Source organism: Haemaphysalis longicornis, unplaced genomic scaffold (assembly GCF_048455015.1).
Source record: "Haemaphysalis longicornis isolate Haplotype H1 unplaced genomic scaffold, Haemaphysalis longicornis Haplotype H1 scaffold_5, whole genome shotgun sequence".
NCBI lineage: Eukaryota > Metazoa > Arthropoda > Arachnida > Ixodida > Ixodidae > Haemaphysalis > Haemaphysalis longicornis.
Genome location: NW_027526385.1, coordinates 60,267,146 through 60,411,324, shown reverse-complemented (window position 1 = coordinate 60,411,324; position 144,179 = coordinate 60,267,146).

Genomic DNA, 144,179 nt, shown 5'->3' with positions numbered 1-144,179 from the left:
TTATAATTACTACTATCGCCAAAGCGATGGTTGAAGATAGATATGAACTTATTTTGGACTCTTTCTACAAGCTTACGGTTTGTTTTACTCGTGCTGTTCCAGACAACAGATGCATATTCAAGCTGAGGACGACATATAGTTGTGTAGAGCTTGAGAAGAGAAATCGGCTCCTTGAACTCCTAGGACACGCGACAGACAACGCCAAGCGATCGAAGAGCTCTACGAGTAATTACCTGAATATGTGGAGAGAAGCTCAGTTTACTGTCGAAAGTGACGCCTAGGTCATTAACCTCTACCACACGTGGGAGTAATTCGCCGTTGATGTTATAGGGAAACAAGATGTTGTCAGTCTTTCTTGTGTATGTCATTACCTTAGTTTTAGATGTATTAATGAGGAGTTTGTTGCATGAGCACCAATGCGAGAAGGACGAGATTGCTCTCTGGAGAGCGGAACAGCTGGCAGAGTTGGAAACAGATTTAAATATTTTTACATCATCGGCATATAAAAGAAAATTACAATCATTAAATATTGTCGCGACATCATTTATAAAGATTGAGAAGAGAAGTGGCCCAAGAACTGAGCCCTGAGGGACACCACTGGTGACCTCATAGGAAAGAGAAGACTGTCCATTTACATGCACGAAACATGACCTATCACATAGATAATTGCATATAAGAGATATCAGGGATGGTTGTATATCAAGCTCAGATAGTTTTTTGGCTAAGAGCTCGTGGCAGACGACATCAAAAGCCTTGCTTAAATCAAAGTAGACTACATCAAGTTGACCTCTCCCTTGCACAGCTTCCGAAGCATGCAGCATGAAGTTGACGAGATTAGTGGTGGTCGATCTCCCAGCGAGGAAGCCGTGTTGCTGAGGTAATAATATAGCTTTTACGCTGAAAGAGAGTACTGTATGTAGTACAGTCTCAAAGAGTTTTGAAGCAGCGCAGAGAATAGAAATCGGGCGGTAGTTTGTGGGGTCTAACTTTGACCCTGACTTAAATATAGGAACAACCCGCGCAGTCTTCCAACGAGTAGGGAACTTGCCGGTATTGAGTGACGTTCGAAATAATCGCGCCAAGACCGGAACAAGAAGATCCCCAAACGCCTTCAGTACCGCCGAAGGAATGCCATCAGGGCCGCACGAAAATGAGGGCTTAACTCGCTTTAGAGCTCTTGATACAAGACTTTCCGAAATAAAACATTCTGAGCTTTTATCATACCCCGGAAACACTTGAGGGGGGCAGGCTGCACTTTTCTTGCCGAATACTGAACTGAATTGTTGAGCAAAAGCATTAGGAACGTCAGGAATGCTGTCACCCCTCTTGTCAATGAGGTTAATATCTCCAGGGTTGTTTTTGGAAGTTTGTGCACGGACATGACCCCAGAAAGCTTTAGCATTGCGCGGCGCATCGGCTTCAACCGCGGCTATATAACTGGACCTATCGCGCTTAAGCAGATTTTTACAATGCGACCTGAGTTGACGAAACTCGCTCTGCCACCTCTCTTGGCCAGTTTTTTTTGCTTGTTTGTGAGCTCGATTCTTTCTACCAAGGGCCTTTCTTAGTTCAGATGAAAACCAGTACGGATAATTGCTACTTTTTTAGTTTTTTTGGGTACAAATCTGCTTAAGCCATCGTGAAGTACTTCGGTGAAAAAATCGGTCATTTCGTCTACGTCATTGAGAGTGTCCAATGGTAACCAATCCGTCTCAGCAAGGAAGTGAAACAAGCCAATATAGTCCCCACGAGCGAAGTTGTAACCACGGACGCCTGGTGGGTTGACGGGAGGACTGTGGTGGGCAAGGGATACGTTAGAAATTGAAATGAGTAATGGGGGGTGAAACCTGTCTGGTTTTACGAGGTCAATATAACTACGCGACACCTCAACGTGTTCCATGTTAGTAAAAGACAAGTCCAAAACGTTTCCACACCGATTCCTAATGAAGTTGCATTGCTGTAACGAAGTGAAAGAAATAAAATCTAGCAAAATTTCACACTTCTGTGATATCGGATGGGACGCCCGATCAACCAACTGAGTTTCCCAAATAATAATAATAATAATAATAATAATAATAATAATAATAATAATAATAATAATAATCAATCAATCAATCAATCAATCAATCAATCATGTTTATTTACGTGCCCAGGAACAGCCAGAGGCCTGAGTGCTGGCGCACGGGTAGTTACATGAAAACAAAATACAAGAAACATATAGCAAGAAACAAACAAGCGACAAGACAGACACAAATTGAACTAGTGAAAATGACAGAAATAAAGCACAGGCGGAGCCTGGGTACAGGTAAAAAATAAAAAAAGAAGGTGCCTATGTTGCTCTGCCCGTCGTAAAGGCCACACGACAGGCAGAGCAACAAAGTTTGACAGTAATACAACAAAAACAACGGCAAGAGTGTAGAAACAAAGGAAAAAACGAACAAATGACAGTAAACAGTTTCAAAAATAGGCAACTATCAATTGCATAGACACAACCGCAGAGAAATCAAATTCCAGAAAAAAAAGAATGACAGACATATCATAGGTGTTTAACATACTGTATTCAACAGCGTTGTACGGTAAACTGTAAAGGATTTCTGAAAGATGTCAAGGCGTTCAAGGAAGCGGTTGTAACAATTCTGTATTCTGCGCACAGGAGAATTATTGGAGTTGCGCGCAGCGGTCAAGAACGGGCGATGCGACCTGGTGGGCCTTTGTGGTACACTAAACTCTAAACAGTTAAGCAGGTCTGCGCAAGAAAGGTCACCATGAACAATTTTGTGAAGAAATGTAAGGTCTGCACGCATACGTCTGCAGTTCAAGGAAGGGATGGAAGGGACTATGGATAAGTCAGAATCAGGATGAAAACTGTGATTGTGATGACGGTGCTTAAATATGGATAAAAACTTATAATAATAATAATAATAATAATAATAATAATAATAATAATAATAATAATAATAATAATAATAATAATAATAATAATAATAATAATAATAATAATAATCAATCAATCAGTCAATCAATCTTTATTTTTGGTGCCCAGGAACAACCCTAAGGTCTTGGTACTGGTACACCATATACAAGCATTCATAAAAACAAACTAAAATCAAGACAACACAACACAGAAAACCATATATATGAAAGAAACAATAAGATAAAAATAGTTACAGAGATCCCAGAAAGCACAACAGCAAAAAAAAAAGGAAGCCTAGTGTTAGAAGCCATGACAGCCGGCCAGCAAAACGTTGAAGGCACGTGAAAAATTGAAAATACACAAGCAAATACTCAATGCACATGACGGAGATAGATTATACACATAAAACAAAGGTTTTGTAACAAAATGTTAGGAAGTTTCAAAATGGAAAAACGAAGTTCAGCGTTACAAGCACTGACACCTAAACCGACAGAAATTCAAGCAACACAAAATCAGGAAAAGTGAAAAACAAACAAGCAAGATGATGATTTGCATAAAATAAATACGGAACAGAAATACGGCACATAAATGACATAAAGGCACTTAAGCTACAACAGTTTTCAATTCATTAGAGAACAACGACAAAGAGCTCTGGAATATATCAAGACGATCGGAATATTCATTATATGCACATTGTATTCTGCAGATGGACGAGCATCGTTTACTTAAAGCATCTGTTCTGAAAGTTCGAAATCTTCGGAAAAGTTTGTTCGGCAAGTTGACATTGATAAGTGCAACCAAGTCATCACACAAAATATCACCATGAAGAAGTTTATAAAGAAAGATAATGTCAGCTCTCATTCGTCGACACCAAAGGGAAGGAATACTTTTGAGACAAGACATGCTGCCGTTTGCGTCTTCTTGTACATGACGGAAACGGTGCCTAAAGATAGAAAGGAACTTATTTTGAACCCTTTCGATGCGGTCACTATTGGACTTGCAAGTTCCATTCCAAACAACAGAACCGTATTCGAGAAGAGGTAAGCACAGAGCCGAATACAACTTTAAGAAAGGAAGAGGACTTTTAAACTCTCTAGAATACCTGCAGACAGCACCCAGACATCGAAGAGAGCGTCCGGTAATTTGTGTAACGTGGGAAGAGAAAGTCAGAGAAGAATCAAATAGTACTCCCAAGTCCCGAATTTCGGTCACCCTCGGCAGTGCAGTGCTTGCTATTTTATAGGAGTATTGCAGCTGTTGAGTTTTCCTACTATAGGAAACAACTTTCGTTTTTGAGGGGTTCAAAATTAAGTCGTTTTTGGTGCACCAACGATGGAATGACACGATATCAGCCTGAAGAGAATTACAGTCCTGAACATTACGCACTTCTCTGAAGATTTTCACATCATCAGCATACAACAAAAAAGAAGAATTTTAAAATAATAATAATAATAATAATAATAATAGTAATAATAACAATAATAATAACAATCAATCAATCAATCATGTTTATTTACGTGCCCAGGAACAGCCAGAGGCCTGAGTGCTGGCGCACGGATAGTTACATGAAAACAAAATACAACAAACATATTGGAAGAAACAAACAAGCGACAAGAGACACACAAATTGAAGTAGCGAAAATTACAGAAATAAAGCACAGGAATAATAATAATAATAATCTTTATTGTCCTTCTCTTTACAAAGTAAAATGGCAGGCCTGTCGAAGCCAATATAGGCTTGTGTGACTAGGCCTGGCAAGCCGGCGAAGCGAGAAAAGAAGGCAATAGAGTACATGGAAATAGCAACATGCGAACAACAATATTTACGAAATCAATTGACTAAACAGAGCGTAAGCAGAACATAACAAAATCATCACAGAAAAGATACAATCCACATTAGTACACACTTCCATAAATACAAGACGCATATATATTACTTGTATATGTCAAACAAAATGTCAGGCACATGAATTAACAAAAGGTCAACAGGGCTTTTTTAAGTTGTTGTTTTGATTGTGCAGCAAGGACTTCTTGGGGTAAATCATTAAATAGTTTTGGGACATAAACACTTCTACGTGCCATACCATACGATGTACGGGAGCGGGGGACTGAAAAGCGGGGGACTAATATTAATAATCAATCAATCTATCAATCAATCAATCATGTTTATTTACGTGCCCAGGAACAGCCAGAGGCCTGAGTGCTGGCGCACGGGTAGTTACATGAAAACAAAATACAAGAAACATATAGCAAGAAACAAACAAGCGACAAGACACACAAATTGAAGTACTGAAAATGACAAATAAAGCACAGGCGGAGCCTGGGTAGAGGTAAAAAATAAAAAAAGAAGATGCCTATGTTGCTGTGCCTGTCGTAAAGGCCACACGACAGGCAGAGCAACAAAGTTTGACAGTAATACAACAAAAACAACGGAGTGTAGAGACAAATGATAATACGAACAAATGACAGTAAACAGTTTCAAAAATAGGCAACTATCAGTTGGATAGACACAACCGCAGAGAAACCAAATTCCAGAAAAAAAAGAGCGACAGACATATCATAGGTGTTTAACATACTGTATTCAACAGCGCTGTACGGTAAATTGTAAAGGATTTCTGAAAGATGTCAAGGCGTTCAAAGAAGCGGTTGTAACAATTCTGTATTCTGCGCACAGGAGAATGATTGGAGTTGCGCGCAGCGGTCAAGAACGGGCGATGCGACCTGGTGGGCTTTTGTGGTACACTAAACTCTAAACAGTTAAGCAGGTCTGCGCAAGATATTAATATTAATAATAATAATATTAATAATCAATCAATCAATCAATCAATCATATATATTTATTGTGCCCAGGAACAGCCGTAAGGCCTTGGTGCTGGTACACAGATGGATACAGGTAAAAAAAGGAAAACAAAAATAAAAGGAAAGAACACTTTGACAGCGTATAAAATAAAAGAGTAGAAAAAAAAATAACTTTTAGAATGTATATTACAAAGTATAGCGTACAAATCACTACAAAACGTAGGTAGCCTATACACTACATGCAATCAGCACAAACAAAACTGACAGGATACAACAGAAATGGTAATTACATCGTACCGATGAAACAGAACATCTGCACACTACAGATAATCGTGTAACCTTATAACAGCAATCCATAAAATGGATTTTTGTTATAATAATAATAATATTAATATTAATAAATATCAATCTTTATTAAAGTGCCCAGGAACAGCCGAAGCCTTCGTGCTGGCGCACTAAGAGGTGAAAAAAAAAGAAAAAGGCCGCATTGAAATACATCAGCGGCTGACACATCAACAGCCAAAAAAAAGGTGGGTGAGTGAAAAACAATAAACTAAAATACCACAGAGAATAAAATTAAATATGGTATCCGAACTACATTATACGACTAAAAGAGACAGTAAATTATGGTACATTGCAAAAACACATCGTACAATGACCATAGCAATCGTATGAAGCATCAATTACACAAAAACGAATGAAACAAAACACAGGAAATATTTGTAACTATTCACATAACGTGATACGTTATAATAACATTTGTTACTGTGCCCTGACAGGGCCGCTTAAACATATGTATGAAGAGTTGACTACACAAGTGTATCATAGTACATACAACAATTACGCCCACAGCACCAACATATACGAACAAATGAGAACAAACTCTGTGACAACAACACACCCATGAGGAAAATAACTGAAGAACACGAGCACTGTCAAAATGAAGTTAGCGCGCCACGGCTAACAGCCCAGCCAAAAACCCGCCCAGAGGACGGCAAAAAATATCAAGTTCCCCGGAGTGAAGGTGATATAGGTGTTATAGTCTATCAAGAGGAGAACATCTGCTAAGTTTTGCAGGTGTGTGGAAAGGGTGGTTAAGCCTGGTTGCTTTTTTCTGAACATGAAAAACCGATTTCTGCAATGAGTTCCGGGCATAAAATTGTACCATGAAGCAGTTTGTATAAGAAAAGAAGGTCTGCGCGGGTTCGCCGGTAAGTAAAAAAGACAGTTATCCGGAGAGGCTGAGATGGAAAACGATGCATAAATATTGATAAAAATTTGGGCTGTACACGCTCTACACGTTGACAATTAGGTATGCAGGTTCCATTCCAAATGACAGAGGCATATTCAAGTTGGAGAATACAAAGTGCCATAAAAATTTTAGGAACGAATGTGGAGAATGGAAGTCTCGTGAAAACCTGCATACAGCACCAAGCGAGCGCAGCGCCCGCCGAGTCAGTTGAGTGACATGAGGTGAGAAAGTTAAGGCGCTGTCGAAGAGCAGTCCGAGGTCTTTGATTTCGTCGACCAGACCGGTATTCTCGAGGTCGTGGGTTCGGATCCCACCTGGCGGGCATTTTTTCTCCACTTTCTTATTTTCCAAATTCTTTATCTTGAGCTGCTACATCCTCCCCTTTGCTTTCCGAGGTCTTCTTGACTGCCAATTCTTATTTCTGTCTTATATATATATATATATATATATATATAGAAATAAGGATTGGCAGTCAAGAAGACATCGGAAAGCAAAGGGGAGGTTGTGGTAGGCCATTGAAACAGATCAAGAATTTGGAAAGAAAGAAAGAAAGCGAAGAAAAAATGCCCGCCAGGTGGGATCCGAACCCACGACCTCCAGAATACCGGTCTGGTGCGATAACCACTACGCTACCGGCGGGGCGATTTTCTCCCCCGCTTTCTGGGGTATTTATGTCAATGTAATTTTGTTCCTGTGCTTGGGGTTGGTAGCCATATATATATATATATATATATATATATATATATATATATATATATATATATATATATATATATATATATATATATATGCTGGCATTTCTTTCTGTATATATATATAAATATATGTTGCATTAGGGCAACGCACGCGAAAAGGTTATTCCGTATGCACACATACCGCAAAAGAAATATGTCGATGGAACAATGTAAGCTGTACAAAAAAAGGAGTGATTTAACATGGCTTCCACTTTATTAAGAAGCATAAAAGGAGTGTATACGTGACAAGATACGAGAAAATAAAAATATAAAAAATCAATAAGAAACAAGGAACAAGGTTATTATTGCTCACTCTGCACGCCGAAATTACAGCATACGAGTCAGTTGTAATGATGAAGACAAGAATGCAACTGCGTAAAGTTATGGCTTGACAAGCTCACCGACATGCTTGCCAGGGAAAGTCAGCGAATTATTACTTATATCTATGTTTTCAGAGTACCGGTTCTACAAACAGTGCATTTGGAGAAGAGGGCACAAGCCACGCAGACATAGCGGATTATGAAATGCACCACTTATCCTGGTCAACCTATAATGATGGTGATAATAACAATGATGATGATGAAAGTAACGATAATAATTATATTGTCGGGTACCGCGGGGTCGCAGCGCAGCGCAAGAGAGAAAGTACCAGCGTGGCAGGCTTTCAGAATCGAACTGCCCATGCCGTGCTGGCGCACCAAGCACGCGCTGCTCGTCTCTTTATTCTCGTCTTTCATAGCCGGCGCCAAGGCGCCGGCTAAGAGCGCCAGAGGGCGCTACAGGGCCCCCCGCCTAGACGGAATGTCGAACGTGACGTGACGGCGAGGCAGGCGGGCGTTGGTTTTGGGGGCGAGCAGTGGAGTGTTTAGGCCTGCGATGTCTGCGTGGAGTTCGTTGGCTGGCGTCTCGAGGTAGGCCGGTTTGTGGCGGTCCAACCAGACGACGTTTTCGCGGCCATTCAAGAGGATGGTGGCGGACTTCTGGGTCTTGTTAAGGACACGGTACGGCCCATCGTACGAGGGGTATGAGGCGCCTTTACAGCGTCTCGCCTGAGGAAAACGTGTGTCGAGGACGCCAGGTCGGGATGCACAAAGATGCGGTGGTCTGAAGACCGAAGTGGGACCGGTCGCAAGTGCTGCATGCAGTACTGCAGGCATTGTAAGTACTCAAGCGGCTGGGGCGAGGAGGCCGTAGGGACGAAGAAATCGCCAGGAAGCCGCAGGGGTGCGCCGCAGACACGTTCAGCAGTTGAACAGCCGAGGTCGCGACGAAGGACGGCACGCAGGCCAAGAAGCACTACAGGCAGGTGATCAACCCAGTGATCTCTATCCATGCGCGCAGTGAGAGCACTTTTTAGCTGGCGATGGAGCCGCTCAACGATGCCGTTGGCACAAGGATGGTATGCCGCGGTGCGGCAGTGTTTAGTGCCAAGCAAGCGGCTGAGGGAAGTGAACAGGGTACATTCAAACTGCCTGCCTCGATCCGTGGTAACAATGCCGGGGCAGCCGAAACGGCAAACCCATGTCGAAACGAAGGCTTTTGCGACCGTTTCTGCCGTGATGTCCGGTATTGGTACGGCTTCGGGCCAAAGGGTGAATCGGTCAATCATTGTGAGAATGTACCGGCAGTCACGGGAGGGAGGAAATGGTCCGACCAAATCGAGATGCACGTGGTCAAAGCGACAGCTATTTGGCAAAAAAGGCTGCGTTGGGGTCTTCGTGTGGCGGGTCACCTTGGCTGTCTGACAAGCGAGGCACGAACGGGCCCACTGGCGGACATCAGTGTTGATGCTCGGCCAGAGACGTACCGCTGTGTGATGAGGCGCTGCGTGGCTCGGATGCTGGGGTGGCACATGTCGTGGAGCGAGCGAAACACAGCACGATGAAAGGCAGCCGGAACGAAGGGTCGAGGCGCCGCCGCTGACATGTCACACCACAGTGAGCCAGGCACGAACGGATGAGGCACAAGTTGTAGACGAAGGGAACCCGGGTGGTCCCGCAATGCTTGCGGCTCAGGGTCTTCGAACTGCGCCTGAGCTAGGCGTTCCAAGTCCACAGCAAACGCAGCACTGCCGATGGAGGTAGTGCGTGAAAGCGCGTCAGCAGCCTCATTGTCGGTACCTTTGATGTGCCGAATGTCCGTCGTGAATTCCGAGATATAGGCGTGCTGACGGAGTTCCCGTGCGACGTATTTGGAGAATTTTGTACGGAAAACGTACGCCAGAGGCCTATGGTCCGTAAGAACGTGAAAGGACTAGCCCTCCAAAAAGAGCCGGAAGTGCTGGATGGTGGCGTAAATGGCGAGCAGCTCACGACCAAAAACGCTGTAGCGCGTCTCGGCAGATTGGAGCTTCCAAGAGAAGAAACCCAGCGGGTGCCACTTGGAATAGATTCTCTGCTGGAAAACAGCGCCGATTGCAACGCTGGATGCATCCACCATGATGCGAGTGGGGACGTCGGTTCTCGGGTGAATGAGAAGCACCGAATCGGCGACGGCTTGCTTAGCAGCGTTGAACACGGCTTCAGCTTCGGGAGACCAGGAAATCGCGGATGAGGAGCTCTTGGTTGTGCGAAGAAGCTCACTCAGTGGATGCAGAAGTTCGGCGCAGTGGGGTATAAAGCGTCGCGAGAAATTCACCAGGCCCAGGAACTCACGAAGCTGGTGGAGGCTGGTAGGTTCGGGGAAATCCTTCACAGCTTGAACGTGATAGGGTAAAGGGTGAATTCCCTGCGCCCAAATGTGATGGCCCAGGAACTCGAGCTCGGACGTCCCGAAGACGCATTTCTGGGCATTCACAACCAGGCCAAATTGTTGAAGGCGTTCAAGGAGTTCTCGGAGGTGATGCTCGTGATCGTGTGGAGTGGGACTCGCGACGATGATCTCGTCAATGTACGCAAATACAGCCGGCAGGCCGCGCGTCACCTCTTCAATGAACCTTTGAAATGTTTGAGCTGCGTTGCGTGGCCCAAAGGGCATGCGCACATACTCAAACAAGCCGGAGGGTGTAGTGATGGCCGTCTTCGGGATATCGGCAGGCTCGACGGGGATTTGGTGATATGCCTTGACAAGGTCCACTTTGCTAAAGATAGTGCACCCTTCCAAGTGGCTTGTGAAATCCTGGATGTGGGGTAGGGGATGGCTGTCGTGGACAGTCTGAGCGTTGAGCGCCCGGTAATCGCCGCATGGACGCCAGTCTCCACTTTTCTTAGGAACCATATGCAGTGGAGACGCGTGGTTGCTGGACGATGGGCGGATAATACTGAGTTCCAGCATGTGCTCGAACTCGCGTTTAGGAGTCGCCAGACGCTCACCCAAGAGGCGGCGCGGCCGAGCTGCGACTGGTCGACCACGCGTGACGATGTGGTGGGTAACGCTGTGCTTGGGCAGCTGCTTTACGTTGCAGGGTCTAGTAACCTCAGGGAAGTCTTCGAGAATTCTTGCGTACGGCGACAAGGGAAGCAGCGTGCAGATGCCAGTTGGAGGGGCAGTAGACAGTACGCCCAGAGTGGAAAGGCACGTCTTGCTGTCAATCAGGCGATGTTGACGCATGCTGACGTCTAGGTCAAAATGGGTCAAGAAATCGGAGCCGAGGATGGGCTGATTGACGTCGGCTACTACGAAGACCCACCGGAAGGCACGCCGCAAACCAAGGTCGAGGGTGAGGGACCACAGACCATACGTGGCGATAGAGGTAGAGTTGGCTGCACGAAGCGTAGGCCCAGGTGACTTAGAAGTACGCTCATCCTTGGTGGCTGGTAATACACTGACCTCAGCAGCCGTGTCTACAAGGAATCGCAAACCAGAAATGCGATCCAGCTGCATGGAGAAGTGCAGTGACGGGCGTGGTGCTGGGAAGTGCGATGGTAGCAGGAGAGAGACGAGCTTCGAGGCCTGCGCGAGCAAGAACCTCCCGGGCAAGACGAACGACAGCTAGGACGTGGGGAGGAGCCGCATTGGTGATCAGAGGAAGTCATAAGCGCTTCAATGGAAGCGGCAAGTCGATCGATCGGAGCCTCTAAGCGGGACACGGCCGATGATTCTGCTGTCGAAGCGAGGGTAGCGACTGAGGGAGAAGTCGCGTCGTGAACTCTATCGGCAAGCTCGGCGGCGCGGTCGAGGGTCAAGTCCCCTGCAGCAGCTAAAACGATGCGAGTGGACTGTGGCAAGCGCTGCAGAAAGAGTTCTTTTAAAAGTACACCGTTCGAGTCCACGTTGTTCGCGCCTACGAGCTGTCGCATGGTGTTGAGCAGCTGGGAAGGGCGGCGATCTCCAAGCTCTTCGTTGGTGAGCAGGTGCCGGAGGCGCGTGCTCTCGGACGCCGTGGTTCGGTCCAGAATACTCTGCTTGAGCCGCGGGTACGGAGCATCGTTCAAAGGTGCCCCAATGACGTCTGCCACTTCATCAGCCACCTCAGGCGGCAGGTTGCAAAGCAAGTGCCGAAACCGAGTAGTCTCCGAGGTGACGCGGTGCAGATCGAAGACGGCTTCGACCTGGGCGAACCAAACGTGTGGGTTCTTGCGGACGAAGGTGGGCAGACGTAGCTGTATGACTGCGACGTCCGGCGGCCGCGATGAAACGTCAGGCACAAGAGGGCCCGAGGGCGCGAGGTTGCTGGGGTCGGTCATGTCTTAGTCCGGAGGCACCACTGTCGGGTACCGTGGGGTCGCAGCGCAGCGCAAGAGAGAAAGTACCAGCGTGGCAGGCTTTCAGAATCGAACTGCCCGTGCCGTGCTGGCGCACCAAGCACGCGCCGCTCGTCTCTTTATTCTCGTCTTTCATAGCCGGCGCCTTGGCGCCGGCTAAGAGCGCAAACCAGAGGGCGCTACAATACGAATGATGATAATGATAATGGTGATGGTGATAATTGTGTTACAGTGTCCTAGCTGGGGGGTTACTTGACAAAGATGGCTGCGAATAAAACCCGCAGATTTCGGGAAGAATAACGCTAAAAACATGAAATAAAAGAATTACGTCGCACCCGGTGAACGTGGAAGACCAGAGGAGCTATTTCTGGGATATTTATTTGCCTCGCGGTATTCGGGATTCCAATGGGCATCGCGCTTACACTTGGCGTTCGCGACCCAGGCGTCACCGGTGGTCGTGTTCCGCTGAGTTCGTACATATTCCCGCTTATTTTTAGCTTAGGGGTATGCTTTACTGCGCAACACAGAATATAAAAAAGCCAGCTTTCTGGGCTTACTCCGGTGAAGTTACAAACACAAATGCGATGCTGCGAACATGTTTTTAGGTCGAGCTACAGTGGTCGAGATTGAGCAGTTTCGCGTGGCTCCTGGATAGCCGTGCTGCGCATGTGCGAGGAGCAATGATGTCTCACTCCGCACATCTGGCGCGCCGGAACCGCCGCTGCCATGACTGGATTTTATTAGATGGAATTGAACTGGACCGAATTGGCTTGGATTGGATTAGAGTGGATTGGATTGGGTTGTATTGGATTGGAAATCGTTTCAACAGCAGTAAGCATGATAATCAGATAATCCAAGACAACCAGGTAACCTAAGAATAATCAGCTGAACCATAGCTCACGCGACGCATATCCTGGCATAGCCGAGCTAAGCCACTTTTCTAGGACCCCACGTGGCGACGTATACCAGGCGCGTTCAGAACATTCTATACGGTCTTTCTCTTTTATTCAGAACCACCTATACGTCTCTGCTCGTTCCCTTTCCAGCTGCGTCCTCCGCCCCCTTTCTCAGAACTCTCCTTCGGCACGCTGCTTTTCCTCTTTCGTGGCACACATCCCCGGCACGAGCTCCCATTTTTTGTACCACCAATTTATGTGCAACCACGGATTTCAGTCAGTAGTATCTCCCGCGTTACGCGAAATTCAGATATGGAAGGCTTTCTTACTATCGTCATTGTCGAATATCTTGTGCGGTACTCTCACCTCTGACCATTTTCTTAACACAACGGAGCTTGTCGGATACAAATATCTGAGTTGCTGTGGTATTCAGTTAAAAAGATATTTGTTTTTCTCTTCACGCAATATGGACCTCCTTCGAAACCATCTAGACAACTTAACTACTCAGTTGGGCACATTGACGACTGCATAGGCGGAAGGACTTAGGACAGCAAGCGCAAAAGAAAAAAAAGTTACAGTTCGACGTTTATGCCTACTAGGAGACGATGAAGATGTGACCAAGGTCATCCTCGGGAAGAATATGACCGGCGAAGAAAGTACCCCGCCAATGACCCCAAAGTCCATCGCTACCGCAGACGAATCACCGTCGCCGGCGATTGTGGGCACGTCGATGGCAGCTTCCACAACGAAGACTACCAGTAAGATTTAATTTGTAATGTCGGTTCTGTACGTCTCTCGTTGGATGGTAATTCTTTTCCTGCCTCTCTGTTTACCAGCGAAGACGACCACGACCACGACCACGACGACTACTACGACGACAACCCCCACCCCGTATGCGACGTACAGCTCAAGTGGCCGTCGCCCTCCAGGTAAGCCATGTGGTCGATATGGGTGGCTTTCTAAAGATTGAATGTCTCCTCCCTGCCCATCTGTCGGAGAGCGCGTTAACATACAGCGTGGTGCGACGATAATTGGAACACTTGAAAAACATTTCCTGAGCAAACCGCCACTCTGTTCGCGCTCAAACGTCACACGATGGTCGCAATTGGAGGTCTATTTTATTTGACACCGGGAAACACGCCAGTACTTGCCTGTTTATTCTGAAGATAAATAAAAACAATTTTCGCCTATGGGAAAATGGCGGCTGATTTGGACGTGCGAGCCAGCGCACGTTGATGTTTGAATGACAGCGCCCCCTGCGGTATCGAGAGCGAGACGCACGTTTGAGATTCACGGTAGGAAGGAGCCAGATGGTGCAGCAGACGATCAGAACATGCACCAAGGAATGAGCTAGCAGACGACCAGAAAACCAGTTTCACATTTTCTGATCGTCTGCTACACCGTTTGGCTCCTTCCAACCGTAAATCCCAAACATGTGTTTCGCTCTGCTTACCCAAGGTAGCGCCATCGTTGCAACTATAGTTACAACATCAACTTGCGCTGGCTCGCACGTCCAAATCAGCCGCCATTTTTCCATAGGCAAAAGTCGTTTTTTATAGAGTTTAAGAATAAACAGGCAAGTACCATTGTTTTTCCCGGTGTCAAACAAAATAGACCACAAAATGCGACCTTCGTTCGAAGTTTGCGCGTGAACAGAGCGGTGGTTCCTTCAGGAAACATTTTTAAAGTGTTCTAATTGCCGTCGCGCCACCCCCTATGTCATGTAGTTATATGTTAATCCGTCCAGGGAAATCGCATATGAATGAATTGACTTGAAGGGGGTGGTGCTAAACGCCGAAAGATATTCAAAGTAGAGACCTTAAGAACAGCTAAAATTAAATAGGAAAAAGCAACAAGAAACAAGCAGCAAACCCGAAGCAAATATCCCTACAGTGTTAAGTGGCTATAAAGGCAAAACAAAAGTTTCCCTCAATAAAATGCGCTTGATACCAAAACCGGGGAAGTCACCACACATCAAAACTTGCGTCCAATTTCTCTTACGTCCGGCCTGGGCAAAATTATAGAAAAGATATTCCTAAGGTGTCTCCAGAAACGCCGGTATGAGACTAAGCAGATGCTGGACACAATGTACGGTTTAGAAGCTTACCTGTCCTGCCTGGGCAAAATTATGGAAAAGATATTCCTAAGGTGTCTCCAGAAAAGCCTGTATTAGACTAAGCAGATGCCGGACACAATGTTCGGGTTCAGAAGGCACCTCGGCACCCAGAATGTGATAATTCCACTGAAGGAGGAGATCCTCGTCCGAGCCACTCGTCACTCCCCGCGGGACATCCTCGCACTGGATCTAAAGGGGGCCTTCGACAACGTGGCCCACGAGGCAATCATCCGGAACCTGAATAACACAGCCTGCGGAGAGAAGACATACGATTATATTGTCGACTTCCTGTCCAACCGAAAAGCCATAATTTAGATCGGAGACGTCACATATGATCCCCTCACTCTTGGCTGCCGGGGGATCCCTCAAGGCTCAGCCATGTCTCCGCTATTGTTCAACATCGCGCTCTTGGGCCTCCCGGGGTGGCTGGAGACTATACCTAACCTAAGACGCGCTTTCTATGCAGACAAAGTAACCCTGTGGACGGGGACCGATTAATTAGGGGGCCTGCAGGACACTCTGCAACTCGCCGCCAATACGGTCAACCAGTATGCGAAGGAATGTGGATTGGCTTGCTCACCCCAAAAGTCGGAACTTCTTGTGGGAAGAAGATGACATCCGGTACCCCTTGAGAAACGCGTAATTAAACCCTGCAAATCACTAAAAATTCTACGTCTTCTGATACAATATTACGCGAAGAACGACCAAATGCTAGAGCGGATTACAAAAACATCCAAACAGGTTCTACACATGATCAAAAGAATCAAAAACCGAAACAGAGGCATGAAAGAGAAAGACACACTTCCTCTCGTCCAGGCTTTTATCCTGTCAAGAATAACATGTTCAGTGCTGTATGCAGTTCTTAACAAGAGAGTAACCGACAAACTTAACGCCGTCATCAGGAAAGAAACAAAACAAGCGGTGGGCCTTCCAATGAGTGTGTCCACAGGCATACTATTAAGCGCCTTGCTACACAACACAGTCGACGAGCTAATCGTAAGTCACCTGCCCAACCGAAAAGCTCGCTTCGCGCAAACCCAAATGGGATGGGAGGTCCTTGCCCATTTAAAAGTTTAAACCAGTAGCGGACGCTAGGGTAGGGGTAGGGTAGGCGAGAGGCAAGAGGCAAAGCTCTCGACGAAAAATCTGGATCTCTGCCCACCGTGGTCTACACAGATGCAGCCACATACCCCAAAAGACCAACCAAACTAGCGGTGTTTACAACAAAGACCGACCTCGTAGTCGGGGCAACCCTGCCACGAGTCTCAACGCAAGAAGCGAAAGAACTAGCCGTAGCATTAGTTCTCTCACAAATGAAGGCAAGTATCATAATTACTGACTCACAATAAGTTCGCAGGAGTCTCACGTCGGGCTGGGCGGCTCCAGTGACATACCGCATACTCTCATGAAAGCCATCAGATAGGGTAGTCGAAGTGGTGTGGGTGATGGACCACTCTTTCATGAGCCCACATCAAGGCCCGAGGTTTCGTAGACCAGGCCGCAGAAGACTCACATAAACCTATGTCACTCACGACGTACTAGGAAATTACAGAGAACTACATACTCGGTCGCAGAACACTTCTATTGCCCACCCAAAACTAGCAAAGACACAAGAAACTGCCCTCAGACTTGTGCAAACACGTATACCCACCCAACACTGATGCACCGTATGTTTCCAAATCAACACGAAACCCAATGCAAATTCCGCATACAATCAGGAACACTTAGGGACAATATTTTTGCATGCACCCAGAACCCTGACTTGCCACCTCCACCCCCTCCCGATTCCCCCGAGAACAGGGAGACGCTACTGTGCAGCTCCCTGTTAAGTGATCAGCTCTTGCTGGTTGAGAGAGCGGTAGCATCAAGGACGGCACATGGGTACTTGTAAGAAGGCTCCGCTCCCACAAGGCTCTGCCAAATAAACAGGTTTTTCTCTCTGTCTGGTCCGGCTAACAACACAAATTTTATGGAAAACTTCATAAAAATAATCAAAATAATAAAGAAAAGATATCATGCAGAGGCTAACCCCAGCCACTTTCTTGCGATTTCTCGAAGACATTACGGAATCTTCTTTGATTGCTGGCTGCCGGCTAAAGCCATCGCCAAGACAAAGTTAGCAGTGGCTTAGCTCGGCTATGCCAGGATGTAGGTAGCGTGAGCTAAAGTTGAGCTGGTTATTCTTAGGTTTCCCTGCTGTCAAGGATTACCTGATTATCATGCTTACTGCTGCTAAAACGATTTTCAATATTATCTTATTCAATCGAGTCCAATCTAGTCCAATCTAGCCCAGTCCACTCCAATCCAATTCAATTCAATCCAATCCAATCCAATAAAATCCAATCCAATCCAGTCCAGTCCAGTCACTGCTCCTCGCTCATGCGCAGCACGGCTCTCCAGGAGCCACGCGAAACGGCTATGAAGCGGCTCCGACGCACCGTCAGACTTACGGAGGCGCACAGCTGAGCCCACGCCGGCGCAAGTGCGTCTGCCGCGGCTATGACGTCACTCCTCTGGAATGCGCAGAACGGCGAATGTGCAGACTCAATTCTCTACACACCCGTACTCCAAGTGGATCCAATCCAAACAACCAACACTCCTCCCGCTTGCACAGGATGGCCCTTCAAGGTCCACGCGAAACTGCTCAATCCTGGCCAGTCTAGCTTACGCTACAAAAATGAAATGTTGTCAGTGTGCTCTTTGCGGTGTTCGGCATATTTCGTTAATTTTGCCATCATCATGTGGCTGTTTTTCATACACCCGTTCCAAATCCCCTAATTTTACCTCTAAATAACAGTGGGAGCGTGCATTGCGCGGCCTAGCACCTGACCTTCAGAGCAAAAAAGGGTACATTTCACTGGCGCAAAAGACGGACCACAAGAGTAAGAAAAACAACGGATGAACGCTAGTGTGGTCCGTCTTTTGCGCTAGTGAAATGTACCCTTTATCGACTAACCAACAAGCCCAACTTTCCGCCCTTAGTACTTCAAAGCAAGCAGTAGCAGAAGTTGAGCTAGTTGGTGCGTGACTAAAATTTTCAAAGCGCGAACGGAGACAGATACAAGCGATACACAAAAGCGCTTACTCGCAATTGCGGTTTTATTGAAAAACACAGAATTTACACACGAAAAAAACTCATAGAAAAAAGTGCCGCATATCATAAATCAGAAAGTCATAGAATAAGAAAATAAATCATAGAATAAATAAATCATAGAATCATAGAATGGTGCCAATTACCACGTGCTCCGTGCCGTGTAGAGTGATCGGCAGTGATAGTGACCGGCGAGTGAGAGGTTTTGTGCGTCGTTTTTGCCTGCCCCAGTTATTTTTGCGCTTTGAAGTTATAAATCTTTAGGACAAGACTTTGGACTGTGCTGAGACGGTAGCGTAGGCCTCCCCGTATGAAACCTTCCACCCTCTTAACTTTGCCCTTTCCCCTTTGTGAGAAATACACTTGTTACTCACCTACTCCTTCTTGAGAAGCATGGCGAGGTGGCTGACTCGTTGCGAAAGCAGGCAGAGAAGCCACAAGAAGTGTATCAATCAATCAATCAATCAATCAATCAATCAATCAATCAATCAATCAATCAATCAATCAATCAATCAATCAATCATTAAATAATGAATAAATAAAAAGTAAATAAATAAATAAATAAATAATCATACAAATAAATGAATAAATATAATAATAAATAAATAAATAAATAAATAAATAGGTATTTGATATTTGTAGGGACAAATGCCAGCAGCCCAGACAAACGACAGTTACTTGCAGCTTCACGGGTTCTGTGCCCTCCAAGGTAACGGATGGTGTGTATGTTGTCATAAAAACGTTAGCATCAGTAACCAAAAGTCGATAATACTGAGTTCGTAGACACCTCCATCACTTTCCTAACTGAAATTTTGTCCCCCATCTTAGCGGATTTAGGTGACCCGAGCTCTCGGCTAACCTGCACCAAACTGTTAATTAATGGTTGTATAAAAAATACAAGATGCTGCCGCGAAACATTCATTGGGTTTGTTTACTTGTTTTCTGTTGGACGGCCGGCTGCCCCGGGGTGTTTTATATGTTTTATCCGTAAGCCACGTGAAGCGCGTGTTCCACTGTTTATTTTTTGTGGCACACGAGTAATCTGATTTAAAAGGGAGATCCTTTCAAACTAACGTCGCAAGCGTAGAATATTCTTCTTTGGTCTACAGTGTTCTGGATGTAATTCGACGGTTCGAGACACACTTACGCCAAGACATAAAGGCCCACAGAGCAGACGCCACGGTATTGGATTCGACGACACTCGCCTGAGCAGGTCACTTTGTTGAGTGCGGCTTCGCCGCGTCTGTATTCTTTCAGTTTTTAGGGGAGCAGAAGTTCGCGCCAGTAAAATTGTGTTTCCTTCAACACAGCTGCTTCGTCTTTGGCTTCGTGACAATACTATGCAGATGTTGCGTGTCTTAGTGTAGACTTCAAGTGTCAATTTTTTTATTGCCGCGAAATAACGAGATACGTTCTAGTTAGGATACAACGTTATTTTTTAGATACCTGCGCTCAGTTCCGAAAATGTTCGAGCGCTTTGTAGTGTTCAAAGCTGCCACAAATGTACCTTGGTAGTGTTCAAAAACATGTAGCCATGATTGGACTTCCTCCTTCGTGTTGGCTTGCTATTTAATACTTAAAAACAGTAAAAGAAAATGTTTAATCAACAACTTACTAAATGTGTAATGGTGAGGAGGACGCAAGGCGAAAGGGTATTTGGACCTCGTATTTACAAAAAGCAGAGGACCGCAGTGGAAATCACACGAACCTTCCCTCTCCCCCCCCCTTCTAAGTTTCTCTTGCAAGTTCTACCCTGGCCGGCCTGATCTTCTTTTCAACACGATGATCTTTCTTGGGCTATTCGAAAGCGAACATGTAGTTCTGTCTGTCTGTCTGTCTGTCTGTCTGTCTGTCTGTCTGTCTGTCTGTCTGTCTGTCTGTCCGTCTGTCTGTCTGTCTGTCGTTCAAAATTTGGCTTGAAAGCTGATCGAGTCCCAGACGAGACATAACATGTGTTTAGCCTGTAGGTAGCCTAAGAAAGGCTATCATCTCAAAAACTTCGTGTCTAATGCTTAATAGTTCTACGTCAACTAGCGGTCTACACCACGACTGATAGGAAACTCGATTTGAAGCTAGGCCCATGCTTTTTTCGGTCTTCTCCGCACCTGACGGGTCCAACGTGCAGAAGAACGTCAGTGCGATAGCTTGGCGCAAAAAGTACCAGTCTTTGTTCAGCAAATTTTGCTAAGGAAGTAAGAAGGGAGAGTCACTTCTTAAGCCAAATGCTTGCGACTGCAAGATGCCTCTCATGATTCCTCTCGGAGTAACAAGTACCACACGCCGTGCGGGATCTGCTATCTCAGTGCAGGGTTGAATGGCCCATTTGCAGTTCTTTACACTCTGAGCGCAGACGGTTGGGCTTCCCGAATGAATGTAGTAGTTCTAAGACATGCCATCTTTGTAGTAACGCTGGGACAATAAAACGTTTACCCCACAGATAGCACGGCGCAACCAGCCATGCTGCAATAACCTAAAAATGTTTTGGAAATGTGTGTTTTTGTTTTTTTAGGAGTTTTTGAAGTAGCGTCATTTATTGGGGGGTGATTTTCGTACAGATCCGTATTTGGGTGACACGCACTCGATATAGTAGTAAGTCGCTGGTACACACCTTCGCATCTGAAGTACGCCATGCTGCTGCAGGTGGTATACCTTTTTTGACTAAAGGTTGCACTTGCTTGCCCCCTTCCTTTCCAACCCCAAAATGCCCACAGGTAAACCGACCATTGCGGACAACAGCTTGGTGTGCGCTATTAACGCCGAATACGCCGGTGTCACACTTGCCTACCCCCCGGATGGCCTGTGCGACCACATATTTTACGAGTCTATGTCTGAAAGTCAGAGGCGCGGCTTGCCTTCCGGATTGGACATGAGCCTAGAGAGGTACACCCGGAGAACCAGTACGTTAAAAAACACCGAGGCAGGAGTGTCGTTTTCTATAAAGTAAGTATATTTTCCACTATACGGTTCTGTATACTGCCGAGAAGGTGACCGAAAGGTCGCAGTTTTGCGTCATTACTAACAGCTTTTTGCATTATTTGGAGGGCAGCGTCTTTTGGCCACCTATCAGGAATTTGTTCTTGGGCCCCATCTTAAGCTACGCTGTGCCCGTGTGAGGTTGCTTAAAAAATTAAATGCGAATTAGCAGAGACTCTCAGATGGGCAGAAATATTGTTTATGCCTATAAAGGTAAGTTTCCGACTGACTGACTGACTGACTGACTGACTGACTGACTCGCAGATTCATCAACGCCCAGCCAGAAATGTTACACCTAGACTCTTGATTACTTCTGAACTACGTCCCGTCATTATGTGGAGGATCACTAAGGCGCGATTTTTTGAAGAAGTTGTACTCCTAAGCAAAGAAACTGTGGATACTGTGTTTTCGTCGTTATTTCGCTCACCCGCTCACAGATGCAAGTGCTTTTTGCTGATGTGTAACCCTTACAAATATCTGAAAAGTAGTTTTATGGTTTTCTCCTAACGAACACTATCAAACCTATCCTGAATTTCGGAACAAAAGGGGCGTTCTGCATGATTCTTCAATACATATGTTATACTGATTAGTTTATTGATTTGCTTTTCGCTTGTACATTTTATTCGAACAAATTCACAAAAAAAATTTATAAGTACAACTTGCGACGCCGGTAAAACAGGAAAAACGATTCATTTATATGACACGCATGACGAGCCACAAGAACCTAACAGGTGATCTCAACGCCTACCTAGCCTGCTGGTCCAAACGACTTCAAATTTTATGTCCACATTGTCATTACGGTGTTGGAGCTCAATATTGCTGAAATTTTGGAAAAAATTACAACAGGGAGGGAACGAAAAGTGGTGAAATCAGTTTTCTTGTAATATTGTTTCTATTAAATTACAGTCGAAATAACGAATTGGTATTCGCTGATATAGGCACTTAATACAGGTATCTGAAGACTGTTCCACAAGATTTTTTCAAAGCACCAACCTGATAGGGACGATCAGGGTTTCGGGAAAAGAGTGTTTTTACACATTCCTCATTAACTATACAGCCCTTGGATATACCCAACTTGTGTTTACTTGCTATACTTCCCATACAGTTGTCCAAAAACCAATTTTAGTATTTTGTCCTCTAATGGGCACAACAGGCCTGTAAGATTTTTTAGATTACGCACGGACGTGGAATTCAAATCAATTCTGCCCCATTCGCAAAGCGCTCGCCATCTGTTGGGACTGTCTGCAACCACGCGCATCCCGTTGGAGCCCGCGTTATTTGTAAAAAACTTTAAGTGATGAGTATCAGTAGTACCTCCTATGAAAACGCTTCCCATCGTTAATTAGTCATTTCAGCCCACCATCTTGGCACAATTTGTTTCGGGAAGGTTCCAACAAACCACGAGTTCCCGCAGTTTCCTAATACCACACTCCTCCGGTACGAGCCCACTTATTGACGACGGGCGGGACTTCTTATTGGTGTACAAGGGCACCGTGAACTAGCAAATTTACGCACGCAGGAGTCAACTCAACAGTTGTTATACCCGTAGGTGTAAGTAATATAGGGCACCAAACGGGTATCGCTAGGTGCCACCGCCACTGTCATCATCAGCGTATGTACGCCCACTGGAAGGCAAAGGCCACTCCCATAGATCTCCAATTATCGCGGTCGTGTGATACCTGAGGCCAGATTATCCCCGCAAACTTCTTGATCTACTCTGGCCACCTTTCTGCGGACCCCTTCCACGATTGCCTCTTCTAGTGATCCACTTTATTACCCTTAATGCAAACGGTTATCTGCAAACTGTTATAGATATGCTCTGCCCACACCCTTTTCTTCTTAAATTCTCTCATATGTCCTTAACACGCGGTTTTTCTCTGACCCACTCCGCTCTCTTGTCCCTTAATGTTACACCTATCATCTTCCTTTTCATTGCTCGCGGAGGTGTGCTCGGTTAAAGTTGAACCTTTTTAGTGAGCCTCCAAGTTTGTTCCCCGTAGGTGAGTACCGCTAAGATGCACCTGTGGTACACTTTTTTCTTCAGGGACAATGGTAGGCTGCCATTCATTATCTGAGAATGCCTGCCGGATGCACTACACCACACTGTTATTGTTTCAATTCTCTCTGCCTACAGTTTGTATCCGGGGCCACAAGTTGGGCTAAGTAGATATATTCGCTTCCTTGCCACCTGTCTTAAACTGCTGTGCTCTCCCGAGATTAATGAGTAATAATTTAGTTTTCGCATTATAACTTTCAGGCCCACGGGTCTACTCTGCTTGTCCAGTGCTTTAAGCATGCTTTGGAACTCGTCCCTTGAGTTTCTTAGCGAGGCAACGTCACAAGCAAATCAGAGGTTACAGAGGTATTTCCTATTAACCCTTACGTCCTCCTGTTCCAAATCCAACTTTCTAAATACTTTTTTTAAACATGGGGTGAATAATAATGGAGAGATTGTGTCTCCTTCTCTGACACCCTTCTTCATCCGTATTTTACTGCTCTCCTTATGGAGGATGGCGGTAGCTGTGGACCCATTGTAGATATCCTCTTGTATTCCTACGCAATGCTCACCTACACCCTGATTCCGCAATGCCTGAATGACCGCTCAAATTTGTACTGAGTGAAAGGCCCTTTCATAATCTGTGAAGGCTATATATAGGGTTTGAATATACTCCCTGCATTTCTCTATCACCTGCTTGATCGTGTGAATATGCTCCATTGCTGAATAGCCTTTACGAAATCCTGCTTGCCCATTAGGGTTGAAATCTATGGTGATTCTGTTAGCGATTACCTTGGTAACTATCTTGTAGACGACTGACCGTAAGCTGAACAGCCTGTAATTTTTCAAGTCCTTCATGGCATTTTTCTTATAGATGAGGATGATGTTCGCGTTCTTTCATTGTTCCGGTACACTCGCGGTCATTAGGCATTGCGTGTAGAGTTTTGCCAGTTTTTCTACTACGATGGGCCCGCCATCCTTCAAGCAGTCGGCTGTTATCTGATCCTCACCAGGTGGTTTGCCTCCTTGGATTTCTTTCAAAGCCTTCTGTACTTGTTCGGTCGTTACTGATGGGGGGTGTGTGTCTCCTATTAACTACATCTTCCTAAGGTATTATTCTGGACGCCGCGGCTACTGCAAAGATCTATATCGAACTTCTCGGATACTGCGACTATTTTATCTTTATTTGTGATGACATTGCCTCGCTTGTATTTCATTCCATACATCTGAATTTCCCCCGTGCCTACACGAATTTTCACTGCTTTCAGGCTGCCTCCGTTCATTGCAGGATACTCGATCCTCTCCATTATATACTTCCGTGTGTCAGCTGCCTTGCGCTCATTGATTAGGTCCGAAAGCTTCCCTTGTTTATTCTGTCATCTGGGGTGGAGGTATTCATTCCTTGCAATTTTCTAATGAAACCTCTCGTCTTCCGCGAACGCCTACCAGTATCCTGCCTAGCGCTTTTACCTCCAAATTCTACTGCACACTCCGTGATAATGCACGTAAGATTGTCGCTGGCTTCCTGTGTCGCAAACTCTGCTTCCTTGGTTAGAGCTGAATATCGGTCCTACCGTGCGAACCAGAATTCTACAACATTCCGTGTTACTGTTAGCTCAGTAATCGGCTTCTTTCGTTCTAGCTTGTTGCTGTTTCTCCTCAATATAGCCTATCAGAGATCCTGCCACATGGTTGTCACTACACCTTAGTTTTACGAGCGATTCCAGATCCTCTATGACGCAAGGGTTATCGCATAGTACGAAGTCTATTTGATTTTATACTCTTCATTCGGGATTCACCACGTCAATGAAGAACACCTCACTAACCTTAGATCTGCTGATGACGTTGCCTTGCAAAGTAACTCAGGAGACGAATGGCGAAGCATACTTACCACAATCGACAAGCAGAGTAAAACCGTGGGCACGAAAATTAACATGTAGATAACTAAAGAAAAGCTCATGAACCTCGCGAGAGCCCAGAGGTTTGAGGTAGGTGGCAATACAGGGGAAAAGGTAGGCGAATATGTCTACTTAGGCCAACTTCAAACCCCGGAACCCAACCATGAGGGAGGGACAATTAGAAGGATAAGAATGGGATGAAATGCATTCGGCAGGCATTCTCAGATAATGAATGGCAACCTAACATTGTCCTCGAAAAAAAATTCGGTGACAGCTGCATCTTACCGGTACTCACCAACTGGGCAGAAACTTGGAGGATCACAAAAGGGGTAAGCTTAAATTGAGTACAACACAGCGAACAATGGAACGCAAGATGATAGGTGTAAGATTGGGGGTCAAGAGGAGAGCGGAGTTGGTGAGGAAACAAACGCGTGTTAAGGACATCGTAGAAATTAGGAAGAAATGGATGTAAGTAAGGCATGTAATGTGATGGCAAGGTAATCGTTGGTCATTAAGTGTAACAGAGTGGATCCATAGGGAAGGCAAGCATAGGAGGGAGCGGCAGAGAGTTAGATGGGCTGATGAGATCAAGAAGTTTGCAGGGATAAACTTCCACGTCGTGCATGCCCGCAGGGTCATCGCATAATATGAACCCCACGTCCACTTCCATCTCTCCCGTTTTCAGATGAAGGCATTCCTGATGCGTTGATTATTCCGTTCAACAAACAAGATTACTCAGTCTTCCTGTTATTTCTAAAACCCATACCATAGTTCCGAACTGTGTTGTCTCCAGCCTGCTTATTGCCTAGTTTAGCATTCAAGTCTTCCATTACTACGGTATACTGCGGTTTTACTTTAGCCATTGCCGATTCCACATCTTCATGGAAGCGTTCAACTAGCTGGTTGTTGTGGCTGGATGTAGGCCCTTAGCCCTGTACCACCTTGAATTTGTACCTCTTACGCCTAATTACAAGACCGACGACTCTTTCTTAACGCTGGAGTGTTCGTCTATGTTGGCAGCTCTGCTTTTATTGACTTGAAATTTCATTTCTAGTTTTCTTCAACCCACTAGCCCACGGTAACATAGAACATGTCTATTTTTCAGCACTATAAAGAATTAACCGGTCCTGATCTCACTAAGCCCTATTATATCTCATTGATTGCACCTAACTCCTCGAGCAACACCGCTAAGTCGCTTCCATCTATAAGTTTCTCGTATTAAACGTTTTGCAGGTTCAGATTCTAATGGCGGCCTCTCCGGATCCAATGATTCTTAGCACCCTCTGCTGCATCACACATCTGACTGCCGCCGGAGTCAGTTGATTCGGCGCCACTGGAGACTGATGGCCGATGGTGTTTTGACGTATTCATGGGGGGTTGTGGTAATTACTACACCGGGATGGCCAATCCTGCTCTGGTGAGAGAGTTCGTTACTGCCGATGGTCACCGAGATCAGGCCGCACTCCACGCCTCCTTCTGCAATTCCATCAACACGCGAAATATTTTATCCTGTGGGAATTGTGTGGCACTGGGATTCGAACTACGGCCCTTGTGCACGCGAGGCGGATGATATACCTCTACACCATCGCTCTCACCGAAAGTATATATTTAACCCTACAGAACTTGTTGGATGTTGTGCACACTAGATGGAACTGACTATATCAAAAGGCCATTCCCGCCGGCGGGACCACCGGGGTGACGAAGAGGAGAGCGAGGTGATTTTGAGTGTTTAGGGCTCTGACACAACCATCAGCGGCGGTCCTCACCCAGGATTTGTAAAAAAAACCCTAAGCTCACCCTAAAACGTCTGAAAGTCATCGTAACACTTATTTGTGAGAGCTGCGAGGTAAGACGCCACGGACGATGCCGCGGGGTACGACGCCGCGGTCGTCGCGGATGATGCACGGAGTCACTCGATCTTCGCCGAAGCCGTCGCGTTACTGGCCTCCCGCCCGTCCAAGAAAAGATGGCTCCGCCTGAAGGCAGTTCCCAGACACTACTGACGGGCAGCTGGCAAACCATCGGGAACCGCTGTCATCTTCAGGGAAGGATGGTGAAGACGTGGATGAATGGCTCGCTCATACTAAGAGTGAGTAAATATAACCGCTTGGACCCTGTGGCCCGATGCGCGAACGTCGAAATCTACTTGAACGAGACAGCGCTGACGTGGTTTGAAAACCACGAGGCAGCGTTGACCACATGGGATCGCCTTGTTGAAGAAATTTGGAAGAGACTTGGTGACTCGATAGGGAAGAAGAAGAGCGCCGAGCAGACGCTTCTCTAGAGAGCGGAAGTGTCTGGGGAAACATGCACAATTAACATTAAGGAAATCCTCAAGCTGTGCCGGATCGTTGACCCCAGCATGTTCAAAGATGACAGATTTGCGAATGTCATTAAGGTGATCGTAGAAGACTATACAATTTCCTTTTTGGTAAGGAGAACTTGAATATGGTCACCGATGTAATTTACCACTGCCGTACGTTTGAAACTTTGGAGCTGCGTCGGATGACGCTTATGTTTGGCCGACTGGCCAACGTCACAACGGTGTCCAGCGTGGACGTCACCTCGTCTGCCGACCTGTGCGACTATCCGACAAATCGTTCGCGAGGAGTTCATTCGGCATTGAGTCTTCACTCGTTGCTGGACACCTAATCGCCACAGAAGCTCCCTGTGCGATGCGTCACCTGCTTGTTGCCATCCCACGACACATTTTGACTCTCACGGCCGTCGGTCAACGTTGCTGACGTAGACGACTACCAGCGAAGGGGCGTGTACGCTGTGGCGCCCCACTAGCAGCAACGGGAAGATTTTCATCGTTATTTCCATCGTCCACAGGGCGCCTACTACCCGGAAGAGCACCATCGCTCGAGTTTTCCAAGAAGGCAATTCTCGCTTGGACAGCAGTATTCTCGCCGAGAACTACCCGCCTGCTATCGATGTGCAAAAGTCAGCCGTATTTTGCAGTTTTGTCACCATCGTCGCCAGCGACCAAACGACGATCCCACGTTCATGTTTCCTCAGCCCAACAACCTCAAGTCTGGTACACAATGGGCTCCGCCACTGGCGTCAACACGTAACAACCTGCCGACCGGTTCACGCAATGGCTTCCCCGCTTCGGACAGAAGTTGGACTCCACCGCAGTTACGCCAGCCCCAGTCACCATCGCCTCGGCGCCGTCCAATGTCGCCACCGCCGGGAAACTATCCGGCGCGGCTGATGGAAGTGAGGTCGCCGGAGAGCTTTTACAAAATGTACCTCTCCCGTTTACATGGTCCAAAATATATTGAAGTTTTAATTGATGGTGTGCGCACGCAGCATTGATTGACACTGGGACAACAACTTCTGTGATGAGTAAGGCCTTTAAAGACAGCCTCGGAATTAAAGTAATGTTCAGCTGGGAAGGCAGTTTCACATTCTGAAGTGTTGATGATCAACCATTGGGGCCCAGTGGTACTTGTACAGTGAATGTGTCATTCGGAGGCAAAAGCATCAAGGCAGAATTTGTGGTACTTCAGAAGTCTACACACCACGTTATTCTCGGCATTGACTTCCTGCAAGAATGCCGTACTGCATTAGATGGTGCGACTGTGGAGCTCTCTGCAAGCAGTGTTTTTGACTCAGCACTTGCCGAAAAATCTTCACGTTTGAAGGAACACGCTTTGGTTGTTTCCGAAAACATGGTTCAACCTCCCCTATCCGCGTCATTTGTACGTGTGATGGTCTGCGATGCTGTGGAGCCTTCTTTTTGTGCAATTGTCGAGCCCATTATGCCGAACTGCGTCAAGAAGGATATTTTGTTGCCGCACTGTTTGATTTCCGTACAAGGTGGGTGCAGTTCATTATGCGTAGTACACTGCTCAGCAGCTAGTACCGTTCGGCCGCCAGCGATGAAGCTCGCGCTGTTTGGAAAGGATACTAGAGTATCCCTGGCAACCGTTAGTAACGAAACGTGCCATTCCAAGGGTGACTATGCTACGCGTGGCGAACAGCTTTTGTGGATGATAAAAAAGGTCTTTCTTCTGCTGAGAGGGAGGCCTCCCTCTGGAGACACGCGACAGTGTTTGACTTTTCCACCAGACCCGGCACCAAGACCGAAATCTCACGTTCTCGCATGCGTCAGTGCATAGACACCGGAACCGCCCGCCCTCTCTGGCAAAAACCGTATCAGGTTTCCCCTGGCAAGATGAAGGTCATCGCAGACCGGGTCAACAAGATGCTAAAGAAGGGAGTGGTACAGGTATCGAGTAGCCCTTGGGCAGCACCGGTAATCCTGGTGAAGAAGAAGGATGGATCCTGGCGACGCTGAGTTGACTACAGACGCCTGAATTCAATTACAAAGAAGGACGTGTACCCTCTTCCTCGCGTAGACGATGTAATTGACTGTACTACTTTTCGTCAGTTGATTTAAGATCTGGTTACTGGCAAATTCTGATAGATCCAGCCCACAAAGTGAAGACGGCTTTTGAGACTCCTGACGGGCTTTTTGACCTTCACGTCATGCTGTTTGGCCTTTCTAATGCCGTAGCTACATTTAAATGGTTCATGGACACACTCTTGCGCGTATTAAAGTAGCAGATTTGATTTTGCTACCTCGACGGTGTAGTAATTTTTGGAAGGACTTTCGAGAAAAAGCACACCCGCAATGAAATGCTCCTGAACTGCCTGGAAAAAACCAGCCTTGTGCGAAATTAAACAAAATGCCGCTTCGGCGACCGCCAGACCTTAGTGTTGGGGCAACTAGTTCACAAAAATGGCATTAGACCTTATCCGCGAAAGATCGAAGCCGTGAGTCAGTTTAAGCAGCCAAAGTCTTCCGCGACCTACGAAGTTTCCTGGAGCTATGCTTACGCTTTCCTCGGTTTGTACCCAACTTTGCAGAGCTCACTTCTCCTCAGTCTTCTCTGTTACGCAAAAATGCACCTATCCACTGGACATTTGAAGGCGAAGCCTCTTTTTCTCAACTAAAATTTCTTCTCCATCCTTTCTCCTCTTCTCTCCGAAAAACTGCAGCTGCAACCGTTCACAAGACTACTTCCAGCTACCATCCCCCGACAAACGGCTAGACTGACTGCTTCCATTATACAATTTCCGACATGCGTTACTTCCACATTCTCCCTGACCACACTAACTACGACAGCTACATTCTACCGTTCGTAACCTACGCTTACAATACCGCTGTTCAACAAGTTGTTGAAGCTTTTATTTGAAATGAAGGCCATAAGCCAATGAGGGGGTGGTTGGGGTTGACATGGGAAGGGGGGAATATCGAGTATGATCACTTTCCCTTCTTAGTCCGCACTTCACATTACCTCTGTTCAACACACCACTGGTTTCTCTCCATTTTCATCGTCTACGGTCATTCCCCTTCTTCTGCACTTGATGCGCCTTTTCTTTCCGCACCTGTTTCTTCTGTGGCAAACCTTCTCTACCAGCTCTTTGCTCGACTTACTCATTGCCGCAGTCTAGCCCGTATGACCACGGTACCCAGCCAGGAAAACAGCAAGTCCAGCCAAGAAGCGGCACATCGTTCTGTCTACTTCTAACCTGCAGAAGCAGTACTACTCTCCACTCCTCTCCGTCCTCGTAGATTATTCGAGAAATTCCTTCTCTGCTTATCGGTCCCTACACGATCCTCAAGCAGACGTCAACCGTCAATTACGGTGTAACCCCTACCTCCGGTGTAAACTGACCGTCGATGCCGCGCAACTGAGATTGTGCTTGTGTCCCGAATTAAGCCTTTCTTTCTCCAAGATTTCTGCATCTGACAGTGACGGCCGAGATGGCCGCTTCAGCCTCCGAATGATAATAGCCTGAGTGCGAAATCTTACATGCCTCTCCAAACGCGAAATTTTAGTTAGAAACTGCTCAACATCCGCTTCATGTTTCACCCACTATTCTTCATCTTTACTCTTTACATTTTTCGTTTGCTTTCTTGTGGGTATGGCACCGCTCGCCAAATAACCATGGTCGAAGGCAAGTCTCTTTGCTGAAACGTTGGCAATAATCGTGGTTTGTACCTTGTTTAAAGTTTTATTTTCTTGATATATATATATAGAGAGGGAGAGTGAGAGAAAGATAGAGAGCGAGTGAGAGAAAAAGCGATGACCTTTGAAGAGGTTGGGGAAGCCCGAGAGAAGCAAATTTTGGGCAAGAGGGCTGCCTGAGTGCTTTGCCAGCACACACTTCCCTGGCATGCCTTATAAAGGGGTAAGAATCCGTTGGAACAAAATGGGGTGAGAGTGAACAGGTTGGCGAGAAAGCAGAAGAATTTGAGAGCGAAGTTGGTTAAGAAAGATAAATTAGAGTGTACATTTTTTAGATGCTACTGCTGGGATGAGAGAATCCAGGTTTTAAATTATTTCCACGAAATTTATAAGGAGAAGTGGGGAGTGGGGGGCGCTGTTGGAAATGGGGTGAGAGTGAACACGTTGGCGAGAAAGCAGCAGATTGCGAGAGCGAAGTTGGTTAAGAAGGGAAAATTAGGGTGTACATTTTTGAGGTGCTACAGCTGGGATGAGCAAATCCAGGTTTTGAACACTTTCCTTGAAATTCATGGAGAGAAGTGGGGAATGGGGGTGTTGTTAGAAATGGGGTGAGAGTGAACAGGTTGGCGAAAAAGCAGCAGAATGCGAGAGCGAAGTTGGTTAAGAAAAAAAAACTGGAATGTATATTTTTGATGGGCTACAGCTGGGATTTGCTTATCCAGGTTTTGAACACTTTCCTCTAAATTCATGGGGAGAAGTGGGTAGTGGGGGTGTTGTTGGAAATGGAGTGAGAGTGAACAGGTTGTCAAAAATGCAGCAGAATACGAGAGCAAAGTTGGTTAAGAAGGGAAAATAAGGTTGTACATTTTTGAGGTGCTACAGCTGGGATGAGCAAATCCAGGTTTTGAACACTTTCCTTGAAATTCATGGGGAGAAGTGGGGAATGGGGGTGTTGTTAGAAATGGGGTGAGAGTGAACAGGTTGGCGAAAAAGCAGCAGAATGCGAGAGCGAAGTTGGTTAAGAAAGAAAAATTAGAATGTATATTTTTGATGCGCTACAGCTGGGATGAGCTAATCCAGGTTTTGAACACTTTACTCTAAATTCATGGGGAGAAGTGGGTAGTGGGGGTGTTGGAAATAGAGTGAGAGTGAACAGGTTGGCAAAAATGCAGCAGAATACGAGAGCGAAGTTGGATAACAACAGAAGAGTAGAGTGTACATTTTTGAGGTGCTACAGCTGGTTTGAACGAATCCAGGTTTTGTACACTTTCCTCGAAATTCATGGGGAGAAGTGGGGAGTGGGGCGTTGTTGGAAATGGGTGAGAGTTAACAGATTGGCTAGAAAGACGCAAAATGTGAGAGCGAAGTTGGTTAGGAAAGGAAAATTAGTGTGTACATTTTTGGGGTGCTACAGCTGGTTTGAGCGGATTCAGGTTTTAAACAGTTTCTTCGAAATTAATGGGGACAAGTGGGGAATGGTGGCGTTGTTGGAAACGGGGTGAGAGTGAACAGGTTGCCGAGAAAGCAGCAGAATGTGAGAGTGAAGTTGGTTAAGAAATGAAAATTAGAGTGTACATTAATGAGGTGCTACAGCTGGTTTGAGCGAAGACAGGTTTTGAACACTTTTCTCGAAATTCATGGGGAGAAGTGGGGAGTGGGGGCGTTGTTGGAAATGGGGTGTAAGTGAACAGGTTGGAAAGAAGGCAGCAGTATGCGAGAGCGAAGTTGGTTAAGAACAGAAGAATAAAGTGTACATTTTTGAGGTGCTACAGCTGTGATGAGCGAATCCAGGTTTTGAACACTTTCCTCGAAATTCATGGGGAGAAGTGGGGAGTGGTGGCATTGTTGGAAATGGGTTGAAAGTGGACAGTTTTGCGAGAAAGCAGAAGAATGCAAGAGCAAAGTTGGTTAAGAACAGAAGATTAGAGTATACATTTTTGCGGTGCTACAGCTGGTTTGAGCGAATCCAGGTTTTAGACACTTTCCTCGAAATTTATGGGTAGAAGTGGTGAGTGGGGCATTGTTAAAAAGGGGGTAAGAGTGAACACGTTGGCGAAAAAGCAGCAGAATGCGATAGCGAGGTTGGTTAAGAAAGGAAAATTAGAGTGTACATTTTTGATGTGCTACAGCTGGTTTGAGCGAATCCAGGTTTTAGACACTTTCCTCGAAATTTATGGGGAGAAGTGAGTGGGGCATTGTTAAAAAAGGGGTGAGAGTGAACAGGTTGGCGAGAACGCAGCAGAATGTGAGAGCGAAGTTGGTTAAGAAAGGAAAATTAGTGTGTACATTTTTGGGGTGCTACAGCTGGTTTGAGCGAATCCAGGTTTTGAACACTTTCCTCGAAATTCATGGGAAGAAGTGGGGAGTGGGGCGTTGTTGGAAATGGGTTAAAAGTCGACAGTTTAGCGAGAAAACAGCAGAATGCGAGAGCAAAGTTTGTTAAGAACAGAAGATTAGAGTGTACATTTTTGAGGAGCTACAGCTGGGATGAGCGAATACGGGTTTTGGACACTTTCCTCGAAATTCATGGGAAGAAGTGGGGAGTGGGGGCGTTGTAGGAAATGGGTTGAAAGTGGACAGTTTGGCGAGAAAGCAAAAGAATACGAGAGCAAATTTGGTTAAGAACAGAATATTAGAGTGTACATTTTTGAGGAGCTACAGCTGGGATGACCGAATACAGGTTTTGAACACTTTCCTCGAAATTCATGGGAAGAAGTGGGGAGTGGGGGCGTTGTTGGAAATGGGTTAAAAGTGGACAGTTTGGCGAGAAAGCAGCAGAATGCGAAAGCAAAGTTGGTTAAGAACAGAAGATTAGAGTGTACATTTTTGTGGTGCTACAGCTGGTTTGAGCGAATCCAGGTTTTAGACACTTTCCTCGAAATTTATGGGGAGAAGTTGTGAGTGGGGCATTGTTAAAAAGGGGGTGACAGTGAACAGGTTGACGAGAAAACAACAGAATGCGAGAGCGAGGTTGGTTAAGAACAGAAGATTAGAGTGTACATTTTTGAGGTGCTCCAGCTGGTTTGAGCGGATTCAGGTTTTGAACACTTCCCTCGAAATTCATGGGAAGAAGTGGGGAGTGGGGGCGTTGTTCGAAATGGGTTGAAAGTGGACAGTTTGGCGAGAAAGCAACAGAATGCGAGAGCAAAGTTGGTTAAGAACAGAAGATTAGAGTGTACATTTTTGAGGTGCTACAGCTGGTTTGAGCGAATCCAGGTTTTGAACACTTTCCTCGAAATTCATGGGAAGAAGTGGGGAGTAGGGGCGTTGTTGGAAATGGGTTGAAAGTGGACAGTTTGGCGAGAAAGCAAGAGAATGCGAGAGCAAAGTTGGTTAAGAACAGAAGATTAGAGTGTACATTTTTGAGGAGCTACAGCTGGGATGAGCGAATACAGGTTTTGAACACTTTCCTCGAAATTCATGGGAAGAAGTGGGGAGTGGGGGCGTTGTTGGAAATGGGTTGAAAGTGGACAGTTTGGCGAGAAAGCAGCAGAATGCGAAAGCAAAGTTGGTTAAGAACAGAAGATTAGAGTGTACATTTTTGTGGTGCTACAGCTGGTTTGAGCGAATCCAGGTTTTAGACACTTTCCTCGAAATTTATGGGGAGAAGTTGTGAGTGGGGCATTGTTAAAAAGGGGGTGAGAGTGAACAGGTTGACGAGAAAACAACAGAATGCGAGAGCGAGGTTGGTTAACAACAGAAGATTAGAGTGTATATTTTTGAGGTGCTCCAGCTGGTTTGAGCGGATTCAGGTTTTGAACACTTTCCTCGAAATTCATGGGAAGAATTGGGGAGTGGGTGAGTTGTTGCAAATAGGGTGAGAGTGAACAGTTTGGCGAGAAAGCAGCAGCATGCGAGAGGAAAGTTGGTTAAGAACAGAAGATTAGAGTGTACATTTTTGAGGTGCTACAGCTGAGATGAGTGAATACAGGTTTTGAACACTTTCCTCGAAATTCATGGGGAGAAGTGGGGAATGGTGGCGTTGTTAGAAATGGGGTGAGAGTGAACCGGTTGGCGAGAAAACAACAGAATGCGAGAGCAAAGTTGGTTAAGAACGCAAGATTGGAGTGTACATTTTTGAGGTGCTACAGCTGGTTTGAGCGGATTCAGGTTTTAAACAGTTTCCTCGATATTCATGGGGAGAAGTGGGGAATGGTGGCGTTGTCGGAAACGGGGTGAGAGTGAACAGGTTGGCGAGAAAGCAGCAGAATGTGAGAGTGAAGTTGGTTAAGAAAGGAAAATTAGAGTGTACATTAGTGAGGTGCTACAGCTGGTTTGAGCGAAGCCAGTTTTTGAACACTTTCCTCGAAATTCATGGGGAGAAGTGGGGAGTGGGGGCGTTGTTGGAAATGGGGTGTAAGTGAACAGGTTGGAAAGAAGGCAGCAGTATGCGAGAGCGAAGTTGGTTAAGAACAGAAGATTAGAGTGTACATTTTTGAGGTGCTACAGCTGTGATGAGCGTATCCAGGTTTTGAACACTTTCCTCGAAATTCATGGGGAGAAGTGGGGAGTGGTGCCGTTGTTGGAAATGGGTTGAATGTGTACAGTTTGGCGAGAAAGCAGCGGAATGCGAGAGCAAAGTTGGTTAAGAACAGAAGATTAGAGTGTACATTTTTGAGGTGCTACAGCTGGTTTGAGCGAATCAAGGTTTTAAACACTTTCCTCAAAATTTATTGGGAGAAGTGGTGAGTGGGGAATTGGTAAAAAGGGGGTGAGAATGAACAGGTTGGCGAGAAAGCAGCAGAATGTGAGAGCGAGTTTGGTTGAGAAAGGAAAATTAGTGTGTACATTTTTGAGGTGCTACAGCAGGTTTGAGCAATTCCAGGTTTTGTCCTCAAAATTCATGGGGAGAAGTGGGGAGTGGGGGTGTTGTTGGAAATGGAGTGAGAGGGAACAGGTTGGTGAAAAAGCAGCAGAATGCGATAGCGCAGTTGGTTAAGAAAGGAAAATTAGAGTGTACATTTTTGAGGTGCTACAGCTGGTTTGTGCGAATCCAGGTTTTGAACACTTTTCTCGAAATTCATGGGGAGAAGTGGGGAGTGGGTGCGCTGTTGCAAATGTGGTGAGAGTGAACAGATTGGCGAGAAAGCAGCAGAATGTGAGAGCGAAGTTGGTGAAGAAAGGAAAATTAGAGTGTACATTTTTGATGAGCTACAGCTGGGATGAGCGAATACAGGTTTTGAACACTTTCCTCGAAATTTATGGGTAGAAGTGGTGAGTGGGGCATTGTTAAAAAGGGGGTGAGAGTGAACAGGTTGGTGAGAAAGCAGCAGAATGTGAGAGCGAAGTTGGTTAAGAAAGGAAAATTAGTGTGTACATTTTTAAAGTGCTACAGCTGGTTTGAGCGTATTCAGGTTTTAAACAGTTTCCTCGAAATTCATGGGAAGAAGTGGGGAGTGGGGGCGTTGTTGGAAATTGGTTGAAAGTGGACAGTTTGGGGAGAAAGCAGCAGAATGCGAGAGCAAGGTTGGTTAAGAACAGAAGATTAGAGTGTACATTTTTGAGGTGCTACAGCTGGTTTGAGCGAATCCAGGTTTTAGACACTTTCCTCGAAATTTATGGGGAGAAGTGAGTGGGGCATTGTTAAAAAGGGGGTGAGAATGAACAGGTTGGCGAGAAAGCAGCAGAATGTGAGAGCGAAGTTGGTTAAGAAAGGAAAATTAGTGTGTACATTTTTGAGGTGCTACAGCTGGTTTGAGCGAATCCAGGTTTTGAACACTCCTCGAAATTCATGGGAAGAAGTGGGGAGTGGGGGCGTTGTTGGAAATGGGTTGAACGTGGACAGTTTGGCGAGACAGCAGCAGAATGCGAGAGCAAAGTTGGTTAAGAACAGAAGATTAGAGTGTACCTTTTTGAGGTGCTACAGCTGGGATGACCGAATACAGGTTTTGAACACTTTCCTCGAAATTCATGGGGAGAAGTGGTGAGTGGGGCGTTGTTAGAAATGGGGTGAGAGTGAACAGGTTGGCGAGAAAACAACAGAATGCGAGAGCGAAGTTGGTTAAGAACAGAAGGTTAGAGTGTACATTTTTGAGGTGCTACAGCTGGTTTGAGCGGATTCAGGTTTTAAACAGTTTCCTCGAAATTTATGGGGAGAAGTGGGGAGTGGGGGCGTTGTTGGAAATGGGTTGAAAGTGGACAGTTTGGCGAGAAAGCAGCAGAAAGCGAGACCGAAGTTGGTTAAGAACAGAAGATTAGAGTGTACATTTTTGAGGTGCTACATCTGGTTTGAGCGAATCCAGGTTTTAGACACTTTCCTCGAAATTTATGGGGAGAAGTGCTGAGTGGGGCATTGTTAAAAAGGGGGTGGAGTGAACAGGTTGGCGAGAAAGCAGGAGAATGTGAGAGCGAAGTTGGTTAAGAAAGGAAAATTAGTGTATACTTTTTTGAGGTGCTACAGCAGGTTTGAGCAATTCCAGGTTTTGTCCTCGAAATTCATGGGGAGAAGTGGGGAGTGGGGGTGTTGTTGGAAATGAGTGAGAGTGAACAGGTTGGCGAAAAAGCAGCAGAATGCGATAGCGAGGTTGGTTAAGAAAGGAAAATTAGACTGTAAATTTTTGAGGTGCTACTGCTGGTTTGAGCGAATCCAGGTTTTGAACACTTTTCTCGAAATTCATGGGGAGAAGTGGGGAGTGGGTGCGTTGTTGCAAATGGGGTGAGAGTGAACAGTTTGGCGAGAAAGCAGCAGAATGCGATAGCAAAGTTGGTTAAGAACAGAAGATTAGAGGGTACATTTTTGAGGTGCTACAGCTGGTTTGAGCGGATTCAGGTTTTAAACAGTTTCCTCAAAAATCATGGGGAGAAGTGGGGAATGGTGGCGTTGTTGGAAACGGGGTAATAGTGAACAGGTTGGCGAGAAAGCAGCAGAATGTGAGAGTGAAGTTGGTTAAGAAAGGAAAATCAGAGAGTACATCAGTGAGGTGCTACAGCTGGTTTGAGCGAAGCCAGTTTTTGAACACTTTCCTCGAAATTCATGGGGAAGAGTGGGGAGTGGGGGCGTTGTTGGAAATGGGGTGTAAGTAAATAGGTTGGAAAGAAGGCAGCAGTATGCGAGAGCGCAGTTGGTTAATAACAGAAGATTAGAGTGTACATTTTTGAGGTGCTACAGCTGTGATGAGCGTATCCAGGTTTTGAACACTTTCCTCGAAGTTAATGGGGAGAACTGGGGAGTGGTGGCGTTGTTGGAAATGGGTTGAAAGTGGACAGTTTGGTGACAAAGCAGCAGAATGCGAGAGCAAAGTTGGTTAAGAACAGAAGATTAGGGTGTACATTTTTGAGGTGCTACAGCTGGTTTGAGCGAATCAAGGTTTTAAACACTTTCCTCAAAATTTATTGGGAGAAGTGGTGAGTGGGGCATTGGTAAAAAGGGGGTGAGAATGAACAGGTTGGCGAGAAAGCAGCAGAATGTGAGAGCGAATTTGGTTGAGAAAGGAAAATTAGTGTGTACATTTTTGAGGTGCTACAGCAGGTTTGAGCAATTCCAGGTTTTGTCCTCAAAATTCATGGCGAGAATTGGGGAGTGGGGGTGTTGTTGGAAATGGAGTGAGAGGGAACAGGTTGGTGAAAAAGCAGCAGAATGCGATAGCGAAGTTGGTTAAGAAAGGAAAATTAGAGTGTACATTTTTGAGGTGCTACAGCTGTGATGAGCGAATCCAGGTTTTGAACACTTTCCTCGGAATTCATGGGGAGAAGTGGGGAGTGGGGGCGTTGTTGGAAATGGGGTGAGAGTGAACAGGTTGGAAAGAAGGCAGCAGTATGCGAGAGCGAAGTTGGTTAAGAACAGACGACTAGAGTGTACATTTTTAGGTGCTACAGCTGTGATGAGCGAATCAAGGTTTTGAACACTTTCCTCGAAATTCATGGGGAGAAGTGGGGAGTGGGGGTGTTGTTGGAAATGGAGTGAGAGTGAACAGGTTGGCGAAAAAGCAGCAGAAAGCGAGACCGAAGTTGGTTAAGAACAGAAGATTAGAGTGTACATTTTTGAGGTGCTACATCTGGTTTGAGCGAATCCAGGTTTTAGACACTTTCCTCGAAATTTTTGGGGAGAAGTGGTGAGTGGGGCATTGTTAAAAAGGGGGTGGAGTGAACAGGTTGGCGAGAAAGCAGGAGAATGTGAGAACGAAGTTGGTTAAGAAAGGAAAATTAGTGTATACTTTTTTGAGGTGCTACAGCAGGTTTGAGCAATTCCAGGTTTTGTCCTCGAAATTCATGGGGAGAAGTGGGGAGTGGGGGTGTTGTTGGAAATGAGTGAGAGGGAACAGGTTGGCGAAAAAGCAGCAGAATGCGATAGCGAGGTTGGTTAAGAAAGGAAAATTAGAGTGTAAATTTTTGAGGTGCTACTGCTGGTTTGAGCGAATCCAGGTTTTGAACACTATTCTCGAAATTCATGGGGAGAAGTGGGGAGTGGGTGCGTTGTTGCAAATGGGGTGAGAGTGAACAGTTTGGCGAGAAAGCAGCAGAATGCGAGAGCAAAGTTGGTTAAGAACAGAAGATTAGAGGGTACATTTTTGAGGTGCTACAGCTGGTTTGAGCGGATTCAGGTTTTAAACAGTTTCCTCAAAAATCATGGGGAGAAGTGGGGAATGGTGGCGTTGTTGGAAACGGGGTAATAGTGAACAGGTTGGCGAGAAAGCAGCAGAATGTGAGAGTGAAGTTGGTTAAGAAAGGAAAATTAGAGAGTACATCAGTGAGGTGCTACAGCTGGTTTGAGCGAAGCCAGTTTTTGAACACTTTCCTCGAAATTCATGGGGAAGAGTGGGGAGTGGGGGCGTTGTTGGAAATGGGGTGTAATTGAATAGGTTGGAAAGAAGGCAGCAGTATGCGAGAGCGCAGTTGGTTAATAACAGAAGATTAGAGTGTGCATTTTTGAGGTGCTACAGCTGTGATGAGCATATCCAGGTTTTGAACACTTTCCTCGAAATTAATGGGGAGAACTGGGGAGTGGTGGCGTTGTTGGAAATGGGTTGAAAGTGGACAGTTTGGCGAGAAAGCAGCAGAATGCGAGAGCAAAGTTGGTTAAGAACAGAAGATTAGAGTGTACATTTTTGATGTGCTACAGCTGGTTTGAGCGAATCAATGTTTTAAACACTTTCCTCAAAATTTATTGGGAGAAGTGGTGAGTGGGGCATTGGTAAAAAGGGGGTGAGAATGAACAGGTTGGCGAGAAAGCAGCAGAATGTGACAGCGAATTTGGTTGAGAAAGGAAAATTAGTGTGTACATTTTTGAGGTGCTACAGCAGGTTTGAGCAATTCCAGGTTTTGTCCTCAAAATTCATGGCGAGAAGTGGGGAGTGGGGGTGTTGTTGGAAATGGAATGAGAGGGAACAGGTTGGTGAAAAAGCAGCAGAATGCGATAGCGAAGTTGGTTAAGAAAGGAAAATTAGAGTGTACATTTATGAGGTGCTACAGCTGTGATGAGCGAATCCAGGTTTTGAACACTTTCCTCGAAATTCATGGGGAGAAGTGGGGAGTGGGGGCGTTGTTGGAAATGGGGTGAGAGTGAACAGTTTGGTGTGAAAGCAGCAGAATGTGAGAGCGAAGTTGGTTAAGCAAGGAAAATTAGAGTGTACATTATGAGGTGCTACAGCTGTGATGAGCGAATGCAGGTTTTGAACACTTTCCTAGAAATTCATGGGGAGAAGTGGGGAGTGGTGGCGTTGTTGGTAAGGGGGTTAAAGTGGACAGTTTGGCGAGAAACAGCAGAATGCGACAGCGAAGTTGGTTAAGAAAGGAAAATTAGAGTGTACATTTTTGAGGTGCTACAGCTGGTTTGAGCAAGTCCAGGTTTTGAACACTTCCCTCGAAAATCATGGGGAGAAGTGGGGAGTGGTGGCGTTGTTAGAAATGGGGTGAACGTGGACAGTTTGGCGAGAAAGCAGCAGAATGCGAGAGCATAGTTGGTTAAAAAAGGAAAATTAGAGTGTACATTTTTGATGAGCTACACCTGGGATGAGCGAATACAGGTTTTGAACACTTTCCTCGAAATTCATGGGGAGAAGTGGTGAGTGGGGCGCTGTTGGAAATGGGGTGAGAGTGAACAGGTTGGCAAAAAAGCAGCAGAATGCGACAGCGAAGTTGGTTAAGAAAGGAAAATTAGAGTGTACATTTTTGAGGTGCTACACCTGGTTTGAGCGATTAGAAGTTTTGTCCTCAAAATTCATGGGGAGAAGTGGGGAGTGGGGGTGTTGTTTCAAATGGGGTGAGAGTGAACAGTTTGACGTGAAAGCAGCAGAATGTGAGAGCGAAGTTGGTTAAGAAAGGAAAATTAGAGTGTACATTATGAGGTGCTACAGCTGTGATGAGCAAATGCAGGTTTTGAACACTTTCCTAGAAATTCATGGGGAGAAATGGGGAGTGGTGGCGTTGTTGGTAAGGGGGTGAAAGTGGACAGTTTGGCGAGAAAGCAGCAGAATGCGAGAGCGAAGTTGGTTAAGAAAGGAAAATTAGAGTGTACATCAGTGAGGTGCTACAGCTGGTTTGAGCGAAGCCAGTTTTTGAACACTTTCCTCGAAATTCATGGGGAAGAGTGGGGAGTAGGGGCGTTGTTGGAAATGGGGTGTAAGTGAATAGGTTGGAAAGAAGGCAGCAGTATGCGAGAGCGCAGTTGGTTAATAACAGAAGATTAGAGTGTACATTTTTGAGGTGCTACAGCTGTGATGAGCGTATCCAGGTTTTGAACACTTTCCTCGAAATTAATGGGGAGAACTGGGGAGTGGTGGCGTTGTTGGAAATGGGTTGAAAGTGGACAGTTTGGTGAGAAAGCAGCAGAATGCGAGAGCAAAGTTGGTTAAGAACAGAAGATTAGAGTGTACATTTTTGAGGTGCTACAGCTGGTTTGAGCGAATCAAGGTTTTAAACACTTTCCTCAAAATTTATTGGGAGAAGTGGAGAGTGGGGCATTGGTAAAAAGGGGGTGAGAATGAACAGGTTGGCGAGAAAGCAGCAGAATGTGAGAGCGAATTTGGTTGAGAAAGGAGAATTAGTGTGTACATTTTTGAGGTGCTACAGCAGGTTTGAGCAATTCCAGGTTTTGTCCTCAAAATTCATGGCGAGAAGTGGGGAGTGGGGGTGTTGTTGGAAATGGAATGAGAGGGAACAGGTTGGTGAAAAAGCAGCAGAATGTGAGAGCGAAGTTGGTTAAGAAAGGAAAATTAGAGTGTACATTTTTGAGGTGCTACAGCTGTGATGAGCGAATCCAGGTTTTGAACACTTTCCTCGAAATTCATGGGGAGAAGTGGGGAGTGGGGGCGTTGTTGGAAATGGGGTGAGAGTGAACAGGTTGGAAAGAAGGCGGCAGTATGCGAGAGCGAAGTTGGTTAAGAACAGACGACTAGAGTGTACATTTTTAGGTGCTACAGCTGTGATGAGCGAATCAAGGTTTTGAACACTTTCCTCGAAATTCATGGGGAGAAGTGGGGAGTGGGGGTTTTGTTGGAAATGGAGTGAGAGTGAACAGGTTGGCGAAAAAGCAGCAGAATGCGATAGCGAAGTTGGTAAAGAAAGGAAAATTAGAGTGTACATTTTTGAGGTTCTACAGCTGGTTTGAGCGAATCCAGGTTTTGAACACTTTTCTCGAAATTCATGGGGAGAAGTGGGGAGTGTGTGCGTGTTTGCAAATGGGGTGAGAGTGAACAGAGTTGCGAGAAAGCAGCACAATGCGAGAGCGAAGTTGGTGAAGAAAGGAAAATTAGAGTGTACATTTTTGATGAGCTACACCTGGGATGAGCGAATACAGTTTTTGTCCTCAAATTTCATGGGGAGAAGTCGGGAGTGGGGGTGTTGTTTGAAATGGGGTGAGAGTGAACAGTTTGGCGTGAAAGCAGCAGAATGAGAGCGAAGTTGGTTAAGAAAGGAAAATTAGAGTGTACATTATGAGGTGCTACAGCTGTGATGAGCGAATGCAGGTTTTGAACACTTTCCTAGAAATTCATGCGGAGAAGTGGGGAGTGGTGGCGTTGTTGGTAAGGGGGTGAAAGTGGACAGTTTGGCGAGAAACAGCAGAATGCGACAGCGAAGTTGGTTAAGAAAGGAAAATTAGAGTGTACATTTTTGAGGTGATACAGCTGGTTTGAGCAAGTCCAGGTTTTGAACACTTCCCTCGAAAATCATGGGGAGAAGTGGGGAGTGGTGGCGTTGTTAGAAATGGGGTGAACGTGGATAGTTTGGCGAGAAAGCAGTAGAATGCGAGAGCATATTTGGTTAAAAAAGGAAAATTAGAGTGTACATTTTTGATGAGCTACACCTGGGATGAGCGAATACAGGTTTTGAACACTTTCCTCGAAATTCATGGGGAGAAGTGGTGAGTGGGGCGCTGTTGGAAATGGGGTGAGAGTGAACAGGTTGGCAAAAAAGCAGCAGAATGCGACAGCGAATTTGGTTAAGAAAGGAAAATTAGAGTGTACATTTTTGAGGTGCTACACCTGGTTTGAGCGATTAGAGGTTTTGTCCTCAAAATTCATGGGGAGAAGTGGGGAGTGGGGGTGTTGTTTGGAATTGGGTGAGAGTGAACAGTTTGGCGTGAAAGCAGCAGAATGTGAGAGCGAAGTTGGTTAAGAAAGGAAAATTAGAGTGTACATTATGAGGTGCTACAGCTGTGATGAGCGAATGCAGGTTTTGAACACTTTCCTAGAAATTCATGGGGAGAAATGGGGAGTGGTGGCGTTGTTGGTAAGGGGGTGAAAGTGGACAGTTTGGCGAGAAAGCAGCAGAATGCGAGAGCGAAGTTGGTTAAAAAAGGAAAATTAGAGTGTACATTTTTGATGAGCTACACCTGGGATGAGCGAATACAGGTTTTGAACACTTTCCTCGAAATTCATGGGGAGAAGTGGTGAGTGGGGCGCTGTTGGAAATGGGGTGAGAGTGAACAGGTTGGCAAAAAAGCAGCAGAATGCGACAGCGAAGTTGGTTAAGAAAGGAAAATTAGAGTGTACATTTTTGAGGTGCTACATCTGGTTTGAGCGATTAGAGGTTTTGTCCTCAAAATTCATGGGGAGAAGTGGGGAGTGGGGGTGTTGTTTGGAATTGGGTGAGAGTGAACAGTTTGGCGTGAAAGCAGCAGAATGTGAGAGCGAAGTTGGTTAAGAAAGGAAAATTAGAGTGTACATTATGAGGTGCTACAGCTGTGATGAGCGAATGCAGGTTTTGAACACTTTCCTAGAAATTCATGGGGAGAAATGGGGAGTGGTGGCGTTGTTGGTAAGGGGGTGAAAGTGGACAGTTTGGCGAGAAAGCAGCAGAATGCGAGAGCGAAGTTGGTCAAGAAAGGAAAATTAGAGTGTACATTTTTGAGGTGCTACAGCTGGTTTGAGCAAGTCCAGGTTTTGAACACTTCCCTCGAAAATCATGGGGAGAAATGGGGAGTGGTGGCGTTGTTAGAAATGGGGTGAACGTGGACAGTTTGGCGAGAAAGCAGCAGAATGCGAGAGCATAGTTGGTTAAAAAAGGAAAATTAGAGTGTATATTTTTGAGGTGCTGCAGCTGGTTTGAGCGAATCCAAGTAATAAACAGTTTCCTCGAAATTCATGGGGAGAAGTATGGATTGGGAGCATTGTTGGAAATGGGGTGAAAGGAAACAGGTTGGCGACAAAGCAGCAGAATGCGAGAGCGAAGTGGGTAAGAAAGGAAAATTAGAGTACATTTTTGATGTGCTACAGCTGTGATGAGCGAATCCAGGTTATGAACAGTTTCCTCAAAATTTATGTCGAGAAGTGGGGTGTGGGGTGTTGTTCGAAATGGGGTGAGAGTGAACAGGTCGGCGAGAAAACAGCAGAATGCGAGAGCGAAGTTGGTTAAGAAAGGAAAATTAGAGTGTACATTTTTGAGGTGTTACAGCTGGTTTGAGCGAATTCAGGTTTTGAACACTTTTCTCGAAATTCATGGGGAGAAGTGGAGAGTGGGGGCGCTGTTGGAAATGGGGTGAGAGTGAACAGGTTGGCAAAAAAGCAGCAGAATGCGACAGCGAAGTTGGTTAAGAAAAGAAAATTAGAGTGTACATTTTTGAGGTGCTACAGCTCGTTTGAGCGAATCAAGGTTTTAAACACTTTCCTCAAAATTTATGGGGAGAAGTGGTGAGTGGGGCATTGGTAAAAAGGGGGTGAGAATGAACAGGTTGGCGAGAAAGCAGCAGAATGTGAGAGCGAATTTGGTTGAGAAAGGAAAATTAGTGTGTACATTTTTGAGGTGCTACAGCAGGTTTGAGCAATTCCAGGTTTTGTCCTCAAAATTCACGGGGAGAAGTGGGGAGTGGGGGTGTTGTTGGAAATGGAGTGAGAGGGAACAGGTTGGTGAAAAAGCAGCAGAATGCGATAGCGCAGTTGGTTAAGAAAGGAAAATTAGAGTGTACATTTTTGAGGTGCTACAGCTGGTTTGTGCGAATCCAGGTTTTGAACACTTTTCTCGAAATTCATGGGGAGAAGTGGGGAGTGGGTGCGCTGTTGCAAATGGGGTGAGAGTGAACAGATTGGTGAGAAAGCAGCAGAATGTGAGAGCGAAGTTTGTGAAGAAAGGAAAATTAGAGTGTACATTTTTGATGAGCGACAGCTGGGATGAGCGAATACAGGTTTTGAACACTTTCCTCGAAATTCATGGGGAGAAGTGGTGAGTGGGGCGTTGTTAGAAATGGGGTGAGAGTGAACAGGTTGGCGAGAAAACAGCAGAATGCGAAAGCGAAGTTGGTTAAGAAAGGAAAATTAGAGTGTACATTTTTGAGGTGCTACAGCTGGTTCAGCGAATCCAGGTTTTAGACACTTTCCTCGAAATTTATGGGTAGAAGGGGGGAGTGGGGGCGTTGTTGGAAATTGGTTGAAAGTGGACAGTTTGGCGAGAAAGCAGCAGAATGCGAGAGCAAAGTTGGTTAAACAGAAGATTAGAGTGTACATTTTGAGGTGCTACAGCTGGTTTGAGCGAATCCAGGTTTTAGACACTTTCCTCGAAATTTATGGGGAGAAGTGAGTGGGGCATTGTTAAAAAGGGGGTGAGAATGAACAGGTTGGCGAGAAAGCAGCAGAATGTGAGAGCGAAGTTGGTTAAGAAAGGAAAATTAGTGTGTACATTTTTGAGGTGCTACAGCTGGTTTGAGCGAATCAAGGTTTGAACACTCCTCGAAATTCATGGGAAGAAGTGGGGAGTGGGGGCGTTGTTGGAAATGGGTTGAAAGTGGACAGTTTGGCGAGAAAGCAGCAGAATGCGAGAGCAAAGTTGGTTAAGAACAGAAGATTAGAGTGTACATTTTTGAGGTGCTACAGCTGGTTTGAGCAGATTCAGATTTTAAACAGTTTCCCCAAAAATCATGGGGAGAAGTGGGGAATGGTGGCGTTGTTGGAAACGGGGTAATAGTGAACAGGTTGGCGAGAAAGCAGCAGAATGTGAGAGTGAAGTTGGTTAAGAAAGGAAAATTAGAGAGTACATCAGTGAGGTGCTACAGCTAGTTTGAGCGAAGCCAGTTTTTGAACACTTTCCTCGAAATTAATGGGGAGGAGTGGGGAGTGGGGACGTTGTTGGAAATGGGGTGTAAGTGAACAGGTTGGAAAGAAGGCAGCAGTATGCGAGAGCGAAGTTGGTTAAGAACAGAAGATTAGAGTGTACATTTTTGAGGTGCTACAGCTGTGATGAGCGTATACAGGTTTTGAACAATTTCCTCAAAATTAATGGAGAGAACTGGGGAGTGGTGGCGTTGTTGGAAATGGGTTGAAAGTGGACAGTTTGGCGAGAAAGCAGCAGAATGCGAGAGCAAAGTTGGTTAAGAACAGAAGATTAGAGTGTACATTTTTGAGGTGCTACAGCTGGTTTGAGGGAATCAAGGTTTTAAACACTTTCCTCAAACTTTATGGGGAAAAGTGGTGAGTGGGGCACTGGTAAAAAGGGGGTGAGAGTGAACAGGTTGGCGAGAAAGCAGCAGAATGTGAGAGCGAAGTTGGTTGAGAAAGGAAAATTAGTGTGTACATTTTTGAGGTGCTACAGCAGGTTTGAGCAATTCCAGGTTTTGTCCTCAGAATTCATGGGGAGAAGTGGGGAGTGGGGGTGTTGTTGGAAATGGAGTGAGAGGGAACAGGTTGGTGAAAAAGCAGTAGAATGCGATAGCGAAGTTGGTTAAGAAAGGAAAATTAGAGTGAACATTTTTGAGGTGCTACAGCTGTGATGAGCGAATCCAGGTTTTGAACACTTTCCTCGAAATTCATGGGGAGAAGTGGGGAGTGGGGGCGTTGTTGGAAATGGGGTGAGAGTGAACAGGTTGGAAAGAAGGCAGCAGTATGCGAGAGCGAAGTTGGTTAAGAACAGACGACTAGAGTGTACATTTTTGAGGTGCTACAGCTGTGATGAGCGAATCAAGGTTTTGAACACTTTCCTCGAAATTCATGGGGAGAAGTGGGGAGTGGGGGTGTTGTTGGAAATGGAGTGAGAGTGAACAGGTTGGCGAAAAAGCAGCAGAATGCGATAGCGAAGTTGGTAAAGAAAGGAAAATTAAAGTGTACATTTTTGAGGTTCTACAGCTGGTTTGAGCGAATGCAGGTTTTGAACACTTTTCTCGAAATTCATGGGGAGAAGTGGGTTGTGTGTGCGTGTTTGCAAATGGGGTGAGAGTGAACAGAGTTGCGAGAAAGCAGCACAATGCGAGAGCGAAGTTGGTGAAGAAAGGAAAATTAGAGTGTACATTTTTGATCAGCTACACCTGGGATGAGCGAATACAGGTTTTGAACACTTTCCTCGAAATTCATGGGGAGAAGTGGTGAGTGGGGCGCTGTTGGAAATGGGGTGAGAGTGAACAGGTTGGCAAAAAAGCAGCAGAATGCGGCAGCGAAGTTGGTTAAGAAAGGAAAATTAGAGCGTACATTTTTGAGGTGCTACACCTGGTTTGAGCGAATCCAGGTTTTGAGCACTTTCCTCGAAATTCTGGGGAGAAGTGGGGAGTGGGGGCGTTGTTTGAAATGGGGTGAGAGTGAACAGTTTGGCGTGAAAGCAGCAGAATGTGAGAGCGAAGTTGGTTAAGAAAGGAAAATTAGAGTGTACATTAATGAGGTGCTACAGCTGTGATGAGCGAATGCAGGTTTTGAACACTTTCCTAGAAATTCATTGGGAGAAGTGGGGAGTGGTGGCGTTGTTGGTAATGGGGTGAAAGTGCACAGTTTGGTGAGAAAGCAGCAGAATGCGAGAGCGAAGTTGGTTAAGAAAGGAAAATTAGAGTGTACATTTTTGAGGTGCTACAGCTGGTTTGAGCAAGTCCAGGTTTTGAACACTTCCCTCGAAAATCATGGGGAGAAATGGGGAGTGGTGGCGTTGTTAGAAATGGGGTGAACGTGGACAGTTTGGCGAGAAAGCAGCAGAATGCGAGAGCATAGTTGGTTAAAAAAGGAAAATTAGAGTATATTTTTGAGGTGCTGCAGCTGGTTTGAGCGAATCCAAGTAATAAACAGTTTCCTCGAAATTCATGGGGAGAAGTATGGAGTGGGAGCATTGTTAGAAATGGGGTGAAAGGGAACAGGTTGGCGACAAAGCAGCAGAATGCGAGAGCGAAGTGGGTAAGAAAGGAAAATTAGAGTACATTTTGATGTGCTACAGCTGTGATGAGCGAATCCAGGTTATGAACAGTTTCCTCAAAATTTATGTCGAGAAGTGGGGTCTGGAGTGTTGTTCGAAATGGGATGAGAGTGAACAGGTCGGCGAGAAAACAGCAGAATGCGAGAGCGAAGTTGGTTAAGAAAGGAAAATTAGAGTGTACATTTTTGAGGTGTTACAGCTGGTTTGAGCGAATCCAGGTTTTGAACACTTTTCTCGAAATTCATGGGGAGAAGTGGAGAGTGGGGGCGCTGTTGGAAATGGGGTGAGAGTGAACAGGTTGGCAAAAAAGCAGCAGAATGCGACAGCGAAGTTGGTTAAGAAAGGAAAATTAGAGTGTGCATTTTTGAGGTGTTACAGCTGGTTTGAGCGAATCCAGGTTTTGAACACTTTCCTCGAAATTCTAGGGAGAAGTGGGGAGTGGGGGCGTTATTTGAAATGGGGTGAGAGTGAACAGTTTGGCGTGAAAGCAGCAGAATGTGAGAACGAAGTTGGTTAAGAAAGGAAAATTAGAGTGTACATAATGATGTGCTACAGCTGTGATGAGCGAATGCAGGTTTTGAACACTTTCCTCGAAATTCATGGGGAGAAGTGGGGAGTGGTGGCGTTGTTGGAAATGGGGTGAAAGTGGACAGTTTGGCGAGAAAGCAGCAGAATGCGAGAGCGTAGTTGGTTAAAAAAGGAAAATTAGAGTGTATATTTGAGGTCCTGCAGCTGGTTTGAGCGAATCCAGGTAATAAACAGTTTCCTCGAAATTCATGGGGAGAAGTATGGAGTGGGAGCGTTGTTGCAAATAGGGTGAAAGTGAACAGGTTGGCGACAAAGCAGCAGAATGCGAGAGCGAAGTGTGTAAGAAAGGAAAATTAGAGTACATTTTTGATGTGCTACAGCTGTGATGAGCGATTCCAGGTTATGAACACTTTCCTCAAAATTTATGTCGAGAAGTGGGGTGTGGGGTGTTGTTCGAAATGGGGTGAGAGCGAACAGGTTGGCGAGAAAGCAGTAGAATGCGGCAAGTTGGTTGGGAAAGGAAAATTAGAGTGTATTTTTTGAAGTGCTACACCTGGGAGTAGCGAATCCAGGTTTGGAAAACTTTACCCGGAATTGATGAGGAGAAGTGAGGTGTGGGGGTGTTGTTGTCGCGCCATGTGACCACGAGCAAGACATTTGGAAAAGCCAAAACTAAATTAGGTTGTACGGCGAACTCCTCATCGCGAGGTGACTACAAGGCGTCGTTAAAATAACTTGAAAAAGAACATAACTATACAGCACTTGAATATTAGAAACAGCAACATTCCTGGAGAGAGATTTTTGTACAAATGGAAAGGGTAAGATAAAAGCATTTGCTTCTCGCTTTACTTTTAAAGTCCTTCATACGGGCGTTTGCCTTAAATAAACACAAAATATCTAGAAAAGAAAGGGAAAACAGCTGTCAAAATAGCGAAATTAAAACACAGAGCGCGTACTTCGGGCGTTGCGAGTGACGATCTCAGTGACGCAGCACGACTTTTATTTCTGTCCTACTCATTCAGCACTCTAAATGTCCTGACAAGAACAGTTGTCCCCTATTGTGTAGTATGAAGTCTTCTTGCGCAAAAGAAGAAATAGGAAATGATTACCAAAATCTTTTACGAACTCAATTAAAATATAAATGTTCATTCTTTTCCCTATTTGGGTTGTAGTCCAGTATTTTGGATTCTACGCAAGGGCGCAAATAATCACATGTTAATGACGTAGATGAAGCTAGACGATAAAAGCAAAAGTACAGCACTACAAAAAGGAAGCCAGTTGCAACTTCTAGTCTCTGACACAAAAGACAAAGAAGTTCAAAAAACGCGCCAGAAAAAAATTACCACTTCGAATGGGTGAGTGAACGTACATTGTCGATATATTGTATGACAACCAAACGACTGCAAGTAGGGGGGGGGTGGAGAGGAGCCGGGCTAATTTCATGGTAATTCGACATGCAGGATATTGAAACGGTCAAGAGCGGAGAGGCAATTCAAATTGTCGAAGCTGTAAAATTCATTTAAAACAGTAAGCGTATTGACATTGGTAACTTCAATTAGGGAAGAGACGGTAAACATGAGAAAGGTTACAGGCAACTAAAAGAAGCTTGCTATAAGAATAGCGGATACATTATGTAAGCGAAGAAAAAAATATAACGCCCAACATGCATGCATCAGCTACTGAACGTAGAGAGTTTCGCTTGAACGGTAGTTTTTATTGCGCTATATGGCACAGGGCACCGATTCCTTGTATGATCTGTGGCACAATGGCGCTATAAAAATGGGTAACGTGAAGTAGTACACTGTGAAATTTATTTCAGGAAACAGTACTAGAATGAGCGACTAGGTCCCCGAGGCCTCTAGTAGATTAGAGACAACTTTGAAACTGGGCTAAAAGGGATAGATAGAAAAAGATGCGGAAGTCCGCGAAAAAAAGTGTAGAAATCTTTCTAATGAAGAACATATCAGAGTAGAAAATCTTGCATAACAGATTTAAAATTCGTCACACATTTAAGCGTGCCCTGAGCCTCAAAGAGAGCACCATGACTAAGACTCTAGAATCTGTCACACATTTAAGGGTGCCCTTAGCCTCAAAAAGAGCACCATTAAGATTTACAGCAAGGGGTAGAGGCAAAAGGATTAGTATATACAGCCACATCATCGTACTCCCTTCTGCGCGAAAACTATGTACAAGAGATCACGGTGACTGAGCGGATAATCATTCTCCGGAAACAGTAGATTCCTGGTTATGAAGCTAGTGACGCAAGAGGCCACTGTAAAAATTCCTACACCCTGTCCGGAGGCTGCTTAAAATTAAGCCCCTGTGCGTCAATTATTTCTTATGACTTGCTTATCTTTTATTACAGCGACGAGGCTCTGTTCAAGGATTATGGTACAGACGGCTTCTTCTGGCACCTCGGATTCTTGTGGGAAAAAAACGTGCAGAACGTTGGATTTCTCAACGTTCATGGAGCACGTGCCGCGTGGGACCGTTTTTACGAAGTCCTAGAAGTGCTAAAGGTATGCGCTGCAGTCAATATTTATTTGCAGCCTTGAGAGCCCTGCAACATACGCTGTTTGGGTGGCTATGCCCTGCAAAGCAAAACTGAGTTTAATAAAATTGTGAATAATACCACTCTATGAACACGGATACCCTGCGAAGCTTCTTACACACTACATAGATGTGGCGGATTTTAGAGGGAAGGTATGCGCATATTTTGTTTCTTTTGAGCGTTAAAAGCGGTCATCGCAAAGAAAGACCCACGCACATTTATTTATACTGTAATATTATTTAAAATATTACCAACAAATAACTTGGAGGCGAAAAGTGAAAACGCCCATGCGTACGAGATTCCGGTGCACGTTAAAGATCCCCAGGTGGTCAAAATAATGAGGAGCCCTCTACTACGGCGCGACTCATCGCCTGTGTATCGTCGGTGCGTTAAGCCCTACAATCAATCAATCAATCAATCAATCAATCAATCAATCAATCAATCAATCAATCAATCAATCAATCAATCAATCAATCAATCAAACAATCAATCAATCAATCAATCAATCAAGGAACCCATAATTACCTAGTGCACTCAAAATGCGTTGCCAGGTGAAGAAACCTCTTTGATAAGGTAGAGTCATGTTTCGATCTACAAATGGTCTCTATTACTAACTTCTCTATTCAAGGTGCATACCTGAAGAATGAGTCGTATAATTGTGTAATCTAAATCCTGTTGCGAACAGCGTGCAGCTTCGCGGGGATCACGAGCTAGTATCGCTTCAAGACACGTGGAATCTCGCTAGTTTTTTGTTTGTTTGAAATCCCTAGTCATACGAGCTTTGCCTAATCCACCAGAGTGCACAGCGGTGTATAGCCTCAAGATTGGTGGTAGAGATCCGCTATCCTAAAGGTTCAAACCATGACGTGTTCGATGAGAGGGTCTAAGAGAAAACATTGCGAGTTTCCTTTTTTAAAAAAGATCGCTTTGTCCCCGTAGCGATGATACAATTTTTATTGTAAACATTAGAGGAGAAATCGAGGTAATGAAGTAAACAGATAACCCTATGTGCTGCAACTTTTCGGCGATTTGCAATCATATCATATCATAATTTTTTAGGATCGATTACAATGTCGTCTCCTCTCTAACCAAAAGCTACAACAAGCTTGAATGAGCGAAAGCGCCAGGACACTTGAGCAAGCAACCGCACATGACGGCACAGTCTGCAGTGCAACAATTGAAAATAAAAAAAAATTGCGACTGGTGTGTCTGTCATAGAAATCAATATAACACGAAAGTTAAATGTGCAGCGAAGTCGGAAGCTGAGCATAATTTGCGGTTTGGCGGTTGTGTTGTGGGTGTGCTTTGCGAGCGACGTCCTCCTGACGGGGCGCATCGGCAAAGGTGTACTGGCGTCATTTCCGTGACAGATATGACGTCAGTGACATCTTTGTGTATACCGGCATAAAACACCTTCGCGTTAATATATATAACCCGAAAACGAACAACCGGAATTATAACGAACTCTTTACTACTAAAGATTGCTTCTCCGCAGGAAGACCTTGTGTGCAAGGGTGCAACCTTTACAGGCCGATTGCTTCTTTGTACTGGCGTCATTTCCATGACGGATACGACGTCGGTGAAATCTTGGTGTATGCGGAAATGAAGCACTTTCCTGTTAAAATGTGTTCCAGTACTAAGATCACATAAATAACTACCATGCATAGAATCTTGTCACCGAGGCTCGTCTGTTCGCCTACCAAAGCCACCGCCAAAAAGCATGACTGGCCGCTTGTGGCGTCCTTTAACGACCTTTGCAGCGATGTGAGCATACGCACCACGGCCGTCTTTTCTGTGTAGATGTTATTAAAAAGGTTTGGGGAAAACTTTTGTGAGTAACGCACTTCTAAGCTACTGCGATTGCGATGCTCATCCACGCATATAGCCAACGATACGGAAAAACTCGCATTTTGCTTAACTGCTTAGAAAGCAATGACGCGTTGCTTCATAAACTTTTCGCCGAGTGACTGGTGCCCTCAGCAGTTGTTTCAATAGCGCAACGTGTCTGTTGCAACCCCGTACCGAGCAATCGTTTTTTGAACCGACAGCGTCGCTTTGGCGCTTTGCAAACTCTAGTTCGGCAAGCAGCCTTAATTTGAGCATTTTTCTTTTTCGCTTTCGTCAACGCACGCGAACCTATTCTTCGTCCACGATACAGGAATAATGACTTGGGGAATCGCGTTTAGATCGTAATGACAGTCACCGTTCAATTTTTGTCATAATTCAATGGCGGCTAGCCATCTTGCTACTGAAATTCTTATTCTTGTTCGTGTTAACCAGTTGCGATGCCGAAAACAAATTTTCAATAATGCTCTTCCGCTCCCTAACAGCCTTCTCCTCGACATAGAGAAAGACTGGCTTTATTAACAGCGGAGCTGTTCTACCGCGGGCCGTGACGAGGCTCGGCTGGTTATCGCCTCGCGCTATCTCTGGAGAAAGTTTCTTTCCGCGGAGTGACCGGTTCCCAGTACAGAAAAATAAATCACATCTCTACGCCGTGAACGATGCCGAGGGTGCGAAGCACTGGGGCGCAAGTTGTGTATTGCCTGTGTGATGAGCGTCATCGTCCGTGCATGCTGATGCACAATGAGTTTTAATTGGTTTTGAGGTGCAGTAAATGCACTGTAAATGACAAGCGCCACACCAAAGACTATTCGCGTCCCAGTACTTCGCACTCTCGGCATCGTTCACGGCGTGGGGATGAGTGTTTTTTCTTTTGCGTTTCGTATCATTTTAGGTGGCCTAACTCGCATATTTCTCCATTATAATGCTGTGCGCACGGACGCCAACGGACGCCAGCGGACATCGCGAGGTCGCTGTAGACTTCAGTTTCAATTATCTATTCAAATTTCCGTCTGGTGGCATAGTCTAGTTGTAGCGCAGTGGATTCCTTGCGTGTTGTTGTAGGAGTCGGTGGTTCGAATCTTGCCGGTGCTGGTTTCCTCTTTTTCTGTGACTCCCTTTGAGCCGTTCTTCCACAATGCTGTGTACACGGACGTCAAGGCACGAATAAAGCTAGGCCTTAAGGTGCTTCGCACGTTAAAAACTGTTATTGAAAATCTGGCGGGAGGCGAAATTTGAGCGCACCGCAAACTACATTCTTCTCGGTGCGTTTCAGAAAGTGATGACGTCATCAGTGAACACATGACAGCTCGCTATATTTGACGTTATCTCGCGGCATGGCGCCTTCGCCGAGCATGTCTCGCGCGGCCTAGGCATGTATCCTTTTCCTTCACTGCTGTCATGCTGTGCTCTTGCACTTTCGTGCTTTCTCTATCTCGCCTGTTTTTGGTGTCCTATTTGTTCGTTCGGCTACAAAGAGGCCGACGCCGAACGAAAGCCACAAAAGCGGACGCTTAGGAGCTGCGCTGTAAAAAACATGCCCTAGTGCCTTCATGTTTTGGTTGAACACAGCTTAGCTAAGCCCACAAAAAATGTCTTTCCAGTAACGCTATTGTGTGTAGAGGGGACGGCCACTTCAGAGAATCGGTGTGAGCTCGGTTTTCGTCAGCTGTCTTTTCCACATGGGTGCTGAGCTGTGAACCAAGGCAACGCCGCCTCTATAAACATTGCCTAACGTGTGATAGAAAAATGGCCCAACAGCCACTCTCCTGTTGCTCTCCAACCCTTTCCCGCTCCGTAGCCTTCGTGCGTGCTTTCATGTCCACCAGCCAGAGCCACTTCTCGGAAACTATGCAAAATAGTTTAGTTTGTCTAAAGTTCCCCAGGCGGTGCTTCGATAGCGGTAGATTGGCTGAACTAAGCGTTCCTACCCTTCCCATTGAAAAGCGGGCGACGCGTCAGGCAATGTTTATACAGGCGGCGTTGACCAAGGCTCTGTAAGAAAGGAGTGTGATTAGAGCAAACACCTGTTACTCTTGTGTTATCAAACGCACCCCAAAACAAACCACATGAAAATTATTCGCTAAGGCGAGTCTACGATTACGCTTAGTGTCATTTCCTTGTCTTAAATACATACTTCACAGGGAAGCTGTAAACGTTACTCAATTAGTCTGCTCTCAATAGATGGCCATTTTCGGATGGAGTATCGTTACAGAAAACGGCTCTGTTGTTTTAGCGCAGCTATCAGGGAACATTGCAACTTCGTTACATCGATCGAACAACTTCGTTCTGCGAACGCATTTCAAAAAAGGGCTTCATTGAACGAGTGTTTCCGACGCCCAGCTTGCAGACACCGTCACCGTTTTTGAACAGTGCAGCACGGCTCTCTAACTAGGGAGTATGATTGCAGAAAAGGCCTGTAACTCTTGCGTTATAAAAAGAATCACAACACAAACTACATGGCGGTTATCCGCTAAGGTGACTCTACAATACGCTTAGTATCATTGCCTCGTCATGAATACTTATTTCACAGTGAAGTTGTACAATTTAGAGAATTACTGCTCCTGTCAGTACATGGCCATCTTGGTGTGGAGAAATAGCTACAGAGAACGGCCGTAAGTGTTGTTTAGGCGGAGATATCAGGAAACAAACCGTCTGACAATTGGCCGCTTAGACGGCTCTACCAATACGCACGACAGATTCGCTGGTGATCTTTCTTTAGAGACTGAAAGAGCACTGAAATATTTGTTCTGCAACGCGTTCCAATCGTTATAACTTTTCTCTCCGAATGCCCTTCAAAAAATGCCCGCATTGAACGATTGTTTGGGACGCCCGTCCTGTTGACACCATCACCGTCCTTGCCATGCTGCGTAGGCATGGGCAGGTGACATAGCTTCACGGGCCCTGTGTAGGGACTTTTTTCCTATCCCCAGGAACTGCAGCACCCAAATGTTCCCTGTGCAGATCACGTGCACAAATCGTCTTCCACTGGATACTACTTCCTTCTCACGCACATTTTATGGTGACGCATAACATACATATGTTACACCGAGAGTGACATTCCCAAATATTCTTATGAAGGCTTTCGCCGCCGTAAAGCTTCACGCTAGTAATCTTGGTCTTTCGTTTTCAGGCTGCCCAATCTGCCACTTCGAAGTACTTCACTGACAGGCACGTAAAAACAGTCGTCGGCTGGGCCATATACAACGGCTACTATTTAAAACCCATCATACAGTATCTGTAAGTATAGTTGTTTTTAATGAGCGGGATATTTTTAACTGAATACCGTCTGGTGCGCATGTGCTTCCGAAACTAGAAGTGACGCAAAATATCACCAGCACCAAGGTTCCAAACGAGAGTCTGACCTTCGTATAGCAATTTTAGCATTGATTCGGTACCTAAAGGTGCTTTAATTGGCGGAAAATTGATAATCAAGTGTGACGCTCGTTTAATGGTTTAGTCACAAAGTCATATTAAGGTGGGTACACACACAGCTTGGAGGAAATGAGACACACTCAGGCGGGTGAAAAACATTAACAATTAGTGTAATGAAGTGCCTCAGTGGTGGCGGCTCCCTCACCAGGTTGGGCGGAATCGTTCGGGTTGCAGGGTGGTCAATCGGCGGCGGGACGCCGACGGGCCAAGTAGGTATCGGGGCCAGGAGATGGATGCAGTGCGAGGCCCGTGGCTCGGCGAGCTCGAGCTGTAGGCCGCGGTCAGGAAGGGGAGGCTGGGCAGGACCGGTAGCTCGGCGGGCTGGAGGTGTAGACCGGTGCAGGAAACGCTGGCAGCGAGCGGGCTCCTGGCAGGGACGCGCTTTCGGGTTGCTCCTACTGCTGCGTCCGAATGGCAAGACGGACGCCCCAAGTCTAACTTCAATCGTCTCCGTTCGCTCCCTCCTACTTCCGAGCAGCGGCGGGGAAAAGGGGGGAGAAGGGCCGGCTGCAAGCGACTGTGGATGACGCGGCTGTTTGCCCACCCGCCAAGGACGCGTCGAGCGGATGGAAGCCTGGCTCGCCCCGAGGCAAAAAGGAACCATTTGTCCTTAGCGAAGCGGCCGCGCGTTCCCACGGGAAAACTTCCTGCGGCCAAAGTTCTTTCATCTGGTTCAGAGTCCGGTTTCTCGACCAGCAGCTCCGCCGCAGCCCACGGAGACGTAGATTTCTCAATGATCCCCTGGTTCAGCAAATCGTTAACCTGCTTGTCCATATCGTCTCTCTTGGCATAAGGAATTCAGAATGCCCCAGGATAGACAAGCGCTGCGTCGTTGGAAAGAATCCGGTGCTTTATCACCTCGCAGTGGCTGATGTCCGTGTTTCCCATGGAAAAGGCAGCGCTAAACTGAATCCTGAATGCAGGATTTCTGGGGTTCGCTGACGTGGAACAGGTCAAACTTATTGCAAAGGTCAGCCGTGCTTATTAGCCTGCAAACTGCGTCCTCCACCGGCTGTTCGGTCACGACGGCGGGAACGAGGACCCCGACCGCTTTGTTGCGAGGTAATTTGACTTCCTTAAGCGTAGTGTTCACAATCACCGGCATCCGGCCGTCTTGGGAGCATCTAACTAAGGAGTAGGCTCCGGCCAGCCCAGATACATCGAAAAGGTCAATCTCTGTCATGCCCAAGCGCCCATTCGCCGGTTCACAAGCGACCTCGCCTACCAGCACGCACTCGCTTAACGGCGCAAGTATGCCTTCCTCTGCTAGGCGGATTGTAGTTCTCTCCGTCGTGAGCCAATCTCGGGATTTTTGGCCCTGTCGACCTTACCAGCCCAATTTACAAGAGGTATTTTGACACCGTCTAAGCGTAGTATCCCCTTGCTCTGCAGCCGGTGTATTCCCTGCTCTGAGAGAATGTTTTGACCGAGAAGGCCGGCTACCGGCAACATGGCTTTTTCCATGCAATTAAAAACCTTGCCGTGAAATGCCGGTCCCCCAATGACACAGGCACTTCACAACACGCGACTGATTCTAAGTTATCACCCGCGATGCCGACTAGGTTCGCTTTCTGTTCTATCCGCCTACGTTTCTGCTTCCAGTCTGGCATAGCCTCATCCAGAGCGCTAAGTCTTAAAAGGCTGACCTTGAAACCAGTGTCTATTAGGCATTTCAATAGAGCTATAGTCAAGCCGCACTGTACAATCAGGCTTGCCTCCCCACAAATGTTTATAACAGCAGTCTGAGCGCCCCCTTTGTTTTCCGCCTCCACGCGTTTATCTGAGGAATGGGGCCCTAATAGTTTCCCAGGTTCGTTTCAGAAGCGCTTGTGCTTGGGTTCCCCCCTGCTCGGGTGCGGACGCCGGCGTGCTTGTTCTCTTTGCAGTTCCTCGAAAACTGGCCGTATTTCCCGCAGTTTTAACAGGCCCCCAGTCGCGGCGCACTCCCCCTACAGCTGTCGCAGTCGCGCATTTGTTTGTTGTGAAGTTCGATGCTAACCTCCAAAAGCTGCTCATCCCTTTCAAGGCACCCACGCAACTCGTCGGCCTCCTTGTCGCCTTCCCGCACACTGCCTGCGGGCGCATGACCGCTATTCACCGCTCGTTCGTTGCTCTCCTCTCGTACAGCTGCGTCGACCGCCTCATCCAAGGTCATGGGGTCTCGGGGAGCGTGAACCTTTTTATCGGATCCCTTAGCCCGTTCAGGAATTGGGTTGGGAGTTGCTCGCCGAGGAGCTCTCTGCGGATTTCGCGCTTCTATTCGAGCTCCACGTCACCACGTCCGCCCATAGCAGCGTTCCCAACGTGCGGAGCCTCGCCGCGAACGATTGCACGTCCTCAGCGTCTTTTTGACTGGCGCACATAAATTTGATCAATTTTTCGCACTCGGGCTCAGAATCGAACCGCTTTTGTGCCCGTTCCTTGAACTCAGCGTAGGTTGTAGCCGCGGCCGTGGCCTCATCATGGCATGCAAAATGATATGCGGCACCGACCATTTTACAGCGTGCAATGCGTACCAACTGCGCATCAGACTACCCGCCCAGACGTCCCACTGCCTCCAGGACATGAAAAATGTCAACAATGTTGACCCTGTGTCCATCTCCCGTCAAGGACGGAACCATGCCACCCAATGCCAAAACACTTGCGCCTATTCTGCCCGCTTGGGTCATAGTAGCCTCGGCCATGGTGTTTCGTTTCCTCCTAGCCAGGGTGTCTCGAGGGTGAAATCTCACGTTTTAGCTCTGCGATTTAGCTTACGTGGATGCCACAGCTGCCACCATGTGTGACGCTCGTTTAATGGGTTAGTCACAAAGTCATATTAAGGTGGGTACACGCAGAGCTTGGAGGACTTGAGACACACTGAGGCGGGTGAAAAACATTACCAATTAGTTTATTGGAGTACCTCAGTGGCGCCGGCTCCCTGACCAGGTTGGGCGAAATCGTTGGGGTTGCAGGGGGGTCAATCGTCGGCGGGACGCCGACGGCCAAGTGGGTCTCGGGGCCAGGAGATGAAGGCAATGCGGGCCAGGTGGCTAGGCGAGCTCGAGCGGTAGGCCGCAGTCAGGAACGGGAATCTATGCAGGACCGGTAGCTACGCGGGCTCGAGGTGTAGATCGGGGCTGCAAACGCTGGCAGTGAGAGGGCTCCTGGGAGGGACGCGCTTTCGGATTGCTCTTACGGCTGCGTCCGAATGGCACGACGGTCGCCCCAAGTTTAACGTCAATGTTCTCCGTTCGCTCCTCTTTATTTTCTGCTCCTCCTACGTCCGAGCAGCGGCGGGGAAAAGGGGGAGAAAGGCCGGCTTCAAGCGGCGGTGGACGACGTGGCTGTCTGCCCACCCGCCAAGGACGCGTCGAGCGGAGGGAAGCCTGGCTTGCACCGAGGCAAAAAAGAAGCATGTGTCCTTAGCGAAGTGGCCGCGCGGTCCCACGGGAAAACTTCCTGCTGCCAAACTTCTTCCATCTGGTTCGGAGTAGTCCGGGCACACACACGGCTGTCACACAAGCAACGCATTTCTCTCGCCCGTTCGTTTCCCTCGCAGCGATTTTATGGCGCCAAAAGCGGCTGCTGCAGCAAATAGTAAAGGTAATTCCAGTGGCATAGTAAAATTAGATCCTAGTGTTTCCCAACCACCGGCTCATCTATTTTTGTTGGTCTTCTATAGAGCCTCGAAGTGTTGAGGACCATGCAGTCAATTATGTCAAAAGTTCGACCACACTGATGACACTTGTTTAATTGATGATTTAGAGTTGCAATTTGGTTAGGTTACCAGATGGACTATGATGTGCACAAGTTGTAGATGCATTTCAAGAAAACAGTAAAATACTGCATTGAGCACTTTTTGCCATTCCGAAAGCTTAGAAGAGTAAACATACAATGAATGGATTACCCAAGATATATTTCAGACCAAGCGTAAAGTAAAACTTCTTAGGAGGAAGGGGAGTACAAGTCAGCAACATCTTCAAAGCCAAAAGCAGTCCTTGAAATGTAACGTGAAATCAGCCAAGGCTCATTATTGTAACGTAACACTTCCTGAGTTTATTAAAAATGACCCCTGCATGTTCTGGCGCCTTTTGTGTGAAACAAACAATGCCATGAAAGAAATAGCCATAAATAATAAAATATTAAGTGACCGTAAGGAAACAGCTCAAGCATTCAATCATTACTTTCAGTCAGTTTTTTCACTAGGTAGCGTGATACAACATAATCCAAGTACACCTGTTATATCGGATCTTCGAGTTCTGGTAAAGTTAAGAAAGCTCGATTAAAAAAAAGCCCCGACCCTGATTGTCTTCCAAATATACTCCTGAAACGGTATGCTGACCAGTCATCAGTATTCCTAAGATTTTTCAGACCTCCCTGCCATCGGGTGAAGCTGTGTATGATTTTCTAGTCGCTATGGTCAAAGCACTCTTTAAAAGTGGAGATAAGCTTCCAATCTCAAATTCCAGACGAATTTCCAATTCAAGCAGCTCTTGTAAAATGTTAGAACATGTTATTGCAGGATTCATTCATGATTTTCTTGCTGAAGGGAACATTTTGTCGTCTTATCAGCAGGCTTTAAAGAGCAATGTGTACTGTTACGTGATTGGTCACTACAGTTCATCAATCCTCTGCAGCTTTTGAAAAGTCTGAACAAGTTCTTGTGGTACTTCTAGATTTTTGTAAGGCCTTTGGCAATGTCACGCAGGATAAGTCATTGAATAAACGCATACTCATAGGCCTTCCTGATTGTTTATTAAACTGGATTAGAGCTAATTTATGAAAGAGAAAACAGCATGTTGGTACTAATGGCTGTTTCTCTCACTCCCTTGCTGTAACATCTGGTGTACCCCGCGGCAGTGTACTGGGGCCACTGTCGTTCCTTCTTTGTATAAATAATTTGGTGCGTGTAATTCCTCAAGCAGTCTTCGTTAGGCTGTCTGCCGAATATTGTATTGTTTTTAGAGAAATTCGCTCGCCTGATGTCTGTGTTGTGTTGCAAGGAACCCTAGTGCAAATAGAGGGGTGGTGTGAGGAGTGGGGAATGATGTTGAATGCCGGATGATGTGGCTTTTTAAGAATAACACCTAACACCTAAAAACGTTTTTTTTCGTCCCCTGTATTTGTTGCAGAACACTGCAATCACAGACATTGCAGAGTAAAAATTACTTCGGCCTCCCTTCCAATATTTCTTTAACTTGGTCATCCCAAGTATCACGTATTTGTTCAGCTGCATTTCTGATGTGTTTTTTTAAGGTGTAAATTAGGACAAGCCCCAAGTCACGTCAAGCTTGCAGCTTACAACACTTTTGTTAGAGCCAAACTGGGTCTAACAAAAGCTCTAGTCTGCGTGTCTAGAGCTAGTCCAAAGAAAAGCAGCACGGTTTATGTTTCGCAGATATGGCAGTTACGATTCCCCGTAGAAGCTCATGTCTGACAATGGCATTCAATCTCTATGATCTCGAAGACGCTTGGTCTGCTTATCCTTCATGCATAATATTATGTCTCAAGTGAAAATAACTCCGTCGTCTTTAGTCCAACCCTCCAGCACAAGAAGGATGCAACGTGGGCATGCTCAATCCCCTCAACCTATTTTCCAAAAAAAAAAAACAAGTTGAAGCAGAGTTTTTTCCCATGTACCATTTCTGAATAGAATGCGCTTCCGAAAACAGCTATTGAGGCCAGAAATTTCTTCGAAGCGCTACATGAGAGCCTTTGTCATTGAATATATGCATTGTACGTTGTGTAGTGTGTTTGCCGATGTGAGTGTACTTTTTATTTTTGTTTGTTTTACTTTAAAAATTTTTTTTCATAGTTGTATAAATGTTTTATGTATTACCAGTTGCCCCTCCTGCTTTGGCCACAAAATCTGGCTTGAAGTATTCGCAATAATTCTATAAATAAAAATAAATAAGTAAAAATAAATAAATGAAGAGAAGAAAATTAAAAAGAAATAATAAATATTTCCTTCACAATAAACGGGAAGCAAGTCAGGCAGTGGTGATGTATAGCTGTATAGAAATAACCGAATAAAACGGTACCACGTAAATTGAGGTCTCATATTTTCCCGAACACCCACGTCCTTTGCTGCTCCAGAACACAGCAAAAAGTTTCTTCGTAGGACCCGTGACCAGTAAGGACGCTTTGTTGAAGAAAAGCATATTGCCGTTTTTACTCCGCGTCGCTATTGGCGTTGAACTAACCGCTTCTGCGCTGCCACCGCACGCCCTCTTGCCTTGCGGCCCCGCCGCCAGCGTAGACGAGTACACCCATCCAGCGGCAGCCACAGACGGCGTTGCGTACGGCAGCTTTACGTTCACTTACTAGTGCTGATTTAGCCATAATAAGCGCTCCCTATTTTTATAGCGCATCGAAAGCAGGCGGGGTGTACTAATAAAGAGGGATATGCACACAGTACTGTATAGACGTCACAAAATTATCTGGTCGAGTATTGCACGTGGTATTGCACCGAATCACAACGAGCTTGTTGGAGCTTGGGATGTCCGCATGGTTTATCGGTTTATTTGCTGGTGTAACAGTACGTTGTTTATACAGTAGCCGACCGTTTTTGCGGACTCCAAAATTTCGGACTTCTTGGATATTTTGGACTTTCCCCAGGAGCCGCCAGTTAATGTGCCACAGAAGTAATGTACACGGACAAAAGATATTTCGGACAGAAGGAAGCCACAAGTTCGATTTCCCGGTCAAACGTTTGCGCATTTGAGCCATGGTGCGACTCCAGGACGACGTCGCGTTGAATCCATAGAGCTTCTTAGTGAGAAAACTAGAGAGGAAACTGCAGCTTGTATCCATGCCATCGTTGGGGTTATGGGAAGACCGCAGCTTCTGACTTGGGGTTGGCGTGGCAATTGTATACTTAAGCAGTTTTTTTCGATTTTATTTCTTCGCTAGGCAATAACACGACTACGAGCTACGAGGTAGCCTTAATCCTCCATATTCTATGGTAGCCGTGGCAACTGCGTGTTTGGTGAAAGACGAGGCATTCGTGATCTTACCAAACACGGTCACGCCGTTCACGCCGGACATGTGATATGCCGCCGAGAAAGTAATAGTTGACGAAAAAAAAACGAAAGCAAGTGTACTTGGACGAAGGCTAGATACGAGACATGCGGCCGCCTGCATCCGTCGTATATTGTCTTTGTCCACGACTGTTTAAAGCCACGTTTTCCTTTTTTGCCAAGTATGAACCAATGTTCTCAGCCACACGTTTTGTTACGCCGTAGGTAACGGTGGGTGCATCAGTTCTCCACGAAGGCGACGTTTTCACAGGAATGCTCAAAACCATTCACAAGCTCTGGAAAGTACATATTATTTGAAATAATTGAGAAATTAATAGAAGTCTATGATATGTTTCCTCCAAAATATTGACAGTGTTTAACGGCCAGCGTGGTCTGCAGAATAGCAGGCAACTCTGTTCCGGCAAAAATACGTTTTAGTTCCTTTTTTTTAGCTTTAACACAGCCTGTTTACTTCCACTTTTATAATACCACGTCATTTTTTTAGTTTTTGTGGCACTGTGTTTGAATATACGGCCACTAAGGCGTTTTAATACATGCCAACCATAAAACTAATGCGAGCGCACGGTATAACTGCGGAACACGACAACACAGACGGCTTCGATGTGAGCTGCATAGACGGTAGCGCCACATTCCTCTCTCGCGTATATGGTAAGAAACTGTAGGGTGCAATCCTAAGCCATTCTTCTTCTTCTTAGGTGGTTCGGGTGAAAAGGAAAAGGAAGTGCACTGGGGATATTAAATGCAGAGCAGTTCAGTAACTCACGATGTCACCCGCGTTGACGTCCGTAGTCCGCACCGCACCCCTCCCTACTATATAAAAAAAATACTATCCGGCACCCGGTTTCGATCCCTCGACCCTGCGGGCGGAACGCAATGTACATGGTGCTCTACCCACTGCGCCACAAAGCCGACACAGAATGGGACGCTACGAACGCGCCTTATATCGTTGACTCATTCAAATTACTGCTGACGAGCACTCTCTCGTGAGCAGTTGCCACAAGTGCAACAACATTAACGTAACGCAAACTACTTAACGTCGTGCGCCCCCGGAAATGCTCTGCATTTGATCGTGCCCCTCGCGAGGGGGATGTTTCACTGCGTCTTTTCTCGGTCGCGGGACCCGTGGCGCCATCTGGCGGAGGCGCGGCACAACTCGTAGCACTTTCTTTGAAAAAGCGCCTCGACAGTGCGGCAAATATGAAATAGGGATGACGCGCTTTCGAGGCAATCCGCCGACGCGGCTGCTTTGTGTACAGACTCGGCGGTGACCATCCCGGGATTCTGGTGCCAACCGAACCCCATTTTTTTTTATTTAGCCCATCTGGGGGCTCACCTGCATACAACCCAGTGCGGTGGGGAGGGAAAGGAGGAGCATATAAAAATTAGAGAGGAGAAAGGGGGTGATAAAGAGATAGGTAATGCCATCTGGCGTGCTTCCGATTGGATGGGGATTGACTAGACGCTCCCCGGGGTAACGAACAATGATCTTGAAGGGCATAATTTTGTATGTAATGCCGTAAACGAGTCATAGGTGGCCAGTTTTTTTTTCTAGACACCACTTTGTCTTGCCACCAGGTGCCGCTGACTTATCAGCAACATCGTTATCAGATTTCTCCGAAACAATTGATGACTTAACCAGCCCTAAATGAAATAAAGTTAGTTTTTGCGACTCGTGGATTTTTCGGACTGCTCCTTTATTCGGAGTATTTTTCTTTCCCCTCCAGGTCAGAAAAATCGGTCGTCGACTGTACCTTTCTTTTTCTTCTTCGATGTTCGTACACGACGCTACAATAATTCCCCTTAAGTTTTTATAAACGTGTGAAGGCGTATCGCAGACCATTTATCCGAAACTTTCAACCTCTTAGCTGTTAAAATTGTAGCCACTTTAACCACTTCGCCGTTAAAGTTGCGCAGTTTAGCCACATGCGCCGACACGTGTCTTCACGTTATCGGTATTTTCTACCCTGCGGTAGAAAAGGTACGCGTAAGGAAGGTATATTTGTGTATTGGTGAGCCGATCCCTCTCTCTAAAGCAATTTTAATTTACCTTTCTTTGTCGCTTGTAGCGCTCCAGGTCTTGGTAGTTTACAAAAAGTATTGTCAACCCTAGAAGTGGCAATGTAATCCGGCTTGTGTGTTTAAGTGTTGGCAAAAGAGATGTAAATGGGGAGAACAGAAGAAATATCCAGTCTTTTAGGGATTTTTGTTGAGAGCGGAAAGTTGGTGTAAGGAAAGGTTACCGTGAAAAAGGTTCCTCGCCGTTCTGAGGGAAAGGGGCCGAAATGTCTGCTAGTAACGCTGCATCGTTTTCAGATGTCCCCTAAGAAGCGTAAGAAGGGTGGCGTCTGGTACGCTGTAGGTTGACCGCCATACCGAAATCCCTGTACACAGCGAGAAAACCAAAGAAAAATTATCGAATCTCTACGAAGTGAATCAAATCGATTGGGCGAAGCACCGGTGATCATTCTTACTGTACATCACCTGTGGCATTGTCCACTCGCGCATGTAAATTATTGACAACGTATGTGTAGAGAATACACAATTCCAATACAATCCAATGCAATCCGATAGAAATGAATTTATTCCAATCCAATTCATTTCAATCCAATCGAATCTAAATTCAATCCATTTCAATTCGATGCTCCCCGCGCATGCGGCGCAACACTGTGTACACGGACGCCAAGCGCCGTACAAAGCTAGGTGCTAAGGTGCTTCGTCTCTAAAAGAAGGGCACATCTCAAAACGGCAGCGCACAGGCATTTGCAATGGCGTTTGCAATTCGTGATTTCTGTACTGCAGGCGCCGATTCAAGCTGTCCCTGTTGATCATCTTGACGCACGTCTCGTTCCCGGAGTATGCCCGACCGGACTGCCGGATCTTACCAGCGTCGCTGCTCAAGTTTCCTGACGAAGTTCCTCGCGGCCACTCCTACTACGGAATCTCAATCGTAGGACTGTTTGACCTTTCCGATTCGCTGCGAAATGCGTGCCATATCGTGTATAGAGTATACACAATTAAAATCCAATCCAATCCAATAGAATTCAAGTTATTCTAACCCAATCCAATTCATTTCAACCCAATTCAATCCAATTAAAACCAATCCAAGGCTCCTTGCGTATGTGCAACACTGCGTACCATGGTGAATTCGCATATTGCCCAACCCCGCGAAAGCGTAAACCAGTCACGCTCATCAAAATGTCATTGTAATCGGGCTCAACTGTTGACTGGCTTAGAGGCGCAGTTGCGTTGGGTATCTGAAATCCTTCCAGCATTTGCATCGCGACATACTTTTCCTCACCAGTGCGATACAACGGCGCGAGAATTTCGTTCCCCCTACCGCAACAGACAACAAACTTTTCAAAGATGTCTAGCATCTGTGGCGGTCCAGGTGCTGGATGGGTGGTTACCTAATTTCTCTGGCTTGAGGGATGGGCGCATTTGGAGCGCGTTAGCTAGGGTAGGACGTCTTAAGATACACGCTTGGGAAACATCTGTAACAGCGTTGTTGTTGTTGTTCAGTTTAAAGACATACTCTTTCCGAAGGTCATAAGAAAGGGGGAAATACGCAAAAAATCAAATGCGTTCTACCAAAAGACGAAACTACAATGGTGCGCAGGAAAACAAACACAAGGATGCCTAGAACTTCTTAAGGGTCTCAAGCAGCAAGCTAGTTGACCTGATCTGATTTTCAGAACATCTTTGTGGCCAGGCTCATCGCCACTTGGCCAAGCCCCTTAACAGCACCCTCCAAAAACTCGTTGATTCGTGTTTAAAGTATTGCACGTAGGCAGTGGCCTACCCGCCTCCGACGTTACTGTTTCCCTTTCCCGGCGCATGCTCAGTCGCTCTTTCTCGAAACCCATCCACCGACCCAGTTCCGGTGTTGAGGTGTCGCCTTTCTCCACGCGTACTCCATGGATTGGCGTCATGTTTTCTGTACTAGCGATTTTCTCTACCTCATATTGCGTCCCATGTTCCACGAAACTCTCATATGTGAAGCTTTCGTCTTGAAATTCTGGTAACGCAAACACTGGCAACAAGCATGCCGCAAACAAATGCAGACTTTAAACAACCGATGTATCGCCGAAATATTAGCGACAGAAAAAAAGAAAACAGAAAAAAACAGTCCGGTTTGAATTATGACGTAGCACCTACCCATTATTCGCACTTGCGTATTTAGAGATGAGGAACACTTGGAGGTTACTTCAATCGAATTTTATTTATATAGTGTCAGGGGTGAATTGAACAATGTGGCTTAGTAAATTATTTTTGTGTGTTTGCAGTTGCGGGGTAAAAAATCTTCTGAACCCCTCCGCTGGCGGGTACCAGGCTGAATGCGTATATTGGCTAACCCCGTGAAAGCGTAAACCAGTTTCATCTAAAATCCCTACAAACCAAATTCCAAGCCCTTCCTTGCAGAACCCTAGAGCGGCAAGCATGCCATTCCCATAGCTGACTCTCAGGAGTAGCTCCCCGAACACGAGCACGTACACGAGCCCGCTACCGTTGTCTTTTAGGACTGCCTGCGCTTACGCAGAGCTGACCAAGCGCTGACTCCCCATGGTGCAGTGCCGTTCAACCGGCGAGAATTGGGGCGCGGAGCCAGTTAACCTCCCTTTCCGCCAACGGGATAGAGGCAGCGCCTATGATTGGTTTGGAGTATAGATCCAGCCTGCGTGCCACTTGTGAGATAGAGGTTTTGTGGCCACCAGCTTCGGGCGAGGAACGATTTTCGGTCACCAACTGGTAGTGCAGACGAAGGCAGGGGTTGAGGCGAAAGTTTAGCCCTACAACCACAAGAGCAACACAGACGGTGACACGAGTCAGCCAATACAAGCTACGCTTGAAAAACAACTCGAGCCCTTACACCCTGGAAAGAGGGAAGTACAGTCGAGCTGGAGATAACGTTGGATTTGCCCTGTTGGGGCTCACCTATAATGGGTGTTTGAAAGGTTGAATTATAAGGACAGTGGCATGACCACTACGCCGCGGACTGAGGACGCACACGACTGTTTGGTAGAGACGACGTCATTTTTATTATGGTCGGAGCCCTTTAGTTGCCCGGAATGTCGTCGTAGCTCAACCGGTCTCATTGCATCTAGCCATCGCAGTCAATTGGCACCACGCACCTGAACAGAGGCTATGAAAAGATGCCCGCCCCTGGTCGGGATCGAACCTTCTTCAATCACGTACGAAGCCAATGTCTACTCCATTGCGCCACCAGGGCACACGTTTTAAGTGCGGAACACTTTAGGGGCCCGCCCTGCCGCTAAGGCTCGTTAGCGGTCTTTGTGTCAGGCGCCTGCCTGAATAAAGGTGCCCCAGAGAGAGGCGCGACCCAATTAGAGCCCCACGGCGTCAACGCGTAACGACCCTAAAAACACAGGCTTCGAAAAACAAGCGGTTCATACAGCTATAACCATTAGAAACTCATTAGCCGCTGGTGCTTGCCATATATCTCCCCGTTGTTTAGCGCAAAAAAAAAACAGTTTAGGTACATTTGAGGCAAAATCTGCGTAAAGAGCCAGCAGCCCCGGCGCATATTTAGGTGGGGACGCTCGATGTGTTAGTTCTTAGGATAGTAAGTGAAAGTGGCTGCCAAAAACGACGCGTTTCAAACTGCGCTGTAAGGCGCCGGCACTTGCGAGATGAAAGGAAGCATAAATAGAACAGCAGTCTCGTTCGCGCTGTTCCAAGCAGAGGGAGCGTCAGCAGTAGTTTGCCACATGGTAGTTTGCAGAATGTTACCTATTAAGATAGGTGGAGAGGCAGTGGAACTAATAAGCGAATATATTTACCTAGGCCAAGTAGTGACACCAGATCCCAACCATGAGGCAGAGATAATTGTAAGGATAAGCATAGGGTGGAGTGCATTCGGCTCGCATTCCCAGATAATGAATGACAGCCTACCATTGTCCCTAAAGAAGGAAGTGTATGACAACTCAATCTCACTGGTACTCACCTACGGGGCAGAATCTTGGAGGATCACTATGTGGGTTCAACTTAATATGAGGACGACTAAGCGGGCAATGGAACGGAAGATGATAGGTATAACATTAAGGAACAAGATAAAAGTGGAGTGGGTAAGCGAACAAACGCGTGTTAAGAACATATGAGTACAAATTAAGAAGAATAAATGGGCGTGGGCAGAGCAATGGTTACTGCGAAGGCAAGGTAACCATTGTCATTAAGGGTAACAGCGTGGATCCCTACACAATGCAAGTGTGGCCGGGGGCAACAGATGAGATCAAGAAGTTTGTTGGCATATATTGGTCGCACTTAGGAAACGACTGATGTAATTGGAGAGCCATGCGAGTGGCCTTTGTCCTGCAGTAGGAGTAGATAGGATGGTGGTGATGATGGTGACCTAATCAGCAGCAATTTCGCAATATCTAAAATAAATCACTCACCCATGGTGACCGAAACATGCTGTTGATGACATCCGACTACTTCACCTACAGATGTGACACGTCGATGGTTTTTCTTTCTTTCTTGCCTAGAACGGTGCTGCCAGAGTCGTGCAATTTCTTAGCAGCAAGATCAGCGTACAGATGGGCATATCATTCACAATGAGAGCTCGAAGGCACATGCCGGAATATAACACCCACAACAATCAGTTAGTCCGGGGGTGCAAGAACCTTACCGCCAACGAAAGCGAATTTACGGACTTACCGCCGTGGGCCGTAAGTACTAAACGTTCTACAACACAAGTGTACTCGCTAAGTACTGCGCGACGAGTTCTGTTCGCTAGGACAAAGTTCGCCTGTGGGTAAGCTTTCTTTGGTCGATCGCCAAAAGCTTCACCGGAGTCTCATTAGACACTGTGGTGCGGTTTTTAGCTGACAGTATACACGCAAGCCACACCAATAGCCACCTCATTGGGGGCTCAAAATCACTGGGTCTTGAGCACCCTTTATTATCTGGAAAGTAGTGGCGCGCCAGTGCGCCGAGGTATGATCCACTGTAAGGTTCAGAATGGCTACCTAGTGGAATATATAACTGTTCGAGAATCCTTCTTATTCTTTATGACGGTAACATTTAGTTCTCACTTTTGGGATATTTAAGTATTAGGCCATATATGACATAATGCTTGGTTTACACTTCAGACGGCTCTAGAGAGGCTTCTGAAATGTTTTGAATGCTGGGGAAGGGAGAGAATTGCGAGCTCCAAACGATTGATTAGTATAATAATGATGGGGATGCTTATGGGCCATGCAGACAAAGTAGAAATTTGTTTTCTTTGAAAAATAAAGTGCATTAAAGTGCCCCCAGTGCTTCTTCAGAAGCAAACGATGCTTTATTCACTGGTAAACAATCAATCTAAGTAAACAATTTTGAATTTCCCGTCAAATCGAGTGTTTTCAAGACGTCTGTACTGATGTCATAAGTGGCAGGACCCTGGTTTACGACTAGTCAAACTAGATGGCACCACCATACCGTGCTAGCCTTTTACTGTCTTTGTTTTTGACCGTATTTGTACCAGGCTTGTTTTTGTTAAGGTAGTAATTATTTATTCGCTTGACAAATATGGTCATGTAAGACACCGTCGCTTACGCCAATCGGCCAGTGTCTTCCGAGAGAACCACAAAGCGCATCAGTACTGTGCAGCTAAAACAAGCATAGTGTGCGAAGTACCAACAGCAGTACTTATCGGCAGAGTTATATTTACGTGTACTTTCATAACTTACACTGTTTAACCCACCATTCTTACTGCAGTAAAAAATATGCTCTAATTATAGGCGCAAATAGCTGTTTCGGAAAGGTTATAAGCTCTGCCTAATTTGGGCTTGCTTTTTCCGGCCTCAGCCAATCGCACATCTGGGCATATGACATAATAGATTCTGTTGCGGTAAATGAGTTAGTGGGTCGCATATCCATTCCCTCTTTTCCTAATTATATAGCTTATTTGAGCGAAGATTACATTAAAAGTGGTGTCAGTATGACTCTAACGATGCGATCTTTCCAATGAAACCAAACTTGTGTTTTGTCTGCATTGCCCCCTAAAAGTGGTCATGAAGAGATTTCCAATAACGGTGTTATGTGGGTACTTATAACTGTGGAAACTTGATAAACAAACAATGTATCGCCGTTTCTTAGTCCGATATTGGCAAATAGGAAAAAAACGCAGTTGCGGTTTCAGCGAGGCTTTCCTCTTCAACTCGTGAAGTGAGTCGTGACGTCTTGCTGTGTAGTCAATCACAGTTCTGTCTCGTCTGCACAAAAGGTAGGCGTAGATGGGGCTGGCAAATGGTATGATAAAGCAGCAACATCGGCGCCATGATGAAACTCGCCTGCAACTAAAACAGAAGAGGTCTGCTGTGTGTTACGACTGATAAGCGTGGTCAAACTTTGTCAACAACGCGCGCGAAAGGCGCCAGCAGAAGTAACCACGTTTAAAGTAAACTTGGGTATTTGTAAACTGTTTGTGCTGGGTCGCACGAGTGTGAACGGTCGTTCTGCTGGCGGGTATTCTTGAGAAAGCTTGCCGACGTCTCTGACGTATCCTGTAATGGGAGTTGCGCGAATGTGAAACTTTTGACCGGACAACATACATGACCAAAAGCTTAATGTGGGATGGATAGCAAAGCCAGCGAAAAACTGGATTTCTCTGCTATTGCCCCAAAATATTCTAACAGTCTTTGAAAATGTCCCCATGAAGTAGCACATTCAGATGCGCAACTCAAGTAAATAAAAATGGCGCCAAACAAGCTCCTTGTGGCCGTGCGTATTTACAGCAAGATTCGTGTTCACGCTCACTGGTATTTACATGGTTATTTTTTTTAAAAAAGGCGTGATAGCGTTTAGTTTTATAATCACTTAAAATTTAGCGCATGTTTTCTTGAATTGTTATGTACTTTCCTGTATTCCGCAATGGCGCTGCATTAGTTGAATTAGCATTGGGCATGCATGGCGAATATCGTTTTGTTACATCAAATTGGTCCCCTATCATAACGTTTGCGCTCACGAAAATTGTTTTTTTTTGTCTACACAGTCGAGCAATCTTTCAAGCCTCAAGCCTGAAACCGCTGTGCTAGTAGCATTGCCTCGCTTTTCTCAAAATCCCCGCAAGATGCGACAATTTGAAAAAATGAAACGAAAACTTTGAAGAGGGATGTTTCCAACACCATTTTCGCTGAGAAAAGGAACATTTTCTCTTCAATTAGTTAGGTTTCCGAAAACAGTCTTTGTGAGTTTTTTATCAATACTATAAGCACATTCTGAACAGAATAAAGCATGTTCTCATCAACATTTCTTTTTTTTCACTCTTTTATCCCTCAAAAACCAATGAAATCTGTATTTGTGGTATGTAAATATTTTTTTTAGATTAACGATTACGGCCACCAAAATCATTTTGTTTCAGAATATTGCCTGAGGCATTTAAAACGTATTTAAAATGTTTTAGCCTTGTACCTGCAAGGATATTCCTGAAAATATTCATTAAGGAGAGAAAAAAGCTAGAAAACTTTATAGTGGTATTTTAATAACTATTCTATATTTATGTGTAACATTTTGCACACAGTTAGTAGGCATTTCGTTTACATAACATCCAAAATTGTAAGCTGAGTGCTTGAAAACCCGCGAAGTTAGGCAGAGACGTAGTTGGACCAAAGGTTCACTACCCACCCCCTCCCCCCACCCCTAAAGTGAGAGTTTACTAATAACACATTTATCGAAGGAACTTAGAGTAGTCGGAACTTAAAACCAACCCGTCGCAGAAGCTAACTAGCTAAAGCAGTGACACAGCGCCGAGTCGCCGAGTCCCACCACCACGCAGTTCGATTCCTTTCCTGTTTCCTCAAATAAACAATGCTGTTAACGTTGTTTTATTGATAGGGTATGCTCCCCTGTGGCTTACTGCAGAAGCGTTCAACAGTACGTTGGCTGTTAAAGCTCTGGGTTGACAAGAATTTATGAAAAACGCCAGAGCGCTGGGCTACAAATCCGAAGCAACTTTAATACCGCAGTTTTCTGCCACATGCGCTTGTGTCGTTGATACTGTAGTGGATTGTCTGACGTTATTGTAGGCTGGCCCAGCGGCCGCAAGTTCAAATCACGCAAGCGGCAATGTTTTTTTTTTTTGCTTGAAAGGTGTTGTGCTATTCGTACAAAAAAGGTAAGGTACCGAAGAAAATTCGGCAAAATAACGTGCACTTCGCCAAGGCAACTGGCTACAAACCGCACAAACAGCCAGTAAGTCTGGGTTTTGCTACAGTGGTGGCCAGAGAACTCAAGCGGTTGCCACACCGGTCACGTCGATAGAAAACTGTTTATGGGAACGAATAAAGGCTGCAATATTTCTAAAATAGCGGTTTTTGCAGCTGTACAGAACAATATACACATACAGCATTTAACTGGTCCAACTCTGGAATGCATTTACAGTGACGTCACTGCTACTTGTGCTGCCGCCCTACGATCAGCGCGTGGTCACTTGCGATGCGCCTCAAAACAGGAATTTCAACGGCGTCTCCTAAATTCTAGAAGCAATATATTGTGAGAATATTCGGGATTTATGTGCTCAAAAGGTCATTTATTCAGACAAAAATGCATCAAAGGCCAATGCATTTTCTCTTCACGACCCCCAGTTTGTTCTCCAGTCTTAGGTTTCTGCGGTGACCATGGGTGTCCGCCCTCCAACGCTTTTAAAGACTGCAGTCTTTTCTAGGCAGCGAAAATGCGAAACGTTTTGTCTCTCTGTCTATCATTCGATTCAGCCGCAAATGCAAAAGGTAAATGAACTCTTTACCGTAAAGTCCACATAGACAGGGAGGTCCCAGCCTACTAAAATTGCTGGCAACGCTCACACACGTCTACTATATTTAGCGCAGTGGAACCCTTATGCATACTTGATGCAACATGTAAGTACGTAACCGAAAGTACCCACGTTAGTTGAAGATTACATGATCGGTAGGTTTCTAGTGCCGGAAGAGAAAAAGAAGAAACAACAAATCAACGCGTGAAAATGGCGGAGTAAGTCGAGATAAAAGCAAGTACAGAGACAACAGAACTATACAGCGCGGGGTGTTCCTCGAACACCAAGAAACAAACACTAAATAAAAGATGGCATGGTCCAACCAGGCTGAACGCGAAGGCTGGAAAATCAAATGAAATTTGAAAAACCTCACAAAAATTCATAATAACTGAGGTGAGAAGGGCGACAAATAGAGCGAGGATTGGAAGGTGAGAGCAAACAGAAAGGCACGTGGCAGACGCAGGAGAACGCCAGCAAAGAAATTTGCAATGACGAAAGCCGATACGCGGTCAATTATTGTTCCTTTTGATTTTGGGGTTTTACAAATCAGAATGCGTTTTGTTTCGTCAGCTGAATAGGGCTTGCGCAGAGGTTGGACATTGCTGGTTCAACTGATTCTTTTCTTGAAGACCGAATATTTCAAGTAACAGCTTTTAGACCCTTCAAATCTCTGACAGTGTCAGAAGGGTATGCTTTGTTTACGTACAGAAGCGCTGCCGCAACTAATGCTTTGCAATCCCAACGCACCTGCAAGCGCTTTTCAGAGTGACACGATCGACATCGTGAATAAAATTATGGAAGAAAATTTTTTGCTCCCTTTGCAAAACTGCAATGGTAGTAATGTGGCAGTAAATGAAACGAAAAAAAAATTAACGCATCTCGCCGAAGTGAATCATGGCGAGTGGGCGAAGCACTGGGGATCGTTCTCACCGTAAATCACCCGTGTGAGTGCGCACTGCTGCTAAAACGATTTCTAATTCAATCTAATCCAACTCTTATTCTATCCAATCCAATTCAATGCTCCTCGTGCATGCGCAGCACGGCTCTCCAGAAGCACTCTCTCACTCCCCCCTCTCTCTGCCTCTCTACCCTTCTGTGAACATTTTATTTCGTTATTGTTAACCTTTCGTGAACCTTTTGTCATCAGATGTTTTTATTTACACGGTGCTGTGCCGTGAGAAAGGGCGAAGGACGCCGGACAGGCCTCGGCCTTAAGGTGCTTCGCCCCTAAAATGGTAGAGTAAATTACGATGGCAGATGGATGATTGTTTTCGGAGAATTACTAAGGCGTTTTTCGGGCTAACATTTTGGACCCGTCCAGCGACTTTTTGGAGCCCAGCTCGTCGCTCCGATATTTTGGCGTCGGCGCTCGTAGTAGCCGAGAGAACTAAGGGGGCACCGGAAGACCGACGAGACAGGGCGACCCTGAACGTGGAGGATGAACTTACGGCGAAACTGTGAGGGGGAGGGTGCTATGGCGAGGCCGCACGAGATATTCTTTGCCGTGGGGAAGTGCAGCGACATAGCGCTAGAGTGACGCGTTGCGTCGTGCGTTCGACGATGACGCAGTCCCTTCCGGAGGCGAAGGAAATGCTGCGCCTGATTTTCTGACTGTAGGGGTTTACGCGCCGACGCACCGCAGGCGATGAGGTGCGCCAAAGTGGAGGGCTCCCGATTAGTCTCTACAACCTAGGGATATTTAAAGTCCGCCGAAATGTCGTACACATGGGCGTTTCATGGGCGAAGCGCCTTTTAAAGGAGCCATGAAGACAAATGACAAGTTTGGTCCATTAGAAAGACTGCTTTGTCCTGATAAAAATGATACCGATGTCACCGAAAACTTCCAAAAATGACGTAGATATTAAAGAAAACTGTGGTGACTCAGTAGCCAGTTTCCAGCAACTTTTCTATGACGTCACAGAACCTTGTTTGGGCGATTAACGGTGGCCGAACTAATCAATCGCCAGGACACTTGACTGGACGATTGTAGTGGGGCCGCTAGTTCCGTTTGATCAAAGCACTTGAATGCTATATAACGTGCACCTAACCCACCCAGCAAGCTCCCCTCACTTCGGACCGCCGTGCACGACTCATCGCAGCACAGGCCTCGCCTTTACGCTTTACCGCTTCCGTCGAGAACTTCTCCCGGACGCAGCATGACGCCAGGACTTGTTTTTCCTATTTCCTACAGGCTCGCCTCTACGCTTCACCGCTCTCGACGAAAACTTCTCCCGGACACACCACGACGCCAGGACCTGTGTTTGTGGTGTTTTCTGTGCTCAGTGGCCGTCAGTGACTGTGGCAGCGCTTCTTTTCTTCGGCGGCGCCTTAACGTTTTCTCTTTTCTCTCTTTACCTAACTCCTTTTTCTCTACCCTATCCTTCACCACCTTCTATATTCTCCACCCCCCTTACGGGGTTGTATGCCGGTGAACCCCCGGATGGGCTCAAAATTATCCCCAGTCCATTTCTTTTCCTGTTCAATTCGGACCACTATCGATACCCTCACGTGCACCTAACCCACTAAAATTATATTTTTAGTGCTGGCCCACATAACGTCACTCGCGCCGATAACACGTCACTGTGGCGCGAAATTTCAAAGTTCTTAAATATTTCTTGCGTTTTTATCGGTTAAAAAACGTCTTTCGTGGCCGGAATGGAGCTGAGTGAGGTACTGAAGCCTAACTCTTTAAAGTTAAACAAAGTTGTATTTTCTCTTCATGGACCCTTTAAGGCCCAGGAATGTCCGGCGTCCGGCGCCTGTGCTCACGACGCAGCACTATGTAAATCGAAACATTTGTGAACAAAAGGTTCACAAAAGGTTAACAAAAACAAAATAAAAGGTTCACAAAAGGTTAGAAAGAGAGAGAGAGAGAAAGAAAGAAAGAGACGGAAAGAGAGAGAAAGGAAGAGCGATTGGGCACTATCCCGTGGCTCCAGGATAGCCGCGCTGCGCATGCGCGAGGAGCATTGGATTAGATTGACGTGGATTGATTTGGATTGGATTTGGATTGCATTGGATTATATTAAATTGAATTTTATTGGATTGCATAGCAATTGTATATACTGTACACACGCGTTGTCAGTAATTTACATGCGCGAGTGGGCAATGTCACGGGTGATTTACTGTAAGAACGACCACCGTGCTTCGCCCACTCGTCATGATTCACTTCATGGAGATGCGCGAATTTTTGCTTTTCGCCTCCACCAGAAAAGCGGTCCCAGCAGCCGGGAGTTGAATCCGCGACCTCGTGCTCAGCGCCGTAACGCCTCATCCACTGAGCAACCACGTCGGGTAAATGCTGCATCGGCCCCTGAAGCTAAAGCAGCCCCCAGAGCACAGGCTCTTCGCCGCCAGCGCCAGAATCCGCAGGAGTGCGTTGCTGAAGCAGCAGGTATGCGCGGTTCAAGGGGATCTCTACTTGTGTATGGGTCTGTCAGCAAGGCCGATGGAAATGTTTGGTGCATCTGATGGAGTTGGTGAGCTGTGGGCCGCAAAGTTGGACAACGATTTGCTGGTATTGACTGCCTACTTCTCGCCTACCGCAATTAGCATGGACGTAGCGCACCTCGTGCGCCTCGCATTGACGGCACATCGATCTACGTCGACACTACGGAAATTTATTCTAGGTATCAAGACAAACAACAGTTTCCTAACCCTTATGTGCGCAAAGAACCCCGTGCGTCTTCCTCGTAGCGCCTCCCAAGGCTATCATCTCGCGAAATACTTGCATGGACCTCGTCTTTCGGAACCAGGCATTGCTGCTGGAAGTCGAACACATTGCTACGTATGGGGAACGACAGTTCATGGTAAAGTCAACAAGGGGTTGCTCAGTATGTCCGACTGCAGCCGCGAACGCTAGCAACCTCGCGTTCCTCTACCTCAAGCCCCTTCCCTTAAATTCGTTCCTTAGTTCCTATGGTCAATTGACCTTGCGGACCGTGAGTAGATAGCGTAACATCTCCCCCGGTGGTGACGGGGCCCTCCGGGCCACTCGAGGCATGCCGGGTGAGTAGTAAGGTTTGAGACAGGCGACCTGAACTGTTTCAGATTTGCTGCTTCGTCTGCATTTCAAAGCAGCCGTGAGATGACGTACTTCACATAGCTTCTGCGATTGAGAACCACAAATGGCCCTGTGTGGTGTGCCAGCAGCTTCTCACACAAACCGCGTTGGCGGATAGAGGTGCAAAGCCACACAGAATCTCCTCTTCTGAAGGACTTGTCTCGGTGGCAGCTGTCGTGCCGCAACTTCGACAGGTCTTGTGAGGCCAGTGTACGTAACCGAGCGAGTCGACCGGCTTCTCCAGCGAGGCAGAGAGTCATGGCTACGCTGCGGTTATCGTTAGGAGAAAACGGAAAAATCGTGTCGAAAGTGTTCGCTGGCGGTCGCATAAAGGAGGTAGAAAGGGCTGTATCATGTGGTCTTGTGGCGGGCAGTATTATGTGCGTATGTAATGAAGGGCAAGAAGCCATCCAAGTTATTGTGTTTGGAATCAACGTGCGGATGATAAGGGGTTGAGTGCCGAAGCTGCCAGAAGGAATGCCGGAGCAGTTCTTCGACAACATCAGCGGTGAATTCGCGCCCACGGTCACTGATGATGACGCGAGGCTGGCCGTGGCGGAGCAGAATCCGGTGCAAAAGAAAGTTTGAGACCTCGCTGGCAGCAGCTGACGGGAGCGGAGCTGTCTCTGTGTAACGGGAAAGGTAGTCCACGCAGACAGTTATCCAACGGTTACCGTGCGCTGACCGTGGGAATGGAAGGAGCAGGACGATACCATCTTTCTCGAATGGAGTGTGCGGTGGGTTTACCAGGTGTGGTTGGCCAAGTGGCCGTGACGAAGGATTCTTGTGCTGGGGACTTTTGGGGCAACTCGCGACGTATCGTTCGGCCACCTGACGCATTTTGGGAAGTAAAAGCGCTGGCACGTGCGGTGAAGCGTCCGGACAAGTACCATGTGGCCCGCAATGGCATCGTCATGCAGAGTGTGGAGAACCTAAGTGAGCAAGCTTTTTGGACCACAAGAAGCAATGGGGAACCGGTTGACGAGTACTTCTTGTAATCTAAACCGTCGTTTACACAGAAGGAGCTGTGTGTTGGACTGTGACGTGTGAATCGAACAGTGACGCTAGGCGCGGATCTTGCTTGCAGTTGTGCTTTCTTCAATGTACTGAGGTCTGGAAGCTCTGTGGTCACAGCTGCGAGATAGTCGTCAAGGTTTTCAGAATCGGCAACTGGCATTTCCACTGATCCGCCGCGGTGGCTCAGTGGCTAAGGCGTTGCGCTGCTGAGCACGAGGTCGCGGGTTCGATTCCCGGCGAAAAGCAAAACCGCCCGTGTGTTCGAGATTTCGGCGCAGGTTAAAGATATCCAGGTGGTCAAAATTATTCCGGAGCCCTCCACTACGGCGCGCCTCATTGCCTGCGTTGCGTCTGCGCGTTAAACCCTACAATGAATCAATTAATCAATGTTATTTCCACTGGAAGGCGTGAAAGACTGTCTGCGTCAGAATGTTTGCGACCGCTCTTGTAGGTGACCGTAAAGTTGAATTCCTGAAGACGCAAAGCCCACCGCGCAACACGGCCTGAAGGGTCGCGAAGGTTCACAAGCCAACGCAGGGCGGAACCAGTAGGTTCTTTTTGGCGCAGCGTTCATGTACTGGCCCTACCAAGGCTTCGAACTGACCTGAACAGATCGTGGGCGAAGTAACAACAATAAATCTTGCTGAAAGCGCTGGTACGGCATTGTCTTCCAATACCGAAAGAGCGGCCATATCAGCCAAATCACCCATCAGCTTTAAAGAAACATCACCTGGTAGGTGAATTTGTTCATTTGCGCAATCAACAGTAGCACCACACTCTTTGAGGAAGTTGATACCCAATATGACATCGTGTGTGGAACGTGGAAGTACAGTGAATTCTGTTTTGAACCCCTTTCCACCGAGATGCGCACCTCCTAAACAGGTCCGAAGTGGGCACAACACTTAACCTCCAACTCTACGAAAAGTAAACGGTTCATCCCAATAGAACATCATCATTCGGCGTAAACTGTTTAAATCTCAAACTCATAACCGAAACCGTAGTTCCAGTGTCCAATAAACCGCCAACGGGAACTCCATCAATTATAACTTCCACTTTTCTTTAACAATAAGTCAGGCAGGGGTATTTCTGAAGAAGAGTGTCCCACGACCTCACCACCATCGGCCGCACCGGCTAGTTTCCCGGCAGGAGCGAGTGACGTCGTGGAGAGGGGGACCATCATACACGCTGAGTTGGGGGTTTGACACTCATGTCAGGGGCCGGGGCGTTGTTACGACGAGCTTGCTGGAATGCGTTTTGTCTAGGTAGAAGTGCTGACTGCGGATGTACGTAGCCCCCAAAATCGCGAGGGTATGTAGTTCGCGAGAACACGGACCGTTGTTCGAACCTCAGTGTTCGGCGACGGCGGCCGCAATAACGGGCAATGTGTCTAACACACCCGAAAAAATAGCAGACAGGAGGTTCTCTCCGAAGGTCGGTCTTCCCGTCCCTGTACTCGAGGGCAGGGCGTCCGACATAGCTAGGGTACTAGGCCAGGTATAGAGGGTTGGGGTACTCGTTACGGCCCCTATCGCGGTCGACGTGAGGTGCCAGCACCCGGAGATCCCCGAGCGTCATTGAATTGAAACGGGTGTTCGGGAAAGGCGTTCAAAGGCTGTATTGCACAGCCATCGCGCACGTCGTCAGGACGCTGAGTTAACCCCGCGTGCCGTACGAGTTCTACTCGCACGATACGACGCACAATCTCAGCGAGGTGGGATGACGCGGCCGTATCAACTCGCGAAATACTTGCATGGACGTCGTCTTTGCTAACCAGGTATTACTGCTGGAAGTCGAACATATATTCGTCTATTTCTGACCAGAAGGCTATTTCGTAACACTGAAGGACAGAGAAAAGAGTGTTCTCGAACAAGGAGTATAATGTGAAGAATAGCATTGGTCTGTAACCATAAATATGTGTATGAAATTCTGGGCCTCAGATTGTTTGCAAGTCGAAGCAGATAAACAGCTTCGGTCAAATTTCGCACTTAGGAGTATTATAATCGTCAGACCGTTTGTTCTGCATCGAAGCAATGACTTCTATAATCGTATTACGAGCCAGGTATACTAAGCCCATTCCTGTAGACAAGAAACCCATTGAGCTACCCAGCCCCCTACACGGCCTTGCAGAGCCTCTGGGTCACAGTAAAATGTACCCAGAACGAACCCACTAGCCTGGGCCCGTCGAAGAACTGCATCTGCTTGGCTTTGGCTGTCGGGAAAATAACTCCACGCACCCTGTCTATAGGTTCTCGCATCATTCAGAAGACGCCGTGCTGATGCTGATACGAGCACATTGCTCCGTGACAGACTGAACTGATGCTGAGCGCCACGTTACCTTTGAGGTGTAATCAGTCGTGATGCTGTATTGTAAGGCTTATTTTTTCTGTTATCGCAATTTCACACCCCTGTGAACACCTGGGCCACCTAAGCAGCGGTGATTGCGAAAGTAAAATTGTCCGCGTATCTGCATGCTTCATTCGCTCAAATGCTGTCAAAAAGTGACAGTCTTCGGCTACCTTTGCCACTACATGCTTCTATTCTCTGCCCCGCTCACCACCCGTGCTGTTCCTCTCACGTCTCGCTCCTCTCAAGATAAACACGGTGGAGGTTCTCGAGTCCAATCAATTTCACCGCGTTCCACTGCCTGAGCGCAATCTACCAGAACCTTTCGGTACTGTTGAGCTTGGAATGCCGCCACGAGGTCTAGCTTTAGGTGCGAGCTCTGTTTGTATGCATGAAAACATTGTGTTAACGTGTTTTTTAGCACTAAATCAAGCCCCATTTCGGATTGATTAACAAAAACACTGCGAGTACCAGTCAGGTATTGATGTTTGCCTCAAACATGCTTAACGCGTTTGTTTTGCTCAACAATGTTGACAGGCATGAAGTATAGTACGAGATTTAGCCGTTTGAGAGGTTTTGCAACTATGAACTTATCGTGGAACATTTGTTACCTTTTGGCTGGGCGGCTGTATCGAGGAACAGCCAAACATACCTACATACACATACACAGACGTATTCCGGACAGGCCCGAATTTTCAGGTTTACGTAGCCCAAGAAAGACTATCGCCTTTAAGAATGCCCACTGCCGAAAAGACGGGCCGGTATTTTGGGCGCAGCCGTCCTCCGCGCGAAATCCCCTGCTTCCGTGGGGACTGTTGCGCCAGCGGAGGGTAACTTCGCGGAGCTCTTGCTAAAACCACGCCACTTATTATCATCATCATGTTCGTCATTGTCGTCGCCATCACCCCCAACCTTTTTCCTTCGTGCAGTGTTCTCCTGTACGTTGGCATGACTAAGTGCCTTGACTTGTCACTCTTGTCAGTCCTGTATTTACCGCTAAATTAATATACCTTCAATTTTAAAAGGGGCACAGCAACACTAACCATTAACGCTTTCACTCTTTTCATCGTTTCTTAAGCATTGTGAAAGCTGTAAAAATCACCTGCCGGGAGCGGAACTGCGGGATTTGCTTGTCGCCACAGATCCCCCTTGCGTTTCCGCTTCGTTTTTTTTTTTTTTTTTAACCCGCCGCGGTGGCTCCGGGTTCGATTCCCGGCCACGGCGGCCGCTTTTCTGATGGAGGCGAAAAGCAAAAACGCCCGTATGTACGAGATTTCGGCGCACGTTAAAGATCCCCAGGTGGTCAAAATTAATCCGGAGCCCTCCACTACGGCGCGCCTCATCGCCTGCGTTGCGTCGGCGCGTTAAACCCTACAATCAATCAATCAATCAATCGCTTCGTTTTTTTTGGCTTTTTTATGTGCATAGAGAATACGTTTACTGCTGAAACTGAAAGAAAGCCTGCTAAGAGCCGCTACACCGCTGTAATGACGTAATTCGAGTGCTAGAAGAGCGCCAAGACCAGAAAAAAGGGACAGTTTTCTTCTGAAGTTATTAACTTACTTAATGTGCACAGAGCCGTAATTTCAACCTGAGAGACTTTGTGATTTCTTATTTTAGGTATTGAATGTATCAGTTGAGTACTTTCTCAAAGAATTTAGTATTTTAAAAAGTTAACAAAAGTGTTGCAGGGTCCCTTTTTGACTAAGGAAGCGATGAAAAACGTCAAAGTACTTGCACGTCAAGCAGCGGGTGCCCATTTAGAATTTGTACCTTATAGTGCAACCTTATGCATAAGAGCAGATCGCGGCACACCCGCTTTCACAGAGCTCCTATGATTCTTCTTAAATATATGTTTAGCGCGAAAAACAAGACAGTACACAGGAAAGGAGACGCGACAAGCGCTTGTCCGGTCTCTTTTCGTGTGTACTGTCTTTGGTTTTTTGCGCTAAACTTATGTTTAAGAATCATGAACCAACTAGCCCCCAACAAGTTTTGTTAAACCTCCTATGATGCCTTTCGTTTTCCCATACACTCCTTCTGGAGCCTGTACATGCGTATGGGGACTGAAGGAACGCAGTTCGACAACGCTCACGCCGGTTCTTTCCTTAAAGAGGCAAACCAATGCTTTTGTATTTAATAAAGAACAGGGGGGGGGGGGTTATGTAGTGTGTGCTGTGATAGTGCTGCTCTGGCGGTTGGTTTCTGCGGGCAGAGTACGGCAGCTATGAAGCTGTTTGAGCGCTTGTGGTCATTACGGAACTAGAAATGTGGCTCTCCTAAATTTGTTGATTACTGACATTCCAACATTTGTATTTTGCGCAGTTCTGCGCGGAATCCTCGATGAATACGACTTACGTGCCCGAAGTGGAAGCTGTGTTCACCTGGAATCTCCGCCGTGATAAAATCATTACCTTCGAAACGGACTATGTGCTCGCTCGAAAGGTATTTCCCAATACGTGTAGTCATTTTACGCCCAAGGCAGTTTTTGAGGCCGTCTCGAAAGAACGTTTTGGCTATTTCCGGGTAATTTTTTTGAACCGTTATTGTAAAAACAACATCTCAGGACATATTTTGATTACACAAACGTTTCATGAACCCAGGGGTCGCTGAACTCATGTTAACTCCGCGAAATATGGATTTTTGTGAGGATGCAGGGACACGCCGGTTTGTGAATTTCCACGATTTATGCTTCGTGCTTCCTTCTTTCTGATCTGCTCATTTCTATTATTGCGTTTGATTATTTTACAGGTACCACCACAGCCAGGGCCGTGTAACGCGCCGCATTTCACAAAAATGTATTTTTGGCTCAGTTAACACCTTTATATGTTGTGATGCAGCAACTGAAAAAAAAAATGGTTCGAGTGAACTTTGAAAAACCCAAAAATAAAAAAGGATAATAAAATTTCACGGAAGCGATCTCAAAAAACCAAAAATGCATCTTATCGAAGGCCCCGTCATCTCCCAGGAATAAGAAAATGCAAAATAGCCCACACGTACTCTTGAGACCTGGAGGTAGCGAAGCTATACATAACCTTCACGGCATATATCCAGTGCCTTGAGAAAACAAAGATTATAATAATCACGACCTTTTATGTCCACGATTGCAGCCGATTTGCTTCTTCTTCGATGCCACAGCGACCGTTACTTTTTATTTGTTTCTATAGAGAAGATCACAGTAACGCTCAAGTTATAATCATTGGACAACCGATCGGCCAGTACTGATCACGCACCGGTCACAGTAGACGATCACGTTTGTGTTGAATGGATTCGTTGTCTTGTCCGCACCAATATTGCTGGGCAGCATCCTCTGTGGCCACGGGTTCCGTTTTGTCTCTCTGCACTCGTGTCCGTTCTCTGTCCTAAGCGTGACGAGCTCCCACTCCACAGTTTTTGTGCTAATAAAGAAGTGTATTTTCACTCTCTCTCGAGGCGAGTGGCCTTCTCGTCAAGCGTGTGGACGACTCGGGGGCGAGGCATCGCTGCGAATTACCCGGCGCACTTCAACGGCAGAGTTTTATACTAAGTCCTAGCGTTTTCAAATGACGCACGCACAGCGCTATTTCGTGTGCGGAGCCATAACTCCAGAGAGACGAGAGCAGTGTTATTGCGATAGGGAAAGTGCTGCCACAATTGCGGCAACCTGGACCTTTTAAACGCGGAGCGTTTCTAAGTCGCACGATGTCCCTCGACCGTCGGCGGCAGCGTCCACACGCTCACTGCGCATGCGCGTCGCGGCGAGGCGCAGGTGCGCGTCTCTCCCCCGTACCCTCATCGCTCTCAACAACAGGTGCAGCGTTGTTGTCCGTCCGCACCCCTCCCCCTACACTATAAAAAAAAATAGTTATCGGCGCCTGGTTTCGATCCCACGACCATGTGGGCGGAACGCGAGGTACATGGTGCTCTTCCCACTGCGCCACAAAACCGACACAGAATCAAATGCTACGAACGCGCCTTATATCCTTGACTCATTCAAACTACTTCAAGAAGCTGCTGATACAATGCATTCACTACCACCAACTCCCCAAACACTAAACGTTAACGCAATACTAAACGTTAATGCAATAATAATTAATAGTAATAAGCAATAATAGTTAACACATTCACTACCACCCCAGCACCACCCCCCAACCACTAACGTTAAGGCAATACTCCCACCCCCTACGCGACGCATTTACTCGAGTCCCCGCTCGTGGGGAGATGGGAAGAATTTTTAGTACAGTCTTGGCCAATCTCCCAAAGTGTCTATGGTTGGCTAGGAAAACGTGCACGGGGGTGCTGGGCGGTCGTTGTGAGGCGCGCACATGGCAGCCCTCGGCATTTTCTTTGTTTTAAAAACTGCCAGGCGGTCGCCGCAACGAACCCGATCATGTGCGCCCACTCACTTGCACTCAGCATTTTGTTGGTATTATACGATTTTGTAGCGTGAGCTACACTGGCCGAGGTTGAGTCGTTTCCCGTGGCTCCTAGAGAACCGTGCTCCGCATGCGTGAGGAGCAGTGACGTCTCACGGCGCACAGCTGGCGCGCCTGAGCCGCCGCCGCCCCGACTAGATTGGATTGGATGGGATTGGATTGGAAATCGTTTTAGCAGCATTAAGCATGATAATCCGCTAATCCTAGACAACCACGAGACCTAAGAACAACCATCTGAACCTTCGCTCACGCTGCGTATATCCTCCATGGCATAGCCGAGATAAGCCACTGCTAACTTTTTAACTGCGGACAGGAAGAATAACGATTATCTAGTCGGCTTCGCTGTTAAGGAATTTGCAAAAGAACGTTGTAAATACAAAGAAAGAAATAGCGTAAACGAAAGAACTCCGCAGTTCACCTTGCATCTTCGGAAATAGACATATTTCGCGAAGTAATGCCACTTCATCGCTGTTATGGTATAGATTAACATCATTGTTGAAACGAAACAAAAGAATGCTAGAAAGAATGAAATATTCCAACGCCTCTGGCCTCCCATAGCCATAGTTGTCTCCAAAGAACTCACACTCTAGATAATCGGCCTAGAATGCTATGCGTGAATTTCTGCAATTTTTTTTTCTTCCTTTTTTGGGGAGATGTATAAGATGTATAGGTCTGCTTCCGTTAATTCCCTATTGTCATTTTCCTTTCTATTTATTATTTATTTTTTTATTTATAATGAATACTGCAATCCCTACTAGGTATTTTCACAGAGTGGGTTACATGAATTACATGAATTCTGAATATGCAAACAAGCAAATTGTCAAAGCAGGAAGATAAAAACACAGAGAAACAAAAGTACGCACAAAGCAACTCAAAATATACAAAAAAAATTCCAACGTTTCTGGGAAGTCCTTTTTTAGTTCCCCTTCAATATGTCGTAGTAATTTTCTCTATTTGCTTTATTACAATGAATATTTATGTTAACTCCGCCAAGTATGCATTTTCCTTGGGAATGCAGGGTGGTGCTTAGTTTATAGTTCATCTATTTTCACGCTTTTTGCTGTTTTTACCCTTGTTTTGGGGATTGTTTTCATCTTCTCTTTCTGGAAGGGATGTTTAAGATGCACATATAAAGTTTCGTTAGATCACCCTCCGCGGCGACTCAGCAGAGAAGGCGTTGTGCTGTTGAGCCCCCAAGGACGAGGGGTCGATTCCGGAGGTGGTGGCCGCTTTTCCTATAGGGGAGCAAATGGAAAACACGCGTGTGTCGAGTTTCGGCGCACGTTAATATTATCAGGTGGTCAAAAACAATATCGAGCGTGCAAGGTCCACTTATGAGATCAGCGGCCAGGCGCCCGGGCTGCGCTGAGAACCCGCCACTCTGTCTGGGGGCTCAGCACTGTGGACTCTACGCCGCAGCCCTCGCCAATTCGTCACGGCGTGCACGGGAGACGGATTGTCTGGCCCACCGAATACCACGGGGATAATCCCCCATTGAGAACGCAGACGGCGCCGCCGGGTTCTGAGAACCGTCGACGTGACGCGGGGAGGTGGTGGAATTACCTGCGTCGAAGGGCGCTCCGCGCGAGACACCATTGTTAACGCGCCCCGGCCGGCACAGTGCATTGTCGCCGCGTTTCGCTCTCACCCCGCGGTTTCGCGCGAACCTGCTCGTCCGCTAGCGTGCCGTTGACCCAAAGATGGCGGCGCCTCATTGAATATTCCGTAGCGCGCTGAGTGACAGCTGTCTACGTGAATTTGGGCACTCCCTTACGTGTGTACGAACGCTACAGAGGCATTGCCGAGAGAGGGTGATCTCGAGGTGTTATAAGGCCGAACTTGGCCGTTGGAAATCGTTCTCGTCTGAGCGCTGAGCTGGGCAGTTCCCGACGGGACAAGGAGTCTCGGCCGTTAGAGCTAGGTTGGGATTTGTCAGCCCCCTAGGCCAGAGGTTAAGATCGCGTCGGAAGTTTAGGGTACAGTGCCGTACCGGGCAACTAGACGGATCTTGCGGCGAGACAGGGTCTCGGCCGTCGTTTCGCGAGCGGTTTACGTACGCTCCGAGGATAGGAAAGTTAGACGAAATTTGAGAAGCTCCAGTGATTTGTACGCACTTACAGCTACCGTCTAACTGCAGTTTGAAGGTTTTCCTTTTATTACTCATGTACCCAGTTCTCCTACCGTAAATAGCTGTATATAAACACTTCGTTTCATTTATTAACCCCAACGCCTCGAGTTCGTCCATTCGATCGCCGTCTCCAAGAACTTCAACACCATCGCCCTGCCAGCCCCCTGCCAAATCAAGCGGAGCCCGGGCGATTGGGTTCCTGATCGATGCCGGACTTCGGGGAAACGAACCACAACCATCGAGAGTTGCAGTTTCACTTAGGGAATCGGATGTCACTCAAAGCGCAAGTTGGATGTCATTTCGAGACCCTGTACTCCGCACCGTTGCCATGATCCACGGAGTGGAGATGCTGCCATTTTTAATTTTTTTTCAATTTCTTATTCTTGGTATTTTTTCGGGGGGAGGGGTGTTCGACCGATTATCTATATTTACCCTTGATAAAGGCTAAATATGTGATATCCGCCGATTATGCATTTTAGAGAAAATGTGGGCTGCTAAATGGCTTCTACGTTTCCTTGACCTTAAAGTTGTTTTCATAGTCCTTTTTTCGTTTTATAGTTTTGTTCTGCTTTGGTGCATATCGGATTTTTGATTTTATAGTTACATTTGATAATTTGTTATTTTTTATTGTTTTTATGTTTTTTACATGAAATAGACGTCAACTAGTGGTTTTTCTTCACACAATTCTGCAGAGAAACTTTTTGGGTTTGATGAATTATGAATTTTTGTAGGAATACAGAAAAGTACAAATGGGCTGCGGAAGTAATAGAAAAAAATGTGGTTGATGCCTGTTCAATAACAATCGGTAAAACAAGGAAGTGAAATGTGCCTTCACAGGATCATTTATTGTGGATCCGTATGAACTCGCACATTGCTATTTGTATTACGTCGGTATGGAACCGTTACACGCATCAACGTTCGACACGGGATAGCACGCGCCGGAACATTGTGTAAATCTGACTACAACAACAGCCCCTTCAAAACGTGCCAATGAAACGGAACCGAAACCGAAACCGAAAGCTGTGGGGGGCGGTGGGTGCCTCAATGCACCCGCGTCCCGTGTACACGAAGACGCTGGCATCGAGGCACCAACTGTCGGCGCCCATTATTGTTAGGATGAACTACTTCACTTGTCGTAGATGGCAGCATCCCCTCGACGGCATTTGAATGAAGAAAGTAGTGGGAAAGATAGAAGGTGTGTTCCTAGACCTACTTGCGTTGCAATTCGTAGCGCAGTGGGCAGAGCGCGGTGTACCTCCCGTTTCGGCGGGAGAGTTCGTGGTTCGAATAGCGGCGCAGCCGCGTAAGTGGAACTTCGTCTGGCTACGTCATTTCCTTGACGGATATGACGCCTGTCAGATATTTCTGTGCCTGGGCACAAAACACTTTCTTATTAAAAGAAAGCTTCTTTACGTCTCGTTCTGTGCACGTCATTACGCTGAACCGTTTAGTAACTTACCCTCCTGTCCATGCTGTCACATAACATCCTCATCAAAAATCCAGCAGTGTTATTTCTATAATTTTTCGCGTATAATCTTAGCTATTGAAAGAGACTTACCTATCGTCCTTGTTTTTTTCTCTCTCTTTTAGGTTTGCTACGCGGCAGGCCTCATGGGCCTTCCATTTCCGATAGCCGTGTACGACGTCCAATGGGGCAATGATGGTGTCGCTTGTCCGGCAATTAACTTGACAGATAAAATACCATACTATCGCGTTGAAGTATTGGGGCACTTGCGGAAACTCGTTTACAACGCAACGCAAACCTCTCGGCAGAGTTTATGCCTGTCGTTTTTCGGTATGTACTAAAAGGTGCGACGTTTACATTTGCAGGGTCTAATGGAGTTGTAGCTGTATGAAACAACGCTATAGAAGCAGACTACTATAGCCAAGGGATGACGGGCCGCAGGAACTCGGGCGCGCTGAAGTTTCTTACCCCGTCGAAGATGGCACAGGCTGTCCTTGCAGAGCCCACGAGGGCTAAGTGAAATTCTTGTCCTTTAAACGGACCCCGCAACACGTTTTTCAACATTTTTTTAAATATAATGGGCTTGCAGAACGTAGTCACCCAACACCGCCAGTGCTTACGTCAGGAGGTGGTAAAGTACCTCAGCTAAAAATTACTCCTCTATGCCCTTCGGGTAACTGGGAAACTCGCTCAAAACATTTTTCTCTCTTTCCCGGTCTTGACGTTCTTTGACGGCCTGACTTACGTCTCTGAGGCCACGTGGTGGCTGTTAGCCGGTTTTCTGTCCGTTGCAGCACTGAATGCTTTTTGATATCAACTTTAAAAATATTGCCAAAAAACAAAGCGAAACGGACGTCATATCTGGTGCGAGGAGCAAATCACGCAGTGCCGCTCCGTGCTGGCCATAACTGTAGCTTTCGCGGGGCTTCCAGACGCGAAGGAAAGAGTTGAAAGCGTTTATCGAAAGCGTTTCAGGGTCCCATTAAGAAACGGCTTTGTCCCAATAACAGTGACGCAAATTTTATCGCATGCTCGGAACAAATACTCCAGATATAAAAAAATACATATCACGCAGTGGTGACTCCCCAGCCGTTTTCAGGCGATTTGTCTGTGACGTCGGCAGAATCTTGCTTGTGCGATTGGCGACCGCCGATGTAAGTCACTACCAAGACAGATTAGAAGGAATTGTAGTTAGACGTCTAGTTATGTTGAATTTTGACTGCTGACATGCTATTTAAACTCTTAGTTTTCACCGGTGACCCATATTAAGTTCCTCGTGCCAATATTATCTCAGGTTAGTGCGAAACAAGGACGTTTTTTCAATATTTCTCGCGTTTATTCATCTGAAAAATGGCAGCATCTCCACTTCGTGGATGATGGTGACTGTAGGGGTACAGGGTTTCGAAATGACATCCAAGTTGCGCCCCGAGTGACATACGATTTCCGCAACGACCATCATTCGATTTGAGCCGTGAGTTGCACCTTGATTATTCCCTAAATGAAATTGCAACTCACGGCTCAAATCAAATTTGCCTTGATTTTCGCTTGATGGTGGTGTGCGCGCACGGATGGACGCGGACGGACATTGTGCGGTCCTAAGATACTCCGCACCTAAAACATCTTTCGTGGCCCAAATTTAGCTGAATGAGTTACCAAAGGCTAGTTCTTTCAAAGTCAGTACTGCTCTACTTTGTCTTCATGGCCTCTTTACTATCATACTTTGCGACTTGGAGTTCCTCCCCGCTTCGTAACATCTTATGAATGTCTGCAGATTGTAGGATGCCCTTCTAACCAGCCTTAGGTGCCCCTTCAACCGCTTGCTAAAGGGGAAGAGCGAAAGAATGAACCCCGTACCCCGTATTGGAGTTAGAGTGAACCCCGTATTGGAGTTAGAGAAGCGGTGGTATCGTTAGAGGAGCCATGAAGAGAAAACACAAGTTTGGTTCATTCGAAAGATCGCCTCGGTAGAACCATAACGACACCACTTATAACGCAAACTTCGCTCAAATAAGCTACATAATTAGGAAAAAAGGAAATGACCATGCCACCCACCAGCTCATTTTCCGCAACAGAACCTATGATGTCACTCGAGAATGCTCTGCGATTGGCGGAGGCCGGCAAAAGCAAACGCATGTTAGGCAGTGCTTACAGTTTGCATAGCGAGCTGAATGCCCGTGAAACATACTGCACATTCTTTTTATGACAAAGAACGGTGGAGTAAACGGTTGATGTTCCGAACGAACACGCAAGCGTGTATGCCAATGCGTACGAAACTACCGCCAGCCGAACTCGACATCTCGCCGTCGCCACCATCGCGCAGACGAATTTTCGGGTACAAGGCTCTTCGGGGCCAACGAACCGTCCCAGCACGCACATCCGCGACCTTGCTTGGTATCGTAATCCCTTCACAGGAGGTTGGCCGTCATATCGCCAACCAGCAAAGGTAAAAATAGAAACAAGGGGAGTAAGGAACACAGAGCAGCAACGAGATAGTGCCACTCGTCGCACAGGTTTCGGTATGGAGGTCGTGTTGGCTTGCTGCTGTCGTTACGAACTCGTTTACAGTTTACAACCACTGAAAACTTCAGTTTGTTCGAGTACTTTACAATGAAATTTCGTTGCTGTGTTTTGAAATGACCATGTAGTACGGGCAAATCGTCGAGGGAGTGCGACATCCCCGCCGGTGAGATCTCCTTTCATGTGCTGCCCAACGATGAACCTCGGCGAAGCAAGCGGCCACGTTTTGTGAACTTTGCAAATGGAGGAGAAAGAGAGCTAAAAGAAGTACGAGTGTGCTCGCTTCATTTTCGAGAAAGTGATTACGGCAGGGACCCGGACATGCTGGCGCTCGTCGCCGACTTCGTCAAAAGCGCTCTGACCTTGGGGGAAAAAATTGCCCTACACACCGCGCATTGACGCTCGAATCTTTCTGGTCGGAGCAGAGAGCTCGAGCGAACGGCTTTCCATACATGACACCGGCCAACTGGCATAAGCGATACTGCTACTGAAATTGAAAATACGGCACATACGTACCAGTCTGTATTCGTCCGTCGCGACGGGGCGGACGAGGCAGCGGTGCCGACGGCTGGGCGTTCGTCTGTTGTGGCTATCGCGCAATGGTCGCTTTCCCGTCCACCGCGTATCCCACAACTCTTGCCGCTCGTGCACTTAGAAGCATTGAGCATTCAAGTGGTGTGATGTTGTTAAATGCAAGCCCGAGCTCCTCGGCGAGAGTTTTGTTCTCCGGATCAGGCGATTCCATGATTAGGGCTGCGGGTGCACTAGGTTTTACTAGTATTTTTAAAATGGCCGCCGTCTCGGTCGACTCCCACGTGTTGGTGCTATATGGAGTCGACATACTAAGTATCTATTTCATGAACCGGCTCGTATGACGCCATTATTCACGTGACGAAATGTGCAATTTTAGCGGGAGATTTAAAATTTTGGCTTAAATTGCCTTATTTGTCAGTTAATAAAGCATCATTTGCTTCCGGGAAAGCGCTTGGGGTACTATGAAACACCTAATCTTTGGAATAACACAAACTTTTGTTTTCTCTTCATGGCTCCTTTAACAGTATGTTGAGTTATGTAGTAACACCGGATTCCCTCGTCACCGCAGGGGCGTGCTACGGTTCAAGGTACGTACGTAGGGACATAGAAGGGAAAAAATTCATTTCTCTCTTCTACTGTCTCAAAGCGGGATGACCACGGGAGTTGCGGTGCTTGACGTTAGCGTAGTCTTGGCGGCTAAGCGCAATATCATTTTTCCAAATAGTACCGGTGAAAGAACCGTTACAGCCGTTTTTCGTAACCACACTCCCTCCTAAGACGGCCACGTATTGACCGCGGACTGTAGTTGTTTAACGTTTACAACTCCTCTGAGAACTGTGTGCATGTTCGAAAACGGCGCTTGAGGTTTCAAAAGACACCCTTTTTCAACGAATACTAACGGTCGACGAGGACAGCGCGAGTGCTCGTGCTGTCCACGTCGTTCGGTTGCATTCCTTAGAAAAGTGTGTCCTTAGTATAACCCCAAGCACCGTTTTCGAACATGCAAAACCAACTAGCCCAATTCCTTACCTTACTGTGTGCAACAAGGTAGAAAACTGGCCTAGTTGGTATACATTCAGTATGATTTAACAGCGCAAACTTAACGGGACGAGAGAAGGACACAATACCTGCGCTCGTGTTGTGTTGTTCTCGTCCAGTCAACTTTGCGCAGTTCGGTCATAACTATGGCAAGCAAATGAAACGCTCAGTAATGGTAGAGTCGTCTTACCGTCTCATTGTAATATAATTTGTTTTGGGTTCCTTCGATAGCGCAAGAATTAAACCCGGTTTTTCTAATCATACCCCCTCTGTTAGGGGCCATGCTTATCTTCGGACCAGGCGATGCGGGAAAGCCAGACTACAAATGCAAAGCTCACCCCAATCTCATTAAAATCAGCTGCACCTTTAAGCTGAATTTCAGTGTATGGAGGCCATTTTTTTAGTGGCACTATAAGCCGTCTTATGAAGTCAATGGACCCTTTTAATTTTGTGGCTTTTGTTTATACTAGCAACCCCCTTTTCTTGGTGGGAAAAATGTTCCCTGGAGGAAGCGTGACGCCAGACCACCGACGATTTTTGTCAAGCACAAAAATGGAACAGCTCCGCTCTTGAAATACATATCCTTGAAGTCAAGAATGAGTCATTACATATAATATTGAAAATAAAAGCCCATCCTAGAATGAGCAGGTGGACACAACGATGTTCGTGTTTTTGTGAAATATCAGTTGGAAACGCTTCTTGGCAATTAAATTTCCTCGGAGTGAGGACGTGGCCACAGTGCTTGAAGAAGCTAATGCCAGATAATTATGGCGTACCCGTTGCGCATATGATGCTGCCATTGCCGATCGTTCTGTGTTGAAACCCTCATCGTAATTTTGAACTTGACGTGATGATACAACTGATGTTGAAGGCGTCTAGATCAGGATAAATTTGTGCATTGTTACTCCTGCGATATCTAGCCGTGGAGTTGCTCCTTCGACACATTTGTTACCACGCCTATACAAGAGGTGACATCATGTAAGCGAAGATACCACACCAAATGCAGAGGTTTGTTATTATCTGTGTTCGAGTATGTGTCCTCAGGAACGCAATTAAACAAAACCCCGTTGTCCGTTCCCGGCATCATATGCTAAAGCACAACAGATAAATCCCAGTTAGGCAGGTATTATCGGGAGTACTGATGTGGGCATTCAGTTGCCCACAGTGACTCTCTCTACAGTTTATAGTCTACCTGAAGAAAAATGACCCTTGTTCTTCTGAAGTAAACCCCCGCGAGCATAAATATTTTAGAGATGAATTTTTGATGCAAAGGTCTGTAAGCGAACTTCTCCTTCTCAAGCAGAGCTAGGGAAAAAAATTGTAATATCGATATGTGAGACGTGAAGGCGCACTTTGTCTAGATCATTGCAGTGTAACATTTTAAGAACGGAATAGAAAAAAATGTTGCGTGTCAATTTAGTCTTCCGTGCTATCCTAAGTAACAGATAATAGAGTATTTTGGAGAGCGGATGAACATTAAAGTGCTTGATAAAGGGCCCAAAAAGAGGCAGCTCAATAAAGGAAACTTAGCTGCGATTTAGCGTATGGATATTCATTTTAAGGGACAAATTTGTTGCGTAGGAAAGAAATCTCACTTCCAGTTAGTGTGACGGTCTCAGTCTTATTCTAAAAAGGTAAATATATTTACGCAACTGGGTGCAGTTATGGACGTATGTCGTTTAGTTACAGGCAATTACCACATTCTAGGGAATGACGAAGACAATACTACGATCTATGTCTCCAAATACTGGTGTAAGCCGTGAGGTCCAAATCAAGTCTGCTTTCCTGCTTGCAGATACCCTTGTTGGGCTACCTCTGTGACATGCATATTTTGATGTTTTTGTGGCTTGAAGTTGCTGAGCTTTTCTGGAATTTTTGGGGTGCTTTTATTAACTTCTAAAATAACCAAGTGACCTCTCTATAGTAACGAACACAGGTATTCCTTCAAGAGAAAATATTTTAATATGGCCGTTATGACTTCGAGTGCTGTCCTGCGTGTCACTTCTGTTTTGGTCTCGTGTTTTGTGCGGTGATTCTAAATTATGAATATCAACTCGCGCAACTGGCTCCTAATGTATCTTGATAATGTTACTGGGCAGAGTGTTCAGTGCAATGATTCGCGATTAAGTGTATTACCACATGAATGTTTGGGTACAGGCGGTTCTAAAATAAGCCCCACAGTGTTATTAAAGCTGCAAATAATTCGAGTTAACTCACTTTGAAGCCTATTACACAAACATTCGGGCTGCACATTTCTATCGAATTTATTTTTAAGCCGCTATTATTTCTCGCAGAAAAATACCTGGATGAAATGGCTAAAAAGATCAAGGTGAGGTATCTTCTTTTCTACTTCGTTTTATTCGCATACAGTTTCATTATTTGGTAATGATATGACGATTTCGGAGAGGCAGGCCTAAGTTTTGCATCTATCAAAAGCTTAGGTTTCCTACTTACTCCCGGAGAACACTGCTGAGAACAAAATTCAGGTATGCTGTCATGAGCCAAATATCATTCTCGTGGAATACATAGGTGGGTGGCTTTACCCTGGAAATTACCTGACGTATGCTGTGGTGCCAGTTTTTAAAGGGAAGCTCTCTGTGCCTCACTCACGACGTTCTATGTCGCGCCAGTACGCATTGCAGGAAACCAACTCTAGACAATGAGTCTCACAAAATTATGATGATTATGATTAGCGAAGACACTTCAAGTGCCTCACGAAAAAAGAAAAAAAAACGCTTTCCTGGGTCGTAATCGAACTAGTGTTCCTCAGCTTACGAAGCCGACGTATATTCGTTTGTGTCATTCTGACACGGTAGGAGTAGTCCGGATTTCGGACTTCGACTTTGGCTTAGGTTGAACGTAAGAAAGATACGTGTTTTAATCATTTTTCTCCTAGGAAAGGGGCTTTGCTTTTTGATGACTAGCTAACAAAATTCAGTTATGATTCCATTGTACGGACGACTGATCGTACGGCTTCGTCATCGTCCAGGCTGCCATGTTTCTATCTTGTTTCGTTTTCGTTTTCGTTTTCGTTTTCAGAGGTATCGGAAAATGACCGCTGATATATAATTAGCTTTTTTCTTACTTGCAGCGACATCTACCAGCGCATTTAATACGAAATTGCTAGGAAGATGTGTTAAGGTATTACTACCTTTAAAAAGCACGGGTATTTTGTGTATCTTAGAAGAGGGGAAAAGGGTCAGCAAAGTTTGTAGCTTTCGCAGTGGCCATACATACAAAAAATGTCAATGTATGATCAACAATCAGGAGGGGGGGTTTACATCCGGCATAAAAGGTTAAGTTCACCCCAGGCAAAGACTGTTGCTACAAATACAAATACTAACAGCCGGCAATTGGCAAATAAGAACAAACAGATAGCATCTCACAACTGGGAATCGAAACGTATTTCCTAAGTGTTCGTTCCAAGGATCTATCCCGCACGTGCAGCACTACCCGTGTTTGCCTTGTAGGCCATACAACCTGTACGGTTTGTAATAAAATGCCCTCCAATAAATAAAGGATATTGGAATATAAAAATGCCCGAGGGCCCATGTACACGCAGACGTGTATCGTGTCAAGAGTGAAGGTCCTAACAGTCAACGCACCAAAAGTATAAATGTTGCCAGCGCCCAGAAAATGTGCAAGATGCATGTACGAGAAACAAAAAGACGCAGTCACTGGCAGGTTAGCAACAGGTATTTTCAGTGAAGAAATACAAACGTTGATCTCTAATTTACAAAACAACCATATAACTTCATTATTTTAGGTCGTATTTGTTATCACTTGGATTTCACATGCAAGGAATGATTTACTCATTATTCCTTAGCTACATCACATGCTTCAGAGCTGATATACACTGCTGGTCTAGTGGTAACAATTTATTATTTCGTAACTGCGTTACTTCTTTTTATCGTGACTATGGGTGTGACATTTGTTTCTGCTGTCTACGTTGTGCGTGCCAATGGCCGACATTTTAGGGAATACGTTGTAACGTCGCCTCGACAGAGTGGTGCGTCACCAAAAATACTGCACCTTCGCTTTTTCCTTGATTTCGAATATAGCGCAATAAGCAATTAACACACCCCGTGCATTTGCACTACTCATTATAAGGAACACTTTAAAGGCCTTGAAATCTTTTCGAGAGCCTGTACGCCTCTTGAGGGGAGTGCTTCCCAACAGACGACGTGTTGTTTTGTTGCGTCGCAACCAAAAGATAAAACTGAACGAATGTTTTCCCTTTCGACCCCTTTCCCAGACCGCAAATGAAGCTGAGAAAGCGTCCCACAGTATGCACTTTGACTCTCCCGCGAAAGTGGCTGTGGACAAGAAGGAACTCAAGCTGTGGTCATCCCCCGTCTCACCGGTGCAGGACGAGACAGCCTCTTCCACCGAAGCATCGGAAACAAGCAGAGCCGGCAGTTCCTCACCAAAGGACAATGCCCCGAAAAAGACTGCTAACCACAACTAGTTCATGCATGCGGTTAAACCACAGAAAACATTTTTACACCCGAATCTGAAACGAGGCTCACCTGCGGAAAACTCTGCACGTCAACTCTCTTTATTGAGCCATCGTCGTAGTGTCACAAATCGAGGTTGAGTTCGGTGTGAAAAAAAAATGCGGTTGGACTAATCCCTTTAAGTGACTCCACTAATTCGGCTTTGTTTGTACCCTTTGTGTACTCGCATAATTTGTCTTTCGATTCTGTATTTGTCATTCTTCTGCTCCTGTATAGAGCGGTGCGTTATGGAGACTGTGTTTAGAAACATTACACGCAATGAGCTGCAGATGCCTGGACAATGCCTTCCATTTCTTTCTCAGTGTGATAATCCCTTCAAGGGACCTTTCTTATGCGGCTTTTCGTATATACGCATAAGGTGGGCACCAGTTTCAAAGCCGCTTTATAAATTTTACCCTGGACGATAAAAGTGAAATTCCCTTAATTCAGAACTATTTGCCTGACTAACCCATATGCTCGCTCTGCAAAAGACCAAGAGACCTTCGCATGTCCAAAAGCGGTGGCTCTTGCATGACATTACGGTACTGTTAGGACTGGCTCACGTGCCCATCCTGTTGTCAAAAAGCAAGGAAAAAGATGAACGATAAGGAGACTGACTGCCTTTCGCCACCCAGGAATCGCGCGCATAGGGTCACCTGGTGAGACCCATGGCCATTTTTTGCAACATGCCCCATTGCTGAAACCTGCCCGCATCGGTTAACATATTGATCAGCACAGTCTTGCCTGTCTTGTCTGCCTTAGCGTGATCAACGTGGCCTACTGACTTGAGGCATACATACACCGCATGCGGGGATGAAATGAAAAGTAGGAAAGGGGTGTTGGCGTTTGTGTCTTTGCGAATGTGTCTTTGTGTCTTTGCGAACGGTGAAGACGGAGTGTCATTCGACCCATCTATAACAATAAGCGTAACGAAGATATTTAACCCTTTAACTGGCAAGATAAAAAAACAGCAGAAAAAAGTTTTGCCGATTTAGTTCTCCTTTCGAACAACCACAGAACCACCGAAACAAGCTTAATGATGTTTCATAAAAAACTAAAAATGAGGATAGATGTGGTGAATAATTTAGTTCATCTTCCAGTTAACGGTAAAAAGTTCGAGCTGAAGAAAAACTTTTTAATTAGTGGAGCTTTCTAACGCGTTTACTCCGGGGATTTTTTGTCACTTTGCAAAAAAATTTAACGGGCATGAAAATTCAGAAAGCGGTTGTTCCCTATCTTCAGGCAAAGGAAAACACCGAATTTAGCGCACTTGAATCCAGACACGCCCTTGTGGAACATGGCGCCACAACATCTTATCTGGTTTCCTTCTTGCGGCGAAGAACCAAAGGCACGTTCTAGAGCTGCAACTGGCCAGTGGCTGACGTTGTTGTAACTGGCATCGTGAAAAGGCATTGCGTGTTTCCTCTTCGGGACAGAAAGCTGCAGGGCTTTCATGGGAGCTCTTCCAACTGGGCGCGGTTCAAGAACTTGGATCGCTGATTTTAGCGATTTGCCAACAGAGACACGAAAATCTGTGGGCAAAGCAGTCCATATTGTACAGATGTCATGCATTTACAATGCTAACGTCCAAGGAATACGCGAAAAGTGGTAAGTTCCACCTGCAGTATTTTAATGGGGTCTCGTAAAAGTGCACCAGCATATCGGACAAGCCAATTACACTCATTTGCTCGTTGTATGCCTTTAAACTGCTGGACAAGTAACTGGCACCTTTGCCTTCTCTTCGGCGTTATATCTTTTGACGTCCCTGAGTGGCTCTACAGCATGTGAGTTGCTCAGCAGGGTCACACATCTGTTGCGATGCCACTTTACTGCTATCACATTTCCAGATGAACAATAGTCTATTGCCCCTCGTTTCTCTTTCGACCAGATTTTCTCTGCTTTAAAAAAGCCGTTGGCTCCTCCCGATCATTTAGCACGAACTGTGACTACGCAGCGAGTATTCAGCTCGGCTTGCATAAGCTGAATAAGATCGTAGTGTGTGAAAAAGTTGCAAAAAAGAGAACTGAGTGCTGTGGTTCATCAATCGATCTTGAGAGTGTCAGCACCACCTTTGCACCAAGGAGGAGTATCTGCTCCTTAGAGGACAGTGAAACATTGAAAAATGTGCTCGAGCCCTGGTAAAGTAGCATGTCATGAACGAATCCTGTGGAGCTTGATTGGCAAAATATCTAAAAACCCCATTTATCTGGCTTGTTACTCACTTACTGCCGTATATTTCCAGCACGCGTCCCTTCGTAAGCAATCATCACCTCATCGATGTCTCTGGTTACGTTCTGCGGGAATCTTCAAAAACTGTTCTCGAAGATTTCTAAACACGGGCCGCACCTGCGAGAACCGGTCACTTATGGTGCCATGATCGAGATTATTGGCAAAGTGTAAGTAACGCCTTAGTTAGTGCCTCTGGCAAATTTCTTAAGCATTTGTTGCGATAGGCTTCTCATGATGTTGGGTGTCTACAAGTTGGTATGAAAGGCGATGAGGTCCACAAGCTTGTCTGTAAACATAAACGTGAATAGGCGTAGGCATGAGTAGGCGTAATGTCACTTCACTTCAGAAACCGGATCCGGAATTTTTTCTGGAACTTGTATGTTGGGGGTAGCAACCTTGTCCCACTTTCTCGGCTTTTTGAAGAGGACTTCACTTGCTTTGCCAGAATCATCTTTCTCGTCCAAAACGGGCACGAGGACGCGATTGCGCCTTTTTTCTGTCTTTGGTGGAGGGAAGGAGCTACTAGCCGGCAATGATCGTCTAGAGCCCTCTAGACTGGTTCTTGTCGAGCGATCAGGGCTACTGGTCACGCAATCGCCCTGGCTTAATGGCACTTCTGAGGTATAAGCGTGCACAGTTTCATCACTTGTGCCATCTTCATTAGAGTCAAGTTCAGAGTCAATAGGATGCAGCGGAACAAGAGCCACATTCCTCTTCGTTCCCCGCTTTCCGTAGATGATGTCTCTGTCCATTTCTGAAAAAAAGATCGCCGAGTTGCACGAAAATCCACTCGCGTCGTTCCACTTTCAAACCTACCATATTCGCGGTACAAAGCTTTGATGGGGAAAACTGCACGCGCAATAGCTTATCCGGCTTTATTTGCGATGTGAACATTACAGCCGCCAATAATTACAATGCTGAAAGCACGTGAACCTATGCATGCAGAACCGAACTATTAATACGGCACGTGCAGCGTTCCTCAACGCTCGCCTGGCAGCTCAACAATTTGTGGACCGCGGTAGCCGGCTGCTTTCTTAGCGTCTCGGATAAACAACGCCACGATATTAATATAACGGGTTCCTCAAGCCCGCTTCTACGTGTTCAAAAAATCTCCATTTGGTTACCTTGAAGCAGCTCTGATAACCCGAGGCAGAATTCTGTCGTGGTGGAGAATGGCTGCAAACCGCAAACCGCGAGCTTTTGTCAGCAAGGCATCAACTGGCACCCTCTGTCATCCTATTTACCAACTGGAATTAAGAACATGTGTCGTGCTGCCGGTAAACATAGCGAAATAAGCGTACGTTAGGCGCGCGTTTTCAACACGAGTGGTTTTTGCTTGGGCCTACAATAATGTTGATCAGCGGTTTAAAGGTTGAGTGTCCGACCAATTTATAACAACAAGCGTGACGCAGATATTTAAGCGAATATTTTTTGGGAAAGGTTCTGTGATTTCTGTATAATAACGAAGAATACGTGTTTTTTGAATGACGACGCTTTGCAAAAAGAACGTAGTAGAAGTTTTACAGAGACCCGGGCGACGGCCGGGGGAGAAACAAATACACAGGTCGCCTTAACGTCATACCCTACGTGCATGGGGTGTTACACCTGTTGAAGAAGATCGGCGATAAAGCAGACGTGCGGGACATTTTTTCCACACGCACACGCTGGCGTCTTTGTGTGCCAAGGTAATATTAGCCAGGGCCGGAGACTGATACGTGGGGAAAAAATATGAGATGCAGTATGTGAACTGTGCGGACTGTGTTTCGAACGAGAGCCTGGTTTCATACGGACGAGTTTACGTACGTACACCAGACTGGTAGAGGCGTAAATGAGCGCCTTAGAGAACATTCTTATGCTATGCGCACAGTAACGCGCCGTAATCTTGCAAAACCGAACAAAAAAACTAGAGGAAAGTGATTACCACCCAAAGATAAAAGAAACTCGCATTTTGAAACGCTTCCAAGACGTTCGCTCCCGTAAATATTGTAGGCCTCAGGGGTTGGAATTCGGGGTGAACAATGCGTGAGCCCGCCATCGATTGCACTTCTGTAATGCACTTCTGCACATCTCGCCATTAGAACCTGCCTTGTACTAGATAGCAGCCTTCACATTTTCGGTTTGGTTGCTGTTATCAATGATGTAAGCTCCTATGCACATTTGGGGTGATATCATATCCTTGGGCAAACGCACGCTTGCTTACACTTTTTCCGTGTATTTAATGTCTTGCAATAAATTTTTCCCAGTTGTTCGCCAGCGCTCTAATTTGTCACTTCCATCCTCGCCTCCGCGCTGTTTTTCGTGTGTTAAACAAGCGTCATAACACGCAGAGACACGCAGTATGCTACAGTGTGTGTCTTTTGTTTTTCCGCTGCGCTTTGAATCCCTTGAAACTGCGGGTCGCCCAATCATTTAGGCGCTCTGTCTCTCCCTCCCTTCCCGCTCTCACTCTCGCCCAGAGGGCAACTTGCTTGAAAGTCGTGAAAAATGGCAATTTACACATCTATGCGAATGAAAGAAAAGGTGCGTTTGAATTTCTCTTTGGTTCTTTCTGTGAAGACAACCAGCAACGGTAGACCGTACGATCTAGGATGATGCTCACAAGATAACTGTTATTTTTAGAAAATGTGTCATTTGTGCAATTGCGCATACTCTCGAAAGTCATTGTGAATTTGTTTTAAATCGTATTGCGGCATTGTACCAACTGCAAGAGCAAAAACGTTTTTGTATCCTAATTAAAGCGCGAAATACGACAGGATATGTTTTCCGTATATTTGCCGTTTGCTCCGCATACACGGAATTCATACGGTCCACAATTTAGGGTTTCTGGCAGTCGTACGGATGTAACAACAGTGTCAAAATTTTCTAATGTAGTACACTACTGTATTATTGGGCGTTTCAGAAACATATACCTCTTTATATTCTTGCGCGGTGTCAGCAAATAGAAGAATTTCCTATTCCCATCATTTTGTATGCACAGAACGTTTAAGGAAGGAAGCTCGTTCATATATGTGTTCCACGTCAATATTGGCGTTCTCTTTTATTTTACAAGAGGTAATTCTGGGCTGTTTTACATACGTGATATAACAAGTTCCAATGCATGCCGTGTGAAATGAGGTAAAAAAGATTTGAGGCGGTTGACCCGTCGCACCTAGGTCGTTGTGCTGCTGAGTACGAGGACGCGGGTTCGCTCCTCGGGCGTGGTGGGCGCTTTTCTGATGGAGGCAAAAAACAAAATCACCTGTGTGTACAACACTTTGACGCATGCCAAACATCCTCAGCTTCTCAAAATTCATCGGGAGCCCTGCACAGTGGCGCCTCTCATCACCTACGTTGAGTCGGTGAGTTAAACCCTACAATCAATCAAATCAATCAGGTGGTTGCAGGCCTTGTCCAAGAATCCCGCCGAGCCCCAAAATAATCTGGAGGGATGGTCGTGCCCACTCCCCACTGAGACGTCCCTAGCACCTTCTCGCCTAACGGGCACCGAATCAGCACACGTCAGGTACCCTGAAACAACGGCATCAATCAGGATGACGACGTCGACTACTTTGTCCACCATAAACATCGAACTTCACCATATACATCGAGGGGCACGTGCAGGTACGCCTAGCACCCCCCATGGGCTGTTAAGGCCAAAAAAGCTCGCACGATACTCCCGTCATCGACACTGTGCAGTCAATGATGGCAGTATCAACGTTTGCGTAACCGCTTCCTCATCCGCGCTCCTTCTCGAGTGTCCAGATGAGTGTACTATATTAAACTCGATACCAGTGGTTAGTGGGCAAATACAAGGGCAAGGCTCTTAGTCTTCACCTTTCAGTTTGGGTCTGTTGACAGCCTCGCTGAGCGACGTTGCAGTTGTGGTCCCCCTACAGAATTTACTTATGAACTGTCTGCGGTGAATTTCCAACAAAAAATTGGGTGTGACAGCAGTGTACAAAACGTGGGAACTAGCATTTTTATTGTCAGCGACGCGTAGCATCCGCGATTGACCTCTAGTGTTCCTGTCCCGTACCTCGGCTAACATGTCAAGCCAACTCACGGTGATAACGGGGGGCGTGGCTGGAGACAAGAGCATCAGGATCTATTGCAAATTACTGCAATTGGCGTTTCATCCACAATTAGGGGCAGCCATATTATATTGGCAGGCAAACCCTCTTTATACATCCGTTGTGATCCTACCCCATTACGCCCAACCTGCGCTCCCTACTGGGCTCCAGTTTATAATGTCTAACCTGGCGTAAACGAACCCACTGGGCTTGCCCTAGTACCGGACAAACAGCACACTTTGTGGGAGCGCCTGTTTCTACCGCCCTATATTTTCATCTCCCAGAAGAACTGGTCCCGTGCCACGCTGAAACCCAGGACTTTAGCCTCCGGTCTACCCGCGCTTTGCCCATGTGCAAGGCCCTCAAGCATCCGCAGGAACTGCTTAGGTTCTTCCCCGGACCTCAATTATCTATGTCTCAAAAACACATGACATAGAATACTTTACATAAAATGTTAACCTTTTTTGTTCACAAAGCAATCTTCACAATTTCCCCAGTTAAACTCGTTACCTTTCGCGTTTGTTTGGAGGTATTTGTCTTATAGTTGTAGATTATCATGAAATGCTCTGTAAACCAAGGTTCTGATGAGCCTGCCATACGCAGCCTTTGGCAATATCAATGGTTCACAGTACGTTTTCATTGGAGTTTCTGCCCGCTGTGATGTACCACGCCTCACCGCCTTCCAGTGGAAGAAGCAAGGCTTTTGCAAGCTTTTCATGGCCAGATCAATAATATTTTCTGTTATATAGAAAACTTTTGCCCAAACTATTCTTCTCTTTATGCCCTTTTTTTAAAACTCAGAGCGCATGCAGTATGTTGTAGTGCTATCACTTTCATTCCGCTACCAAGGCATGGCTGCTCTGTTTCAGTGGATCTGTGCTACGAGATTGCGCCATGTTCTGAACTGGTCGGTTGTGTAGCAACATTCATAAAAGGATAAAGTTTTACAAATCACCTGTTCTCAGCGCGCGTCTTTTTGCATGACGCCGAAGCATGCACCTCCTGCACACTGTCCCGGCGGGAACCCGCCTGCATAATCTGCCAAAATGTGACGTAGCTGTGCTCTGGGTCATTCAATTGGAGAGCACTAGGGTGACCGCCGAGTCGTGTACTAACTGACCACCTGCACCTGTTATACAATGGAGACGCCAACATTACGTTGTCCGGCACGGTAATCTTGGCACAGATCTATCTGGCCCACGGAAACAATGGACTTGACGTGGTTCCCATCTGGAGGAAGAGCCAGTCACAACTGCTACTCAAAGGACTCAGGAACCTCATATCGGCCACATCCTTGTTACTCACGAGCTCAAGCACGATCCACGGAGTGTGATACCGCTGCCGAGGCGCAGGTCACGCCGTTTGGAAGAGAGATGTTGGCGAGCAGCACGATGCCTATATTCCCACTCGTATGAGAGCGAGAGAGAGGAGATAGAGAGAGAGACTTTTATTCTGTTGAGCCCCTTGCGGAAGGCCCAGCAGCCAAGGCGTGGGAGTCTGAGCGGTGGGCCTCAGCCGGTGCCTATGCTACCAAGCTCCCTCACCTTAGGGAGCCGTGTTACAACGGCCAAGTACCCCCGGTCCCGCACGCCCCATAAAGCACGGCGCCCTCGTGATAACGGGCCACCGCTGCCGGCGCGTCCAGAGCCAGGCGGACCAGCCGCTGTTGGATCTCCGGGTCGCTGCTGTGCAGAGCTGCCTCCCAGTCGTGATGACTCTTAATGAAAGACAGTGGTGCCTTCAGGCAAGCCCAGATTATGCGTGCGAGTGTGGCTTTATCAGTATTGCATCTTGAACATTGGTCGGTATAGGTCTCTGGGTATATGCGGCTGAGCAGTTTTGGGTGTGGGTAAATATTCGTTTGTACGAGTCTGAGTATGGTTGTCTGTTGTCGGGTAAAGTGGCGGGAGGGGTTAGGATATTTGTGACATGTTTCATGGTAGTAGTGAAGACCGCGGCTGTATGTGAGCAACAGGTGACATTTCAAGTCGAGAGAGACGTGTCGAACGACTGAGTCCTGGTTCGTGCATTCACAAGCCCAATCGTGTGTCGCGTCATTGCCCTCCAGACCAGCATGTGCCGCTGCCCATATGAGGTTGATTTGCGGAAGTGGTGCATATTGAAGATCGTCTGTAAAACTTCTAGCGTGTGAGCGCTTCCCAGGCCGTTCGATATGGTGCGATAGGCGTCCGGACTGTCCGTTACGATGGTTCCTGGGGTTCCGGAGGCCGTTATCCGTACTATGACCAGGGCAATGGCGCATTCCGCAGAAGCTGCTATGTTCGGCGTTGGAACGGTGCAGGCCGTGAATCTGGTATCTGGATAGTTGCAGGCGACCGCGCAGCAGCTGGGTCGTTGGGCATAAGGCGTAGCGTCAGTGTACCATATGTTGGACTGCTTGCGGAGTGTTTTGGTTAGCTGCCGAACTTGTACTTGTCTTCACTCTGGATGTAGATCCGGGTTCATGTTGCGAAGTAGCGGGGTCGCGTTTATGGATGCTTGTGCTTGAACAGTCGTCGGTAAGGAGCAAACGTCAGGGGTTCGTAGCGGTATGTTGATCCTCAAACGCGTGAGAAGCGGGCGACCTCCAGGAGATTTCGCTAGACTTTGAAAAGGAACTATACGCACTGCTTCTGGAATTTCAGCAGTCGTATTGTAAGCTCCAAGAGCTGAGAATAACACCGTGGAAGTGGTGGGAAGGAGTCCATGGGCCTGCTTATAAGCTTTGCGGAGCTGGGCATCGACTTTCTGTCTCCATTTTTGAGTGTTTAAGGTAGGGTAGTGCGTATTTAAATTCAGCAACTATAAATGTGCGTACCAGTCGGAGAAGTGTCGACTCAGGCATTCCCTGTAGCCGGTTGGCCACCCGGGCAAGCATTCGCCCTATCTGCTCGGAGAAATGTGAGAGGGTCTCGATCGTAGTTGTGTGACGCCCATTGGCCTGGATGGGAAGACGAAGTATACGGAGTGTCGGCACTCTGGGAATGTGATGCGATCGGGTTGTATATACTTGGATTTGTTGCGGTCCCAAACATTGACGTCGTCCAGGATGTATGGTAAGCAATGCCGATTTCTGTGGCGAGCAGATCAGTCCTTTAGCTGTTACTAGAGTTTCAACTACGAGCATGCCCTCTTGAAGCGTACCCTGGATACTGCCATCCGAGCCCCCCGCCATTCATAGAGTGATATCATCAGCGTAGAGGCTGTGCCGGAGCTGTAGGATGCGCAGGAGTGCTGGAGGTATGTCTCGTAGAGCTAAGTTAAATAAGAAAAGGGGTAGCACAGATTCATGCGGTGTTCCCCCTGCAGCCAGTGTCATAACGTCAGACCTTAGATCTCCCAACGTTATGCACGCTGTGCGACCGGTGAGAAACGCTTGAACATAATTGAAGGTGCAAAGGCCGGCATTGATTTCAGTGAGTCCTTGGAAAATGGCGGTCAGGTGAACATTGTCAAACGCCCCTTTAAGGTTTAGGCTGAGTATAGCTCTTGCGTCTGGGGGTGACACCCCGGTGCCTTGGACTATGCCATGATTTAGTTGGAATAGGACATCCTGAGCTGAATTGGACTTCCTAAATCCATACATCGTCTCCGGTATGAGATGGTTGTTGTCCACATAGGTGGTAGGTCGATGAAGTACCATTTGTTCAAAAATTTTGCTCACACATGAAATATTTGAGATAGGGCAGAGATGTTCTTGATGAATACGTTTTCCACGTTGGGGAATGAGAGCGGTCTGAGCCATTTTTTATTCCTGTGTGAGCGTACCCTGTGTCCAGGGATAGTTGAAAATGTCAGTTAGTTGCTGGATAGAGTGGTCGTCGAGAATGTGCAAGAGTTTGTTGGTTATGCCTTCGGGACCGGGTGTCGTGCTGGTTTTAAGCTACATTAGGCCCGCCGTGTCTCTGCCACCGTAAAGAGCGCATCGAGCCGAGAGTTGGGCTCTCCCTGATATGCAGGCGCATCAATTGGCGGGGACGCACTGAGGGATCTTTCAGCCAAAGCTCGAAGAACGTCTCGCGGCTTTGTCGTGCTGTCGTGAATAAGCTTCGCAATTCGATTGCGCTGCGCCGTCTTCGCGGTGTTTTCGTTCAGAAGGTGTCGAAGGATGTTTCACGCCTTGCGAGTGGTGAGCCGACTGCCTATCTCATGGCAGAAAGAATACCATTGCTGGTTTCAAAGTCATGCCGCGTGCTCCTCAAGAGTTCGTTGCACTAGCGCTATCTTACGACGATGCGATCGATTGCGAAGATCCGGCTTCAATCGGGTGCGAAGACTCCGGAGTGCTTCCCAGAGGCCAGCCAGGCGGGCATCCGCCACTGGTATACTGGCTTACTCTGGAACCAGTGTGCTGTGCGGCCGCATGTCCTGGTGTAGTTCACGCACCCAAGTATCTAAGTCACTCAATGATCGTGGTGATGCCTCGCGGGTGTGCTGGAAGGCGTACCAATTCATAATGCGATGCTCCCTGCCACCCGTGGGAGCTGGTTCCCACGGATATCGACAAACGTTATTCGCTCTGTACATAAACTGCCAAGTCGTCGCGGCTGAGGGCCACCATGTGTGGCTAGCTCCTGAAGCTGTCCCGCAACCTTCCGTAGACTTGTATGACTATCCCAATGATAGCGAATTGCCTGGTTCGAATTGAGAAGGACATCCCTAGAATACTACTAGACATTTTCAGGGATGGAGATTATGAGGAGACGGGGTGATTTCTGCCAAAATAGATGGCCGCAATGTAAACTGCCATTTCGGCTTGTACCAAATCGATGCAACACCGGTCCAGTCTTTCCTTCTGCGAATTGGTGCTCATGTATGCGAATGTGTAACATCAACGCTCCTCATACTCAATGAACTAGTACCATATGTTATGAGCTGAGCGGAATATTGGCTGGCAGTCGGAGAAGCAGGCAAATACAAACTTATTGTATCTCGCAACAGTGGACGATCATCCCGCTGATCATTGTAAGCTACCACGCAATAATATTTAAACTGCGCTTCATCATTATAATAACCGTCATCATCATCAGCATATCTACGCCCACTGCAGGGCAAACGCCTCGCCTATCGATCTCTAATTATCCAGGTCCTCTGCTAACTGTGACCCATTTATCCAGGCAAACTTCTTGATCTCATCTGCCAGTACTGGGGTTTGCTGCTACAACGCGACCGTATTGACCGGCTAGCCCAGTCGGTAGAGCATGAGACAAACATTCTCAACGTCGTAGGTTCGGGAACCACTTTGGGCGAGAGAATGTGGAGGTGTCGCGGCCGCAAATGTACCTTATTACCAGGCTTACAAGCTAGAACACGTAAACCAAAGCCGCAATCTCCACCGCTGCGTCTCGACGACGCCGCCGATGGTTGGTTCGACTCACCGGGAGTTTCCAAGCATGCGCTTAGAGCCGGCGATGTCGAAAAACCAGGCTTTATTGCTCGGTCACGAAACACGCACTGGACAGGCTTTCCCTAGCTTAGGCGGGGACGGATTTCTGACGCGCTCGGAAAGCCGTCCGTGGCCGCCGAGTGGAGGCGGTGGAACGCCAGCTGCTATGTCCGACCAGCATGGTTCCAGACCTCACAGGAAAAGGCCTAAGCAGAGCAGTCTTGCTAACTACATAACCTCAGTTGAAGAGAAGGGTCTTCAGAGGGGGAGGAGGGTGTCGGCAGGGAAGGCATCCGCTAGAGGTCCGGCCTCCCTGTCTCGGCGGCACCAGGCAGCTTGTCCTAATGGCCCCGCGCGGTTGGCCTGGGGACTCATGTGGAATCCACACCATATAATCTTCTGCCGCCGCCTGCAACGCTTGATCCACTCTGTTACCCTTAATGACCAACGGTTATCTTGCCTACGCATTTCCCTTCTAGTAACTGCTAGCTGTATTTTCTCAAAGGTGTCTTGCTAGCGTGTTAACCGGTACCCTCGAGGAGTGCGAATGTACTGCCCTCAACCGACATGGCCGACGAATTGGCCCTGTCCCCACAACCAAAAAAAGGGGAAGAAACGACAACCACAAACTCCTCAGGTATTCATCGACGAGATTCAGAGTCGGCCTCATAAGAAATTTAAAGAAGGCGCTTCTTTTATCGGGGGCACTATAAGACCCGATGCAAAATTAGGGTGTCTTATTAGGGTATTATTAGGTGTCAAAATTAGGGTGACACCACAGGGACACCCCAGGGTGTCCCGGGGGTGTCTTACTGCGTTGCGCTGCTGAGCACGAGTTTGCCGGTTCGATTCCCAGCCGTGGCGGCCGCTTTTCTGATTGAAGCGAAAAGCGAAAACCCCCGTTTGTAAGAGATTTCGGCGCACGTTAAAGATCCCCAGGTCGTCAAAATTAATCCGGAGCTCTCCACTACGGCACGCTGCGTTACGTCGGCGCGTTAAACCCTACAATCAATCAATCAATTCTAAATACATCCAAATTCTAAATCCTAAATTCCATATGTAATTTAAATCAATTTCAAACTAAACACATTCAAAATTACTCAGGAACGTTACACACCGAGCCTTTGGCACCGAGCCTTGGCTCGAATTCTCCCCGCAAATGCATTGCCGTGAAGAAATTTCTTTGAGGGAATTCTGATAGTTGTTATATCAAATTAGGACGTACCTACGACGCTTCAGTTACAGTTTTTCATTTGGCAAAAGTGTTGAACATGGCACGTTACAGATGAACAAATGGGTTTCAAGAGGACTGTGATTTGGGCGAGTTGGTGAAAGTTCATGACTGACAATCCAGCGCGCGGAAACACGGCACAAAAAGAACGAGAGTTAGACAGGACAGCGCTGCACTCACAACTGATTTATTTCGAAGAAAACATTGGTCATATATACAGATCAGTCTCCCACTTGGCGGTAATTTATATATGATATATATAATATATATGATATGATAATATATATGATAATATATATGATATATATCTGTATATATGACCAATGTTTTCTTCGAAATAAATCAGTTGTGAGTGCAGCGCTGTCCTGTCTAACTCTCGTTCTTTTTGTGCCGTGTTTCCGCGCGCTGGATTGCCAATCATGAAAATGGGTTTCGTCGTCGATACCGTATAAAAGTTGAGGGCTCTTCAAATTTGTGAAGGAGGACGGCCAGTGAAGTTCAGCCTAGTGCAAGAAGTGCAAGACACAAAACACGTTTGTTTGTAATTTGCAGTTGACCATATTTTCTAGCTAATTAGCTGAGCGAAACTTGAGAAGACAAGAGTTTTCTTTCCGCGGACAAACACAGGGCTGTCCTTTTACATCCCGCGTCGAGGGCAGCTTGCGGTCTGTGTTGCACGCCAACCCAAACTTCTCTACAACGAAGGAGTGAAGTCAGGTCCCATCGGACTGTGAGACGCCCACTTTGAAATGTTCCCCCTCGAGAACAGGCATTTACAAAGGTTATCGCGTGAAGCCTGGGTGCTCGTGTAATCCCCATCCAGAATGCACGCATAAAAATGTCAGGGGGGGGGAAGAGACGCCGGGCGTGGCGAGCGGCATACATGACTCGGAAAAAGGCGGCAGTGGTGAAGAGGAGTACATGTGGGGCTCTAACCCTGCTCCCTCAGTGGATTGCCCTGCTTCACTGGCCAACGCGCAATGTGGTAAAGTGAGCTAACGAATACCAAACTCACACCGATCTCCTCTAAGTCCGCTTCCCCTTTAAACACATATTCCTTGCTGATAAGACATTTTTGTTTCAAACCTCACATAAGACATATAAAAATACAGAGGGCCTAAGACCTTGTTTTATTTCTTTATGAATCTTTCCATATGCTGAACTCATGTCCCCAAGTTTTCGTTCCTCACGGGCGCGAGAACGGGGGGGAAGAGGGGAAGAGACATGTACCAAGGGCTGTAGAAACGCTGCACTGCCTCATGCCGCCGACAAGAATAGCGGAGCTGGCGTCAGATCACGAGAACCACGGCACTCGCGACTGACTGGCACCATAGCGTCAAACTGTCGGCATCGGTTAAGATTAATCAAAAACAACTGGTCATGATGGTCTTGGTCAGCGTGTAGCTGGCCTAGTATCTGATTGCAGCCTACATAAGTAATGATCGGTGATGAAAAGAATGATGAAAAATAGGTGCTGGCTTTTGCGTCTTCGCGAACACGCTGTATGAACACCGTATTATTGAAAACATGGAAAATGTAGCGCATTTCTACCCATCTATGTAACCAGATGCGGAGCGAATGCTTTTTCGGTCTCCTGACAATCTCTGCGCATATGTTAAGGCCGAATCATCAGATAGGTTCGGAGGTGATGACGCTATTTGTATTCCAGTTGCCTCGCTCCTACATGCCTAAAGAAGTAAATCTTATTTCTTCCATCACCCAACCTTAGGGAGCGCTCGGCGGAACGATGAGGGTGGAAGTACGACAGTTGACGGGTCTATCCACAATTCTTGCGTTGTGCAAAGGCGGGCGTGGCAAAACGTTCGACGAAACTGTAGGCGGCAACTGGCCGTCAGGGAAGGAATCAGTGAAAGCGTTTATTGAAACCGGGTGCGAAGGAATAGAGTGATCGAGTAAACTTAAACAAATAATGAGTTTAAAAACACCGGTAGAATTCCAAGATAGCATTGAAAAGTCACTAATACCATTAGCTAAAAATTGTTCAAGTCATATTTAATTCGTCTTAGTACGCAGCGCAATCTTTGAACATGGTGACGTCTCGAAGGGCAACCCCCCGCCCCCTCTAAGGTAATAGTTTGGCCGGCAATACACAATGTAATTGGAATGCTGTTATCTTCTCCATGGTGCAGTTCCACTTAGCCCCTACCCTCCATTTATCCAGGAGGGGATACAAAGAAGTACCATCAAATGGGCGAACAGCCTCCACTACAACAGGCTTCGTCTGGCTGACAGGCTCGAAAGGCACGCGCATGCGTTCGTCTTCTACACACTCACACAACCTTCCAATAGATGGGATATGGGCTCAGTAAGTTGCTGCTTATTTTTTTAGTTTCGACTTTCAACGTTAGTGCGCAGCTGAAAAAGCAAGTTCTGGCCCCACCATTAAGATCTGACAACGTATCTGACAACGTTAATTTTGTTTACAGTGATAGACGGAATCACCTCGTTGTCATCGATCAGAACCTTCCACTGATTCTGTCAAGCTGATTCACATTTGTTCAAAGGTGGACCGTAACGTTGTGTACAACGCTATACTTGCTTCTTCTCTTATTTCCCAAGTACATTTTTTTCCCAAGGATACTTTCCCAAGGATACTTTTAATCAGTTGCGTACTGCGGACTGAAAGCGTTGCTGATGCAGCGGTGCTAAAAGCGGAGACCGTATTATTAGCTGCACCACCTATGAGCAGACAGCAGCCGTATTTTCAGATATTGAAAAAAAAAACTCTGCATGAGCAGAACTTCTGAATACGGCATCGAGATAGAGCAGCATGCACCGAAGTATGTGCGCTGCGTCGATAGTCTTTGTTTCTGTCCCTAAGCAAACATTCCTGAAGCTTAAACGACAAGAGGTGCACGCGGAAATCATCTACGGCAACGACAACCACCTGAGCAGATTGTTTCCATGCACCGTCGCAGTCTTAGAATGTGAGGACGTGCAGGTATTCATAACAAAAACCCGACTGGTTGTTATCGAAGTGTAGCTGACCATGATTCTCCCATTTCACTCTAGAGGCGATGTTCGCGGTTTCCGCACATTAACCACATAAGGAAGAAAGCAATATTGACGATTGCCTCGAAAACTGCACTTTTCACTCTGGCACGTCACTGCAGTTGCTGCTTAATTTCTGTCTTTAACAAGACACAAAACGAGAATCGAGAGCCGAAATTGTGTTTATTTTCTAAAAACACGACAATCTGACGTGTTGCCTTACGATAAAAACGACGAGTTCGGCGCATCTGCACACACAAATTCTTCTTGAGCACACCGATCTCAAATCGCTAGGGCGATGGCTGTATCTTCTGCGACATCGGAGTCGGTTGTTCGGACCGTTGCAACTGATATTTTTGTCCCTTCGGAACCCACGACCACTGCAACGGGGGCCTGGCGGTCAGGATTTCTTTCGACGTCTGTGTAATAGACTACCGGTTTGTCGGGGAAATAATTGCTTAGGTAACTTCTTCTTGCCTGCCATATGCTTTGTTTTATTCAGTGTGCATGCGTCTTAAAATGGTGGCGACTTTGATCGGGTAGGAGCGTTGAATGGTATAGGAATAGGGCAACCCAGTTAGTCGAGAACCACTCGGCTCGTTGGTGTTAGAGCGACTCGATTTAGTAGGATTGCAGGTTGCGCTTCGGGAATTTCGCTCAAAGTGTTATGGAGTCCAGGATTGAGAAGGTTGTATGTAGGTGTAAAAGCGGGAAGTTCCAGGGCGAGCTTATACGATTTTCAAATTAGGCCATCTATTCTAGAGTTCCTTGGGACGTACTTGGACGTAGTGGGTGCCATAGGCGATGCGGTTTCTCAGCAGTGCTTGAACTATGCGGAAGGTGTCTTGTTCTTTAAGACCGCTCTGCTGAGTGCAGATGCTTCGGATCAAACGCATCAACTGCATGGCCATGGTGTTTAGTTGGGTTAACAAGTCGGTACATGAATCGCCTGCATTAAATGGTACTCCCAAAATTCGACGTGATGTGACTTATAGGTACCGAGCTGACGGTTCGGCAGGGTGTTGGTTGGTTCAGGGGTCTACCTCGTGTGCATGCCCGAAATACCGGTAAAGCTGACTTGGTACAAGCGCACGCAAGGCCTCGTCTTTCCAACTACTCCGTCACGCCATTTATGTCCTGTTGAAGTCTGTCCTGCTGTTGTTCGATTGATCCCGTGTTCGTCCAGCTTGTCAAATCATCGTCGTGAAAGGCGTGATGTAGTTCGGGTTGTCTGAAAGCATGAATGGCAGTTGAAGCAGTGCAATATAAATAGTAAGGGGGAAATAACGGAGCCTTAAAACGTGCCATTCGACGGTGTTAAGAATGTGTCCATTTATATAGGACCCAGTCGAATTTTAGCAGTACGGCCTGACAAGAGTGAAGTACAAAATTGTACGTCGTTTCTCCGCAGTTGGTGTCTCGGAGTCCTTGGGGGATCGCCTCATGGATAACGTTAATTTGGCTACGTGGTACCATTAATCGTTTTCTCCTCGCATCTTGTGGCGGTGACAGAGCCGCCGAAAATTCGAGGTGTAATTTAAAAATTGTAGTAAATATATGCCATATTCTGGGGTCTATTTCTTTCTTTGAGGGATTTTATTTCGTTTCTGCTGACAATTTATGTCTTCCGGTGTTTCAGAGAGACTAACGATCTCTTCTGTTGTATATTTTAGTTAGGTGACACAATTTTAGTGCCGCCATCAGTTACGTTAGGAGTTCCGCTTTGCCGCGGAGGCATCGGTCACGGGATCGACGGGCGACTGTCCGCCTAGCCACGGTTATGTCAGCTAGTATGCCCGTATACCACCCCAGGGAAGCGAGAATTGCTTCACTAGAAGCAATTTATGCCCTGGTGCTTTGTAGCCCAAACTGCCAAACCGAAAAAACGAAAAAAAAATCCTTAATGCTGCCGTGGAAACGCTTTCGTTGATGCCCGAGGAGGAAACGCCATGACGCTTATCGTCTGCTATGGGCACAACGAGCGCGAATGTCTTTTCGTGCCGTAAGCAGGATCAACACCGCTTCCATTTTATTTTTCGTATTGAAGCGGAATACAACACCGCTTTCAGTTTTCTTCTGAGATTGTTTTGCTGCTCCGCGTCTTTTTTCGCAGCTTTCAGTTGCTAATTTGATTCGACTCCCAGCATGTGCACAAAAGATTTCTTTCGAACATTTCCTCAGTTTAATACGCGCGAGACATTACACCCTCAAGCGTGACAATTTTGTTTGGGCAAGAAAAATGTAGGGGGGAAATGCGGTTTCTTCGGTGAATTTATTAGCAACGTATCGCAAACAAAGAAATTCAATACATGCCACAGTAGCATAGAGCTGCGTATCTCGTATAGTATGTACAAATGTTCGCAAACTGTGTGGGTTACACAAACATAAGAGAGATCTTCGTACAATTCATTGTATACAGAAAAGTCCTGCAGAGGTCACCACATTCATTCACTGTACACAATGCAATTCTACAGAAACGATGTTTCATAATTGGCGGTGAGATGTTTGAGTGGCGCCCTCTGGCTCATGACGTCAGCTTAGGGTATCGCCCCGCTGTCATCGGCTGCACTCTGCTCGTGAGGGACAGTGTCTTGCTAGAAATCACCCGCGTAGACACTTTAGTGGATTGAATAGCGTATTTCCAGTAATTAAGTTAACTTTTCTGATTATGACCCTTCTTTATGATTTAAAGCTGTGTCCCGCACGAGCTTGCAACATACGAGTAGACAGAGACAACTTTTTTCACAGCATCGGTCACAAGATCGTAACTCTTCCCTTCTAGCTTATTTGCGAGGTTCAGTGCTCAGACCTCCTCGATAAATATTCAAAATGCCTGGCATTTCTGAAAATATTTTTGAGATGCTCTAATGAACAGTCAAAAGTCTAATGCTATGCACCAAGCAGCGGGCACCTACACGAACATCATACACCAGGAAATAAAACAGCTATTTTCTATTTTCTTCGTTGTTGTTGGCTGGTATCAAAAAAAATGTTTTTTTTCTGGGCCGAACGCGTTCATTTTTTTGCCCAATCACAAACGTCTTATTAGCACGTTTGGGAATATTGGGGAGGCTCACAAAGTTCTTGTCGATAATGTCTTCAGGCTGTACGACATACATGCCCTTCACAAATTGGCTTTCATTATGGCTGCGTGCAAGAAGGTGCATATCCGCATTGTGCGTTGTTTATTCGCATTCAAATACGAGGAGAAGGTACGTGCTCCTACGCCACGAAATGGCGCAGACAACGTTTTCCAGAGTACAAGAAGGCAGCTTTCGCGCCCCAAATTTCAATCGTAACCATCGTTATCACAATGACATGTCTATCAACAAAGACAGCAATGACATGATGACAGTGTCAAATGCTTGATGTACTCATTAACGAATGTAATAAATAGTATACGTGCCGGCTTCCAGTATAACAGGAATCGACAACCATGAATATGTCCAAAACGCTCTTCGTTGTTTTCCAACCCCTTCAGGCGTAAAGAACAAATGCAGAGCTACTCGGGATGGGGTTCCATCTTTTGAAGGAAATGACCCCAGCATTCTTTTAAACGATTGAGGACCCCGCCCACTAACCAGCTTTATTTTGCTGTAAGAGAAAGTTTTCGCCTCATTATTCTCGTCCTCCTCTTCCCCTTCCTGCTCTATAGTGTTATTGTATTTTTACCGTACACGTCACCAGCGTGCGTGCCAGCGTGTGCTCGAACGTGTGTGTGTGTGTGTGCGTTTAGGGCGTGTGCGTGCGCGCGCACGAGTGTGTACATGCATGTTTTTTAACATAGAAGTGTTTTATGCCCGGGTACACCAAGATCTCCGTGATGTGATATCCGTCATGGAAATGACATCCCCAGAAAAAGGCCAATTGACGCGGCGGCGGCACCCTGTATCGAGCCCACAACTCTCTCTCCCCAACAGGAGGTACGTAGCGCTATGACTACTGTGCTATGAACGGAGAAGTGAAGAGCTGTACTAACGCGCCTTATGTCCTTCGCTATGACTCATTCAGAAGGTGCTGCCGTCTAGGAGAGGCGAAGCGAAGTAGCGCAACATGACGCTAATGAGCTGCGACAACTGGCGCTTCGAGGCAAGCGCCTTTGTTTACGGGGACGCGCGTGGACTGAGGCATCCTCCGCTGTTTTTTTGTTTCTTGCGTGTCGGCGTCAGACCACATCTTTCAGATGCGACGCTGAGAGAAGCAAATCTCTGCCTGAGGCCCTGTCCTTCCTGCGTTGTCGTTGTCCGCGTCCGCACAGCTGCGTCTCTCCTCCGCTCACCACCTCTCCTCTCGCCGTGATAGCGCGCACTCTCCACCAACGTCTGTGGCGCGCGCAATGCGGCGCGATCTCTCACTCCGCCGGTGGGAGGCGCTGAGCGCGGCGCAAGTGCGCTGTGCGCATGTGCAGCGACCTCTCTCTCCACCGTCTCATCTCCTTAGGGCGCGCTGCGCATACCAGCGGAGTGCCGCGCTCCGGCCGGTCTCTCAGTCGACGGTCGTCCGCGCAACGCTTGCTCTCTCTCTCTCTCTCTCTCTCTCTCTCTCTCTCGCATTACCCGACGATTGCTCACGCAATTCGAGTAATCGACCCAACGGAAACGCACAATGGAACCCCCTACAGCGTCGCATCACACCAGGGTTCCCGCGAGGGGAGGTGGGCGTAATTTTTAGTGTGCCTTCTCGTGTGTGTGCGTGTGCTCGTGTGTGTTTGTGTGTGTATGTGATATGGAAGAAAAATGAAGGGAGATGGGAGAAAAAACGATAGAAACCGACTAGCACTAGCTCCCATCTCTACCGACTTTTCAAACTTCCTTTTTGCTTTTTATGAGAAGAGAAACGCAGTAATGAAAAATGGATGTTACATTTTCTATGTCCTACGATTTCGTTTACGCCTACAAATATCAGACGGGTTTGAAACCACCATAACTTTGTGGATGAAGCGCTTCTCCACGGCCTGTACACCAGCCCAGCCTCCGGACTTTAACTGATCACGTTATTGGTACCGTGTTATATGGCTCACGTTTCCTTCAAAAAGCCAGCATAGTGGTTAGAAGCCCGGTAAAAAACTCGCATCCGTCTATAGACACGGCAGGTTACGTAGAACAGTCTACATTTGTTCGTGATCCAAAGTGCGCGTCGGTATACTTTCATGTCATGAAAACATAACGTGATGTGATACAATACTTCCGACGTTGCAAAAACTGTTTTACCATTTACGTACATACGAATACCGGGAATCGGAATGCCTTCTGTAAAACCCGACAGCCCCGAAGTCCTAAAATCTGCTTACGTCTCGCATTTTCCCGGTTGTCGCTTATTATCAGCCGGCTGTTCCCTTTGTACGAAAGAGTGCTAAATACAGAACCTAGCTCCGACTGTTCGGGCTCTGCACCGGATTCGATTCGCAAGAAATGGGGTGACGGCGGCAATGTTTCTTCCGAATTGTTGTCCAAAACTGTACTTTAAATCACGCCTTGAGTTAGCGTATCCGATTGTGAGACTTTTATTAAGATAAGAAGTTGCGCACAAGCAACATTTGATGCCGACAGAAATCAAAAGTCAACCGAGCGCAAACAAATAAAGGGGGGTGAGGGGGGAGCCCGAGTACCCTTCTGGCATACAGAAAAATGACCCAACATCTACGCCTGGCCCGAGCTATCCTTCCCCCAGCCCACCGACACCTATCTATGGAGCAGGCCCACCACTACCGTGCCTTGCAAACACACACCTTTCCCCACACAAAAAGAGTCTGCCACTACTCCGAACACATTACGTCCCCTAGGTGCCCCTTCTGTGGAGCAGACTGTACTCTCTTCCACATGGTTGGTGGCTGCCCCTCCCACCCTCTCCCAAAACCGAATCCGTACAACTCTCCCGAGCTCTGGAGGCGCGCCCTGTCCAGCTCATGCCCGTCCGACCAGCTTCGACTGGTGGAGCGGGCGGAAGCGGCTAGGAAAGCATATGGGGTCCTGGACTGAGGACTCCACCTGCTGAAGACTCCACACAAATTTACTACACAATAAACATGTTTATCCTCTTCCTCCCGAATGAAGCAGACGACAAACGGGAAAATCCCCAAGCCGACGTCACAGAGACGCGCTTCCTGCGCCGCCCGCGGTCGCGCTCACCGCCAATGACACACGTTCGCGAATAATAAAATGGTTAAGAACACCAGATGACCAGCACTTTTCGCGGACCCATAACAACCGCTTCTTTTTCCTACTCTTGTAAACTTCCCAGCCCAAAAACATTCTACAACTAGGGAATCATTCGCGTAATTGAGATATACGTCACACATAGACAACGGAAAAAATACACCATGCATATCAAGAAACATCACGTAAAAACGAAGTAAATATTGAGAGTGCAAAGAAGATACAAAAAATGTGTCCCAGCACAGATTGAGAAGCGAAACGCATCTCAGCCGTAGCGCGGGTAACTCGAACTTCTTGTAACACGGAATGCAAGCGGTCAGCTGCTACGTAAATCATTTTGGGGGCTTCTTTCGTGGTACAGTCGAGCCACTTACAACGAACCTGAGCTTCGCGCGGCGTCCGTTCGTTATATCACGAAGTTCGTAGTAAATGTACCACAGTGAAAAAAAAAGCAGGAGTACACACACTATTTTTTCGCAAAGGACGTGATGGTTCTTTGTTTCTGCAATGCAGGCTTGATGAGGGCGGTCTCCAGTTTATTTAGAGGAGCCGCGTGCTCGTCCCCAAGGCCCTTGTGTGAACAAGTTGTTTAAGGTCCTCTCTGTAGCCCATTGCAACAGGCTCGCTTATATGCGCAGGATAAGAAATTTCGCTGTCGTGCGCGTCCGATTTCTCCACACTGCTCTGCCCCGCACTTCAATAATGATCCCCTCGTACGTGAACGGTTTCACAGTGTCAGTATCTTCATCGTCACAAACGAAATCATCAAGCCGATGCCATGGCCTCCATGTTGAAGTCGATGACTCGCTGCCACAAATCGCCGCCGGAGTGACCATCGGAAGCATTAGGCTCGGCTTCAGGTGGCGTGTCGATGAATCCGGCCTTGCGGAAACACTTCCGCACGCCAGTGGCTGTCACCTACGACCATTACCATACAGCTGAATACAGCGAAAATCGAAGCGGAAAGTTGGCTGACGGGCGGTCAACAGCTACGACCAAGCGCTCCACAAAGCAGCGCCTATACGATGCCCTAAAGACACGTATTATTCCCAAATCAAGCGGCTGCACTTTCGAAGTGGATGCAACAGCAGGATCACTGCCGTCGGGGAAGTTTGCACGTGGTGCAAAGAGCAGTTATCAATCCTGATCAGCACGCGCCTGCCTTGCCACTGCATGTTACAGTCGAACTCGCTCAGCCACTCCGTGAATAAATCGCGCGTCACCCACGCCTCAGCGGTGTACCTGAACCGCACGTACACATTGCTCCTAAAGCAACGCGGCTTCTTGGATTTTCCGGTGACGAAGGGCACGCGCCGGTCGCTGCTACCCATGTTAGTGCACAGAAGTGCATTGAAGCGCACTTTGCTATGCTTTTCGCCGCTGCACGTGTCACCTTTCATAACCTGCGTTTTACCCCGCAACATCTGGTAAAATAACGCCGTTTCATTAGCGTTATAGACGCCACGCTCTGCATAGCTCGAAATAACTTCTCCGTTTTTTTTTGAAGCCACGCTGCAACATCTCGGTCACTTGCGGACACCTACGCGCCGGCAATCGACTTAAAAACCATGCCGTACAGCCCTTTTAACCGATGTATCCAGGCATTGCATAGGAAGAAGTCGTAAAAATCCAAAATGAATGCAAAGTCTCTGGCTTTTCATGGCATCATTGGGTTACTTATTGGTATGTTGCCAGCCCGGGCGTCGACGAACCACTTCAGTAGCGCGTCCTCCTGGCCGGCAGAGCGGGGCAGAGGCCTTCGTTTCAACATAAATCGTGGCGCCGGCCGTTCGCCATAACCGATCGGCAGGGCTCAACGACGTTCGTTGTATGTGAGTATTTATGCCATTGAAATAACATATATTTTGACGGTCACGCGGTCTAGCAGCTTGCAGAGCTGCTAGATTTCTTTTATAGTAAGTGCTGTGTTTAGGCCTAAGCAAGTGTTTGCCTCTAGAGTGTCATGCGGGTTGTGTACTTGTTAGTATTTTTTTGGTAGTTGCGTTGTCGAGGTTTAAACATGTGTTTGCCTCTAGAGTGTTTCGCGTGTCGCGTGCAGCTGTCTGAGTTATAAGTTCAAGGCCGTAGGCTAAGGCGTAGGCCACGGTGGATCGAGTGTCGTTATAGTGGCCACCCTGTGGATTTGGGTTTCTTTTGTTGTTTTACTACGTAGTTAGCGCTGTGCGCTAGTCTCCCGGTGCGCGCGTGCGCCTAGTGTATGGCCGATTAGTGCCTGCGCGCACGAGGCCGATGGCAGTGTGAAGGTTTTTTTCTCTTCTTGTGTCGGGCGTTGCCCTGTAGTCTTTTTGTTTGTGCAGTACACCTCTATAGTCCAAAACGTAGTCGGCAATCTCTGTGGTGAATTTATTCACCCCAGCAATCTCGGCACCCGTGAAAACTCACGGGCCGTCCACCCTGCTAAAATATAAATAACTGTTGTCTCGCGCCCCTCCTTTGGTGTTTGCAAGCGGACGCAATTATCCGGGGGAGGAGTTTGTGACAATAAGTGGCGTCCGCGACAGGATGGGTCGGCCACGTGTTGAGGTTGCTGGAATCGGAGAGGCTCACTTGTAGTAACGCTAGCCGCTGGCTCGCGTGTTTGTTCTGTGAGATTCCTCAGTAGCTGATCTAGCCGCCGCGACACAAGGAGCTTCTAGCAGATATTTTGTTTGTGTTCTCCCTGCGCTAGAGATGGCGGAGACTGACAAGTTGATCGAACAGGGCCGAATTTTCGGACTGGAAGGAAGTAAGCTGATGGAGGTCGTTCAGCAGGAGAGAGCAAGGCGTAGAGACGAGCGTAATGAAGAACAACAAAGGAATAAGGAAGAGGAGGAAGCCGAAAGGCTGAAGGTGGAGGCCGAATGGCAGAGAGAGAGAGAAAGGTTTGAAAGAAAGAGGGAAAGGTTTGAACGAGAGCTAGAAAACCATAAGTTGCAGATATACCAAGTTAGCCAGTGCAGTAGTCTGGAAGAGCTGGAACGAAATAGACTGAGGAGGAGAGTTGAGGCGAAAGAAGAGAGTATGAGAGAACAGCAAGAGGGTGAACAAGAGATCCAGAGGAAGGAGTTAGAACAAGAGTTGCAGCGGAAGCAGGAGGAAGCGCAACCGGGGAGGCAGTTAGAGATGGATGAAACTCAACAGGACAGAAAGAAGAGGGAAGTGTTCCCGCAAGTCTTTGGAAGGAAAGATCGCGAGGAGCAGATGGGAAACCAACAAATAGATAGGACGAATGACATTTTGCAGCTTCACGAGGTCGAGGGTCCGGGCGGAGTACCGGAAGAGTCTCCAGCTTTGGGGGAGTGCGATGCTGGGCCGCCTGAGTTAGTGCCGCCGTTGCAGGAGCAGTGCGACAGCGCAGGCGCGTGTCTGGGTGGTTCTCAACATACGGCCGCGGGTCAGAAACAGCCTCGATAGCAGACGGCTTTGGCCCCTAGCTTGCGTAGTGGCACGACACCGAACTTGTTAGGCAGTAGGCCAGCAAGGGAGGGCGCCGGGTACGACGAGTTCCGACCGGGGCGAGAGAGAGCTACGGTCGCTTTGCAGCAGGCGCGTAAAGGAAGGCGCGCGTGTAGTTCCGATTCCCGCGGGAGAGAGAGAGATAAGCGGCTGCGCCTGAGCGTATTGACAACGCCGCGGCGGACGACGTTCCGTTACATTTCGGGCGACCCTCGATATGTACCCCCTCGTGGGGCTAGTTACCCCAGCCGTCCGACAAGCAGAGTACTTGCCTAGGCGGGTAGAGAGGGTATCGCGGGTTGACCGTTTTGTGTCCTTTGGGACTATTTTGTACGTTTGACTTTACTGTGTAGTCTTTTTGTTGAGTGTGTCTTTCATCGTGCATCTGCTCCGCACGCGGATAGAGTGTTGGTGTTGGAATGAAAGGTTTTATTTTCGTTCTCCTTAGGAGATTTGTGCATTGAGTTCTCCCTGTTTAAGACTAGTGTGGGAGGGCAAGAGACTTGAGCAGCGGTGTGCGTGGACTCACACCGTGGAGTGTGAGTTGTGTAACGCGTGATCTTGAGCAGTGCAGTCGACCGAAAGTGCTCTGCAGGCGAGCGCGTGCTCAGATCCGTGATTGCGCGTTTCAACGATTCATCGGTGCTGTGCGACCCAGAGAGACACTGAGTCGCCACGAACTTTTTTGTTGCTTTTCCTTATTGCCTGTATAGAGCAGTGTGCATGTGTGGTGGCCTATTTGTGTGGGTTAGAATATTCTGGGATAATATTCTTTAGGAGGGGGCAAGTGTCACAAACTGCAAGCCAGACCCTCCATTTTTTTTATATTCGGACCACCGACACGACGGCCTCCCGGACGGAGTCGGCCATTTCGCGCCTCGCAGAGGAATTCGGGGTCCCCCCTTCGGCTTTGTGCTCACCTCCCTCGTTTCGCCCTGCCTGCTACAGGACAATGCGAGCTGCCGCATTGCAGCGTGCACGTGCGAAGGGTGAGGTCACGCTCGCTAGCTCTGACGCGCGCGGATGATCGAGGCGAGTTGCAAGGGCCCCGAGAGGGGGAAAAGAGGAACAATGGGAAGACGTCAGAGCAGGACTTCAGCGGCCGGCGAAGGTTATTAAAGAGCGCACGCGATCGCTTGTGGCAGTCGGCTGGAGATTCGAGAACGTGCTACGCGGGGAAGAGTCTGGGGGTGACGCGTTTTAGCGCAAGCTCATCGGTAGGCCCGCGAAGGAGCGGTCCACGCCTCGGCTCAGCGCTCGAGTTCACTCGTCGCGCGGGTCCCATGGCCGACCAGCTTCTGCACCCCGGAGCCCCGAAACACGTAGGCGCGGCTGCCCGGCGAAGCCGGCTCTACCCCGTCGTGACTTTCCGCCGTTGAACTTTGCGGGTTCTCCTTCCTCGTAGAGACTTTCTTTCGCCGCACCTCGCCTTTGTAATTTGTATATTGCCTCGAATTGAGATAGCTTCCACCTCCGGGTTTGTTTCTTCCGGCATCGCTTGTAGTTGACGAGTCTTGGTTGTAGTAGTGTGTTTTGAGGGTAACAATGTTGGGGGGCACCTTGCTCGCCGTGTACACCTTGCAGAGCTGCTAGATTTCTTTTATAGTAAGTGCTGTGCCGAGGCCTAAGCAAGTGTTTGCCTCTAGAGTGTCATGCGGGTTGTGTACTTGTTAGTATTTTTTTGGTAGTTGCATCGTCGAGGTTTAAACATGTGTTTACCTCTAGAGTGTTTCGCGTGTCGCGTGCGGCTGTCTGAGTTATAAGTTCAAGGCCGAAGGTTAAGGCGTAGGCCACGGTGGATCGAGTGTCGTTACAGTGGCCACCCTGTGGATTTGGGTTTCTATTGTTGTTTTACTACGTAGTTAGCGCTGTGCGCTACGCTAGTCTCCAGGAGCGCGCGTGCGCTTAGTGTATGGCCGATTAGTGCCTCCGTGCACGAGGCCTATGGCAGTGTGAAGGTTTTTTTTTCTCTTCTTGTGTCGGGCGTTGCCCTGTAGTCTTTTTGTTTGTGCAGTAAACCTATATAGTTGAAAACGTAGTCGAGCATCTCTGTTGTGAATTTATTCAGCCAAGCAATCTCGGCACCCGTGAAAACTCACGGGCCGGCCACCCTGCTAAAATATAAATAACAGTTGTCTCGCGCCCCTACTTTGGTGTGTGCAAGCGGACGCAATTATCCGGGGGAGGAGTTTGTGACAACACGCCAGCAGAAATCCACCAGAACATCGTCCACCCGCGCAACCCGCTGGCGCGTAGAGCGCAACGCGTTGACAATACGACAACGGTGCGACAACGACATACGACAACGGCCTTTGAGGGGCTGAAGGTGTCGAATTATGTGTGCTATGAAACGGTACTACTCCGGTACAGCCTGCACCGCAAGCACATTGACGTGTGCAGACAGTGCGGTAGATTCGGACACAGGAGGGACGTATGCCCCAATCCCAGTGCTAAAGTGTGCTTCGACTGTGGCGCTAACAACCCGGCCGAGGGGCACGACTGTAAGGTCAACTGCAGGATCTGCGGGGGGCCGCACCCAACAGGCGATCGCGACTGCAAGCATCGCTACAAGGTACCTCACGTGGTGACCCGGCGGCAGTGGGAAAGGAAGATGGAGGAGTATCGTGCAAGACGGCAGCTGCCGAACCCGGACGAGTTCCCGGAACTGAGGACGTCAGTGGAGAGAGCAACAACAGCTGCTGCCGAGCGGAGTACGTCCCGTTCCAGGAAGAACAGCAGGGGCCGAAGCGCGAGTCGCCAGTGCGGCAGATCCAAGTCAGGAGAGCGCGTAAGCTGGGTGGACGCCACCAACGCAGGAATTAGGAAGAGGGGTCCATCGCTGCAGCAGAGCCCAGAGCCGAGCGGCGGAGGTAATAGCGGGGACAAGAAAGGCGACAAGAGGGACGAGGAGATGGAGCTACACAAGAATAACGTAGTCATGCTTAACAGAGCAAAGGAGTTACCCAACAGAAAAGTCGCGGATCTCGTGGCAGCGCTGGACAAGTCCAACAAGGAAGTGATGGCGCTCAAGCTGGGTCTACCGGGACGACCCACGCCGTCAAAACAGCTGCGGGGAAGCGGCAGCACGAGCGGCGAAAACAGCAGCCGCCGCATTAACAGGCGGATCGGGCGAACACCCCGGCCGCTGCAGCCCCTCAGGCTATGGAAGAGGAGACTGTGGAAGACGAGACGACGACGGTAGCAGCGGGACCGGTGCCCAAGAGGAGCGCCACTGAAAGCCTCAAAAAGCAGAGAATCAACGAGAGGCTCAACAGAATGGAAGAGCAACACAACGCGACAATCAGTGCAGTCAACGAGCGCTTTGCGAACATTGACACCGCTCTACAACAAATCATGGCGGCGGTGCAGGCGTCAGGAGGACAAGTACCAAGCTAGCAAAACCACCCACCGCAAGCATGGAGAGAGCATCAACAACATCAGCTGCAGCAGTAGGAACCACGCGAGGCCTCCTGGTCTGGCAGTGGAATTGTAACGGCTTCGCCAGAAAGAAGGCAGTCCTGCAGCAACACCTGGAACAGACAACCGTGAGGCCCGACGTCATCGTACTGCAGTAGACCCTTACCGAGGAGGTCAAGCTCTCAGGCTACAAGGCGAACGTCAGCCCTCCGAGCCTGCACCCTGGTGAGGAAGGGCATCACTCTCCTAGAGCACGAGGTACTCGGCATGCACAGCCTAATTGAGCACACTTTCATCGAAGTGGTAACCGGGAAGAAGAGTAGGAAGGAGAGCACATTCATCCTAATCGTCTATAGCAGCCCGGCACACAGGAAAGAGAAATTCAAGGCTCTGCTCCACAAGGCTAACCGCATCGCCGGCAGGAACAACAGACTGGCCGTGTGCGGAGACTTTAACGCGCCGAACCAGGCCTGGGGTTATAGCAGGACACTGGTCAAGGGTCGGGACCTCCTGCAGGACGCGACCGACCTTGGGCTTACCCTGATCACCGACCCGGCGGACCCCACGCGGATCGGCAACTCGGTCACCCGAGACACGACGCCGAACCTCGCGTTCATTCGGGGCGGCGGCAGCGATAATGCGGACACGGGGGACTTTGGCTGGCAGAAGACGGGGCACGAGCTGGGCAGCGACCACTACATCCTGGAGATCGCCGTCCCGCTCAGCAGCGGTGACAAAGGCACCAACTCCAGCAACTGCGTCAGGGCGCATAAAGTCACCGACAGGGACGCTTCCGAGGGTTCCTGACGGGCGAGACGGTGGTGATCGACGACATCGAGGAGTGGACGGCGGGGCCCATGGAGCGGGCCGTGGCAGCGACCTGAGAAATCGAGGCGGATGCCAGTATCGAGCGAGTGGACGACCGACTGGCCCAACTCATCGAGGCCAATAAATCCCTCCTGGCGAGGTGGAAAGCGCAGCGCACCAACAGGAAGCTCCGCAAGATCGCGGAGCTAAACCGAGTGATCGAGGCCCACTGCAGAACACTGTGCTCCCAGCGATGGCACGAGATCTGCAGCGCGGTGGACGGGCAGATGCACTGCGGCAGGACATGAACCCTGCTGCGGCACCTCCTGCACAAAACCAGGACCAAGTAGCACAAACGAGACCGGCTAACCAGAATCATGCACGCGGTGGTCACGGAATGCGGGGAGGACGAGGTGAGAAGGCGCCTGGACGCCAAGTACCTGCCGCCCACCCCTACGGTGCATCACCCGGACTACCAGGGTGTGGCCAACTCGAGCCTCGACAGAGACCTTGAGGTATGGGAGGTCCGAGTGGCCCTGCACGACCTCAATACCAGATCGGCGGCAGGTCCAGATCGAGTGACGAACAAGGTGCTGAAGAATCTCGGCGAGTCAGCGATCCCGAGCCTGACGGACTACTACAACCGGCGCTGGCGGGCTGGGACTCTCCCCCGGCAGTGGAAAGCGGCCAAAATCATCCTGATCCCCAAGCCAGGCAAGCCGCCGGACATTGGAAACCTCCGGCCACTCTCGCTCACGTCCGGCGTGGGCAAAGTGCTGGAGCACGTCCTGATGAACAGGTGGCAGCGCTACCTGGAGGAGTCGATGCTCTACCCGGACACGGTCATCGGCTTCAGGAGCAAGCTAGGCACCCAAGACACTATGATCTAGCTCAAAAGCGAAATTTTGAACAACACCAGGACGAGGGACAACCGTGCCGTGCTCGGCCTGGACCTGCAGAGCTCCTTTGATAAGGTGACGCACTCTGCGATCGTGGCACAGGTGTCGAGGCTGAACGTGGGCGAGCGATCGTACAGATACATAAGGAATTTCCTGACGAATCGCAGGAATAAAATACACGCTGGCGACCTTCAGCTACCGGAGAAGAAGCTGGGCAGCGTGGGGACCACGCAAGGGTCGGTCATTTCGCCGCTGCTGTTAAAATAGTGATGATCGGAGTGGGTGAACGGCTCTTGCGCGCCAGCGGGTCAGGTACACCATCTACGCCGATGATATCACGCTCTCGGTGAAGGGAGGCAGTGACGCCTACATTGAAGACAAGCTACAGGCGGGGGTGGATGCCATCGAGGAGCAATTGGACGGCTCGGGGCTGGTGTTTTCACCCAGCTAGTCGGAGTTGCTAGTGATGTCACCGAAGGGATTGAGAAAGAAGCGACACCCGAGAAGGTACTGCGAGAAAATCATGATACGAACGAGCAGCAGCCAGGTGATCCCGCACGTCGAAAAGATCGGGAAGCTGGGCATGCTCCTATAGCGAAGCAGAGGTAATGGCGAAATTATTAACAGCCTAACAGCCAAAGTCAACATGGCCATACGCCTCATAAAGAGGGTATCGAGCAGAAGGGTCGGAGGCATGAATGAGGCCAGTCTCACGCGGCTGGTCCAGTCCTTTGCCGTGAGCAATATTTCCTATGTGGAGGCCTTCCACAGTTGGATGGTACGCAAGCGCAACAGGATCAACGTGCTTATACGGAGGGACTACGAAGCCGCAATCGGGCTTTTCGATTGTGCAAGCACAGAGAAGCTCCGGTCACTGGGGGTGCACAACACTCTCGAGGAGATTGCAGAAGCCCAGAGAACGGCCCAGCTGGAGCGGCTCTCGGGCACGAGAACCGGCCGGCAGGTGCTCTGTAACCTAGGACTAGAGCCGAACAGAGCGGACGAGGAGATCGCGGAAGGAGCGGAGATACCAGAGTGTGTGCGGAGACACGTGCAAGTGTGCCCGATACCCAAGAACGTAGATCCTCAGTACAACAGGGAGCGGAGGGCGGCAAGGGCTAGGGCCTTGATCGACCTCCACGCCAGACAGCGGTGCCGTATATGTGGACGTGGCGGAATATCAGGACAGGAGGAGAGCTTTCGCTGCAGCGGTGGTCAGTGCGGTCACCGGCGAGACGAAGGCGGCGAGCGTGTGGACACGGTCAGCGCATCAGGCCGAGCAGGTAGCCATCGCCCTGGCCCTCGTCTCCCCGGATGCACGACCGTGCTGAGTGATTCCACGTCTGTGGTGTGGAACTACGCCAGAGGCATTTTGTGTGTGGCAGCAGTGCGGGTGCTGTGCGAGGTGAACCCATCGGACAGAGCGGTAATACTCAAGTGGTTCCCGGCCCACATGGGAAGGGACGTGTCAGCCCGAGTCAACGCAAACCACAAGGAGACGGCCAACGAGGCGGCGCGAGGTTTCATATACCACCCCGCCCAACCGGCCGACTCGACGAAGGAGTGCTGGTGCGAAGCCGAAGACAGGATAAACTGGCATAAACTAGGGCGCAGCACTATTCCCCCGTCTCACCCAGGCCTGACCCAAAGCGAAGCGGTGATGTTCCGGCAACTGCAGACTGGGTCGCTTTCCACGGCGATGCTCATGAAACACGTGTGCTCTAGCGTATATGTGAGTGACTTGTGTCTCGTGTGTGAATTGGAAAGAGCTACTGTGGTCCACATTTTGTGGGACTGTGAACAAAATCCGAGATAGGCAGGGACAGTGACGACGATCACGCCGTGGCTTGCGGCCGCTGCGGGAAGCGACCAACGGGAACAACAGTCACGGGCCGTCCAGAGGATTTCGGCTGCCCTCGAAAAGCAGCGCCCGTTTAAAAGCGCCAGGTGCTCGCTACCACCCCTGCACAGGGGCAGGAGCGGGTGCCAGAAGGCGGGAGTAGTGAGGTCATCTCGCCGAGTAAAGGACACCACGCAGAGATGATGTGTGGCCGCATCACGAAGATTCTCCCCTTGTGGGGCTAGGATAGTCGTCCTCCGGATGACCAAATAAAGCGTTCTCACTCACTCACTCACTCACTCACTCGTGGAGTAGGGCAACGTGGTTGTATAAATGTTGTAGTCGGGTGCCTCGATTCACGCGCGTCTCCACAGTACGACAGCGCTGGCATCGAGGCACCTGACGTGGAGCAGTGGAACGCGGTAAGTTTAAATTGACTTGAGCAAACTTCTAGCGTGTTATCTTGGAAGGAACCAGACGGGAGGTAAAGAGCATGAGAGGTGAGCGGTAAAGAGAAGGGTCGCAATTATTTGCTTGCCGGGGCCGCCCGCCAACTGTCAGTTTGCGTTGACATTTGCTACGAAAGCAGAAGATACGGGGCCGATTTTTCGCGGACACGCCACACGCGAATGGGTGATTGGGCGTTTTATTTTTGTTTTTGCGCCAGTGGCCCTCCTAGTTTTGACCGCTTCGTCAAGTGTTGGCAGTCAATCATGTTTAGACATTTTTTGAAACCAACCGGTTCGTTGTTTTGGTTTCTAATTCGCACCGTGAAAATGGTAAATAAGACTACAGAGTTGATAAAAGCCATGGTCTACCTTGGTTGTGCTTCGTTTTAAACGTTTGTTTACAAGCAACGCCCTTTCCCTTGAAGGCTTGAGGTGTTTATTTTTCGTTTTTTTAACTGGCATAATTATATTTGCACGCAAATTTTGAAATACTTGTTGGAAGGCAGTAGATATTTTCCAATATGGACACTCAAAAAGTACGAAGTAACGGAAGCACGAAGTTTGAATTAAGCGGCTTTTACATACATAAAAGGATAGCGGGCCAACCACAATTTCGAATTTGGTTTGAATTAACCAAAATTACGAATTATCAGAGTTTGAATTAGCGGGAGCCTTTTGTACCTCCTAAACACAGCACACAATTCACAGCACCACGGTAGGAATAGTTACTGCACATGCACGTGTCAACTTTGGACTGCATGTCAAGATGTTCAAGAACGCCTACCTATATATACAGGGTAACCCAGCTATCATGCAAGAAGATTTTAAAAAAAGAGTAATGGCGTTAGTAGAAGAACCCCTAGTGGATAATGCTGGCAGCACTGCGGAGAAGGGGACCGTAATTTTTTTGTAAATGAGACCTAATTGTATTACTGTAATTATTTATCTAACTCGAGAAGTACTGTCCTAATCACTAAAGTGTCAATAAGGCACTTGTAAGTACCCACGAGTGGCATCTAACGCGGTATTTTCAGCGACGAACTAATAACGTACTCATTTTTACTGACGATAAAGACAATAAGCCAATCATGAAAAATACCACGTGACAGAGCTCCCGCGAACATCGCAAAGCAGCGGCACCAAATACGTTGGTTGAAAGCAGCTGCTTCGCTTGTCACTCTGCCGAAAAGAGAGCGCATCACCTTGATAAGCTTATGCATGGAAGCAGCACCACCAGCAAGTTTCATGGGGCGCCTGTTGCAGATTAGGCACAAACTCGCTCCCGATTTCTTTCTTTTTTTGTTTATTTCATTCTGTCTAACTCATAAGCAGCCTGTTACCACGTAACGGAGCTCCTGCGCATCGTAGAGCGATTGCCTCAAGCAGGCTGCCTCTGAGGCGGCCGTTAAAACGCCCAAAGTGGAAGAGCAAACGCAGTTACCTCAAGGGGATGCATTCACGGCCATTCTGGCAGCGTTAGGAAATATATAAGATTGCCTTAACACGCTGGAAGTGAAGCACGAACGTCAAGCAACGAGGGTTGCTGCCACTAAGTTTCGCACCCGCTTATCGTGCCTGAAGAAAGAACAGGCCGATAGGATCAAAGACGCGATCGCGAAGAGGCGCGGTTGACTGGACATTAGAAACAATGATTGTACAGAACCCAAGTAAGCAGCCTCGCAAGCAAGTGCACGGCCGTGAGTCCACCGGCATCTATCAATGGAACTGTAGATTCATCCGTCACAAGGAGATGGAGCTCATTTTGCACATCAGTGGACAGGAAGATCGCCTACCATCATCGCAGTGCAAGAAACGAACGGGAAGCCGCGACTCCCGGATACATCACGTACACGGACCCCTCGGAAACGGGGAGAGCCGTCCTCGTCCGCAACAACCTGGCGGCCACCCAGCACGTCACGGCGCAGGCGGGTGCGAGCACACGCTGGTAGAAGTCCATGCACGGGAAATTGGCAGCACAAGAAATATATTCGTGTTGCGTGCGTACTGCAGGCCGTCGCAGAGGCAGTACGACTTGGATCACACCGTGGAGGAGGCGAGGAGGTTGGCGGGGACCAGGCCACTCCTGATCCTCGGTAATTTCAACGCCCCACACACGCTATGGGGTTACAAATTTTTGTCCAAAAGAGGGAAAGCCCTGGTATGCAGCATGGAAGACCAAGACCTGGTCCTATTTAATGAAGCGGAAGTCACTACGAGAAGAAGCAACAGCGTGGCCAGGGACACCATGCCGGACCTGTCGTGGCTGGCCGGTTCGCTCAAAGCGTCGTGGAAATGCGAGGAGGTCGACCTGGGGTCGGACCACAGCATCATCAGAATCACCGCCCACGGTCCCTGTTTGCGAGCCGAGCTGGGCAAGGCGCGGATCACCGAATGGGACAAGATCAGAAATTAACCCAGGAAGACGAAGACGCCACGGGCGAAGACGCCGGGCAAGAGTACAAGCCAGTCTTACGAGGAATGGGCATGTAACCAGAAGCAGGCCGTTTAAACGTTCACCCAGGAAATAGCGATGACGACGCAGATGCCGTTCGTCGACGCCAGGCTATCCACTATGTGGGCGGCCCGTCACTCGCTAACTCGAAGGTGGAACCGTCAGCGACGCAATAGAAAGCTCGCCAGACGCATCGCTTAGCTTAACAAGCAAATCGCCGAATACGGGGCTAAGTTAGGCAAGGAAAATTGGCTCAAGATGTGCGATGGTCTGCAAGGTAAGCAGTCCGTGGGGAAGACGTGGAAGCTCCTGTGCCACCTCGTCGACCCGACGAGCAGCAAAACGGCGGCCAAACACACCCTCACCAAGGTGTTCAACTTGTAAAATGGCGACGGTTGCAGGCTACTCAAGGCCCTCGCGGACAAATACCTGCACACCGAGAAGGGCGTACACCCGATCCCGGAGGAGTACGAAGGACCCGAGAACGAAGACCTGGACAGACCGTTTACTTTGACCTGAGGGATGCTCCTAATACCGCGCATAACATGTTTCCTAATCTTCCAGTTTTTCTTTTTGGAGATTTTAATTTTCTTGAAATCGACTAATCCAACCCGTCCTATGTCATAAATGACAGGCCGAGTGAGTCATGCGATTTTTTAGCCACGTGTTCTGAAGTTTCGTTAACACAGCTTATAAGCGAACCAACTCAGGTAACACCATCCGCGTCCAGCATATTATATTTAGTGCTAACCTCATCACCCAATTTTGCTTCAAGTATGACCTACCTACACGGAATTAGCGACCATTGCTTACTCAGCGTTACGTTAAGCTTACCTGCACGCACATCACCTAATTCAAGAAAAACTATTCGTAATTAGGCGAAAGCCAACTTTGGTGCCATTAACAACGCCCTGGGGGAATTTATTGACCCATATATGGCACACTTTATTGCACGTTCGGTCGAACAGAACTGGTCTATTTACAAAAGGAAGCTCTATTGCTTAATTGACACACACTCCACAAAAAAACATCACCACAAATCGACAGTACCCATGGTATACCCAAACGCTAAAAAGACTTGCAAGCAAGAAACGCCACTTGTTTCAAAGAGCACGATCATCAGGAAATCCTGAATGTTGGTCGAGGCTCCGCGAGTACACCAGGAAGTTCAAACAAACTCTTAAAGAAGCTAAACACAAGTTTCATACCGTCACTTCGCCGTCGATGCTAACAAGGAAGGAAGGAAGGAAGAATGTAGAAGAAAGGCAGGAAAGTTAACATGGCTAGAGCCTAGTTTGCTATCCTGCATGTGGGAAAGGGGAAATGGGCAAAAGAGAGAGAGGAAAAAAAGAGAAAAAGTTGGACCAGACACGTAGGCCCAGCAATGGGGCACTGAGAGTGATTGACACTGGAGGCTCTCAGTCTATAGCCTAGTGTTCAAGTTCGTCGCCCGTAGAAAACGTAATAGTTCCTTAGTCTCCTTCTGAGCGGATGACTGAGAAGGCCAGTGGCACAGAATCTTCTCCTCTGAAAATGGCCGCCGAGAGTCCAGGTTCCTCAGCACTGACGACAGCTTTTTTCTTTCAGCCGAGTAGCGTGGGCACTTGCATAAAACGTGGCGTATCGTCTCCGATGTGCCGCACGTTTCGCACTCCGCCCTGGCTGCCATTCCTATTAAGTACGAGTAAGCATTTGTGAATGCCACCCCCAGCCAGAGACGGCAAAGAAGAGTTGCGTCAGACCGTGGGAGGCCTAGTGCAAGGGGACATTGCAGGTGCGGGTCAAAGGCACCAATGCGTGCGCATGTGAAATCTTCTGGAGACCATTGGGAGATAGCTGTTTCCCGGGCAAGAATGCGGAGGACCCTAGCTGCGTCCGTCCTGGACAATGGGATGAGTACAGTTGTCGCTCTTTGATGCGCCATCCGGGCGGCAGCGTCCGCACTTTCGTTGCCGAAAATGCCGCAGTGGCTAGGAAGCCACTGTAGGGTGACATCATGACCCGCCTGGGCAGCACGGTCGTACACCATTCTTATTTCTGTCAGGAGCTGTTCGTGAGGTAACCGGCACAGCGCTGACTGGAGTGACTGAAGTGCAGGCTTCGAATCACAGAAGATAGCCCATCTGCGGCACAAACTTTGCTCGATGGTGTGAAGAGCGCTACGGATGGCCGTAAGTTCTGTAGCCGTGGATGCCGTAAGATTGGCTATCTTGAATTTGCTGCACAGTGGCAGTCGTGGTATAACAACAGCTCCGGCAGAACCTGACGATGTTACCGAGCCATCAGTGTATACATGGGTTCGGTCACTGTATGTCTAAGAAATAATCCAAAAACATTTTGGAGCGTAGTAAACAAGACCGACAAATCGACAATATCTTTACATGACTCTGGATTAACTCCTGTGCCGCCCAGTCAGTGTGCCGATTTGCTTAACGAAACATTCAGGCAAGCTTTTTCTCCAATTAGTAATGAATGCTTACCAGAATACACTTGCCAAACTATGCTTCCAATGGATCCAATCACTTTTGACTTTGATGGGATTGTTAAAATAATTGATCGCCTCAAAATGTGTTCTTCTGCTGGACCGGATGATATTAACAGTAAAATACTAAAATTTACTCTGCTATTATTTTGTACAAATATTTCAACAATCCCTGGAGACTGGAATTCTACCCGAGGACTGGTTAATAAGTAAGGTGGTTCCACTTCACAAATCTGGCGATAAGCAGATGGCCATTAATTATCGACCAATATCTCTAACTAGTATTCCTTGAAATCATCATAGAGCACATCATATTTTCACACTTACCACGTTTCCTGGAATCATAGTCATTTTTCACACCGGCACAACATGGATTTAGAAAGGTATTTTCCTGTAAAATACAGCTATTGACATTTACTGATTATGTATTATACATTCTAGACAAAGGTTCCGAAGTAGATTCCGTTTATTTAGACTTCAGCACAGCTTTTGATAAAGTGCCGCATAACTTGCTTCTAACCAAATTGAAAGCCTTGAATATTGACGCTAACTTACTAACATGGATAGAATACTTAATTACTAATCGCTCCCAGTATGTCTTTGCTAACGATTACTGTTCTTTTTTCATATCTGTTACATCAGGAGTTCCCCAAGGATCCGTGTTAGGACCTCTTCTGTTACTAGTTTATATTAATGATTTACCTAATTCTATTACCTCCTCAATTAAACTTTTTGCTCATGACTGCGTAATTGACCGAGAAGTCAAAATTACTAATCATACCATCTTACTACAGGGTGATCTTGATCACATCTTCGATTGGTGCATTAAATGGAAAATGTGTCCTAACCCAACTAAATGCAAAGTTATGCGCTTTTCGCGTCGAGCTGCGTAAGTTGCTCCCGCGTATAACATTCACAGCACTACACTATCGGTTGTTAGCTCCTACAAATATCTTGGTGTACTCTTAACTTCTAATCTTACCTGGAATAAGCATGTAACGTACATTATATCAAATGCTAACCGCATGTTAGGTTATCTGAAACGAAACTTCAAAGTTGCAACGCCATCCGTAAAGCTTCTTCTGTATAATTCATTAGTTAGGTCTAAACTTGAGTATGCCGCATCAGTCTGGAACCCACACACCAAATTACTAACGGAGGCACTTGAAGCGGTTCAGAACCGTGCAGCTCGCTTTATAACTGGTAATTATAACCGTCTAGCTTGTGTCACCGCAATGAAAAATGCATTATCACTACCCAATCTTGCATTGCGCCGCAAGGTAACACGTCGTTTTCTATTCTTTAAAATCTATCATCAGAACACAGACCTAAAAAATACACTCCTAAACGCTCCCACTTACATTTCCCGAAGCATTCATCATTCTCGCAAGGTTGGCATTCCGCGTTGTCGCACTGCTGCATATTCCAATTCCTTTATTCCTAACACAGCGTCAGAGTGGAACCACCTACCAGCATCAATTACGCTTATCAACGATTTTAATAAATTCAAAAGACGTTTGAATGACCTGTATTCTATCTGCTGAGTGAAGTATTTCATTCTTGTACAATGTTTCATATATTCCGCTACTGTACTTTGTCTTGTAATTCTTTTTCATGGGTCATCTGTTCACAGTAGCATTTAAACTTTGTCACTGTCATGTCGTATTTGTTTTTGGTACGTATTTCATTACGAGTATTAACACGCCTACAGATTTTTGGCTGTATGACTATCTTTTTTCTTTTCCCTTGTACACGCGTTGCCAAGGTGTCTTATGTTTGCCATTATTATTTGTGTTGTACTGCTCATGTACCACTCCGCTCAGTAATGCCCCTGGGGCCATGAGGGTGTCATGAATAAATAAATAAATAAAAAAACTGTGGGCTGCTATAGACAAGAGCAACAAGAGACGCGCACCCTTAAAGGATGCCATAAATTACAAGTTTCTCGCGAACATGAGCGGTACGGCGGCGCGCGAGCTACTTGGGCATGTCAACGAAGCCTGGGAGAGCTCGCGGTGGCCGCGCGAGTGAAAGGAAGCAGATGTGTGATTAATCCCGATGCCCTGAAAGGCCCCCTCGATTGACAACATGCGCGGATATTCCTCACGTCCTGCGTCGGAGAAGTCATAAAGCGCATGGTGCTACGTTGGTTGCAGGGGCATCTCAGAGACACGGGGCAAATGCCCGCGACAATGTTCGGTTTCCTGAAAAATCTGAGTATCCAAGGCGTAATGGTGCAGCTTCACGAGCTGGTGGTGCAAAAAGCCATGAGGCACGGCCCGCTGGCGAACCTCGCTCTCGACCTGAAAGGTTCCTTCGACAACAGGGGTCTGTCATGTCTCCCCTGCTCTTCAACCTGGCTCTCCTCCCCTTATCTCATTTGCTGGAGCAAATAGACGGCACTGACCACGCCCTTTTAGCCTACGACATCACAGTGTGGGTGGCGAATTCTGGCTCCGACGGGTGGATCGAGGATTTCTTGCAGCGTGCTGCCACGACCGTGCACGAGTACGCAAAGTCGTGCGGGTGAGAGAGAGAAACAACATTTATTCAGGCCTGCGTAAACCCGGTGGGTTACCTACTGGCGCTACTCGCCGGACCCCGTGCAAGGGGTGGTGGAAAGTCGCACTTTCGGCCGCTGGCGTTCGATGGCCGCGAGCGCGAGCTCGGCAGCCATCTTTTGGAGTTCGTAGTTGACGCTGGTGACCGCGTCCCTCACGCTTGGTGGGAGCGGATCATCGTCCTCCTTCGCTGTTGTCGGTGGTTGATTGAGGCAACCCCACAGCATGTGCTGCATGGTCGCACGAGCGCTCCCGCACAGCGCACACTCGTCCGTTGGGTATAGTTCAGGGCACACGTGCTTGGCGACCACGGGCGTTCATATCGCCCGCGTTTGCAGCTGTCGCTGACCGGAGCTGACCGGGGCTGACCGGGGTTGCCTCCTCTTCTTCCCTGTATTAGTAGTCTTCCGCGTTCGATGGAGTAGGATGAGGGGGCAGACTCGCCTCGGCTGCAGCCGCCGCCCGAGCCGCCGCCGCACCCTCCGCGGGCGCAGCAGCCGCGGCAGCGGCCGCACTAGCGACGGCGGCGCCATCGTGTCTCGTTAGCACGCGCGCCGCTCGGTCCGCCTCCTCGTTGCAGTTGGTCCCGGTCCCAACCGGTCCCACGTGTGCCGGGAACCACTTGAGGACCACCGGTAGCGTCCGTCGGGGCCGGGCCCCGCACACCCTGTTCGCGCACTCCGACACCGAGTTCCGAGCGTAGCTCAGTATCGCGTTTCGCGAGTCACTGATCACTGTCGCGCACCGTGGGTCCACTAGGGCCAGCGCGATCGCCAGCTCCTCCGCTTGCGTTGAGTCCCGGGCCCTGACGCTGCCCGCCGAGCACAGCTTCCCGGAGGTCGCTGCAATCACAGCCACGGCGTACGTGCCTCGGCGGCCTGGGTATTCCGCCGCGTCCACGTAGAAGGCGTTGGTGTCCGCCGCGTGCACGTCAGTCAGGGCTTTCGCTTTCCGCTCGCCGCTCTCGGTTCTCTTCTGGGTCCATGTGCTTCGGCAGCGGCGGCACGTGCATGAGGGCGAGAAGCCCGCGCGGCAGCGACCGCGCCGGCTTCGGCATCGGCGGCCGGCTCGCCGGCCCCCCCCCCCCCGCCTCCGCCACCGCGACCACCACCACCGCTCCCGCCCCCGCACCCGCCGCAACCCCCGCCGCTCTCGCTTTCGCCTTCTCGCGTTAATTCCGACCGGTAGCCTACCCTGCGTAGAATAGCCATACCAGTTCTCGTCTGCGTAAGCCTCGCGATCTGCGCGGTGCCCTGGGCCTCGGCTATCTCGCTGAGGGTGTTGTGCACCCCCAGTTCGAGAAGCCTTTCTGTGTTGGTATGTGCGTATAGGCCCAGGGCCGTCTTATAAGCTTTGCGTAGCAGAGCGTCCACTTTCCCTCGCTCCGCCACTGTCCAATTGTGGAATGCAGCTACATATGCAACGTGGCTGACGGCGAACGACTGGACCAGCCTGAGGAGATTCGCCTCTCTCATGCCTCCGTGTCTGGACGCCACTCTTTTGATCAACCTCATGGCCATTGCGACTTTTGATTCCAACTTGGCAACGGTGAAGCCGTTGTGTCCGAGGGCGTCGATGTGTAGTCCGAGGACACGCAGCGTCTTCACCCTCGGAATGGCCGTCCCGTCCCGCGAATTCAGGTGGATGTTATTGTTTCTTTCTTCTTCTTCTCCTCTCTTGTGGCTTCCTCTTCTCTTTGGTGTTAGTACCAGCAGCTCCGACTTGGTCGGGGAGCACGTCAGACCCGTGTCTTTTAGGTGATCTTTGACTGCGTCGATGGCCTCTTGCAGGGACGCCTCGATCTCGCCGTCACTGCCGCCGGACAGCCACAGCGTGATGTCATCCGCGTATATGGTGTGTCCGACTTTCGGGACGCCCTGGAGGCGCTGGGCGACCCCGATCATTACGATGTTAAACAGCGTCGGCGAGATCACGGCGCCCTGTGGCGTCCCCTGCTCCCCAGGCTCTTCTTCGGCAGCTCCATGTCACCGGCAACGATCCTCGCGGTGCGGCCCGTGAGGAAGTCGCGAATGTACGCGAACGACCTCTCCCCCATGTTGAGGCACGAGACCTAGTCCAGGATGGCTGAGTGTCGGACGTTGTCAAACGCCCCTTTCAGATCTAGGCAGAGCACCGCCCGATTGTCCATGGAGTCGGCCGGCCGGTCGATGACTTCGTTCTTGAGCAGCAACATTGCGTCCTGAGTGCTTAACTTGGCCCCGAAGCCCAGCATGGTGTCCGGGTACAGGCCTTCCTCTTCGAGGTATGTCTGCCACCTGTTGAGCAGGACGTGCTCCAGCACCTTCCCCACACAGGACGTCAGGGATATCGGCCGCAGGTTGTCTATGCTCGGTTCCTTTCCCGGGTTCGGGATCAGGACCGTCTTTGCCTCCTTCCAGCTGGCCGGGAGCTTGCCGGTTCGCCAGCACTGGTTGTAGTACCCCGCCAGCGATTTTATCGCAGCATCGCTCAGGCTGCGTAGCGCTTTGTTGGTAACCCCGTCCGGCCCTGGGGCGGACTTGCTGTTTATCGTATGGATGACTGCCGATGTCGATGTCGGCGTCGAGCTTGGCGTTGGCCTCGCCCGCGTAACTCGGGAGGGGGGTCGGCGGGGTGGACGGGAGGTACTTGTCGTTTATGCGCCGGAGGACCTCGGCCTCGCCGAGCTCCCTTTTCGCTTTGTGCAGCGTCCGTGCGAGGGTGTGTTGTTGGGCCCCTTTCGTTTTGCCTTCGTCAAGGAGGTGCCGGAGCAGATGCCAGCTCCTGCTCTTACGGATCTGGCCGTCCGCTTCCTGATAGACCGCCTGCCACTGCTGTCGGCAAAGCACCGCGCTGTGCTTCTCGATTTCGATGTTTAACAGAGCTATTCTTTTGCGGAGCCTTCTGTTGTGGCGTTGCCTCCGCCATCGAGCCTTCAGCGAGTTCCTCGCCTCCAGCAAGTGCGCGAGGCGGCTGTCCAGCTGCGGGGTCTCTTCGTCGACCTCGATTTCCTTGGTGGCTGTTTTCGCGGCCGCGTTCAAGGCTCGCGTCCACTTCTCCATGTCTCCATCCTCCTCTTCCTAGGCCTGTCCGTTGATCAGGGCGTCCAGCTCCGTTCTGTATTTATTCCAGTCTGTGATGGCCTGCTTGCGGGTGACCGGGGGTCAGCCGTGCAGCGGCACCGCAATTTCCAGGACGCAGTGGTCGCTGCCCAGCGTCTTGCCCGTGTTCCGCCAGCTTACTCCCGCGGTGGCTTAGCTGCAGAAGGCGAGGTCTGGATTCGTATCGCGCTGCACCGACGTGCCGTGTCGGGTGTAGATGTTCGTGTCGTTGAGCAGGCGGAGTTCCGCCTCGAGAACCTCGTTGTGCAGATTTCGCCCGTTGGCCGTGGTCTTCTGGTACCCCCACGCCGTGTGCGGCGCGTTAAAGTCTCCGCACACGACCGCGGTGTCGTCCCCGGCAAGCTGCTTCGTTCTTTGCATGAGTGATCTGAACTTTTGTTGGGATTGCTTGGGGTTACTGTAGATGTTGAATAAATACGTGCTTTCTTTCTTCTTTCGGCCCGTCACGACTTCGATTGTCAAGTGTTCAATGATACTGTTCTGCAGTAAGCCGTGTTCTATGTACGTGATTCCTTTCCTCACCAGGGTACACACTCCCTGCCCCGCGCCTTTCCCGGCCTTTCTTGCACTGGGCGGGCTGGCATAAGAGCGGTACCCCGGCAAGCCCGGGGAGGGGTCTTTCGTGTGCGTTTCCTGTATTAATACGACGTCTGGTCTCTTGCCGACACTCTTGATGTATTGTTGTAATGTTGCCTTTTTTCCTCGCAGGCCATTCGCGTTCCACTGCCAAACCACAAGCTCGCGCGCTAGCGTTGTTCCGGCCATGTTGGGCGAGTGACGTTGGCCACCTGCTGTTGCTGCGGCGGCTGTGGTTGTGGCTGTAGTGGTTGCTGTGGCGACTGCGGCGGCTGCTGTTGTTGTTGGTGGTGGGTGATGTCAGGGATTCTCGCTAGTAGTTGTTGTAACAGGCTTTCCACATTCGCTATGCGGGTACTCATGTCCGCTGTCACGCCTTCTACTTTAGCTATACGGGTGCTTATGTCCGCTGTCGCGGCTTCCTCCTTTGCCAGCCTCTGGTTGATGGCTTCCAGCTCTTTTTCCTCGTGGTCGACGCGCTCCTCCAGCCGCTGTTGGCGGCATTCGAGCGCGTCTAGCATAATAACCCGGCTCTTGGTTCTGGGGCTGAAGTCTTCCATCTCCTCCTCTCCCTCCTCTTCTTCTTCTGTAGTTGTAAAATCGTTTCTCCTCTTAGTAGCTGCCATTACTTCTTCTTCCTCTCTTTCTTCTTCCTTCTCCTCTGTGGACCCCGCCGTCTGCAGGCCAGCCGCGTACTCCGGCTCCGACTCTTCCTGCAGCTGCATTCGTTCTTCTCGCGCGTGCGCTCGCCTGGGCGCCTGTCTTCGCGCGACCTGCGGTGGTTGAGTTCGCAACGGCAGCGATGGCTGTTGTTCCTGCTGACATTGTTGTAGCTGATTGAGGATCATGTCCATTTTGGCACTGAGTTCCTGTATTTGCCTGTCCTTTTGCGCTAGCTGCGCCTTGACGTGCAACCTCGTTCGTCTCCGCCATTGGTTGATGCTGTTGTTGCAGTTCTTGCCTTTGCTGTGGCCTCGGCTGCGGCGGTGCTGGCAGCGGCGGTGGTACCGCCGCCGCCTTTTTTGCCACTGTCCTGGCCCACGTGATTCCCTCTTGCAGCTGTCCGCCACCGCCGCTGCTGCTCCCTCCGCGGTTTCCCGCGCTGC